The 142,064-nt window shown below is 46.5% G+C and overlaps 7 protein-coding genes and 1 non-coding gene across 17 annotated transcripts in view; 3 read left to right on the forward strand and 5 right to left on the reverse strand.

Moving 5' to 3' along the window:
* Positions 1-2,096: 2,096 nt before the first annotated feature.
* On the forward strand, positions 2,097-5,831 carry htr6 (5-hydroxytryptamine (serotonin) receptor 6). The gene is made up of 3 exons (XM_042343636.1): positions 2,097-2,800; positions 3,521-3,673; positions 5,620-5,831. Exons 1-3 carry the CDS (start codon positions 2,126-2,128, stop codon positions 5,809-5,811), a joined length of 1,020 nt encoding a protein of 339 aa, XP_042199570.1. The 5' UTR covers positions 2,097-2,125; the 3' UTR covers positions 5,812-5,831.
* A 1,295-nt stretch (positions 5,832-7,126) lies between these two features.
* Positions 7,127-22,395, reverse strand: tmco4 (transmembrane and coiled-coil domains 4). 4 transcript variants are annotated; one of them, XM_007910725.2, is made up of 13 exons: positions 22,185-22,395; positions 20,828-21,002; positions 19,928-19,955; positions 19,107-19,239; positions 17,568-17,662; positions 17,268-17,411; positions 16,414-16,533; positions 15,731-15,895; positions 14,600-14,736; positions 13,805-13,889; positions 12,328-12,445; positions 11,543-11,660; positions 7,127-7,686 (listed from the first exon to the last, which is right to left on the reverse strand). In XM_007910725.2, exons 1-13 carry the CDS (start codon positions 22,286-22,288, stop codon positions 7,381-7,383), a joined length of 1,728 nt encoding a protein of 575 aa, XP_007908916.1. In that variant the 5' UTR covers positions 22,289-22,395; the 3' UTR covers positions 7,127-7,380. The 4 variants fall into 4 exon arrangements, with proteins under 4 accessions (XP_007908916.1, XP_007908915.1, XP_007908917.1 ...); XM_007910724.2 differs by having other exon boundaries at positions 19,107-19,251; XM_007910726.2 differs by lacking the exon at positions 17,268-17,411 and having other exon boundaries at positions 19,107-19,251.
* Positions 22,396-35,152: 12,757 nt separating this feature from the next.
* On the reverse strand, positions 35,153-96,663 carry ccdc30 (coiled-coil domain containing 30). Of its 7 annotated transcripts, none has more exons than XM_042343555.1 (30): positions 96,586-96,662; positions 89,074-89,256; positions 86,508-86,693; positions 85,734-85,854; positions 84,233-84,423; positions 83,135-83,224; positions 81,872-81,955; positions 78,281-78,434; positions 77,094-77,165; positions 75,318-75,433; positions 68,465-68,578; positions 67,316-67,423; positions 66,273-66,370; positions 64,312-64,504; positions 63,641-63,751; positions 63,093-63,218; positions 62,144-62,281; positions 60,359-60,525; positions 57,461-57,803; positions 54,329-54,457; positions 49,895-50,065; positions 48,795-49,004; positions 47,736-47,893; positions 44,865-45,030; positions 44,262-44,383; positions 42,792-42,933; positions 40,404-40,540; positions 39,504-39,621; positions 38,491-38,555; positions 35,153-38,043 (listed from the first exon to the last, which is right to left on the reverse strand). In XM_042343555.1, the coding sequence occupies exons 1-30, from the start codon at positions 96,601-96,603 to the stop codon at positions 37,830-37,832; spliced, it is 4,245 nt and encodes a 1,414-aa protein (XP_042199489.1). In that variant the 5' UTR covers positions 96,604-96,662; the 3' UTR covers positions 35,153-37,829. The 7 variants fall into 7 exon arrangements, with proteins under 7 accessions (XP_042199489.1, XP_042199490.1, XP_042199491.1 ...); XM_042343556.1 differs by having other exon boundaries at positions 96,581-96,638; XM_042343557.1 differs by lacking the exon at positions 96,586-96,662 and adding an exon at positions 91,090-91,419.
* On the reverse strand, positions 56,103-56,176 carry trnag-ccc. The gene has a single exon. It is a non-coding gene; the product is annotated as a tRNA-Gly (tRNA).
* Positions 96,664-96,667: 4 nt separating the features above from the next.
* On the forward strand, positions 96,668-109,081 carry utp3 (UTP3 small subunit processome component). The gene is made up of 16 exons (XM_007910720.2): positions 96,668-96,744; positions 97,839-97,923; positions 98,533-98,589; positions 99,151-99,207; positions 99,521-99,605; positions 99,723-99,797; positions 102,247-102,368; positions 102,866-103,015; positions 104,213-104,284; positions 104,405-104,445; positions 104,766-104,862; positions 105,289-105,471; positions 106,467-106,582; positions 107,173-107,236; positions 107,520-107,627; positions 108,900-109,081. The coding sequence occupies exons 1-16, from the start codon at positions 96,728-96,730 to the stop codon at positions 108,987-108,989; spliced, it is 1,419 nt and encodes a 472-aa protein (XP_007908911.1). The 5' UTR covers positions 96,668-96,727; the 3' UTR covers positions 108,990-109,081.
* A 2,007-nt stretch (positions 109,082-111,088) lies between these two features.
* On the reverse strand, positions 111,089-115,669 carry ppcs (phosphopantothenoylcysteine synthetase). The gene is made up of 3 exons (XM_007910721.2): positions 115,089-115,669; positions 112,763-112,866; positions 111,089-111,519 (listed from the first exon to the last, which is right to left on the reverse strand). Exons 1-3 carry the CDS (start codon positions 115,639-115,641, stop codon positions 111,187-111,189), a joined length of 990 nt encoding a protein of 329 aa, XP_007908912.1. The 5' UTR covers positions 115,642-115,669; the 3' UTR covers positions 111,089-111,186.
* A 71-nt stretch (positions 115,670-115,740) lies between these two features.
* Positions 115,741-123,688, forward strand: zmynd12 (zinc finger, MYND-type containing 12). The gene is made up of 8 exons (XM_007910722.1): positions 115,741-115,948; positions 117,726-117,867; positions 118,387-118,558; positions 119,684-119,853; positions 120,583-120,705; positions 121,191-121,320; positions 122,437-122,582; positions 123,386-123,688. The coding sequence occupies exons 1-8, from the start codon at positions 115,833-115,835 to the stop codon at positions 123,545-123,547; spliced, it is 1,161 nt and encodes a 386-aa protein (XP_007908913.1). The 5' UTR covers positions 115,741-115,832; the 3' UTR covers positions 123,548-123,688.
* A 976-nt stretch (positions 123,689-124,664) lies between these two features.
* The window catches only part of rimkla (ribosomal modification protein rimK-like family member A), a 27,787-nt gene continuing 10,387 nt past the window's right edge, over positions 124,665-142,064 (reverse strand). Inside the window, exons 2-6 of the mRNA XM_007910723.2 lie at positions 133,529-133,759; positions 133,320-133,406; positions 132,735-132,938; positions 129,765-130,275; positions 124,665-127,377 (exon numbers count right to left, since the gene is read on the reverse strand). Of these exons, the coding sequence (XP_007908914.1) occupies positions 129,797-130,275; positions 132,735-132,938; positions 133,320-133,406; positions 133,529-133,759 (1,001 nt within the window). The 3' untranslated portion in view covers positions 124,665-127,377; positions 129,765-129,796. The remainder of the gene's footprint in view (positions 127,378-129,764; positions 130,276-132,734; positions 132,939-133,319; positions 133,407-133,528; positions 133,760-142,064) is intronic.

The following is a 142,064-nucleotide window of genomic DNA, read 5'->3' on the forward strand; positions in this document are numbered from 1 at the left end:
GTAGGGAAGACTTGCTGCAGTTGGTGAAGCCGCAACTAGAATAATGTGTGCAGTTTGTGCGCAGTTTTGGTCTCATTTAAGAAAGGACATACTCGCCTTAGAGGAAGTGCAGTGTAGATTCATTAGGTTAGTTCCTGGGATGAGGGGGTTGACCTATGAGGATAGGTTGAGTAAACTAGGCCTATATTCTCTAGAATATAGAAGAATTAGAGGTGATCTTATAGAAACCTACAAGCTTCTTAAGGGTCTTGATATGCCGTGAGACTGTTTCCCTTGGTTGGAGAATCTAAAACTAGGGGTCACAGTCTCAAGATTAAGGGTCAGCCTTTTCAAACTGAGTTGAGGAAACATTTCTTCACTCAGAGGGTAGTGAATTTATGGAATTCTCTACTCCAGAAGGCAGTGGATGCTCAGTCAGTCCTTGAACATATTCAAGACTGAGGTTGATAGATTTCTAAAGGATAGAGGGATTGAGGAATATGGGGAAAAGGCGGTAAATGGAATTAGGTTAGAAGATCAGCCATGATCTTATTAAATGGTGGGGCAGGCTCAAGGGACTGAATGCCCTACGCCTGCTCCTACGCCTTATGGTTTTATGGTCACACTGACAACTCTGACCTGACCATCAGCATCTTGCCTCAGACTATCTTGACACAGAAGGTGACTGACTGGCTAGTGGTCAGAAGTTTCTCAGCTACGCCAAACGACGCAGAGAATTTGGATGCTGAGGGATTATAAACCAGGGGAACTGGGAGAAAGACTCCAGGTTTCTTTGAAAAATTGGTGGAGTCCCTTAAGGTCCCCCAAAACAGATCGATCTAAATTATTATTGTGGAGTGGTGTAATGTAATAGTTAGAGCGCTCGCCTTGTAAGCGAGAGCCCCCGGGTTCAATTCCCAGTCGGCGAAATCTTAGGCAAGTTTCCTTCCTCCACACGGTTCTGTTTACCTAGCAGTAGGTAGGAACCTGATTGATAGTCGATTGACAGATCATTTCCAGGGATAATAATCCCTTAAAAAAACAATATGGTCACTCAATCCACGGCTGTTTGTGAGACGCTGCTGTGTGCAATTGGCTGCCGCATTTTGTTCACATGATATACAGTCAATTTATTTTACAGTATATTTTGTGAAGCTCTTTGAGATGTCTGAATGACAGGATAAGGTGCTATATAGGATGTAAGGATTCTAGGATTATTATTGTTATTATTATTATTATCTGATTGAAAGGAAGGGATAATGATCTGGAAACAATTCATAAATAACAAACTGGTGTTGTGCAAAACACGAAATCCAGAACTTATTTAATTTGGGAGGGGGTGGGTGGGGAGATTGCATTTGGATTAGGGAGGACTAATTGCAGGACCATGACATTTTGCACATCAACGAAAACAATTGCAATAACACTTGCACTTGGGAAACAGACACTCCAAATGCGTATCGTGCTTTCCCAGATGTCTGGTATGTCATTGATTCGCTGGCGATTAATTCGCTGCATTGGCTGATAAACAGAGAGACAGACAGACAGAGAGACTGGAGCTGGTGGTGATGGCGAAGCCTCTCTGAGGTTTGGCATCGTTAAAGAAGACAATTGTCTCCTCTAACATCAGTCGTTCTTGATCGCGTGTGTGTGTGGGTGGGGGTGGGGGTGTCGTGTGTGTGTGTGGGTGGGGGGGGGTGGGTCGTGTGTGTGTGTGTGGGGGGGGGGGTCGTGTGTGTGGGTGGGTGGGGTCGTGTGTGTGTGTGGGTGGGAGGGGTCGTGTGTGTGTGTGTGTGTGGGTGGGTGGGGGGTCGTGTGTGTGGGTGGGGGGTCGTGTGGGTGTGGGGGGGGGGTCGTGTGTGTGTGTGTGGGGGGGGGTCGTGTGTGTGTGGGGGGGGTCGTGGGTGTGGGGGGGGGGTCGTGGGTGTGGGTGGGGGGGTCGTGTGTGGGGGGGGTCGTGTGTGTGTGTGGGTGGGGGGGGGTCGTGTGTGTGCGTGTGTGTGTGTGTGTGGGTGGGTGAGTGGGTGGGGGGTCGTGTGTGTGCGTGTGTGTGTGTGTGTGGGTGGGTGGGGGGGGGGGTCGTGTGTGTGCGTGTGTGTGTGTGGGGGGGGGGGTGGGTTGTGTGTGGGTGTCTCCCAGTCTGGCGATGGACCTGGGGATGGCCAACAGGTGGGTGGCGGCGTTTCTCAGTGCCATCATCGTCCTCACCACTTTGGGCAATTCTCTGCTCATTCTGCTGATCCTGACACAGCGCTCTCTGTCCACCATCTCCAACCACTTCTTGGTGTCGCTGTTTGTGTCGGACCTGTTGGTCGGACTGGTGGTGATGCCGCCGGCGATGCTCAACCACCTGTACGGCCACTGGCTGTTTGGTGGCGGTTTCTGCGCTGTCTGGTCCTCATGCGATGTGATGTGTTGCAGCGCCTCCATCCTGAACCTGTGTCTGATCAGCCTGGACAGGTATCTGCTCATCACATCTCCTCTCCAGTATAAACTCAAGATGACTTCCTCCAGGGCAGTGCTCTTGATCCTGACCACCTGGACCGTAGCGGCTCTGACTTCTTTCCTGCCCATTGAGATGGGTTGGCATGAGATGGGTATTGAAGTCCACCCCCACAATGTCACCTTTGCGGACATTGATGGCGACCAGTGCAGACTGCTGGTCAGCCTCCCCTACGCGCTGATCGCCTCCAGTCTCACCTTCTTCCTCCCGTCCGCTGCTATTTCTTTCACCTATTGTAGGATTCTCCGAGCGGCGAGAAGGCAGGTGATGCAGGTCACCTCCCTGACAGCCAACGCCCTTTCTCGCCACCCTCTGCAGGTAAGTGTGTCTGCATATGTATATGTGTATGTGTGTGTGTATGTACATGTATGTGTATATATATGTGTGTGTATATGTATATGTGTGTAAAAATGTATATGTGTGTGTATGTATGTGTGGGTATATATGTATATGTATGTGTGAGTGTATGTATATGTGTGTATGTATATATATGTGTATATGTATGTGTGTGTGTATGAATATAATTGCAAAAAATCTTTAACTGAGTGAAACATTTCTAGTAGTTACTGATCAATTTATTCCAGTCAAATACACTGCTCTCCTGAAAGAAGATCGTACACAATGCTGCCAGAGCTGTTATTGTTATATCCTCACACCCAGTCTGTTGGGAACTATCGGCCCAGAATGTTTGTGGAAGTGGAATCAACAGACATGTTTAAAAGCCCAGAGAGAGAGAGAGAGCCTTAGGCTGAGGTATGGGATAAAGTAAAGTAAATTAAATAATCTGCCCAAATCTAATAAACAGATGGAACAGGCTAGATGGTCTGAATGGCCTCCTACGTTCCTCTGGATAAATTGATCATTCACTTCATGACTGACCGATGCTTTGGCTACATACAGTGTCAGGCAGGAACCTGCGAAATGCTTTGAGACATTTGAATGAAAATGTCTCAATAACCAGTGGAATTACAGTGAATTCATTACCATGGAACAAATGAAGAGACTCTGGATTGTTGGGTACTTTTCTTCTCACCGCAGGCACAGGGAACTTCATCAGGAGGAATTAGTGAGCATCGGAAACTTGCCAACAGACAGAGTAAAAAAGCTTTGAAAGCGAGTCTGACTCTGGGAGTCTTACTGGGGATGTTCTTTGTGACCTGGCTTCCATTCTTTGTGGCCAATGTGGCCCAGGTGAGCAGGCTGTGCAACAGCAACATTTCTGTGTCTATTATTATTATTATTATTTATACGCTGGCTGATGGTGCCACACTTGCAATTCCTTTTACACCAATGATTTCAAAGCTGTTCTTGAGGTATGAGAGTGTGTGAATGTGTGAATGAGGGTGAATGTGTATGTGAGTGGGTGTATGAGGGTGAGTGTGTGTGAATGAGTGAGTGTATGAGTGTGACTGTGTGTGTGTGTATGGGAGTGGATGTCTGTGAGAGTGAGTCTCTGTGTGAGTGTGTGCATGAGAGTGAGTGTATATGTGAGTGTGTGTGTAACTGTCAGGGAAGACTAGACGGTTTGGGGTTGTTTTCCCTGGAGATGCGATGATTGAGAGAGCGGACATGATAGAGGTTTTTAAAATTCTAAAAGTGGTTTGATACTGTGAACACAAATAGACTGTTTCCACTTGTTGGTGAATCTATATCTGGACCACATACAACAACAACAACAAAATTACATTTATAGAGCGCCTTTCACATAAACACAGCCAGCCATTACTTTACACAGAGGTTGGTCAGAAATGGTACCCACTGCCTGAAGCTGTGGTTTAAGCACAAAACAGGATGTTGGATGAATTGGGGAAATGGCGAAGACTAATGCGTAGGATAAACTAGTTGAATCGAATGTCTAATTTCAGTGATGTAGATACTATGTAATTTTATATAATGCATGAGTTTGTGTGTATGTGTGTGTGTGTGTACGCAAATTGTCTGCAGAAGAGAGTATATTTGTGTGTGCATATGTATGAGAGTGTGCGTATGTAGGAGAGTGAGTGTGTATTCATATACACACACATCCCACTGGTTTGGCAACTTTCCAACAGAGATCAAAGAGGTTAAGGATGTAAACACAAAAATTCACTTATGTACAAACACTTTCTCTCACACACACAAATACATATTCTTTCTCATAATAAAGATAATAATAATCTTTGAATTTGATATAGCGCTTTATCAGGTTGTCGAGACATCTCAAAGCGCTTCACAGTATATACTGCAAAGTGGATTGACTGTGTATTTTGTGGGCAAACAAGGTAGCCAGTTGTCCGCAGCAACGTCCACAAACAGCCATGAAACAAGTGACCAATTTTGTTGAGGTAATTTATTGGCCAGGACACCAGGAGAGACTCCCTTCTCTTTTCGAACAGTGCCGTGGAATCTTTAACGTCCACCTGAACCACACGGGAGCTTGGTTTAACATCTCATCCAAAGGACGACACCTCTGACAATGCAACACAACCCCACCCCCAGCACTGCATTGGAGCGTCAGCTTAGTCAATGTAAGTTCAAGTCCAGACATGGGATTTGAACCCACAACCTTCTGCCTCTGAGGTGAGAGTGCTATCACTGAGCCAAGATGACACACAGAGATTTCTATACACACTCATATATATGTGAAGGCAAGTATGTGTGCATTTTTCAGCCAATATGTGTGTACATATGTATGACAGTGAGTGTTATTTGTATGTTTGCATATGAGAACAACTGTCTATGAGAGTGAGTGTGTGTGTATGTGAGTTTGCTGTCTATGAGAGAGGAAATATGTATAAGTGATTGTGTATTTGTGTGAACGTGCGTGAGCACATGTGTGTGTATATATCCTGACCGCTTTGATCTCAGGAGGAAAGTTGCCGAAGCAATGGGATGAAATCAGACTCCTTGGTGGAAGCTCTCTGTCATTCAGAACCCCAGTGTGAGGAGCAGCATTAGGCCCACTCACAGCAGGGCATTTGCTGAGGTTGGCATTTGCTGAGGTTGGCATTTGCTGAGGTTGGCATTTGCTGAGGTTAGGTGACACTGAGGGGTGGGTGTTGCCAGGGACGTGGTTGAATATTCGGACAAAGGGAAGGAAGCGATCAATCAGATGGTCAGTGAGCGCTGAGCACCTTTTCCTGTTGTGGTCCCTGTAGGCGATGTGCGAGTGTGTACCAGCGCTGCTCTTTGATGTGTTGACGTGGCTCGGATACTGCAACAGCACCATGAACCCGGTCATTTACCCGCTCTTCATGCGGGATTTCAAGCGGGCTATCGCCAAGTATCTACGCTGCTGCGGGCGGTGGCGGGAACGCAGACCCAGCGTCGCCTCCTTGTCCGTGAGGTAGTCCCAGAGTGCCCCTCCCCGCCCGCAAACCCACCGCAGGGACCCCGACAGCCGGCACAGCCATCACATCCTGATCCCAGAGCAAAGGGGCAGCGCGGTGACCCATGCGCAGCTGGCAGCCAGCGGGCACCCGCCCCCGGGCGGACACTCTGCATCTGTGCCGCGCGTTTGCAAAGTGCTTTGAATGTGTATTTTGTGAAGTTATTAAACGGTTAAATATCTCCTTTTCTCCTTTGTTTCTTTCACTATTTTGTTTGTGAGCAAGAAATGTCACTGTTTCAATAATCAAAAGGCAACAGAGGTGAAATGAATTCTTTTGGGTGTGGGGTTTTACTAAAATACTAATGATAATATGCAACAGCAACTTGAGTTTGCACCATCCAGGGGAGCGTCCCAAAATGCTTGGATATTGTACCAGTAATTCCTGGGCATTGTTTCTGCCATTTAAGTTTCACCCGAAGACAAACTCCAAGCCCCAGAAACAATTTTACTGTAACTTTTCACTCTGATTCTCCACCAAATTTGCTGCAGAAACTCAGGTGTGGGGTGGGGGGGGTGGTTGGGCTGTGTCTGGGGCCCTGCAGCAGATGGAGAAGGCGGCGACAAGGCAGAGGGAAGAGTTTCAGGCCGCAGTGGCATGGTGGAATGGAGGGCATGAGGACATGCAGGAAGCTGGAGCCAGTCGAGCGGAAGCAGCGGGTAGTGAGTTGGGGTTAAACAGGTCGGAGAGGTCTTAAAATGCAACAATGTGCAGAATTTTGAAAACACTGTAAATAAATCTTAATTTGGGAGCCAAGTTCTAAGACGATCCAAGATCTTTTTTAAACAATCACAAAAGGTAACAGAGTGGAGTCCTGTAGCTCAGTGGTTAGAGCACTCGCTTTGCAAGTGAGAGACCTGAGTTCAATTCCAGGCAGAGGGCGAAACCTTGGGCAAGTTTCCTTACTCCACACAGAGCCTAATAATAATCCCTCCAAAACCAAAAACAATAATAAATTGGTCATTTTCAATCCACGACTGTTGTGGGACATTGCTGTGTGCAATTGGCTGCCGCGTTCGCCCACAAATATACAGTCAATTCACTTTACAGTGTGTTCTGTGAAGCGCTTTGGGACGCCCTCCCGACGTGAAAAGCGCTATATCAAATGCAAGGATTATTATTATTATTATAGAGTCCTGCGAGCATGCTGGCCCAATAGGTGTTCCACGAGCACAGGTAAAGCACATGCAGAGAGACTACACGCAGAGAACACAGACAATACACACACATCACACCAGGGGCCACACACATACATACACACAGATTACAACCACAGTACACTCTTCCCATTAGTTTATTTAGTTTCACCCACAAAATATACAATCAATTCACTTCACAGTATATCTCGAAGACGTGATAAGGTGCTGTATCAAATTCAAGGATTATTTTTATTACAGTGTCAATTACATCTGAATTGCATAATCTGTGTTTAAAGATTTGTGGTCACTTCCAGGCTGGATCAGATGATTGATTTTGTAACTAGTCTTTAACTAGATAGTTTGCAACTAACAGTCTGAGAGTTGGGAGCACTCATTCCCCAGTGACACCTCTGCTGCCTACACTCGTATCCAAACAGTCCTCATCAGGCTGTGAGCTGCTTGTAGTCTCTGAATGTCGATCACTGCTGATGCATGTGGCTGACTCAGACATTTCATTTCTCTCACAACTTATTGGCGTCTTCTCTCCGCCCACTTCTCCAGCCTCTGTTGCCATTGTCTCGCTGTTAAATACCCCACTCATGTTCCTCTGGTCTTCCAAGCGACAATCCTTTGTCTTTACACCCACAGCTTTTAAGATTGTGTCCATTTGTTTCATGTAATCTAAATGGCCATTGACCTGTGAGGCAAATATAAAAAATGGCATTTGCGTCAAGTTCTAATGATAATGATAATAATAAAGAATTAAAGGGAAGGTTAGAGAATATCTTCACATTGGGTGCTTGAAATATGGAATTATTTGTTTTTTGGTGGGGGGGGGGGGTTCATCCGGGTGTCTGTCACATGCGGAAACTCATTACCGTGCTTAACGGTATCCAAACCAAACTGAGCATTCCATGTATCCCACCTGCACATGGAAATCTCAGAGACAGACTGTGAGATGGAATGTGCCCTCTCTCCCTGGAGGAACGCATCCTAATCCCAGAAAGTATTAGATGCAGGTTGTTAAAAGCAATCATAGCTTAGGGGAGAGCCCAGAGGTTGCGGTAACAGCTGGAGTCTAACCAATTAAAACAGCAATATTGGGGTATTTAACAGTGAGACAATGGCAACAGAGGCTGGAGAAGTGGGCAGAGAGAATACACCAATAAGTTGCGAGAGAAATGAAACGTCTGAGCCAACCACATGCACCAATTACATCGATGTCTGGCAAGCTTTTCTGCTGCTTGTCCAGCTAGGTCAACCCTATCCATTAGGGCAGGGTTAACTGGAACTGAGTGGAAGGCTTTCCTGCCCCCAGTGACTGGTCCGCCCTTCCAGGTCCTGCCAATGAGCCGGGCTGGACTTTGCTGTCATCAGCAGTAAGTGCCCTGGAATACTGCGACCTGCCTGGCTCAGGAACCGGACTAGAGACCGGCAGAGAGGGCTGGCAATTCTGCTGCCAAACCTGTCACCTAAGAGCCAGTTCAACTGCCCTTGGACAGGCCTGGGGGTCAGTGGGAGGTTTCTTTGTCTCAAACAATTGTTGGGACAGTTATTAAATTCCTTTAAAACGACATTAGATGGTCGATGAGGATGTGGGAGAGCTGAGCGGAAAACGCAATGGACCAAACGGCCTGTTCCTGTACATAACCGGCTGTGTTACACCACCTCACCCCCGTCTGCCTGCATGAAGAACAACACGTTCTTGTGCTGTCGGTAATCGGGAAGCAAAATTGAGATCGGTGTCAACAGAGCCTCAGGAAGGAGGGCCTGGGCACCTGCAGAATTCTCTATTTAGAAATACTTCTACCAATCTTGCAAATTACAACTGACGAAATGCTTTGTATTGTGATATCCTTACATTCTCTTTGTCTCATTCCCTCCCTTGCCTCCTTCAAGGCACATCTCAAGACCCTCTTCTTCGACTGCACCTTCAGCTGCCCTCCTACCCTCCAGCCTCCCTGATACCAAATCCCTGCTTGGGTTCAAATTCCTGACTGTCCAGCACCTTGGGATGTCCTCCCGACGTGAAAGGCGCTGTGTAAATGTAATATTGTGTTATATCAGTGTTAGTGTAAGATTCTGGTGCTGGAGTGAGATTTGTTGACAATGTCGGTGATGCATGCAGGCAAGCTGTTCCCACATTATCCGATTCCCTTCTGTCTCCTCATGCCTCACGCTACTTCTGTTACCTAATCATTTCACTTGCAAAACAACTTAAACATTGAAATGCATAAACCTGGACTGTAGTCCTAACAGTACAAAATGTTTACATAAAGCTTTCATGTTGGAAGAACATCTCAAAGCACTTGTTGCTTGGCTCAGTCGCTATGTCAAGGGCTTTGATATGCCCTGTAACATGAAAGGCGCTATATATAGTAAATGTAAATGGTATTGCGTTCCTGAACCAACGTCATATCTTGAGTTTACAATCGGCTGATACTCCAGTGCACGACCACCCCATATTGGTGTTTTATTATCAGAGCTGCGGTCCTTCAGATGAGACGTTAAACCCATCTGCCTGTTCAGGTGGACGTTAAAGATTCCGCTGCACTATTTGAAAAGCAAAGGAAGTCCCTCTATCTCTCTCCCAGTGTCCTGGCTAACAATCCCTCAGATAAAATTGGTCGCTCACTGCATGGCTTTTTGTGGGACGTTGCTGTGTGCAAACTGGCTGCTGCAAAAACATTCACCACACTTTACAATAATTAATAATAAGAATCCTTGCATTTGATACAGCACCTTATCACATCTTCGAGACGTCTTAAAGCGCTTCACAGAATAAAAAGTGAATTAACTGTATATTTTGCGCACGGCAGTCAATTGCGCACAGCAATGTTCCACAAATAGTCGTGGATTGATGGATTGAGTGACCCAAAAAAAATTTTTTTTAAGTGATTATTACCGGCAGAAAAGCGATCTGCCAATCAACCAACAACTGGGTTCCTACTTATTGCTAGGTAAACAGAGACGTGTGGAGTAAGGAAATTTGCCCAATGTTTCGCCCTGCCCGGGAATCGAACCCAAGTCCTCTCACTTGCAAGATGAATGCTCTAACCACTAAGCTACAAGACTCCATGAGGTTCAAGCTCAAGATCCACATGGGGACTTGAAACCTATATGGTCTAAGATGACAATCCAATGGAGTGCTGCCAACCTTCAGATGAGGCCCCATTTACTGTCCAGGTGCAGTGATCCTCCTGATGTGAAAGGCAAATCTACTAGGATGATCCGAGGGTGACAGATTACTGCTATCAGGATAGACTGGGTAGGTTCGGCCTTTCTTCACTAGAGAAGAGATGTTCAAGAGGGGACATAATACAGGTGTTTAAAATTATCAGATGGTTTGATACGGTTAGCATTATAATACTGTTCCTACTTTTTGGGAAATCTGTAACCAGGGACACAAGTATAAGATAGTTACTATGGGATCTAAATGAGATGCATTTTAGAGGAAGCGAGGTAGACACACGAGAGAGAAGGGAATAGAAAGGAGGGAGTGAGGAGTGGATGGAGAGTGGCGTACAGACACCAGGATGGACTAGCTGTGCTGAATGGCCTGTTTCCGTGCTGGAAATCAATGTAAAGTTTATTTAATATTTAGCTAACTAATTATAAGGATCTTTGAAAATGAGGACAGTTATACATTTGATTCTAACATTTATATTTTAGATTATTCAGCACTCTGCAGCTCGTGTTCTCTCCCACACTAAGCTCTGTGACCTGATCAACCCCAGCAGTCCTGTAGCTCAGTTGTTAGAGCACTCGCCTCACCAGCGAGAGACCTGGGTCGATTCCCAGCAAAGTTTCCTTACTCCACACGCCTGATAATAATCCCTCAAGAAAAAAAACCACAATAATAATTTGGTCACTCAATCCACAACTGTTTGTGGGACACTGCTGTACGCAATTGAATGCCACAATTCGCCCACAAAATATACAGTAAATTTATTTTACAGTCTATTCTGTGAAGCGCTTTGAGACATCTCGAAGACATGAAAAGTGCTATATAAAATGCAAGGACTATTATTATCCTTGCCCAGCTTCACTTGCTCCTCATCCCCCATTGCATTGAGTTCAAGATCCTTTAGTCCTCACCTCCACGATGTTACTCCACCTGCGATCTACTAAACCTTTACCAACCTGTCCGCTCCCTCAGCTCTGCAGGCACTGGCCTGCTCCATTCTCTTCCTGCCTGCTCCTTTATCAACAGTCAAGCCTTCAGCCTTGCTGCCCCCACCCTCTGGAACTCCATCCCACATCCCCTTCACCTCACCTCCTCCCTTGCCTCCTTCAAGGTCCATCTCAAGACCTTCCTCTTTGACCATGCCTTCGGTCATCTTCCCTCTCCCACTCCCACCCTGTCCTCCACCCTTCTCGATTCCAACTGAGCATGAACATCACATCATGCAGGCTCCTCAAATCGTGCAATGGGCCCATTTGGTCGATTGACAACAAACCACAAACAATCACACCAGCATCCTCTGCCTCTGACTTGCACCTTTTCCCTGTTTGATACCAAATGTGAAAATGAAATGGGGATCAATACTCACGATGGAGGAAAGATCCACATTGATCACTCGTTTGTCTTCCAAGGCAATTGGCTGCAGACCCGCTACAGTGAGTTGAACTGAAGAACTGCGGTAGACAAAGTTCAGAAGCCAGTCTCCTCTGGGCAAGCAGAAAGCAGTGTGAGAAAGAATACGTTACAGTAATTTGGTTTGGATACTCTTTAAGCACGGTCATGGGTTTCCGCAGCCCTCTGACAGGGAGTTAATGCTCTCTCTAGGTGGATGGTAGGTACCAGAAACTCCCTACGAGTTTGAGCAACACAGCTCATTGTCCTGCTAGCAGCTCGGACACACATCCCTTCCCATTTGAGCAATTGTTCCATTAGTTGGAGTTGTGGAGCTGGAGTAGCAGCTACATACGTCTGCAAGATAATCCAGGTGGATTCCAAGACCTAGATACATGAACACGTGTACACAAACCTGGATTCCACATAACACCTTCCAGCATCTGTCACCCCAAGCCTCAGTTTCCTCATCAGCTACCTGGCGGGCATCTGCCTTCAGTGTGGTGCGAGGACCTCTACAGTACTTGCCAGCTGTGAATTCCTTAATCCAGGTGCTCATGTGAAGGGCTTTGGCTCATAGACAAGCCTGTCATGAAACTAACTCAGTAGAGACCTGAGCTCTCCCTGCCTGTAGCTGCTTCCAGTTTACCACAAATCCACCTCACTGCCTGATCCTGGACCCGATGAGCTACCAGCTATACGCAGCAGCTTCAGGAGAGAACGTTTGAGGAAAGAGCCATTAATAACAGATTCCTTGTGTACCTGCAGTACCCATTGACTATACGTCCAGCAACTACTTTAGTCAAGGCCTTCCATGCCTTGGCTCCACCCTCCACTGGGGCTCCTAGTAACACCACATCCTCTATGATTCCTTTGGAGCCTAGAGAAAAGTTGGAATGATTAAATCTTAATCACACATTGCAAGAATGTCACTGACTCCTGAAACAGATCATCCTTAATAGTAATGGTAATCCTTGCATTTGATATAGCACCTTATCGGGTCTTCGAGACGTCTCAAAGCGCTTCACAGAATATATTGTAAAATGAATTGACTATATATTTTGTGGGCGAAACTTATCACAATGTAATGTCTCTATGTCTCTTACAGTAATTGTAGACAAACTTAAATGTAGCAGCTGTTTTGTGCACGCAAAGTCCGACAAGCAGCCATGAAGTGACCTGTTATAATAAACGCCAGCGACCCATTTGCTTTATTGATTGATTCACCAGTGACCATCAATTGAAAGAATACACACATTGCAATCGCTGCTCTCACCTCCAGGAAGGACAGAGCAAACGTACACAATGCATCTTGCCAATCCGCCATCAAACAGAAAGATTTTAGATTGGATACTTGCTCGGTTTTGCTTTACCCGTGTAACAAGAGGCAAATGCATAGAATCAAAGCGTTTAAGCTACGATCCATGAGGAATGGATTATTCTGGCCCTGGTCAGATGCTATTGTATTGAGGACTTTTATATTTCCCTGACCATTCTCTCTTCACGAGACTAAAGAGAAATGAAACTGCATTTTGCCACAGTCTTATGAAAGTACAATGTTGTTTCATTTTGCTTTAGTCTTGACCTGGCTCAGGCAGTCTTGCTCTCATCTCTGGGTGAGAAGGTTATGGGTTCAAGACTCATGTCAGAACTTGGACTGACAGTCTAAACCAAAACAACAACAACAAATTACATTTGTATAGGGCCTTTCATCGGGAGGACGTCCCAAGGTGCTGGGACGTCAGTGATGGGGAATTGCAGGAAGCAATGAGATATTAAACCCAAAAGTTCCTGCCTGTTCAGTTGGACGATTCCAAAAGAGTTGTCCTCCATATTAAACAGGGTTATTCACCTCGTGGCTGTGGCTGTGTCACTCATACAGTAATTTCGGTGACAGTCAGCAGTAATTGCTGTAATGCCCTTCATTAATTCAACAGAAGATTTATTTGTGAATTACCACACATTGCTGAGAAGCATTCTGGATAAATAATTCAAGAAACTAATAATAATAATTTGGTCACTTAACCCACAACTGTTTGTGGGACACTGTTGTGCACAATTGGCTGCCGTATTTCGCCAACAAAATATACAGTCAATTCACTTCACAGTATCTGCGAAGCGCTTTGAGATGTCTAGAAGACGCGAAAAGCGCTACATCAAATGCAAGGATTATTATTTTTATAATTACTATAAAAATCACAGATTCACAGATCACTCAGCTGGCAGGCGCTCCACATACCTGTCTCCTTAGCCAGCTCTTGGAGGCAGAAGTAAATCACTCTCGCTCCGAAACTGAAGCCGATCAGTGAGACTGGCCTCCTGCCCTGCCCAGCGCAACAGTTAAAGTGAAAATGTCAGAGGGAGAAGAGTTTGTTAATAGATTAACCCTTTCGCCATCTCTCATTTTATTATTAAGCCAGATTTGTTTGGTTAGACGGGTATCTGAGAGGCGCAGAAATCCATCACCGTGCTTAAGGAGTATCCAAACCAAACAGAGTTACGTGCATTCCACTTCACGTAGAAATTCCTAAGATGTTTATTGGAATGAAATGCGCTCTCTCTACCTGGAGGGACATGTCCTGCTTACCTAATTCTGGAAAGTATTAGGCACGGATGAGGCATAGGCTCGGGGACCCCAGAGTGTGCAACGGGGTAACTGCTTAAGCCCAACGGATCGAGTTCGAGATCCTCATTCTTACATCCAAATCCCTCCAGTCTCTCCCCGAACTTACCTCTGTGACCTCCCTCAACCACACTGACCATCCATCCATTTCCTTGGCTCAGCGAGCACCGGACTTGCTTCCTGTCCCCCACCCTGTCCACACCATGGTCGTGTGGGCTCCATGCCAGAGTTCCTCCGACTCACTTACTCCCTCCCTCCTATCTTTTGAGGCACGTCTCAAAACGTACCTCTTTGACCGCACTTTCAGTCATCTTTCCCCTTCCTCTCCCCACCCACGCATCCCCCATCCGGGTCTCACCCCCAGCCAGTACTGTGAAGCACTTTGAGATTCATACAGCAAAGATATTTTACCTGTTGTCTGCTGAGCAACACCTGCGCCAGGTGTTTGCCCACCTCAGCCGACCGGTTCAGGCAGACGCCCCAGGGATTGTCGATGATGTTGGCGGCGGTGATGAGGGAAGCTGGCCAAGTGAGAGCCGTCACTAAACCTAACAGGAAAACAGAAGCCAGTTACAGCTCTGAGAACAGCAACAAATAAGAGCCTCCACACCGGGAAAGGAGACAAGAGCATCAAACGCTCGGAATTCACCATAAAGAATTAGTCTCTACCGCCCCCATCCTTTGGAACTCCATCCCAGACCCTTCACCTCACTCCCTCCCTTGCCTCCTTCAAGGCCTGTCTCAAGATACTCCTCTTTGACTGTGCCTTTGGCCATCTTCCTACCCCCCCTTACCTCAACCCCCCATCCCTCCCCCCCACCCCGCTCGGGTCCAAGTCCCCGACTGTCCGGCGCCTTGGGAAAGGCGTTATACAAATGTAATGTTGTTTTGTAATGTCACAATAATTTCCTCCAGTTGGGGAATCACTGACAAGGATACTGTCAGAGGCATTGCTTTACTCAAATAGATTTGATAGTTTGGAATTTTTTCCGCAAGCGGCTATTGAGGCTGGGTCGATGGAATCGTTCAAAGGGAAACTGGAGAAACAGCTGAGCAGTGAGTGCAAACAATAAGGAGTAACGCAGAGCTGGAAATTGGGATAAACAAAACACTGACAAAACTCTGCGCTGATCAGGTCTCTGTGGTGCTCCATTACTGTTAAGCGCTCTGGGACACGTCCCTGCATGAGGGGCACTGTATGAATGCAAGTTGTTGTTCGTGTTGTTGATTACTGAAATGTGGCTAGTGGGGACCAAGCTTAATGTAACAACGATCACAATCACAGCACATTCTACTCTTGGAGAAAACTCTTATTTGATTGATCACCGTGGCAGAATCCTCCCCCCACCCTCACCCACCTCTGCCTCTAAATCGTTTTGCCCACTTGTTGCAGCCAATGAACCAGCAGATCTCAGTGACTTTGTGTTGACCCAAGAGACTGAATTTTAAACAGAAAGTTTCATCCTGTTTCCCTGCTCTCACACCCTCCACCCACCAGTATCTTTCCCGAGGGCCTGTGTGGTAGAAAGCCCAAGGACTCGCCTGACAGGACGGTGTATTTGAGAGCCTCCTGGGCCACCATGTTTAGCAGGCCGTTGAGCAGAGTGACCAGCGCGTTGCCGAGCTCCATCAGGTACACGGACTCCCAGGCCAGGCAGTACTGCTCCTTACACTGCCGCAGGCTCCGCCAAGCAGTCTCGAAGCTTCCTAACGTCAGAATGTAAAAGGAAAGAACTGATGTTCATATTTATATAATTTCATCTCATCAGTGAGGCAGTAAACGAGAAGCACAAAGGGATTAGATAGCTTTACATAGACTGTACAGCATGGAAACCAGTCTGTGCCGGTGTTTACAATCCACCGGTCAGTAAACAAGATGACAGAGTGGTGGGAATGTGAAATTCTCCAGGGTAAACTGGTTGGAGTCTGTCAATTCTTTCTGAAGAGCGGTGGACACTTGACGAAGTGCAATATTAAAAGGAAGTGCATCCCTACCCACCCCGCCCTCCACCCCTCATGATCCCAACCACCAGCTCGGGTGCGGATTCCTGACTGGCCGGAGCCTTGGGACATTCTCCTGATGTGAAAAGCCCTGTGTAAATGTAATTTGGTTTTGTTGAGCAGGAGTGGGATTAGCCTGGTTGACACGTGGAGACGGGACGAGAGCTGATTTGGTTTAGTTTCCTGTCGCATTCCCTGGCCCCTGCCGCTCAGCGCTATCTCACCATATTTCCCTGTGCAGAGCCAGCCAGTCACCGCGATGGTGATGTGCAGTTGGGTTCCCTCGGTCAGTGGAAGGAACTCAAACTCCTCGATCGCCCCTACTCTCTTGTTCATTTTATATCCTGAGGAGCAGTCAGAGCATTCCATCTTCAGACTGATAGCCTGGGCCAATACAAAAGTGCAGCCGCAATTTTTCCACAGAAGCTGCTACACACATCCCCCTCCGTTATCCCCCCACTTCACTATGCACAACATCCTCCTCTATGGGCAGGGCACTGCGATCACAGATTCTTCCCACAGAACTCCCATTAACCCTGTAAGAGTGGACCTACCTACACAAGCAGTGGGAAACTTGCCAGACAGTGCTCTCCATGGCAAGCTATGCGGTTTTAGCTGGTTAAACCTCTAGCTTTACCCTCCCAAACACGTGGTTGAGGTCCCCAAGCCTTGGCTGCTGCCAATCTGTGCCTTATACTCTCCCATAATTAGGTGAACAGGATGGGTCCCTCTAGGGATAGAGTGCACATTCCATTCCAACACACAACCATTTCCAGGTGTAAGTGGAATGCACAGAACTCTGGCTGTTTGGCTTGGAGACTCTTAAGCGCGGTGATGGGTTTCCACATGCATCAGACACCCAGCTGGCCAAACAATCAGTTGGGAGTATGCTCACTCGAGTCAGCAGACCCTGGGGACCATGTTGGGGCTTTGATCTCACAGTCGGCTGACACCTCAATTCAGGGCTGGTGGGGAGATGGTAAGGAGCTACACGGGGAAGTTTGAACGTGACTAGACCCAAAAATGCAAAGACTTTCTTTCCTTTTGTCACGGGTTAGAGATGTCATAGGGGACTCACCTGCCAGGCCTGCCCCCGCGGCCCCCATCACAGAAGCCATGATAGCCACTCCCGCCGCAGAGCCAATGGCAGCGGCTCCTGCCGTCCCCACCACAGCCGCAGCTCCAGCCGCCACCAGAGGGGCTGCCAGCCCCCCCGTCAGTCCTGTGTACACACAATACAAACCCAAACCCCCCCACCGTCAGCCCTGTGTACACACAACAGCAACTTCAAGCGGCAATGCTGGGGGGGGGGAGGTGTGCCGCGGTTGGGGGTTATTCAGGAGGGGGGCTATTGAAGAGGGGGGTGAACGAAACCCACCTATGACTGTCCCACCCCCAACTGCAGCCAGGCCAATCAGGAAATATCTCTTCAGCCGTCTCCGACTAGCCTTTCGTTGGGAACTCTCAGCCTGTCTGTAATAGAGGGGAGCAGAAGTCAGTGTGCGCACAGAAGGGCAACTCAGCAAAAGGAAGGAAAACACAGACATTTTTAACGATTATTTAAAATAAGAGAACTTACGTCAGTGGTCCACGTGAACAGCCAATAATGGAAAGAAATACAATTAGTGATAATTCAATCCATGAAAAGCAAATATGCCCATCTCAGTCTTTATGGATTTGTTCGATGAACAAACTCTTAAATTCACTTGGAATTTGGAAGCCGATTAGCTGCCATTCTCGAAAAGAGTTAAAAAAAAAGATAATAAATGGGTCACTCAATCCATGACTGTTTGTGGGACGCTGTTGTGCACAATTGGCTGCCGCGTTTCGCCCACAAAATACACAGTCAATTCATTTCACAGTATATTCTGTTAAGCGCTTTGAGACGTGCTTACAGTCACCCCCCCCTTCCCTCTCCCACTAACTCGGGTCAGACTCCACCACTGTTAAGCGTTCCAGGAAGCCACCCTGCATGAAGGGCACTATATAAATGCAAGTTGTTGTTGTCCACCTGAATTTTATTTTATGTCCTAATTCTGATGTTCTTATAACCAGGGGTCACAGTCTTAAAAATTAAGGGTCAGCCGTTTAGAACAGAGTTGAGGAAACATTTCTTCACTCAGAGGGTAGTAATTTATGGAATTCACTCCCCCAGAAGGCTGTAGATGCTCAGTCCTTGAACATCTTCAAGGCTGAGACTGATAGATATTTTAAAAATAGAGGGATTAGGGGATATGGGGACAGGGCAGGTAATTAGAGTTAGGTCTGAAGATCAGCCATGATCTTATCAAATGGCGGGGCACAGGCTCGAGGGGCCGAATGGCCTACTCCTGCTTTTAATTCTTATGTTCTAATAGTAGATGGGACCTCTGTTTAACTTCGTATCTGAAAGATGAAATGGTGGGGAGGGTAAATTCTCCACAAGTGGCCTTGGTGAGCAATGCAACCTTTCCCCTTTTCCTTCCTTTCACCTACAAAACACACAGTCACTGCACTTTATAATGAATCCTTTCAGTGAAGCTTTAAGATGTCCTCCTCACGTAAAAGGTATAGCATGAAATGCAAGATGTATTCTGTACTTAGGCACCTCTGACCACACAGCCTTACACAGTTCTGCACTGGAATGTCAATCTCGTGAGTCAGAGTGAGAATGCTAGCAACTGATGCTGATTGACAAGTGCAAAGCCATGTTCATATCTCTTGGACTGTGAAACTCTTGCAATCATTGATAACTGAGTCATAACAAAGTTGTACTTTGTGCGACTATTTTTGTCGACAAATATAATCAATTCAGTATATTGTGAAGCACTTTGAGACATCTCGAAGACGTGATAAGGCACTACATCAAATGCAAGGATTATTATTATTATTATTATTATTTCTAAACTAAAAGGAACTTGTTATGGCTTTGCCTTACTCTGAATCCTCCGCCTCATGTCCTTTTAAACTCTTCACCAGCGATTCTTCATAAACCTCCAGCTCCTCAAAGGGAACTTGCAGTAGCCCCGAGACATGGCGGATTAAAACCCGAGCACGAGAGTCATAATATCCTGCAACACAAACTGTCGTCACCCACAACCATCAGCGTGTTATACCCCTGCAATGGTATAACATTGGCTGAAATGCTTTCGATGGAATTACCATGGCCGATAGAAATTGCGGAAATGTTTTGCATAAAATTGCGGGGAGATTTGGCCAGTTTCGCAGAAAGTAGCGGGTGGGGGTTGATTGGTGCTATTGAGAGGTACATTTTACTGCCAACCTTATTTTTCACTTTATTGATAAAAACTACACATGAAAAAGTAACAAATATTAGATTGCTACCAAAACATTAATGCTTTCTTTAACAAAAACTAGGTGGTCCATGGATGGGGTGGGGTGGGGGGGAACGGACGGGCAATCAATCACAACAGCGGGCTCTCGGGCCGTCAATTATGCTTAGCTGCTGTTGTCAACAATTCCATCACTTCATCGGGATCTCAGTCATTTCCAAACTGCTCTGTGAGCACACACAAACATTGTCAGTTAAATGCTGACACCCATTTATTGGCATTCGACAAGTATTATTACATCATAACACTAGGAACGGTTTGCCGCCTGTGAAGACACTGTGCAGCTTTGCACGAGCTGCAATTGGACCTTGACTCACGATTGCTTCTATAAACCCAAACTCTGGAATCCACGCCACACAATAAAATACAATACTGTTCACTGCACCTGGAAACATCCATGACTCACCGTCTCTTAGTGAAAAGGAGACAAGATCCTGAAACAGAAGAACAATTAATTTGGCTGATTTCAATATACATTAATGTAAAAACACTGAATGCCTCTGCCTCTGGGGAATCGCCCTTTATTAATCAAACTCTGTGGTCCCCAAGCCTTGGCTCTTGCCAACCTGTGCCTAATAGTTTCCGGAATTAGGTAAACATGATGTGTCCGTCCAGAGAGAGAGTGCGCATTTCCAACAATCTGTCTCTGGAATTCCCATGTGTAGGTGGGATGCATGGAAATCTCTTGGTTTGGATACTCTTAAGCATCGGTGATGGGTTTTGTGTCAGACTGCACTACTCGAATCCTTACCCACTTCAGTTCTCGCTAAGCTCCACCTTCAAAGCCCAACACTTGAGCTCATTGCAGATCCATAGCCACCCCGCCTCCCCAAGCCCCACTGGTGCCCGAACCAGTGCATCCCTAACCTCTTTATCTGTCCAGGGTAAAAATCTACCTCTTTGACTGCGCCTATGGGATCTTCCTCTTTCCCTCTCTCCCTTGCTCAGTGTGTGACCCTATAAAGTGCTCTAAGACAGCGTGGTCCAACTGGCATCCAGCCCAGCACATGATTTTATCTGGCCCAAGACCATCGCCCAGCTCCCACCCCCAGCTCAGGTTACCAACTGGCAGTGACGAGCGCTTTGGGATGTCCTTCCAACATGAAAAAGGCACTGTGCAAATGTTGTTATGTTCCTGGAAGAGAAATACAGAATATTGTTCATATGGGCCCCCTTACCTTTCCCAAATAGGGAATCTGGCTCACAGCAGCCAACAGATTGTTCCCCCACCCTGCTGTAAGATGTTATTGTGAAGAGCGCTATATACATGCACCAGCAGAGAGCACTGTGATAACCCAGGGCTGACCTGAGGAATGAGGATTGCCGCGTCCTTTAGCGCCATTTCTTCCCGGAGCAAATCTGCAAATGAGTGGCTTCCCTCCTCTCCCGCTCCGCTGGCAAAAGCTTCCATCACCGGCAACACCGCCTCAGAGAGTTGCAGCCATCCCACAAGCCCTCGTATAAACCCTGTCCTGAACGAGCTGAGTGTAAAGCAGCCACATTTAAGTCACTTCTTTAGTACAGACTCATTCACAACATACAACAACTTGCACTTATATAGCGCCCTCCATGCAGGATAGCGTCTCAGAGCGCTTAACAGTGGCAGAGCCTGGCTGAGACCATAACGTAATAATAATCCTTGCATTTGATATAGCGCTTATCATGTCTTCGAGACATCTTAAAGCGCTTCACATAATAGACTGTAAAGTGAATTGACCATATATTTGTGGGCAGAACGCAGCAGCCAATTGCAGCGTAGACAGGTCCAAGCACCTTATTTCTTCCTGGAGTGAGTATTTCCTGTGCCTTGTGGTTCACGCCAGACAAGACGAAAAAAAACAAGGTCACTGTCGGCAAATTGTAAACAGTTTTGGACACAGAGTTAATAATAATAATGATTTATAGGAAGGATCTAAAATTAACACAGCATGACACTGGCAACGTTGGTTCACTAGTCTGAGTTAGGAACAAATGGCTTCTCTCATTGGACGTGAAAAGGTTAAGGGAAGTTAAATAGATTTAATATGAATTTAAAAATTGAAAATGGGAGAAAATAATAGGAATAAAGATACACAAATCCTAACAGGGAACGCTGTGGGTTAGTTACAGTCCGGAACTAAGAGGGTGGGACATTACAGGCCATCATGCAAAACAATTCAGCGGCGACTTGACACACTGCTCTGCGCAATTGGCTGCCGCGTTTCGCCCACAAAATACACAGTTACTACACTTTACAGTGTATCTCGTGTAGAGCTTTCAGACGTCTCGAAGACGTCACACAGCGCTGTATCCAATGCCCTCACAATGGACAATCCTCGGCCTCTGATGTGTTGGAGTTTCTTTAAAACTTTTTTTTTTAAAAATGAGAATGACCCCCAACCCCCTGTACCCCCCCGGTACCCCCCACCCCCGGTACCCCCCCCCGGTACCCCCCACCCCCGGTACCCCCCGGTACCCCCCACCCCCGGTACCCCCGGTACCCCCACCCCCGGTACCCCCCACCCCCGGTACCCCCCGGTACCCCCCACCCCCGGTACCCCCCACCCCCGGTACCCCCCGGTACCCCCCACCCCCGGTACCCCCCGGTACCCCCCACCCCCCGGTACCCCCACCCCCGGTACCCCCCCGGTACCCCCCACCCCCGGTACCCTCCCGGTTCTGACCTCTGCTCTTCTCCAGGGAACAGCGAGCACAGGGAAACCCCGCACAGACCCGCACAGGCGAACCGACCCGCGTCAGTCAACCTCCGGCCGAGCGGCTCCGCCATCCTCAGGCCCCGCCCTCCCGGGTAGTGGGAGGAGTCTCAGCTCCGGGGACGGGGCCGCGGGTGTCAGCAGCAAAACCCGGAAATACCGCACTGCAGGAAGTCACATCCCCGCCCTCAGCCCTCAGCCCCACCCTCAGCCCTCAGCCCTCAGCCCCGCCCTCAGCCCTCATCCCCGCCCTCAGCCCTCAGCCCCGCCCTCAGCCCTCAGCCCCACCCTCAGCCCTCAGCCCCGCCCTCAGCCCTCAGCCCCGCCCTCAGCCCTCAGCCCCACCCTCAGCCCTCAGCCCCGCCCTCAGCCCTCAGCCCCGCCCTTAGCCCTCAGCCCCGCCCTCAGCCCCCCTCAGCCCTCAGCCCCGCCCCTGCTCTCAGCCCCGCCCCCACGCCCTCAGCCCCGCCCACGCCCCCCGCCCTCAGCCCCGCCCCCCGCCTTCAGCCCCGCCCCCCCAGCTGTTGCTCTCTAACCTAAGTATGTGCACCAACTACAACAACTTGCAGGGCAGCGTCCCAGAGCACCTGACGGTAGTGGAGCACAACGTGGAGCCGGGGGGAGTGGGAGGGGACCGTAGGCACCGGTGAAAGAGGAAGGTCTTCAGGCACGACCTGAAGATGGGGAAGGAAGGGGCGAGGCAGAGGGATAGAGCGAGAGTGTTCCAGAGGTGGAGATAGGCGGTCCTCATCAGGACCGGACATGGGGAAGGAGAGCTGTGGGTTGAACTTGCCACTTAGGTTGCGCACCGATTCGTTGAGTCTGAGGAATAGGCCGGGGAGGTTAAGGAGGTCGGAGCCACTGGACAGAAGACGTTGACAGGAGCCAAGGAGTATGGTTTCCGTCTTGTCAACGTTGAGTTGTAGGAAGGTCTCATTCATCCAGCCCCAGATGTCCGTCAGACAAGCTGACATGGTTAGGGTTAATCATCATAAGTACAGCACCTTTTCTGTCGGGTGTCTCCAAGTGCTTCACAGGATTCACTGCAAAGTGCGTCTGTCGATGAACGCGGTAGCCAATTAGCATACAGTGATGTCCCGCAAACAGCCATGAAGTGATTGACTCAATTGCTTGTAACACCTCAGTAACATTCAGACACGTTCCAGGAGATGCATCCACTCTATCCAACAAGTATGCAAGCGGATGTTTAATAATAATAAAGTTTAACTCCATATGGGAAATATTGAAGAAAACGTTCTGTTTTAATAACTTTATTTTCCAACAAAATCAACAGCAACAGCTTGCCTTCGCACACAAAATATACAGTCAATTCACTTTACAGTACATTCTGTGAAGCTCTTTGAGACGTCTCGAAGATGTGATAAGACGCTGTATCAAATGCAAGGATTATTATTATTTACACAGTGCCCGTCACGCAGGGTAAAGTCCCAGAGTATTGACAGTGGTGGAGCAGCATGCCGAGCTGGGCAGAGGGGAGAGGTGCTCAAGGCACAGTGGATGAAGAAGATTTTCAGGCGTGATCTGAAGATGGGGAAGGAAGGGGCAAGGTGGAGGGATAGAGGAAGATGTTCCAGTGTTTCAGGGTGCAGTGGCTGAAAGTGTGGCCACCGATAGACAGAGGGCACAGGGGACATGCAGGAGGCTGGAATCAGTCAAGCGGACGCAGCGGATTGTGGTTTGGGGAGTAAGCAAGTTGGAAAGGTGAGGTGCCAGAGCATAAAGGGATTTTTAAACGCATGTGAGCATCTTGCATCGATACTGACAATAGGGAGCCAGTGGAGCCTGGCTGGAACTGGTGTAATGGGGGGGACGAAGAATAGTATGGGCGAGTATGCGTGCGCGGAGTTTTGGATCAGTTGTATTTTGTGAATGGTGACGATTGGTGGGACCAGTGAGGAGGGCATTTGAGAAGTGCAAAAGGAATGATCTGGTAAATGTTTGGGAGCCGTGGTCAGAAGGTAGTCGGTCGCAGCCCCACATTGGTGAGTAAGCTCACAGTCCAGCTGTGTTTTGCTGAAGGTGCCGATTTCCAGGTGAAATGTTAAGCAAGCTCCTGTCTCCTTATTCTTCAGGTGGACGTTAAAGATCCTGCAACGCAACTTGAAAAGAGAAGAGTTCCTCTCTCCGGTGTCCTAGCCAACAATCTCCCAGATACAATCAGTCATTTCACCTTGTGATTGTTTGTTGGGCTTTGCTGTTTGTAAAACAGCTTCCATATCTGTGTAGAAAAACAGTCGCTACACATGACAGTCATTATTGTAAAGCCCTTTGAGATGTTTTGACTTGATGCTGAATATTTGTTTGTTCCATTAGTTTTACTGGTTTGGGTACCTTCATTATTGGCTTCTTGTTATAACTGTTATGTTTGTTTGGTGAAGCACTTGGTTCGATGGCGAAATCTCTCGCCTTTTCCTTGACATGAAACAGACTATGAAAAAGATCAAATAACATATCACTGCCATCAGACAGAGACCCCAAACTAGGAACACTTTATCCGTAACCTGGAGCACAAGGATCAGAGTGATCAAGAAGACAACCAACAGGACAGACAGGTGTTCGACACCCACCTCACGCCGATCTCCCTCGCCAACTTTGCTTCCTTCCTCAGTGCTTCCAATAAGAGTCGTGGACCCCTGGTTCAGAGTGAGGAGGTGAGGAATCAGCAAAAGTTCGGGATAGTCTTCTGGCTTTGCTGGAGACCTGTCGTGTATCAGTTCGAAAAGCTCCTCCTGATCAAGTAAATTAAACACGGCCCCCTGGGATACCAGTGTGCGTGTCCTACACAGAGGATAGCTCACAACCCAACAGTCCTCATCGTTCCTGGCCAGGACCTGAAGGCACACGGCACAGAAAACATGTTGACAGGTTAGCACTTTGGGCTTTCGAATAAGAACATCGTAATGGCAACAACAAACCAGGCAATGAGTTTCAGGCAGCGATTCTTTGCGAACAATCCCCTTCTGCTCAGATCCAGGTGAGGCCATTATGACTTCAATACCATCTCCTCCCTTAGGACACTTTACCACCCACAGGTTGAAGTTACAAAAAGCTGCCCTTTATACTCTGGTCCTGTGTGTCATTGCTGACTGAGGCAAGGTCCTGAGGCAATGGTTTAATATTTGAAATTTTTCCGTTTAATCATTAACTCCAATTTATTTTCCTTTTTGAATTGAAATTTTTATCGTGCCTTATCAATCCGACAATGTTTTTGGTAATTACTGTTACATGTGTAGTGTTTACAACAGTGAAGTTGCGCACACATGAGATTGATCAATTTATATTTCCATTTGATATCACACCTTTCACATCAGGAGGAATGTGTCAAAGCAAATGAGCAATTTTATTTGGCGGATTGTTGGCCAGGACACCAGGAGAAACTCCCTTCTCTTTTTGAACAGTGGCATGGGATCATTAATGTCCACCTGAACAAACAGAAAGAGCTTTGGATTAATGTCCCAGGGGAGGATGGAACCTCCAACACTACACTACACTGCACTACACTACAGGGGCATTAGTGTGAAGGAGGAGCTGGTGTTTTGGTGTGCGATTTCACGCTGTGACCTCCTGGAGTCTCCTCACCATCTCCTGCACAGTAACTCAGCAAGTGCCATTTGAAACTTCAACATCTACAACAGTACTATTAGTGATAATTACTTACAATCTTATGTGTATCATAACACTCATTTTGTGACAATAAAAGTCAGAATGCTGATCGGAGCAATTTGTACTTTTTCTGCCCTCTGATGACATTAGTGCAGATTAATCAACAATCAGTGCGTAATAAATGCAGAGCGGTTAATCAGAAAGAACTCGCGATTTTCATCACCTCAAAACAACAACAAATTATATTTGCAGAGAGTGCCTTCACGCCAATGCTCCAGACATTGGCCACAGCCTCGTGACTGTTTGTGAGCAGAATTGCTGCTATATCTAATATGTAAACAATCACTGCAACTTTTGAGACATTTTGATTCGATAAAATCCCATTAAACACTGACATTCTTAATTGTGTGCGAAGGTCACTGAGAGATTGTATTGTTATCGTTGATGTGAGGTGATCGGAGGGGAAACGGGAACTTTCCCGTCAGTTGAGCGATGAATGCGCGGCGCCGTGACCGCAGCCCAACACGGCGGCGGGTGGGAAGGAGGCGCTCGCTCGCGTGTCACGCGGCTCCCGGGGCTGCCCGGGCTCAGGCGGGGGCGGCGGGTGCACGGGGTCCAGGTCTCCTGTGGCGGAGAGCCTGGAGTGCAGTCGGAGGCGACGGCCCACCCGGGATCAGGACTCCAGGCGCCCGCAGCGGCGAGGCTGTGACTCGGCGTCTGAAGCGGGACGGAGCCGCGAGGCTGACACCAGGCACAGGATTTCCCGGTGAGGACCCCATGTCCCGAGCAGCGGCGGCGGCGGCGGCGGCGGCAAGAACCCACTGGGCAGAACATCACTATCACCGCCCCCACCCCCGCCCCCTTCACAGCCCCCACCACCGCCCCCTTCACCGCCCCCATCACCGCCCCCTTCACAGCCCCCATCACCGCCCCCTTCACAGCCCCCATCACCGCCCCCTTCACAGCCCCCATCACCGCCCCCTTCACAGCCCCCATCACCGCCCCCTTCACAGCCCCCATCACCGCCCCCTTCAACCCCCATCACCGCCCCCTTCACAGCCCCCATCACCGCCCCCTTCACAGCCCCCATCACCGCCCCCTTCAACCCCCATCACCGCCCCCTTCACAGCCCCCATCACCGTGCCCCCATCGCCGTCCCTATCACTGCCCCCCATCACCTCCATCACTGCCCCTATCACTGCCCCCCATCACCCACATAACTGCCCCCATCGCCGCCACCATCAACAACAACTTGGATGTATATAGCGCCCTCCACGTCGGATGGCTTCAGAGCGCTTCACAGTAACGGATCCCGGGGCAGAGCCAGAGGGAGGGAGAATGATCTTGGGGAGGGGGAGGAGCCAGGGGGAGGGGGAAGAAGGTGACCGAAGGTGCGGTCGAAAAGAAAGGGGTCGAGGCGAAGGGAGTTCCAGAGCCTCGGTGTGTAGTGGCTGAAGACACGGCCGCTGATGGCTGGGTGGGGCTCCAGTTTTACCCACCTGGCAGTGCAAGATCTGAAAAGTCAACTCTCTGCGGCCGTCTCTGTGATTATTTGGTTCCCGAGCCAGGCGGGTCCACAGTGCACTACCTCAGCCAGCCTGGCTCATCAGAGGACTTGGAGAATCTCTCTGGGGGGGGCACAGAGTTTTTTTTATGACCAGGATTTTATGAATGGTAGTGGAGGGGAGACCGGCGAGGAGGGCATTTGAATAGTCTTTTGGAGTGAGGTATTGGCGGAGATGGGCGATGCGTCGGAGGTGGAAGAAAGCAGTGCTGGTGAGGGACCGGATGTGGGGGAGGAAGGATAATTGGGGGTCAAACCTGATGCCTAGGTTGCCCCCATCTCCTCACTGAGCCTCAACAGCCCAGCGGGCTAACCATGGCTCGCTGAACACTCCTATCCGCTCCGAGTCTCAGCATTCGCACATTGGCTGCTGCAATTGACCCGAACTGCTTCCCCAAGATGTTCCCGACCCCATCCTCTTCCTTCCACTACTCCAGCTCAAGCCTCCTCCTGCCCCAATTCCTATCGCTCCTCGACTTCCCCTTGGCCTCCCTCTGCTCCTCCCTTCACATTCTCCTTCGTGCTCACCGTGGTAGACGCTGTCAGCTGTCCAACAGCACTCACCCTGACTGCCCCTTGCCCAACTCTTGCCGCAAGGCCCACCGGCCCTCACCCACGGAAGCCAACCTCTCCTCCCTCACCCACATCCCCACCCAACCCGTCTGCCCACCCCCTCCCCACCCTCATCTCCCCCACACTCCCACCACTAACTGTCAGTCTGCAGAACGTCCACTCACTAACAAATAAGTCCCTCACAATCTATGACTTCACTGTCAAGGAAAGCATTGACATCCTTGCCCTCACTGAAACCTGGGTCACCCTAGGCAGCACCTTCCCACTAGTCGAGGCCATACCTCCAGGTTACACCTTTAACCAAACCCCACGTCCTAATCACCATGGCAGTGTCGTGGCTTTTATCTCCCGGTCTCCCCTCGGTCTTTCCCCTTACTCCTCCAGAACCTTCCCCTGAACGTCTTACCCTCTACCACCCCTCCAGGCTTTCCCTCAAAATCCTTCTTGTTTACCGTTCCCCCCACGGCTTCCCCCACCTTCCTCTCGGACATCTCCACTCTCCTATCTTCCCTCTCCCTCTGCTCTGAACGCCTCCTAATCTTAGGCGACTTCAACTTCCACTTCACCCCCTCCTGCTCTACCTCTGCCGACTTCTCCTCCCTCCTCTCTTCCCTTAACCTCTCTCTCCACATCCACTCCCCTGCCCATGACCGTGGCCACCCCCTTGATCCGGTGATCACCATCTCAGACATCACCATCATCGACAAAGCCATTTCGGACCACCACTTAATTTCCCTCAACACCTCCGTACACCATCCCCTTTCTCAACCCTCTACCATCACATACCATCCGTGGAAAAAAAATTCCTCCCTCTACACTGCCCTGGAGTCATCTGGCCCTCCCTGACCGATCTCCCCTCCTTGTTCCCTTTTCTCCACAACTTCCTCTCCTCCATTCTGGACTCCTTGCCTCCCTCATCTCCTGAACTGCCTCATACTCCCATAAATTTCCGTTCCCTCAAGGCACAAGTCTGAGCTGCCAAACGCACCTGGACCAAATCCAAACTAACGGTCCATTGGCAGATTGGCTTCACCATACCAAGACCTACCGCTGCACCCTTGCCTCCGCCAAATCCTGCTTCAAGGGTACTTGGAGGAAAAGGACAACTCCAGGCTTCTCTTTTCCACCACAAACCACTTTGCCATGCCTCACCTATCCTCTCCTCTAACTCCAATTGTGAGGAGATGCTGGACTTCCTCGAATCCAAAATTGATGGATATGTTCAGCCACCTCTACCCCATCCACCGGCACCCCCACATCACCTCTCCCTCATGGCCAACCCACCACTATACTCCTTCGACCCTATCTTTCCCTCCTCCCTTACTGCCATCATTCACAAACTCAAACCCACCACCTGCTCCCTAAATCCCATCCCCACCTCTCTCATCTCCTTATTCTGGCCCCTCTCTTGTCCAATGTCATCAACTTCTCCTTGTCTACTGGTTCAGTTTCCATCCCCTAAAAACAGCCGTCATCAACCCCATCCTGAGAAAACCTTCCCTGGATCCATCCCTCCTCTCCAGCTACCGCCCTATCTCTAACCTCCCATTCCTCTCCAAGGTCCTGGAACGAGTCATCGTGTCCCAGCTCCACTCCTTTCTCTCTCGCCATTCCCTCTTTGAACCCCCTCCAATCCGGCTTCCGCACTGCCCACAGCACGGAAACAGCCCTGGTCAAAGTCACTAATGACATTCTGAACATCTGTGATCAGGGCTCCCTCTGCCTCCTTGTCCTCCTCGACCTCTCTGTCGCCTTCGACACTGTCGACCACTCCATCCTCATACACCGCCTCTCCACTTTACTCAATCTTCGCGGACCTGCCCTTGCCTGGTTCGATTCCTATCTCTCTCACCGTCTCCACTTTGTTGTCATGTCTTGTGTCCCCCAGGGCTCTGTCCTTGTCTCCTCTTTAATATCTACCCCTTGGTGTATGTATGCGGATGATACCCAACTCTATTTTTCTGCCTCCACCCTCAACTCCAGGACCACTGCTGTCCTGACAGTGACTGTCTGTCGGACATCAAGTCCTGGATGAGGGCAAATTTCCTACAGTTGAAGTGAACAAGACTGAGGCCCTCCTGATTGGCTCACACCAGCGCCTCTGCACCTCAGGCTCCGGCAGCATCAACCTCCATGATTGCACACTAAAACTCACCAACTCACCAGCCAGTCAGGAACCCGGGGGTCTTGTTCAACCCTCAACTGTCTTTTCTCCCCCACATCCAAGCCATGACCCGCTCTGCCTTCCCTCACCTCCGTAACATCGCCCGACTCTGCCACTACCTCAGCTCTCAGGCGCTGAAACTCTTGTTCATGCCTTCATCACCTCCAGGCTCGACTATGCAAACGCCTGCGTGTCGGCCTTCCCAACTCCTCCCTCCACAGCTGCAGATAATCCAGAACGCTGCAGCCCATGTCCTCTCCCGCACCAAACTCTGTGACCCCATCTCCCCCATTCTCGCCTGACTCCATTGGCTCCTTATCGTTCAGAGGATCCAGTTCAAGATCCTGGTCCTCACCTACAAAGCCCTCCATGGCCTCGCCCAACCCTACCTCTGTGACCTCCTAACCCCCTACCAACCTGTCCGCTCCGTCCGCTCAGCCAGCTCTGGCTGCTCCACGTCCCCCGACCCACCCGCCCCACCATTGCCGGGAGAGCCTTCAGCCATTCTGCCCCCAACCTCTGGAATTCCATTTTCCAGTCACGCCGCCTCACCCTCTTCGTAACAACAACAACAACAACAACAAGATTCCATTTATAAAGCGCCTTTCACGTCAGGAGGACGTCCCAAGGCGCTGCACAGTTGGGTCATGACCCGAGCAGGGGGGAAATGGTCAGGGTGAGGGAAGGGAGGGAGCGAGGAGGGGGGAAATGGTCAGGGTGAGGGGAGGGAAGGGAGGGAGCGAGGAGGGGGAAGAGAGTCGAGAGGGGAGCTGAAGGCACGGTCAAAGAGAAAGGTTTTGAGACCGGCCTTGAAGGAGGAAAGGGAGGAAGCGGCGAAGGCACTGGGGGATGGAGTTCCAGGGCCTCGGGGCTGAAGGCCCGACCACAGATGGTAGGGCGGTTGGGGCGGGGGACGTGGAGCAGACCGGAGCCAGAGGAACGGAGGGTACGGACAGGTAGGTAGGGGGATAGTAGGTTGGAGAGGTAGGAGGGAGCAAGGCCGTGAATGGCCTTGTAGGTGAGGATGAGGATCTTGAAATCAATCCTCTGGGGGAATGGGGAGCCAGTGGAGGCGAGCGAGGGTGGGAGTGATGTGGTCCCGAAGCCTGGTGCGGGACAGTACACGAGCTGCAGAGTTCTGAATGACCTGCAGCTTGTGGAGGGAGGTGGCGGGAAGGCCGGCGAGGAGAGAGTTCCCATAGTCCAGCCTTGAGGTGATAAAGGCATGAACCAGGGTTTCAGCAGCGTGAGGGGTGAGGTAATGCCGTAGTCTGGCGATGTTCCGGAGGTGATGGAAGGCGGTGCCAGTTGTGGTGCGGATGTGAGGGAGAAAGGACAGCTCAGGGTCGAACAGAACCCCGAGGTTCCTGATGGCTTTGAGAGGTGGAGAGCGCAGCCTTGGATGCTGATGGTGTCAGCGCCTGAGGTGCGGAGGCGCTGACGTGAGCCAATCAGGAGGGCCTCAGTTTTGCGCACGTTGAGCTGAAGAAAGTTATCTCTCGTCCAGGACTCGATGTCGGACAGGCAGGCTGTCAGGACATCGGTGGTCGTGGAGTTGAGAGTAGAGGAGGAAAGGTAGAGTTGGGTGTCATCTGCATACATGTGGAAGTTAACTCCATGTCTGCGGATGATGTCACCAAGGGGGAGCATATAGAGGGTGAAGAGGAGGGGACCGAGGACAGAGCCCTGAGGGACACCACATGAGACAGTGCGGGGGGTGGAGGAGAAGCCATTCGTCGAGACAAAATGAAGACGGTGAGAAAGGCACGACCTAAACCATTCAAGGACAGTGCCTTGAAGGTTGAGGTGGGAGGACAAGCGGTGGAGTAGGATAGCGTGGTCGACCGTATCGAATGCTGCCGATAGGTCGAGGAGGACGAGGAGACAGAGGGAGCCCTGGTCACAGATGGTCAGGATATCATTGGTGACCTTGACCAGGGCAGTTTCTGTGCTATGGGCAGCACGGAAACCTGACTGAAGGGGTTCGAAAAGAGAATGGGTGGAAAGGAAAGAGCGCAGTTGGGAGGCGACAACTCTTTCCAAGACCTTGGAGAGAAAGGGGAGGTTGGAGATGGGCCGGTAACTTGATAGCTGCGACGCATCAAGGGAGGGTTTTTTCAGGGTGGGCGTGATGATGGCAGTTTTTAATGGCAGTTTCCTTCAAGTCCCGACTCAAGACCCTCCTCTTTAACCAGGATCACCCCCCCCTTCCCCTCCCCTCTCCCTCCCTGACCCCAGCTCGGGTCTGAAATGCTGTACACTGTGCCTTGGGACGTCCTCCTGACATGAAAGGCGCTATACAAATGAAATCTTGTTGTTGTTGTTCAGATAAGCCAGATTTAGAAATGTTTAGTCACACATCTTGTCTAGGATTTTTTTCTTTCCTTCTTCCTCTGCTCTTTAGATTCTACTCCACTGCTCCATCCTCTGGTTTTCAGCTTCTGTGCTATGTAACTTCTCAACCTGGTGACGATTTTTAGGGGTGGAAGGTTTACCAACATTTACAAAACCTGTACAGCATGGAAACAGACCACGCAATCCAACCAGTCCTTGACAGTATTTATACTCTCCACATGAGTCTCCCCAATTCCTTTCTCCCTCCCACACACTCCTATTTCCTTTTCACTCATGTGAAGGTCTAGCTTCCTCTTGAACCCACTTACACTATCTGATTCAACCACTGCTTCAGGCAGCGAGTTCCACAATCGCACTCCGCTCTGCGTGAAGAAGTTCCTCCTAAATTCCCTTTGGGATCCTCTCGTCGCTATCTTAGATTCGCGTCCCCTGATTACGGACTCACCAAGCAGTGAAAACAGCCTATTTATGCTAACTTTATCGAACCCTTTTAGAATTTTGAACAACTCTATTCGGTCATCTCTTAGATGTCTTCTCTCTAGCGAAAAAAGACCTAACCTGATAGCAGTAACCTGCCAGACCAGATATTATCATCCTCCTAAAACTACGCTGTACTGTTGCCACTCTTTCCATCACTGCTTATATCTTTCTTATTGTGTGGAGACCAGAATTGGGCACAATACTCCGAATGTGTTCCAAACGAGGTTTTGTATAAATTCAACATCTGGGGAGCTGGGGAGGAGAGCATTTGAATGATCAAGGCAGGAGGTGACAAACGCATGGACAAGTGTTTTGTCTCTATGGGTGTGCGGGTATCTATGAGCATCATGTAAACTGCAATCATTCAAAGAAATGCACTGAGTAATTTAAAAGCAAACAATTAAAGTTTCATTTGGGATTTGTGAAGCTGGGATTTAATTCCTGGAATAGGAACAATTAAAGATTGTTCATTGGTTAAATGTAATCTGAATTTGCAGAAAAATCAGTCATTGGATGCATTTGTTTATCAAAAATGTATTTATATAATCTGTGTCAAAAATAGTTACATTTTCATTACTAATATTTCACACCTTACAACAGACGATCAATACAAGAATAGTGTATGTTTGCCGTGGACTGTGTACTACGTATATCCTCCTCATGTACATCTTCCCATCCATTGAGAAATACCTTAGTGCCCCAAAAAAGCATAATAGCTAGTATTGCTACCAGGGAATTATGCTAGTGAGGTTTGCCAAAAGATCTGAGAAAATGGATTACGATGTGGCTACATCAACTCTGGTTGCTTTGGTAACAGGAAAAATATTTGAATTTGTGTCAGTCACTTTGTGTATCCACAGGGCAGGTGTTACAAACATCCTGTGAAAAAATATGCAGTATGTGATGTGATAATTAGAACACGAGCAGAAAAGGATGGTTTTTTTGGCATTATTGGAGGGGAGTATTCGATGTTGGAGGTGTTGCTCTTCACAGCGAGATGTTCAACTCAGGTCCCGGTCTAACGTTTCATGCAGATGTTAAAGATCCTGCTATTTCAAAAGGGAAGGATATTTCTGGCCAACAGTCCTGCAGATCAAATTATCATTGAGTTAACAGCTGTTTGTTGCACCTTGTCTTGTGCAAAATGCCTATAAATACCTGTGTGGCTCTTTCGAGACGTTTGTGGAGCTGTATCAAATGCAAGGATTACGAATATTGGAACCAACCTGTACACCGGGTGTGAGGCGAAGCAAGCTACAGCTACAGCTGGAAGCTGGATTCTGTTCTATCATCTGGGACATGTCTCACACATGGGCAATTCATCAATCACAAAGCTTAAGAGTCTTCAAACCTTTGCACGTTCCCTCTGTGTCTGGAATGAAGTATGCATTCTCCTCGGAGAGATGCACCTTGCTTACCTATTTCTGGAGAGTTAGTGAGAGTGTACATTGCAAGTTTTCCGCTGTTTGTCTGGGTAGGACCACCTTAACCATTCAGGCTTTGGCTTGCAGCGTTAACAAGAGCTGAGTGGGAGAATCTGTGCCGCCCCCACCCCCGAGAGATTCTCCAAGTCTTCTGATGAGCCAGGCTGGCTGAGGTAGTGCACTGTGGACCCGCCTGGCTCAGGAACCAAATAATCACAGAGACGGCCGCAGAGAGTTGACTTTTTAGATCTTGCACTGCCAGGTGGGTAAAACTGGAGCCCCACCCAGCCACCTACATCCTCCCTCCAAGGTCTAGACCAAACTCTGTACCAAACTCCGCTCCTCAATTACCCCAGTCCTGGCCAGACTGCACTGGCTGCCTATCCCAGAGAGGATCGACTTCAACATCCTCACCTTTGTCTTCAAATCCCTCCACTCCTCTGCACCCCCCGACCTCTCTGACCTCTTCCTCATAATAGTGCCCGTTGCCTTCGCTTCACCGGGTCCGGCCCCCTCCTTGTCCCCCGAGTTCTCCGCTCCACCCTCCGTAGCCATGCCTTCAGCCACTACGCCCCAAGGCTCTGGAACTCCCTTCCTCACTCCCTTCTCCTCGCCCCTTCTCTTCCTATTTTCGGGTCTCAGCTGAAGACCTTTCTTTTCGACCGCACGTCTGGTCACCTTTCTCCCCCTCCCCCTGGCTCCTCCCTCTGGCTCGGCCCCGGGAATCTGTTACTGTAAATTGCTCTGAGGTGCCGTCCGGCGTGGAGGGCGCTATATAAATCAAAGTTGTTGTTGTTGTAGACTTTAGATTTGAACAGCACCGTTACTTAACACAGCTCTGCCTTCTGTACACACTCAAGAGAAGAGTTCACCATCTAACCCATCAGTTTGTTTCATTATTTTTAAATACTTCAGTCAGCTCCATGATTCTTCCTAGAAACACCTAATGATTTTTATTTTCCAGACCTACTATAGTAAACGCCAGCATCTTACGTGCTTTCCTGACTGATTTCATCACCTAAACTAGACTGTAATGATCAATGACCTCCTGGATTTCTCTGCGCTTCCAGTGCTTCCCCATTTAAAACACATTCCCAACCAATATTCTTCTATTCCTTGTGTGCTACCTCACTTTACAACTATCCTGGAGTCGCTCTGACTTGCCCCTCTCCCTCACCTCTTTCAAGGTCTGTCTCAACACTTTCCTCTTTGATTGTGCATCTTTCTGCTCCCCACTCCCCTCAGCTCATTTGCAAAGCCAGGACTTTCAAGGGCCTTGACATGTCTTCCCGATGTGAAAGGCTTTGCATAAATATATAGTATTGTGTTGTATAAAAGACATCCACTCCACATTACCCATCACTTCTGTGGTTTGGTAAGACTCGATGATCTACCTTCACAAATCCATGCAACTCTCTGATCTGTGTGATTTATCTAGATATAAATTATCTAGATACTCAGTTATTCTCTCCCTGATGATAGATTCATCATTTGCCCCCCACTGATTGTTATGCTCACAGTATGGCTGCTTGCTTGTCCCATTCTGCATTCCTGTATAATGGAGCAACCTTCGCTGTCCTCTCCTCTTGTAGGAATCCTGAATCTATTGAATTTTGCTAAATAATAATTAATCCTATGCAATTTCCTCTCATTCCTTTAGTTCCTGGGGTGAAAATGAATGGGCCTGTAGATTTGTTAGCTTCAGACTTTCTAATTTATCATTACTACAGCCTTGGGATGTCCTCTCCATTGAAAGGTGCCATATAAATGTAAATGTTATTGTTGTGTTCTCCCACTCCCTAAATTCTGAATCTCTGGTATCTCATCCTCCTGTCCACTGTGAGAGTGAAGGAAATATTCAACAATTCTACAATATTCTTAGTCTCCACTTCTCTCACACTTGGTTTGACTTTGTGAATCCAAAGCAAGAGTTAACACAGAGTTAATGATGAGAAACATTTCTCCACAGAGAGGGTTAGAATTGGAACTTACAGTACCAGAAGACTACAGATACAGAATTGATGGGGATATTTGAAAGGAGATGGACAGATATTTGGGAAGAGTAGAGGGATATGGAGAGAGAGTGAGGAAATAATGAAATGATCTGGCATGATCTGATGAAATGTTAGAGCAGATTTGGTAATCTGATGGCCTCCTATTCCTATATTCTGATTAAATGATCATTTATACATGTTTCTGGCTCTCCACTCACTGATTGATAAATGTGATCTCTCTGTTACAAAGAAGAGCCCATGTCAAGGACCTTTCTGTGCAGCTGGTATTAAACTAAGACCTAATTAAGCAGTGTTGTGATAAAAGTTACTTTGATACCTGTCTTATTTTCCCATTCTTAAATTAAATGAGCACCAATCATAGTATTTTTCTTCGCTCCATTTATTTTAATGGCATTTTTCTCCTTTCCTGGTCTTCCCCCCCATCCCCCAGCCCCTTGATCTTGGTGGAGGCAGGAAATGCTACTCCCACAGCTCCAGGCTGGTACCTCAGTTCCCTTGTGGAGGTCTGCCTTTTGCTACTCAAGGAAGCCTTTGATATGCCCACTCTGTGGGTACATGTGTCTGTCCATTAACTCTATGCCATCAGAGCACGGACTGCACACGAGGGCATATATCAGACGTATTGCCCAGAAAAGCATGAGGTACACATACAGACCCAATGGTCTGCCTGCCACACACACCACCTATGCAGTTCTAAGCAAAAAAAATAAAGCTGGATACAGACAATACAAGACAAAGAAAGAAGTAATTGGAGTGGGGGTGAGAGGGAGAAAGAGAGCTCATGTAAGAGGAATTCTGAGGATAGGATGGCTGCCAACACTAGTCCTTTGCCTTGGGCCTGACCTGCCCAAATACCATTCCTGTATGTGGTCCTCCCCAACATGACATGTAAGCCCACTGCTATTTAAACCCGATGGCAATGCAGCCGAGTCATGGAGTCACTTGACCACACGGACACTTGAATTGTTCGAATGTCGCTGGCCAGTGCTCCTTGTGGGCTGAGCTGGCTCTGGGGCTTTCACGTTCCTATGCCGGTACCGTTAAGCTCACCTTACATTGGAGAAGAGATCACACTGGGGCTGGCATGTCAGAGCAATCCTTTTTGTATACAAATAAAAATACACTGAATCAGTAACCTTTGATGACCCTTGTGGTAGCCACACAGATCCACGTTCATATGCCCTGTAAGTGCAAAACCTGAACCAGCATCAGTGAGGCCATTTGGACCAATTCCATCACCACTTAGTAAGAAAAAGGTGTGTTAATATTCCTGTTAGGTAACGTGACAAAGACAACAGGCTGGTGAGAATCAACATGTCTCTGGCAACACTCTCTGACAACATCTCTCGACTCCAAACATGGGCTCAGGACCCAGGCTGCACTGTTAGGATCCGCTTTAACACTGGCTCGGTTAGGTCACACCTCGTCACTGCACAAACTGTGCCTGTCTTCCTGTTCCCTGAACCTCACACCTGCCGAGCTGCCACTGACGTTTAAGTAGCCAATGTCGGAATACGGCACCCGGGAGGATCCCAGGTAGGAGAACTTCATACAGTCAGCCGGCTCGTTCAATTTCACCCGGCGAATGCAATCCAGAACACTGTCGGTCCCACTGCCGCCTGGGAAATCACTGGAAGGCAAGAGGGCAGAGGTCACAACAGTCAGAATGTTACAGCGAGGGTTAGAGTGGCCGGCCAGACACTGTGATGGAAACCGAGAAGCTGTTCGTCCAAATTCAGGCCCAAACCTCTCTATGCCTGCCTGGCCGGCCCCCACCAATCCCTGCCTGGTGTCCCCCCATCCACCTGACGCCACCCCCACCTCGGCCTGGTGTCCTTGCCTACCTGCAAACTCAACTGCTTCAAGCCTTCTGTTTTGCCCACAAAATACGATTCATTTTACAGTATATCCTGTGAAGTGCTTTGAGATGTCTAGGAAACGTGATAAGGCGCTATATCAAATGCAAGGATTATTATTATTATTATTTTCTTTCTCTCTTTAACCTGATTATTTCTGTGTCAGCCCCAGTGCTGAGGCACTACTTTGAGTGCAGAGACGAAGCGCTGTGTGAAGTTACCTGGCTAGAGAGGAGGGGAGGCATTTTGATAGCAGATTTTCATTGGATAGAGTCCTTTTAAGATCCTGTAGCAAGGACATGGACACACACAAATATAATTGGTTTGAAAAGTTGGCAAATGCTGCACAATATCAGCTTGCGGTGCTGGAGAAAGCCGAGGTGTTGTTTGTCTGCACCTTATGCATGTGTTTACCCACCACAGGCTGCGGGGATCTCCACAGCTAGCAGAAGGGGGTGGAAAATGTTTTTGGTGCTTAAATGATTCAAGTTCCTATGGAATAAGGTAGAACCTGGTAGGAAACATCCAATTTGTAATTTTTTCCTTTGTCATCAGACGATCATTTTTCATTTTAGTGTTTCGCCCACTAAATATACAATCAATTCACTTCAAAGTATAGTCTGGACCAAACTCCGTACCCCCATTTCACCAGTTCTGGCCAGGCTCCACTCGCTCCCCATCACCGAATGGATTGACTTCCAAGATCCTCATACTCGTGTTCAAATCCATTCACTCCCTGGCAGCTCCCTACCTCTCCGACCTCCTCACTCCCCAATCCACCAGCCAGCGATTCTACTCGACTGGCACCAGCCTCCTGCTCATCCCTCCCACCCTCCGCTCCACCATTGTAGATCACACTTTCAACCACTACGCCCCAAAACTGTGGAACACTCTCCCTCAACTGCTCCGCCTTGCCTCCTCTCCCCTTTTTCAAGTCCCATCTGAAAACCTTCCTTTTCAACTGTGCTTACAGTCACCTCCTACCGCCCTCCGGCTTGGAATCAGGCTCTGTCACTGTTAAGCGCTCTGAGACTTTCCCCTGCTTGGAGGGCGCTATATAAGTGCAAGTTGTTGTTATTGTATTCTGTTAAGCGCTTTGAGACGTCTTGAAGATGTGATAAAGCGCTATAACAAGTGCAAGGATTGTGTGTAATACTGTAACAGACCGTGTTTCACGCAGACCGTGTATAATGCAGACTATGGTGATACCAGGAACACGAGTGAGGGATCGTACCTCTAGAGCACGGATAGACTGGATGTTTTTCAATGTTCGCTCCAATGACCCAAGCCGACTACTTAGCGTCACCGTCTCATCTTGAAGCTGTTTGTTTTCATCTTCCAGATAGTTAATCCTGGAACACAGTCAGAGGGAGCACTCAATGCCAGATACTCCTGTAGATTTGTAGGCAATCAAAACTGGACACACAACTTTGTGATCTAACTAATGATTTAGACAGGTTAAAAACAGAAGCTCCAATTAGCATTCTTCACTAGCTCCCTTCGCCCGCCGGATATCAGTGTTACAGTATATCCTTTGAAGCACTTTGAGACGTCTCGGCGACATAATAAGGCGTTATCTCAAATGCAAAGATTATTATTAGCAGGGTAGCGTCCCAGAACATTCAGTATCTATCTATTTGGTTCACGCTCCAGTTACAATGTACTTGCTTCCCCTAGTCTTCCTCCAAATGTAGACCGTGTATAATGCAGACCGCATATAATGCAGACCGTGGTCGCACTTTTCTGCATAAATTTAATCTGCCATCTGGTTGTCCAATTTACTCGTCTGACTGTGTCCTCCTAACTTTGCTCAAATTCTTCTTCAATCAGCAAAATCAGAAATTGTGCCCTTTGTGTCGGATCAAATCTTACAATATTTTACGTGTGCTCTCAGCTGCTGACTGTATAAGATTCATATCTCAGCTTTCAAAATTTGTATAGTTTATTTCATCAAATCATTTTTAATCTATATCCATTTCCTTTCCGTTTTTCCCACAAAATATACAGTCAATTCACTTTACAGTATATTCTGCAAAGTGCATTGAGATATCTCGAAGACCTGATAAGGTGCTGTATCAAATGCAAGGATTATTATTCCAGGAGCAGAAATAATGGACTTTTGGGGGACGTATACCTCTGTTTTACACCACAAGCGATTGAACTATTGTTGCGTACGAGCTCCTCCTGCTCATTCAGCTTCTGCAGAAGGTCGCGCTTCTCCGCAAGGAGCAGGTCGTTTTCACACGTGATCTTCATATTCCACGTATGTTCCTGTGAGGTTTGGACAGGGAAATATGAGAAGGACATAGTCACATGTAATTAACAGGGCAACAACAGCTCAGTGACAGTTACCACTTCCCTAAATTTTCTCTTCAGAGTAAAGCCCAGAATGACTAAAGGCACAGGATCTGCTGGCCTCAGTGATGACACTCCCGCCTCAGGGTTGGAAGATCATGGGTTCAAAGTCTCACTTCAGGCTTGGAGCTGGGGGGAGCGCTGCTGCTGGACATTGCTACACATTTCTGCTGCACTGGGCAACACCTGTAAAAACTAACGTTGAGGTGGATTTTCCATTCTTATCATTGTGTCCTTGTGTTCTTGCTCCCTCTTTCCCCGCAAACTGACCAGCTGCTTGGAGCAGTGCCCACAGATTGGAACAACAACAAGATTATATTTGTATGGCACCTTTCACCGAGGCGCTGGACAGAGTACAGCATTTCAGACCCAAGCTGGGATTGGGGGGGGCTAAGGGAGGGGAGGGGTAGGTGGGTGGCTGATGGCACGGTCGAAGAGGAGGGGTCTTGAGGTGGGACTTGAAGGAGGCTAAGGAGGGGGCGAGGTGGAGTGACTGGGGGATGGAATTCCAGAGGTTGGGGGCAGAGTGGCTGAAGGCTCTCCCGCCAATGGTGGGCGGGTGGGTCAGGGGACGTGGAGCAGCACGAGCCGGGTGAGCGGAGGGAGCGGGTGGGTTGGTAGGGGGTTAGGAGGTCACAGAGGTAGGGTTGGGCAAGGCCATGGAGGGCTTTGTAGGTGAGGACCAGGATCTTGAACTGGATCCTCTGAAGGATAAGGAGCCAATGGAGTCGGGCGAGAATGGGGGAGATGGGGTCACGGAGTTTGGTGCGGGAGAGAACACGGACTGCAGAGTTCTGGATTATCTGCAGCTGTGGAGGGAGGAGTTGGGAAGGCCGACACGCAGGCGTTTGTATAGTCGAGCCTGGAGGTGATGAAGGCATGAACAAGAGTTTCAGCGGCCTGAGAGCTGAGGTAGTGGCGGAGTCGGGCGACGTACAGAAGGCAGAGCAGGTCATGGCTTGAATGTGGGGAAGAAAAGACAGTTGAGGGTCGAACAAGACATCCAGGTTCCTGACTGGCTGGTGAGTTGGTGAGTTGTATCATGGAGGTTGATGCTGTCGGAGCCTGAGGTGCAGGTGTGAGCCAATCAGGAGGGCCTCAGTCTTGTTGACATTCAATTGAAGAAAGTTAACTCTCATCCAGGACTTGATGTCCGACAGACAGTCACTGTCAGGACAGCAGTGGTCCTGGAGTTGAGGGTGAGGCAGAAAGATAGAATTGGGTGTCATCCGCATACATGTGGAAGTTGACCCCATGTCTGTGGATGATGTCACCAAGGGGGAACACGTAGATATTAAAGAGGAGACAGGGACAGAGCCCTGGGGGATGCCAGATGTGACAGTGCGGGGGCTGGAGGAGAAACCGTTAGAGGCAACAAAGTGGAGACGGTGAGAGAGATAGGAATCGAACCAGTCAAGGGCCGGTCCGTGAAGATTGAGTAAAGAGGAGAGGCGGTGTATGAGGATGGAATGGTTGACAGTGTCGAAGGCGGCAGAGAGGTCGAGGAGGACAAGGAGGCAGAGGGAGCCCTGATCACAGATGTTCAGAATGTCATCAGTGACTGTGACCCCCAGGGCTGTTTCCGTGCTGTGGGCAGCGCGGAAGTCGGATTGGAGGGATTCAAAGAGGGAATGGCGAGAGAGAAAGGAGTGGAGCTGGGCCGCGATGACTCGTTCCAGGACCTTGGAGACGAATGGGAGGTTAGAGATGGGGCGGTAGCTGGAGAGGAGGGATGGATCCAGGGAAGGTCTTTTCAGGATGGGGGTGATGACGGCTGTTTTTAGAGGGTGGGAACTGAACCGGTGTACAAGGAGACTTCTGACAGGCGAGGGGCCAGAAGGTGGAGTTGGGAGGTGAGGAGAGAGGTGGAGATGGGATCGAGGGAGCAGGTGATGGGTTTGAGTTTGCAGACAGTCGTGGTGAGGGAGGGAGTGAGAGGGTCGAAAGAGTATAGGGGGGGATGGGTGGGGGCTGGGTCATGAGGGAGAGGTGATGTGGGGGTGGCTGTGGACGGGGCTGAGGTGGCTGAACATTTCCCCTTGATTTTAGATTCAAGGAAGTCCAGCAACTCCTCACAGTTGGAGTTTGGAACCATTTTGCTAGGGAGCTGCTGACAGGAGATTTTGAACCATAAAGTGGATAATAACACCTTGCCCTCTGGACCCACCTTGTCCAGTAGGTTTCTCATCAGTTTGACTTCATTTTCTAGCTGTTTGACTTTACCGTCCCTCGCCATCACTTCACGGATAAAGATCTCCTTTGCTTTCCGTAGCTTCATTTTATGTTTTATCTGTTTGTCGTTGTGGAGCCTGAAAAGTGTACAAGCTGTTACCTTGACTCTCTCACAAAACACACACACACAAACAGACAGGTGGGATGTTATCCTAGCTCTCTCTCTTTCTCTCTCTGTCTGTCTCTCTCTCACACACACACACACACACAGGCCGGATGTTATCCTGTCTCTCTCTCTCGCTCTCACACACACACACGCCGTGAGCAAAGTCGGGCGAGTTCATGACCATGTTTTTGAACTTGTGCAATCTACTTGCTATGGGCAGAGCACAGTATAGAGTAACACACTGTCTCTCTCTCGCTCTCTCTCTCAATAGATTTTGTGTGTAAAGCACCAGTTATTTATTGTCCGAAATGCACTGTCTGAAAGGTGGGGTGGAAGCAGATTCAATAATAGCTTTCAAAAAAGAATTAGATACAACAACAACAACAACAAGACTCCATTTATAAAGCGCCTTTCACGTCAGGAGGACGTCCCAAGGCGCTGCACAGTTGGGTCATGACCCGAGCAGGGGGGAAGTGGTCAGGGTGAGGGAAGGGAGGGAGCGAGGAGAGGGAAGAGAGTCGAGAGGGGAGCTTATAGATAGGTACTTATAAAAGGAAAAATGTGCGGGGCTATGGGGTAAGAGCAGGGGAGTGGGACTAGTTGGTAGCTCTTTCAAATAGCCGAATGGCCTTCTTCTGTGCTGTAAGATTTTATGATTCTATGATCACATTCACCACAAAAGGGCAAGTGGCGAGATTTTCCTGTCTCAAATACATTATTGTGATTCAATCACTCTGGGATTTAGGAACAATAAAAGGGGAAAGTGGCTGCGTGCACAGTGCCAACTTGAAGGCACAGCCGGCCAGCATAGTGTCTGCAGAGAGTGGCTTTGGACCCAACCAGTCCTGTAGCTCAGTGGTTAGAGCACTCGCTTTGCAAGTGAGAGACCCGAGTTCAATTCCAGGCAGAGGGCAAAACCTTGGGCAAGTTTCCTTACTCCACGCAGAGCCTAATAATAATCCCTCCAAAACAAAACAATAATAAATTGGTCATTTTCAATCTACGACTGTTTGTGGGACATTGCTGTGTGCAATTGGCTGCCGCGTTCGCCCACAAATATACAGTCAATTCACTTTACAGTGTGTTCTGTGAAGCACTTTGGGATGTCCTCCCGACGTGAAAAGCGCTATATCAAATGCAAGGATTATTATTATTATTAACCATTTGGGGAGAAGGTAGAGGGAAGAAAGAGTTTAGCATTCACAAATTGGGACATCTCCCAGAGCAAAATGCCCACTGTATGACAGTTACCACATCATGTACCACCCCCGCTCTCACTCCCGCTGGGCCTTCACTTGCCTGACGTGAGAGTCCAATTGCTGAAGAACGCTCCTCAGCTCCTCTTTGTGCTTCTCTAACTCCTGCTGTGTTGCCAGTAACTCCTCGGTTTGTTGCTTCCTGACCCTCTGCTGACACTCATTCTGAAAGACAAAACCTGAATGACTGAAGGGCACAAAGAGGCTTGAAACTGTGTGCAATGAGAACAGAAATCTTATTAATGTTATAGTGTCTCATTGAACTGAAACCTCAAATAATTACTGTCAAATGTAAGGCCTGTTTTTCTACATTATATAGACGGGTCAAAAACAGCCACTTCAAGTTTATCTGAAGGATTGTCAGCAAAAACTCCCTTCTCTTTTCGAATAATGCCAACTGGATCTTTACGTCCACCCGATGTGTCACACCCAGGACCTTGGTTTAATTTCTCATCTGAAGGATGACATATCCGAAAATATATCCCTCCCCCAGCACTGCACTCAGCTGAGACTGTGAGGTCAAATTCCCGACATAAGGATTTGAACCCACACCTTCTGACCGACAAGCCAGAGGCATTGGTTGAACTAAGTTGATATAGGACATGTGCACAGCTGGTGGCTGTTAATCAAATCCCCACAAACTGACTTCATTAGAGATGCTCGTTTTCTCCTCTTCCAGGGCTCGGACCCGGGCCTGTTGCTCGTGTAAGCAGTGTTGTAAATCTGCAACCATCCTCGCCTGGCAAGTCTCCTTGTCCTGCATCGTCTTCAGCTGATGATGGAGATCATCTGCACACTGCTCAGCCAGTTTCCTAGAGTGGCAGAAAGGGCCATTTACAGACAGATACGCATGGCTTTAGGGATGTAAACAGAGCACGAAAGATGAAGCAGTTGCTGGCCGATGAGACTCCATTTAAGCAAAGATCTAATTTGCTGTGTTCATTAAGGCAATTTGCCAGTCAGGACTGTCATGTAAATGGGGTTCTTTCCTGAAGCGAACGTACATCGCTCCGGCTTACAGGAACTCTCCTGCAACGCAAGCTCCTTCTCATGGAGGCAATGGGAATTCTAATAGGATTCGTTAAGAAATAACAGAAATTATATCCCTTTGGGTGCACATTTTGGCGGGAACCTCCTCCCAAAAGGATTGTGAAACATTGGGGAGAGTTCTGAGAAGAACAATGAGAATAATTCTGCGGTTACCTCTGAGTAGAGACATGGAGAATATGTTTTCATTAGAGAGATCAAAAGGGGGCACACTCTAGGTCTTTAAATGATGTGACACAGATGGAGATATCTATATCTATTTGACTTAGATGGAGGGGGTGTGAGGGAAGAACAGTAAGGAGAATGTCTCTATGGAGGAACAGAGCCCAGATTTCAACCGTGAAGATGGTTGAATATCCTGGGCTTTTGGCTGGATTACCTTTACAGTCCAGAGTATCTATTACACAAAATAGAATGGGTGAGGTGAGGTCATGGTTTACATGGTCTGAGAAAGGAGAGGGGCTTGAGCAGCCAAATGGTCTTTTCTCATTCCACATTTTATCTGTTAAGCTAGATGGACTCCAACAGTCCAGATCAGGTCAGAGCAACCTTTATACAGGGAATATAGCCAGTGTGCATTAGGCAACAACAACATGGATTTATATAACGCCCTCCACGCCGGACGGCGTCTCAGAGCTTCACAGTAATGCATCGCGGGGTCGAGCCAGGGGGAGGGGGGGGGAGCCAGGGGAGGGGGGGAGTCAGGGTAGGGGCCCGGGGAGGGGGGAGTCAAGGGGAGGGGCCGGGGGGACGGGGGGAGCCAGGAGAGGGGGAGGAAGGTGACCAAAGGCGCGGTCGAAAAGAAAGGTCTTCAGCTGAGACCTGAGAATAGGAAGAGAGGGTCGAGGCGAAAGGAGTGAGGAAGGGAGTTTCAGAGCCTCAGGGTGTAGTGGATGAAGGCATGGCCGCTGATGGTGGAGCGGAGGGCTCGGGGGACAAGGAGAAGGCCAGAGAGAGGAGGTCAGAGAGGTCGGGGGGGGGGCAGAGGAGTGGAGGGATTTGAAGACAAGGTTTGAGGATCTTGAAGTCGATCCTCTCTGGGACAGGCAGCCAGTGCAGTCTGGCCAGGACTGGGGTAATAGGGGGGCGGAGTTTGGTGCGGGTGAGAATGCGGGCGGCAGAGTTTTGTATGACCTACATTTTATGAATGGTAGTGGAGGGGAGACCAGAGAGGGCATTTGAATAGTCCAGCCGAGAAGTGACAAAAGCATAGACCAGGGTTTCAGCGGCTTTTGGAGTGAGGAATTGGTGGAGACGGGCGATGCGTCGGAGGTGGAAGAAAGTGGTGCTGATGAGGGACCAGATGTGAGGGAGGAAGGATAATTAGGGGTCGAACCTGATGCCTAGGTTGCATACGGGTTCGGAGAGTTTTAGGGGGAGGTCGGGTAGGTGGAGGAGGTGAGAACCATGTGATTTTAGACGTTGACCGTGCCTTCAGCTCCCCTCTCGACTCTCTACCCCCTCCTCGCTCCCTCCCTTCCCTCCCCTCACCGTGACAATCTCCCCCCTCCTCGCTCCCTCCCTTCCCTCCCCTCACCCTGACCATTTCCCCCCGGCTCGGGTCCTGACCCAACTGTACAGCACCTTGGGACGTCCTCCCGACGTGAAAGGCGCTCTATAAATGGAATCTTGTTGTTGTTGTTGTTGATGAGAGCCAAAGAGTATGGCTTCCATCTTGTCAACATTCAGCTGAAGGAAATTCGCACTCATCCAGCTCCTGATGTCTGACAAGCAGGCAGACAGAACATCAGGGGACTACAGGCAGAGATTACACAGCAAATATTGTTAAACATTTGTACATCAATCATTAGCATTATTTCAGAACTTTTTTTGGTGGCTGAGCTGGAAAAACAACAACAAAATGGCATTTATATAGTGCTTTTCACATCGGAAGGACGGGCTTTGGGACGTCAGCGCTTTGGGATGTCCTCCCGACATGATAGGCGCTCTATAAATGCAATTTTGTTGTTGTTCTTGTTGACATCCCAAGGCGTTGGACTGAACCTCAGTGACACTGCTGACACAGGAACTCAGCACAAACAGCGCTAAGTGTCTTGCCCGAAGATACTAATCCTCACATGTGAGCTCACAAACTGTGCACTGTGTAATACACAATACGCATGTATTATACATACATATGTATATATATGTGTGGGCTGTATGGGTATGCATGTATATGTATGCATGTGTGTGAATTTGTTCAATGTGTAAGTGAACGTGAGGGATAGTTTGCATGTAGATTGGGGTGCATGTATATGTGTGCATATATATATGTGTGTGTGCATAGATATAGGTGTGTGTTCATCTGTGTACCTGAACGTGTGTTGCTGTGAGGGCGAGGGAAGAGAGTTGGAAATGCAAGGCTCTCAAGCAACATATCAACAGGCCTGTTTCCCCTTTCTTTACCCACCGTTATCCTGACAGCAGGTACCCCTGAACTACCATTTGAACCATCCAGCCCATGGATTACCTCTGGAGCAGCTCCTCCTGCAGTTCATTTCGGAGCATGCACACCAAGTCCCTTTTGTCGTTCAGCTCTGCTTCCATTATCTCCTTCTCCTTGATTCGGGTTTCAGCCAGACGCACCTGGTGTTGGCAGGAGTTCAGGTGTTGCTGCATCTCTGCAAACTTCAGCCCAGGGCCCATGGTTTGTGTCCAAAAGAGGAGGATTGACAAGAGGGAGGAGAGGAGAGAAGAGAAAGGTGGGATGGGTGGGGGTAGGGAGGGAGGGAGGGAATACAAGAGGGAAAAAGCAAAAACAGAGCGTTCTCAATAGTTTCAAATAATAAATATTCACAAATGACAAACGTTTCAAAAGAGATCCCAAGAGAGGTTTAGATAAAGAAAACCCTGTGTGTCAGCCCGGCTCGGTGTGTGTCAGCCCGGCTCGGTGTGTGTCAGCCCGGCTCGGTGTGTGTCAGCCCGGCTCGGTGTGTGTCAGCCCGGCTCGGTGTGTGTCAGCCCGGCTCGGTGTGTGTCAGCCTTGCTTAGTGGTTGCACTCTCGCTTCTGAGTCAGAAACTTGTTGGTTCAAGCTCACATCAGGACTCAAAATCACATAATCTAAGCCAGTGTGTTTCCAGTGCCGCATCCAGCCAGGCAGGTGATTTCATCCAGTCCAAGACAAAACACAAAGAGCATTCTCAATAGCTTCAAACGATAGACACTACAATGTCAAAAGATCCCACGAGAAGTTCAGATAAAGAAAACTCTGTTTGTTACCCGGCTCAGTGTGTGTCAGCCAAGACTCAGCCTGTTTGTGGGACTCTGCTGCTGTGCTTTTCCCACAAATATACAGTCAATCCATTTTACAGTATAGTCTGTGATGCGCTTTGAGATGTCTTGAAGACATGATAAGACGTATACCAAATACAAGGATTATTATTTATTATAATATAGAAGCTGTTTTTTCAAAGTTCCAAATTAATATTCAAATGAATTTGCAATATTTTTACAAAGTTCAGCACAGTAATAAACGTTAAGAGCTGGCATTGAGGCTGAGGTGATAAAATGTGAGCTTGTGACATTACCTTTTTCTCCGCCGCCTGCACTCGGCATTTCTCAGATGCTAGCTCATCATGGAGGCACTTGAGCTGCTTGCTGAGCTGACAGGATTTGGCTGCTTCCAGCTCCAGCCCCTTTATCTTCTCCTGCTTCTCCTCGATCTCACATCTCAGAGCCTTGTTCTCCCGTTCCTGTGCACAGATTTTATCCTGAATGGCCTTCAGGTCCACGCCCACCTGTAGGTACAGAAAAACACCGAGCAGAGCGTTCAGTTTGGGGCACAAACTGAGAGACCAGTGGCTGAACAGACAGCAGGGTGAGACCTATGAGCACACACAGTCCCCACCGCGCCCCCGCACACACATACAGCCCCCTCCCCCATCCCCCACACACAGCCGCCTCCGCCCACATACTCCCCATACACACAGCACCCCCAAACACAGTTCCCCACACACAGTGTCCCGTCCCCCCCCCACACACACACACACAGCAACCCACTCACACACAAATACGCATACCGCCCCACACACAGAGTTCAGCAGTACTGTGACAAAAGGTCATCACCCTGAAATGTTAACCCACTTTCCTCTCTCCATAGATGCTGCCTGACTTGCTGAGTGTTCCCAGCGACTTCTGTTTTTTGGGATATTTGTCAGAAATGCAGCAAAAGGCGACTGAGTATCTGATTCCTGGTTGGCATTGCTGAGCATCGATCCACAGCCCAACCCACAGCCGCAGTTCTAAAATAACTATTGTTTTCAAAGCTCCATGTTTCCAGTGCTCAGCCTGTGGTCAGTGCCCAGCCATATGCTTGATTATAACCCTTCATATTCTCAAAAGTCTCTGTCAGGTCACCCTTAACCTTCTCAACCCTATTGTAAAAAACCCAATTTCTCTGTAATCACTGAAACTCCTCAACTCTGGTAACATCCATCCAACTTCTAACGGGCTGCCCAAAACTACACACAGTACTCCAATTTCTCAAGTAGTTAGGTGGACACACACTATCGGTCACTGCACAACACCAAAAAGCACTTCACCACCGCACTCAACTCAAGCTCAAATGCTGACAAATCCAAATCCAGGTCTTGGAATTCTCTGGCTGCTCTCCATGCCACAAGCTCACCCTGGTAGCTTCCTGGCTCAGGAGAGCATTGTGTTTCTGTACGTCCACCAGTTGCTCCCGTTTGTACTTGAGTTCTTTCTCTGCGGCGCTGCATAGGTTGTGGATCCGCTGCAGGTCCTGGCGGAGTTGCCTGGCTTCCCCTGTGTCCTGTGTCAGCAGGCATTCCTGTGACTGAACAAGAGAGAGAGAGAGAGAGAGAAAGAGAGAGAAAGCCGGTTTCAATCCTAGAAAGGCACCCTCCTCTCTTCCAACTCTACTTCACTGCTCGGCCCTCACTTGCTCTGGCCTGCAACTGTTGGCTACTTGCCCTGACCTGCTCTGGGGAACTCTGGAGAATCCCTTCGCCTTGCACCTTCTCTCTCTGCCTTCAAAGCCCTCTGAAGAACCTCTGTCTTTCACAGTGTCTTTGATCAAACTTACCCCCTCACCACCCTGCTTTCTGCTACAATGACCCCCATCGTCTTTGTGAAGCACTTTAAGATGCTGATCCTGTGCGAAATCCTCTATGTAAGCGAAAGTTGTTGGAAGAAGCAACCAGGTATTTTCTATACTTTTTCCTTTCCGCTTTAGATCTCTGGATCTCTCAGATCCTGGCTAAGAAGGTGGAGGTAGATCCTGATCCACTTCAGATGTGTAGATCAGCTCTTGCCTTGCATTCAAACTCCTTGGTGCTCAATTTCCACACCACAGACTGTGTCTGTCCTGGTTCCCATGTCGCTGTCCTCGTGTAGGATCCCTAGTTGATTTAGGCACAGTGTCCCTGGAATCCCATGGTGATGCACTGGTTCTCAGAGCAAACTGACACCTTATTTGCCATTTTATCCTCCATCATCGTGAAAAGCGCTATATCAAATGCAAGGATTATTATTATTATTATCATCTCTCCAAGCTCTCTCTACTCCAGCACCCGTCTCCTTCTCTCCATTTTCCTCTCAGCAACCTCATCTCCATTATGGTCTATCCTTCCCTTAATCCAGCTCCAGACATTCACTTCTCAGCCCCACATTTAACCAATGTGAAGTACCTCCCTCCTCAGGACTCAATCCCACCTTATTTCGAACTTTTGTGATCACTCCCATTCTTACAAAACCCAGATACATTCACCAAACACTGCCCCATCTAATAATAATAATAATAATAATCCTTGCATTTGATATAGCGCTTTTCACGTCGGGAGGACGTCCCAAAGCGCTTCACAGAATAGACTGTAAAGTGAATTGACTGTATATTTGTGGGCGAACGCGGCAGCCAATTGCGCACAGCAATGTCCCACAAACAGTCAAACATCTCTTCCTTACCAAGGTGCTTGAACATGTAGCTATTGCTCACTTGATCACTATTCCTAATCCCTTTAGCTCAGCCTCTGACCTGCCCATCGTACTGAAAAATGAACCGGTTGAAGTTAAGCACTGTGATTCGCTTTCCTTTCTCATTCCCCTTGATTTCTTTCAAAGGCGGTTTATCTCTCCATCCACCTCTCTCCCCCATTGTCTTTTTTTTGGTCAGCCAGGTGTCTGACACATGTGGAAACCCATTGTTATCAATTCATCCCATCAAATAGTGTCTCTCTCCAAACCCAACCTTGGACCCTTCCAGGTTCTCATCTTTCCGATGGCCCTGGCTTATTCTCTTTATGTGCAACCAATCACCCAATCGTATTTCTCCAGAACCACCTTCAATTCAAGCATCATTGCTGCCTTGCAAGTTTCAAGTTGTTCTTGTTGCTGATTTGTCTATCCAACATAAAATCCTGACTAGACTGTAATTTTCTACAGCTTAACATTGTGATGATTGTTGTGCCATCTTGTTTGCCCCATAATACATCTACTAATGACATCTTTGTGTTGTGTTAACATCAAACCGAGTTTCAAATCCCATCCTCAAAACGTTACCTCTTTATGGCCCAAGTTTATTTTACCAGCACCAAGGCTGGCCTCTCTGGTTCCAATCTTTGCAAACCAACACATTCAGAGCCTGTTGTCCAAGACCTGTCCCATTCAGGATCCCAGATTTGCATCACCCGCTCGTCCCTTTGCAAAGCTTCACTGCTTCTCTGGAAGCAAACTATTTTCAAGACCATAGTTTTCAAATATCTCCATAACCTTGCTCCACCCTATCTGTATAACTATCTCCACCCAGACTCTTAGCTCGGCTATTACTTATGCCTTACTCCAAGCTTTCCTCCACCACCACCATGTCCTCTGGGAACTCGCTTCCAAAATCATCTTTTCAATGATGCCTTTGGTCACCCCTAAGTCATCATACTTCTTGCTTGATGTCGTGGGGTGTTAAGTGCTTTGAAATGCTCTGTTACACACATGGCATACGAATGGTTGTTGCTGTAAACACTGCCTGCCGGAGTTGGCATTTGTACTGCACCCAGCATCCAGCAGCCCATCCTAACACACTGCACATCATGGTGATGCATGCCAAACAGATTCTCAGAAAGCAAAAGATGCAAAAAGTTACTTTGTAGGTCAGTAAAGGTGATCTGCGCTATTATTGTGTGGTCTTGGTCCAGATATTGTATGGTGGTAATGTAGCACAATAACAACTTGCATTTATATAGTGCCCTTCAGACGGGGTAGTGTCCTGGAGCTCTTGACAGTGGTGGGGTCTGACACTGAGCCAGGGGGAGAAGGAGGGGGAGAGGTGACCGTAAGCACGATGAAAAAGGAAGTTCTTTAGGTGGTATTTGAAAGTTGGGAAAGAGGGGGCAAGACACAGGGATTGAGGGAGAGAATTCCAGAGTTTCAGGGGGTAGTGGCTGGATGCACAGCCACCGGTGATGAAGCGGAGGGGACAAGGGAAACAGGAGGCCGGAGCTGGCCGAGTGGATGCAGCGAGTGCTGGAGTGGGGGGTAAGCAGGCCAGATAGGTAGGTAGGTTGAGAGGGCATGAAGTGATTTGAAAACAATAGTTTGGTAATTGGGAACCAGTGGAACCTGGCAAGGACTGGTGTGTGTAGATCTAACAGTGAGAGAGAGGGGGAGGGCAAAAGTATTGGTTCACCATAGGACGCACAAGAAAAGAATCAAAGAGTCCCTAACAGAATCTGCCAGCCATGCTCTCTACTCCTGTGAGGGGGAAGCAGGAGAATCCCTGCTGGTGTCGGAGTAGGTCTAAAAGACTACTTTTTCCAACCCCAAAATGCCCTAATAGCATCCTTATTGCACAATGTGATAGTTACAAAATTAGCCATAACTCATGCCAATTCTTAAACTGTTGAGACATGTAACATTGGAAGCCTCAGCGGCTAGGCCTCTGGACCAACGAGTTCAGAGTAACACTACGCGTGTGTGAAGGTAGGCTCTGAGCTTTAGAGACCTGGAACACTCAGGTAATGAGGCCATTATCCCACGTTGGCTGACATCACCTCCCAATACGTGAGCCTCCCCCAACAACAAATTACATTTGTATTGCAATTACAGACCTGAAGGAAAGAGGTGTCTAAACTGTGATATTGCTCATTTTAATAAGAATTGTGCAATTAATGATTTTTAAAAAAAAATTGAAACAATCCGGCTGATTATTCCCCAGTGTTATAATGTGCAATGAAACAGGTCAAAGGTTCCAAACATTGAAGTGTGTTGGAACACAACACCGCATTACCAACCCACTCTTCATTAACAGTCTGGCATTGCCCACCAAAGCCATGTGAACACTCACTGAAACCAAGTACAAGTGACAGAGACCATTTGGTGGCAAAGTTTGCAACTGCTTCAATGCCATCCAGTGTGAGGCACAGCACTGCCTCCTTGTGGCCGTAATTGAGTATTACAAACGTACACGTGAGCAAACCAAGGAAACAAGTGGAAAACACAGCAGCTACTTGAGTTTCCTTGTGCATCTGTCACTTGAATCTCTGAACCATGGTTACGTTCTCTGATCCTTTCCCAAATGAATGGGTCCTTTTCCGAAGTGAAAATGCATTCTAGACTTTTCTACGCTGCGCTCGTCGCCAGCTATTCTCACCCTTGTCTTCAAATCCCTCCACTCCTCTGCACCCCCCGACCTCTATGACCTCCTCTCTCCTCAGAACAATACCCGTTGCCTTTGTTCCACTGGGTCTGGCCTCCTCCTTGTCCCCCGAGTCCTCCGCTCCACTCTCAGTGATTGTGCCTTCAGCCACTATGCCCTGAGGCTCTGGAATTCCCTTCCTCACTCCCTTCGCCTCACCCCCTCTCTTCCTATTTTCAGGTCTCGGCTGAAGACCTTTCTTTTCGACTGCATCTTCAGTCACCTTCCTCCCCCTCCCCCCGGCTCGGCCCTGGGATCCGTTACTGTGAAGCGCTCTGAGACGCCGTCCGGCGTGGAGGGAGCTACATAAATCCAAGTTGTTGTTGTTGCAATTCATTTCAAACCTTTTCAATAAACAAGGAGCTTTTCTTTCTATAAAAGAATAATTACCTACTGGGTACTCTTGCACAGTACCTTGGTTCTGTTGTTGGCTTCCTCCAGTTGCATCTCCAGGGCCAATCTTTCCTGACAAGCCTTCTGCTGCTCAAATTCCAAGGCACACTGCAGTCGAGCCACCTTCTTCCTCAAAGATTGTAACTCCATCTAAAACAAGATCAGGAGAGAGCTGAGAGCCCTGTGGTTGACTAGTGGGATGTACGCAATAGCAACAGGGAGTATGTTTGCTATTAAACTTTGTTAAAGAAATAAATTCTTGTTTATTAGCATGCTGTTATGCTCATCTCTCATCCACAGTTCAGAACACAGAGGCTTTGCCAGCTGACCTTTTCACACATGCAATGCTTTTTTTTGGTGTTTCTCACCTGAAACCCGTCAGCAGTCACTGCATGTCACCTCACCAGGCTGAGACTCCACAGCCACCCCTCCCCTTCCCAGAAAAAAAAATCAATTTTGTGGGGCGATCTCGCAGAAACCTTTGTAAGTCGCCCCCATGAGCTGAAGGATGATAGTCCTAGATATTCAGGTACATTTCTACATCTATCTACAGCACAACCCTCAATGGCAGGGTTGTCTTAATGTCCCCCTTTAAGATCAATCAATTAAAATTTGAATAAGAGTTTGTCTCCCTCTTCCCCTGGCTAGTTGTCAGACTGTCAAGTATGCTGGAATGTTACCCCGCATGAAGGGTGATATATAAATGCAAATTGTTGCTGTCTTGGGGGCTTGAGGTCAAAAGCAGTGTAATGGGGCTGAATTCTGGTTCAGTCCATTATCCCAGGTTGCTTGCTGCCTCTGGTTTGAGGAATTTTAGAAATAAGGCTGTGGTGGTTGATACACCTATGAAGAAACACTGACTAAACAGAGCAGAATGATTGAGAGAAGATATGAATTGGGTGTTTACAATTCTCCCAGCAAACACAGTAAATAATGGAAAAGTATTTTGGGGAATAGCAGGATTGTTAGCAGAAGAAACATGTGAGGAGTTTCCACACTTCAGAGGGTTGTTGGGGGTGGGTGGGGGGGTGGTCAAAGCTCTTAAACCTGGATCAGTATTATCATTCCAAACAGAGCTGGCTTAGCACCCAAAAAGCACCATAGAGTGATGAGGAGAAGGATCGAGAGAGGGATTAAAGAGAAGTGATGCAGTACAATGGGTGAATGACCTACGCTTCCCTCTGTAAGAATGGATAGTTAATGAAGTAATGGGATAAACAGGTGGTGGGTGCTATTGCTTAGTGTGGTTCACAGAGGAGATGATTTAATGTTTTTGTGTGTCGAGAGGGGGACATATTTGCTGTATCACCAGTGCGGGAAATGTAAGGAGACTTTACTAAGGGTCACTGTGCTGTATCTCTCCACTGTAGAGAGACCAGGGATTTATCTTCACTAGGTGCCACTCAAAAGTGTTGTCTGGTCTTTATGAAGTAACGTCACTGAGCGCACCTTTCAAACACAGTGACACTGGCTAAACTTCACGGCCATTCTCATGGCAGCTAATTTCATGGTGGTGCCTGGGCAATATAATGGAGATAGCGGCAAATCACCCGGCAAATATAAGGGGCGTCTCAAAGCGCTTCACAGAATATACTGTAAAGTGAATTGACTGTATTTTGTGGGTGGCAGCCAATTGTGCACAGCAGTGTCCCACAAACAGTAGTGGATTAAATGATCAATTTTTTTTTGAAGGAATTATAACCCCCAGAAAAACGATCCACCAATCAACTAACTGGGTTCCCAGTTACTGCTAGGTAAACACAGGCGTGTGGAGTAAGAAAACTTGCCAAACGTTTCGCCCTGCCCAGGATTCAAACCCAGGTCCTCTCACTTGGGAGGCGAGTGCTCTAACCACTGAGCTACAGGACTCCACGTGTGGAAAATGCAAAATTATATTGACTGTAATTGTTTCCTGATCACCGTCTCAAACAGTACTTGACCAGTATTTCAGAACTTGCTACACCGATAGTCTGGCTATGCACTGTCGCGTGTATAAGTGAAATTTATAATTGTTCATTACATTGGGTGGATTGTACTCCAGATTGTTTCATCGCGTAAGTAACAAGAAAAATGTTTAATTATTATAGGACAGAAAACGTGTTTAAAACAAAAATCACTGCTGTTCTGAAATTATGAATAGTCCTACAAGTTACAATGTTGGCAGCCGCTGACTGAAAGATGGGCTCCCATTTTATAGCACAGGTTATAGTATAGTACAAACTGATTCTATGTTTGACACAGTGCTTTATTAAGTCTCAAGGCACTTCACACAAACAAGGCGCTATATCAAATGCAAGGATTATTATATTATAAATTGCATGGAAGTGCAGTGATTGTTAGCTAATCTGTGCCACACACAACAATAGAATGCACAGATTAGTTCATCTGTTTTTCGGTCAATTTGGGGAGGAATCAAAATACTGGCTATAACACTGAGAGAAACGCTCTGTTTTCTTCAAAATAGCGCTATTGAGTCTTTAATGCCATCAGAACCACCACAAGAAGCAGATGGAACCTCAGCTTTGTGGACTTAGTGCCTTAAACAGCACCTCTGACAATGCAGAGGTTCCCCAGTACTACAATGGAATACCAGCCAAGGCTGTGAGCACAAATCAAGTGACATACACATGGGAGAGAAGGGAACAGAACCGGTGTGGGAGGGAGTAAGGGGTGGGTAGAGACTCATGTGGAGCATAAACTCTGGCATGGACTCTTTGAGCCGAGTGGCCTGTATCTGTGGTTCCATCTGCTTAAGTGTAAACCTCTGTAAGTCCTGGAGTGGGGCTTGAGTCTTCTGACCCATTTTCCAAAGGGCTGGTAATTTTAAATTAAATTAAATTAACTGGTTGCTCAGTTAGCAGTGGCTCAAACATACCCAACAACCGCAACTTGCATTTATATAGCGCCCTTCAGCGGGGTAGGTTCCTGGAGCGCTTGACAGTTGCATAGTTTGACCCCGAGCCAGTGGGGAGGGAGGGGGTGAGAGGTGACTGTAAACAGGATCAAGAAGGAAGGGCTTTAGGCAGGATTTGAAAGTGGAGAGGGAGGGGGCAAGGCGGATGGATTGAGTGAGAGAGTTCCAGAGTTTCAGGGCGTAGAGGCTGAAGGCACCAACAGGATTAGAATGCAACAAATAGAAGTGAACTGTGTAACCTGGTTATTATTATCCTCTTTGCACAGCATTTGGCCACCCAGCTGCTTTTGGATGTTGCACAATTCCTGGTTCAGTCGCTGGTTTTCCTGCTGAGAGCACACAAGCTGCTGCCGAAAGGAAGCGTTGTCCTGGTGGAGGTGGCTGGTCTCCACCTGGTAATTACAGAACTTCTGCCGCAGGTCAGTGTTCTCCTGAGTCAGCAGCTTGCACTCCTGCTGCAGGCTGCAGATTTGTTGCCGTAAGGCACCGTTCTCCTGGAGCAGTTGCTGGTTCTCCTTCACTACACAGGTCAGCTTGTTCTGTGAACCTTCCACCTTGCTACAAGCTTCGCTCATCTGGAAACTGAGGAAGAAAGGACCGGGTGGAGGGGGAAGAAAGTTAAAATAAACACTCACCTGAGAACCCAAAATCTACTGGTCAAAAATAATGATTTGTATCTTAGTGGTTAGAGCACTCGCCTCACAAGCGAGAGGACCTGAGATTGATTCCCGAAAGATGGCTTCTTGGGAGAGCAAATATCAACTGTTATATTCTATTCCAGAACAAGGGGGCATAATCTTAAAATTAGAGCAAGACTATTCAAGGAGTGAAATGAGGAGGAAGTTTTTCGACCCAAAGGGTAGTGGAAATCTGGAACTCTGTCCCCAAAAGGCTGCGGATGCTGGATCCATTCAAATGTTCAAGATTGAGGTGGATAGATGATTGTTAGGGTCAGGGTATCAAAGGATATGGGGCAAAGAACAGTAATTGAGAGTCGAGGTACAGATCAGCCTTCTCTCAACTCTGTAACATCGCCCTACCTCACCCTTTAGGCCGCTGAAACTCTTGATCTTCAAGAGTGATCTCTTCATCACCTCCAGGCTCGACTATACAAACGCCCTGCGTGTCGGCCTTCCCAACTCCTCCCTTCACAGGCTGCAGATAATCCAGAACTCTGCAGCCCATGTCCTCTCCCGCACCAAACTCCATGACCCCATCTCCCCCACTCTCGCCCGACTCCATTGGCTCCCTATCCTTCAGAGGATCCAGTTCATGATCCTGGTCCTCACATAAAAGCCCTCCATGCCTCGCCCCACCCTACCTCTGCGACCTCCTAACCCCCTACCAACCTGCCCGTTCCCTGCACACAGTCAGTTCTGGCCTGCTCCACGTCCCCCGCCCCACCCGCCCCACCATTGGTGGGAGAGCCTTCAGCCACTCTGCCCCCAACCTTTGGAATTCCATCCCCCAGTCACTCTGCCTCACCCCCTCCTTAGCCTCCTTCAAGTACTCTGTCCAGCGCCTTGAGACGTCCTCCTGAAGTGAGAGGCGCTATACAAATGTAATCTTGTTGTTGTACTCCTGTTCTGATGTTCTCATGTAAGGCACTGTCCTTGAGTGGTTTAGCGTACCTATCCCACCGTCTTCATTTTGTTTCAACAAACGGCTTTTCCTCCACCCCCCGCACTGTCTCGTCCGGTGTCCCTCAGGGCTCTGTCTTCGGTCCCCTCCTCTTCACCCTCTATATGCTCCCCCTGTGGTGACATCATCCGCAGACATGGGGTTAACTTCCACATGTATGCGGATGACACCCAACTCTACCTTTCCTCCTCTACCCTCAACTCCAGCTGCCTGTCCGACATCGAGTCCTGGACGAGACACAACTTTCTTCAGCTCAACGTGCGCAAAACTGAGCTCCTGATTGGCTCGCGTCAGCGCCTCCGCACCTCAGGCGCTGACACCATCAGCATCCAAGGCTGCACTCTCCACCTCTCAAAGCCAGTCAGGAACCTCGGGGTTCTGTTCAACCCTGAGCTGTCCTTACTTCCTCATATCCGCGCCACAACTGGCACCGCCTTCCATCACCTCTGGAACATCGCCAGACTACGGCACTACTTCACCCTTCACGCGGCTGAAACTCTGGTTCACGCCTTTATCACCTCAAGGCTGGACTATGGGAATTCTCTCCTCACCGGCCTTCCCGCCACCTCCCTCCACACTGCAGGTCATTCAGAACTCTGTAGCTCGTGTACTGTCCTGCACCAGGCTTCGCGACCACATCACTCCCACCCTCGCTCGCCTCCACTGGCTCCCTATCCCCCAGAGGATTGAATTCAAGATCCTCATCCTCACCTACAAGGCCATTCACGGCCTCGCTCCCTCCTGTCTTTCCGACCTACTATCCCCCTACTTACCTGCCCGTACCCTCCGTTCCTCCGGCTCCGATCTGCTCCACATCCCCCGTCCCAACCGCCCTACCATCAGTGGCCTTCAGCCTCTCAGCCCCGAGGCTCTGGAACTCCATCCCCCAGTGCCTTCGCCGCTTCCTCCCTTTCCTCCTTCAAGGCCGGTCTCAAGACCTTTCTCTTTGACAGTGCCTTCAGCTCCCCTCTCGACTCTCTACCCCCTCCTCGCTCCCTCCCTTCCCTCCCCTCACCCTGACCATTTCCCCCTCCTCGCTGCCTCCCTCCCCTCCCCTCCCCTCACCCTGACCATTTCCCCCCTCCTCACTCCCTCCCCTCACCCTGACCATTCCCCCCCTCCTCGTTCCCTCCCTCTCCTCCCTCACCCTGACCATTCCCCCCCTCCTCGCTCCCTCCCTCTCCTCCCCTCACCCTGACCATTTCCCCCCTATTCGCTCCCTCCCTTCCCTCCCCACACCCTGACCATTTCCCCAATGCTCGGGTCCTGACCCAACTGTCCAGCGCCTTGGGATGTCCTCCCGACGTGAAAGGCGCTCTATAAATGAAATCTTGTTGTTGTAATCCATTCTCCGTTTCTTAGTACAGACCTGACTGTATAACTGGTGTGTTGTGAGGTGATTTCTCAGTGATTTGTGTCATAAAGCTGACTAGTTGTAACTCCCAGAGATGTCTCTTATCTGCTTTTACCTCTCTCCCATTGCTCATGTTATTTACCGTAGTTTGTTAATTTCTTGCTCTGCAGTGGTCCGCACCTCCTCCATTTTATACAGGGAGTTCTGCTGGTCTGCTAGCTGGTGTGAATAGCCCTCCGCTTTCTCTTTCCAATTACAGCTTTTCAATTCCTTCCGAGCCTTCCTCAACTCCTCCTCCAGTTTGCACACCTAACAAACAACAAAATTACTTTTGTAAAGCCCTTTCACATTGGGAGGACGTGCCAATGTGCTGAACAGTCGGGGGTCAGGACCCGAGCATGGGGTGGAGGGCAGGGTTGGAATGAGGGAGGGCAGAGAGGTAGGAGGGCAGCTGAAGGCACCGTCGAAAAGGAAGATCTTGAGTCGTGACTTGAAGGAGGCAAGGGAGGGAGCAAACACATCCAGTTCACACCTAAGTTTTACATCTGACAAATCAGCACTTGAATTCACAGGAAAAGATCTTTTTTTGGTCAGCCGGGTCAGTCTGACACATGCAGAAACCCATCACCATGCTTAAGACAATAACAACAACAAAATTACATTTACAGAGCGCCTTTCATGTCGGGACAATGTCCCAAGTCCCTGGACAGTCAGGGGTCAGGACCCAAGCATGGGGGAAGGGTGGAGTAGGGATGAGGGAAAGCAGAGAGGTGGGAGGATGACCAAAGGCACGGTCGAAGAGACGGGTCTTGAAACCGGCCTTGAAGGAGGTGAGGGAGGAAGCGAGGCAAAGGGACCATGGGATTGAGTTACAGAGTGTGGGGGCAGAGAGGCTGAAAGCCCGGCCACCGATGTTAGGGCTGGTTGGACGGGAGACATGGAGCAGCCCAGAGCCCGCTGAACGGAGGGAGCTGGCAGGTTGGTAGGGAGTCAGCAGGTCAGAGAGGTAGGAGGGGGCAAGGCCATGGATGGCCTTGAAAGTGAGGACGAGGATCTTGAATTCGATCCTCTGAGGGATGGGGAGCCAGTGGAGTTGGAGAGGGTGGGAGCAATGGGGTCACGGAGCCTGGTGCACGAGAGTACACGAGCTGCAGAGTTTTGGATGAGCTTGTGAAGGGAAGAGTTGTGAAGGCCAATAAGGAGGGAATTTCCATAATCGAGCCTTGATGTGACGAATGCGTGGTATCCAAGTTGAGGTACAGATCAGCCATGATCTTATAGAATGGCAGAACAGGCTCGAGGGGCTGAATGGCCCCTACTCCTGTTCTGATATTCCTATGTAATCCATCTCCAATGCGTGGTATTAAGAGTATCCAAACCAAGTTGAGATTTCCATACATCCCACCTATTCCAGAGATATTTATTGGAATGGAATGCACACTCTCTCCCTGGAGGAACACATCATGCTTACCTAATTCCGGAGAATATTAGACCAGGTTGGCAAAAACCAAGGCTTGGGGACTCCAGAGCAAACAGTGGCTTAACTGCTGGAGTCTAACCAGCTAAAGCTACATAGCTTTCCATTGATATCACTGTCTGACAAGCTTTCCTGCTGCTTGTCCAGCTAGGACCACCCTACCCGATAGAGCTTTGGCTTGCAGGGTTAACAGGAGCTGAGTGGGAGGATTCCCTGTCCCCAGTGACTTGTTTATCTTTCCAAGTCCTGCCGATGAGTGCTCTGGAACGCCACCTTGCATGAGGGGCGCTATATAAATATTAAGCCCAGTTCTCGCCTACGTTGGCTACCCTGTCCACTGACAAAGCCCACAGGTTCAAAATCAATGATGTTTCCGTGCTGCTCAAAATTGGACAGATGACCCCATTTCTGATTGCACGAATGACTAATGTCTTGTGCATCTCATCTCACCTTTTTCTCCAGAATGCACTTATCGTGTTGCAGTTTTTCCACAGTGGTGTTCATGGCATTAGTGTGTTGAGTTATGTTCCGGGCTTCCTTCAGCTCTGTGTTCAGATAGTGCACCTGTGTCCGGTAAGCCTCCAATTCCTAGGTCAGATGGTGATGCTCAAAGTTAGTTCTTTTTTTATTATCAGAGAGAACTGGCAATGCACGGTCCCAAATGACTAGAATGTAGAATTGTTTGAAAAGTTTTGGTGAGGTGACCAAAATGATTTTCTTAAAATTATTAAAATGACAGGGTCTTTTTCTAGTTTGGAGAGAGAGAAAGAGAGAGAAAATCAGTTTCAGGATAACAGGTTGCTTGTCCCTATTATTGACTTTCCCTGAGTAGGAGATTTGTGTGGGAGGTGATAGAAATGGTGAGGTGTTAGCATTCCAATACTGGACAGTGGCCATGCAGTTGCCACAGGCTTAGGTCATGATCAGACAGGCTAAGCTGGGAGGTGCCAAGGAGAGGCTTCCAGTGAGGGGAGACATTGGAGAGAGGAGAAGGAGGGAGGGAGGGAGTGAGTGAGTGCTCATGCCCTTTCCCAGGCACACAGGAGTTTAGGAAAAGTTTACCAACAAAAAACCCTAAACAGTAATTACTGTAAATCATTTTGCAATATTTCAATGCCTTACAGAGCTACAAAAACATAAGCATGTTTTCCCTGCTCGCACAGCAGTAACGTAAAGCCATCATTCTCAGTTTAGTCTCAGTTCTGAACTGATGTATATTTGATGTTGCATTGATAGGGGCTCTACATACCCTTTTCAAACAGTCCTCACCAGTTTATGAAGATTATTCTTGTGAATTAAAACTAAAGTGTTTCCTAATCTGCCCACCAGTGCATCCTAGACCTTGAGTATATAGCTAGATTAGCCAGTGTGACTCCCTGGACTGGGAATGTGGCCCTACCTCCTCGTTCCGGGTTTTCCCCTGCTGTGTGGTGACCAGAGTCGCTTCCAGATAATCCCTTCTTTTCTTTTCCTCCTCGTATTTCTGTTGTAGTTCTGCACAAGTAGCTTCATTTGACTTCATTTGCTGTAGAGGAAATGCACAAGTCATTTATATAGCGCCCTTCACGCGGGTTAGCATCTCGGAGCGCCTCACAGTGGTGGAGTCAAGGTCAGGAGTGGAATTGATCAATGTTGCCTGGGCACACAAGGCTGAATTTCCCTCACTGAGCTCAACAGTGACATCGATGAAACCATCATCAGACCACTGCTTAGCAGAATTATTGACAAGGATATATTAGCATTTTACCCTAATCAACTCTACCCCAACAGCCATTAATGGCAAATCATTTCCCCCGTGACACACCTCTGGGAGATGTTTTTCCGACCCTCTCTGAATTCTTCCAGGTGCGGTCCGTCACCCATCATTGAAACTCCTCTCACATCTCCTTATCAAATCTACATTAACTGGCAACACCTCACATACTCAAGGCTACATAGGCCACTCACCTCCCTCACATCCTGCTCCTTCCCAAGTGCACCAATCACATTGTGGCTTTTGGCCTTTAGATCCTTGTATTTGCGTTTGAGTTTCATATGATCGGACTCCATAGTTGCGATCTACAAAAACAGGCAGAACATTATTACCCAAATTGTAAGCGTGCGTGCGTATGTGTGTATGTATGTGTGTGGTGGGGGGTTGACCAGGATCACAAAATAACCAATTTTATATTTTATCTGGGGGATTGTTCAGGACACCAGGAGAAATTCGCCTTTTCAAATATTGTCTCATGATCTATTACAACCACCTGCCCAGTTAGACAGGAACTTGGTTTAACGACTCTGTCAAATCAGAGCACCTCCAACAATGCAACGCCCTCGATTATCAGCCTGGTACCAGCCTTGTGTTTTTAGAGCTTAAACTGCCCCCAATACCAGGACTTTAGTCCTTAACTCTTTAGTCTAGCTAAGACTCCAGTGCAGTGCTGGGGGAGTGCTGGATTGTCGGAGGTGTTGTCAAACCTGCCTAACCAAAGGCAAAAGTTAACATGTTTCATTGCTTCATCTGGAGATTTCGTTTTGACCACATTAAGTGGACAGCCAACATAGATAGCCCAGTAAGGACACAGGGGGTACGCGCCCTTGGGTTCATTTTATGGGTGTCGGCTCTGCGGACTTGCCTTCTTTTTCAATGATTCTTTCTCGTTCTCAAAGGCAGCTTTCTCTTCTTTCATTTGGTTCCGGATGTCCTCGAGGGCTCCCTCCAGTGCTTCGTTCCTTTCTGTTACCTCTTCGAGCTCCTCCTGCACTTTGTGGAATCTCTGCATCAGCTCATGGTTCTTGGTATCCAGGCGACTGACCTCCTGATGGCACCTTCAAATCAAAGAGAGAGATGTCTCTTATAATCCCAAGTGTAGACGGGGTTCAACACAATGGCTCACATTTGGTATTGTGCCTTTCAGGATGTCGTGGAGTCCTGTAGCTCAGTGGTTACAGCACTCGCTTTGCAAGCGAGAGACCTGAGTTCAATTCCAGGCACAGGGCGAAACCTTGGGCAAGTTTCCTTACTCCACACAGAGCCTAATAATAATCCCTCCAAAACCAAAAACAATAATAAATTGGTCATTTTCAATCCACGACTGTTTGTGGGACATTGCTGTGCGCAATTGGCTGCCGCGTTCGCCCACAAATGTACAGTCAATTCACTTTACAGTGTGTTCTGTGAAGCGCTTTGGGACGTCCTCCCGACGTGAAAAGCGCTATATCAAATGCAAGGATTATTATTATTATTATTATGTCCCAAAGTGCTTCACCTGGGGGATTGTTGTTGACCAGGACACTAGGTAAAACTCTATTGTCTAAATGTTTGTCTTGTCCTGTTTCTCGAAAGGAAACACAAAAAAATTGCTTATGTGGCCTGCATATGTTTCTCAAATATGGCATCGACCCAGAGCAGCCAAAAGGTTGGACTCCCCTGGTCTAGATTGACACTTAGTGCAGGGCTGCGGGAGTGCTAAATTGTTGATCATCAATTTCTAAATTTACAGATTAACAAGAACAACTTGCATTTATATAGAGCTCCTCATGCAGAGCGCTTGAGAGTGGCGGAGCACGACTCCGGGGATGGGGATAAAGTGATTGTAGGCACTGGTTGAAGAGGAAGGTCTTCAGGCGCAATCTGAAGATGAGGAAGTAAAGGGGCAAGGCTGAGGAATACAGGAAGTGTGTTCCAGAGTTTCGGGACATATTGGATGAAAATGTGGCCACCGATGGTGAGACGGAGGGCATGAGGGACATGCAGGAGGCCGGAGCCAGTCAAGCGGAGGCAGTGGGTAGTGGGTTGAGGAATAAGCAGTAAGTAAGTAAGAGTAAGAGTTAGGGAGGTGCCAGGGCATGAAGGGATTTGAAGACAAGTGTGAGGATCTTGGATTGATCCATTCGGCGATAGGGAGCCAGTGCAGCCTGGCTAGAACTGGTGTGATGAGGGTACAGAATTTAGTATGGTGAATATGTAATAATATAATCCTTACATTTAGTGCCTTCGTGTCTTATCATGTTGTCGAGATGTCTCAAAACACTTCACAAGATGTACTGGGAAGTGTAGTGACTATCGATTGTAGACAAATACGGCAGTCCAATTTGCACATAGCAAAGTCCCACAAACAGCCATGAAGTGAATGACCAATTTTATCTGGGGGATTGTTGGCCAGGAAACAGGGAACAACTTCATTCTCTTCCCTTTTTGAAAAGTGCCATGGGGATCTTTAACATCCACTTAAACTCATTAAAGATCACGTGACAATGTTTGAAAAGAGGAAGGTGTTCTTATAAATAAATAATCCTTGTTTCCTTACTCCATATGCCTCTGTTTACCTAGCAGTAAGTAGGAGCCTGGTTGTTAGTCGATTGGCGGATCACTTTTCTGGGGGTAATAATTCCTTCAAAAAAATAATAAATTGGTCACTCAATCCATTTGTGGGTCGCTGCTGTGTGCAATTGACTGCCGCACATCGCCCACAAAATATACAGTCAATTCATTTTACAGTATATTCTGTGAAGCGCTTTGAGACATCTCAAAGACGTGATAAGGCGCTAGATCAAATGCAAGGATTATTATTATAATTATTATCTGTAAATGTACCTTTTATGGAGTTCTTCAGCCTTGGAACGTGGGCATTCGGGGGGCGGATCAGTCCCATTCCCATCTGTTTCCGGTGAAGAAGTGCAAGCAGTGTAATCCTGGGCACCATGGAGATGGATTATAAATGTACATCAGTGAGTTGAAGTTAATCACAATGGACACAGAAATCAATAGTAATATGTTATTTTAACCCAATTGGTAAAGAAGTGGTAAGCATATTCTCTCCTTAGCCAACGAGAAGGACTTTCTAAATCAGACTTCCAAGTTTGAAGAAATCAGGTGTTTACTTGTTATAAGCAAAATATTAAGTCAGAAGCTTCTCCAGTGATGAGAATTAGAAAAATCTGCACTTCACAAACGATAAAATTTAGGTAGATCTGAGAGAGAAATCCGGGGGTGGGTGGTGGGAAGTGGGGGTTCTGTCCCCTGACAGCTATTTATAATAGTAATGAAAGGATTATTGTTTTGTCGACAATGTGGCAGCCAATTTGCACACAGCAACATCCTGCAAGCAGTCGCAAAGTGAATGACCAATTTTATTGGATTTTTGGCCAGGACACCGAGTGAGATACCCTTTCTCCTGGATGGGGGTGTAGGACTCGCTGAGCTGGTGCGGGAGAGCACGTGGGCTCAGAGTTTTGGACGGTCTTAGCTTGAATAGGGAGGATTGTATGACGGACAGAATCTGCGGCACATTGTAATGAACATTAACAATTTGTAACCATGCTAATTGTTGAGGACAGCTTTATGTTTTGGCTCAGTTTGTTGCAATTTCGCTTTGGACCATTTGTGGGTTTTTAGCCCCACATCACGCTCACAGTCCAGGCTGACACTCCAAAGAGATACTGGGGGACTCCTGCTTGTTGGGGGTGCTGTCTTTGAATAAAACAAATAGGATACTTAGCAGTTGCACAGCAACAATTGTAACATCCAATGATTATAATCTCACCCATCTGTTCCCGACTTCTTCTAAATCTTCCTCAAATTATCATCAAATTACATTGTATAACCTGCAACAAGTGAGGCATGCCCTGATCATTTACCTTAGGACCTATACAGGCACCTGAAAGTGGCTTTTTCTTCTTGCGTGTCGCTGGTACGGGAGTCATCTGTGGTGATGCGTGGACTTCCTCTTTGCGACTGTCATCCCACTGAGTTTCAACAACACAGATGGAGAACATTACTGTTATTGTACAGTGACGGTGTGGATCGAGATCAAACTCAATGAATGAACAAATCTTTTTAATAACATCTGTTACTTCACAATTTTGTCAAGTGTAGAGTCTGTTTATTAAGGCAAATATAGCAGCCGTTTCGCCCACAAAATATCCAGTCAATTCACTTTACAGTATATTCTGTGTAGCACTTTGAGACGTTTTAAAGATGATAAGGCGCTACATCAAATGCAAGGATTATTATTGTTTTGCATATTGTCAAAGAGCCATGAGGTGAACGACCCATTAATCTGGAGAATTATTGGTCAGGATGGTCTTTCACATCCAATTGAAGCCTATGGATTAGTGTCTTATTTGAAGCACAGCATCTCTGACAATACAGCACTCTCCCTGGAATGTCAGGCTCAATACTACGAATGTACTGGTCAGAGGCAAGTTTGCAACAAACTGAGCCAAGCTCTATGGTACAGTCAATATTTAGAATTGTGATAACAATTTGCTAATGCTTGTACAATATGCAGCAGGAAACCACCTCACCACAAGAGAGGACTGCCTTCTGTGCTCAACAGGGTGAGAATGAACTTCCCACAGACTACCATGAGCTGAATGAACAAATCATCTGGAGGATTGTTGGCCAGGCACAAGGTGGAGGAAGGGTGTCATAAATCTTGCATTTGATACAATTCCTTAGGTTGTCGAGAGCTAAGGGATTCAAATGGTCTTGAAAAACTCCCTTCTTTTTTCGAGTAATGCTATGGGAGGGAACTTGAAGTCCTCCTGAACAGGCACAAGGGAACCTCAATTTGTTGTAACATCTGAAGCACGGCATCTCCAACCCCAGCACTGCATTGGAGGGTCAGCTGAGATTGAAAGTTCAAAGTCCTGATGTGGGGCGTGAACCCACAAGCTTCTGACTCGGAGCCGAGACTGCTTCCAACTATCCATAGGCTGACCTATCAGTATAGATTGATGTGAAAGTGAGGGGTGTGGAATAAGTCAGCTAATAACTCATCTTACCAACTCCTGGTTTGTGCTATGATGCATTCTAAGGTCTGATGACTTCTGATAAAATGGTGATTGTTCCATTTCCGCAGGCTTTGCTACCCCCAGAGATTTTTGAAGATTTTCAACCTGCTCAGATATACAAGGGAAGAGATTTAGTATATTAAAAAAATTGCAACTTATCACATCACAAAAACTTTTACAATGATTCGAGTGTAAGTCTGTTTCCGTTGGTAGAACTCTTGTCTCTGAGTCTGAAGGTTTGGGTTGCAGATCAGAACTTACAAAGAATTACAGAGATTGCATTTCGCCAAAATCTGTTACTGTATTTATGCTTCTAATCACCCCTCCCATATCTCTCTATTCCTTTATCTCTGATGTATACATCGAATTTTCTCTTGAGACCTGAACTCACATAGTCTAGGATGACACTCCAATGCAACACCGGGGAAGCGCTGCATTGCTGGAGGTGCCAGCCTTCAGATGAGATGTTAAACCAAGGACCTGTCTGCCTGTTCAGTTAGACGTTAAAGATCCCATGGTGCTATTCGAAAAGAGGAGGGAGTTTCTTCCGGTGCCTTGGCCAACAATCCCCCAAATAAAATTGGTCACTCATGTCAGATCAGCCCAAGGTACTGGACAGTGAAGGGTTTGCACTCGAGCTGCGGGTTGGAATCAGAAAGGAGTGGAGAACAAGGTGGGCTGAGAAGGGAAGAGCAAAGGCACAATTGAAAAGTAAATTTTTGAGACGGGCCTTGAAAGAGGCAAGAGAGGTAATTAGCCAAGGGGCTCCGGGGTGGAGTTCCAGAGGTGGGGGCAGAAAGGCTGAAGGCCGGACCACAGATAGTGGAGCGGGAAGGGCGGTGGACGTGGAGCAGGCCAGTGCCTGCCAAGCGGAGGAAGTGGACAGGTTGGTGAAGTTTTAATAGGTCGCAGAGGTAAGGAGGAGAAAGACTTTTGAGAGTTTTAAAGGTGAGGACAAGGTTCTTGAACTCAATCCTCTGGGGGATGGGGAGCCAGTGAAGCAGGGCAAGGATGGAGATGATTGGCTCACAAAGCTTTGTGCAGGAGAGGACACAAGGTGAAGAGTTCTTAATAATCATAGGTTGTTGGGGGAAGAGTTGGGAAGTCCAGTGAACAGGAAGTTAGTAGTCAAGCCTGGACATAATGAAAGCGTGGATGAGGGTTTCAGCAGCCTGAGGGGAGAGGTAGTGACAGAATGTTGCAGAGGTGCGGAAAGGCCGAACAGGTAATGGCACGGATGTGGGGTTTAAAAAACAGTTGAGGGTCGAACAAGACACCAAGGTTCTGCACTGGCACAGAGAGGTGGAAAGTGCATCCATGCATGATGCTGTCAGTGCCTGAGGTACGGAAGTGCTGACCTAGCCAACCAGGAGGGCCTCGGTCTTGTCGACACTCAACTGTAGAAAATTGACTTTCATCCAGGACTTGATGTCTGACAGACAGTTGTGGCAACTCATGAGGTGCCATTGGCATTGAAGGAAAATTTTAATTTTATATAGTAAGCAGCACAAAACTGCATTAATTCAACAACAACGTGCACTTATATAGTTCCCTTCATGTGGGGTTGCACCCTGCATTGCTTAACAATGGTGTATGCAGTTGGACGGCGAGTAGGGAAATGGACTGTTGGCAAGGTCTTCAGATATGATCTGAAGGACTGGGATGATGGGGTGAGAATATAGGCTGTGAATTAGTTTTTAATTAATTAGCATTGCTGGGGTAGGCTGGTGATGAAGGCATCAGAGATGTCCGGACGATTTGGCAACAGCTGACTGGAACTCCAGTATGAAATGTCTGATTGCCAGCACAGTGCATTGTCAGCCCTCAGTCACACAGCCAAGGTCAGAGAGCTTCTCTTTCATAAAAGAGAGGAGAAAGGGTGAGCGGCACTGAGTCTGGTCTCTGATATGTCTTTATTCCTCACATTGTGGAGTCCTGTAGCTCAGTGGTTAGAGCACTCACCTCACAAGCGAAAGGACCTGGGTTCAATTTGTGGCAGGGCAAAATGTTGGGCAAGTTTCCTTACTCTCTACGCCTCTGTTTACCTAGCAGTAAGTAGGAACCCGGTTGTTAAATGATTGGTGGAATGCTTTTCCAGGGGTAATAATTCCTTCAAAATAAATTTTAAAAAAAATTTGGTCACATAATCCACGACTGTTTGTGGGATACTGCTGTGTGCAATTGGCTGCTGCGTTTCGCCCACAAAATATACAGTCAAATCACTTTACAGTGTATTCTGTGAAGCGCTTTGAGACGTCTCGAAGACATGACAAGGCGCAATATCAAAAGCAAGGATTATTATTATATTATGAATGACAAAAAAGAGAATGGTACCAGAGAGCAGGTCAGTTCAAATCATAGAACTGTATAGCAAACAAACAGGCCCATCAAGTCTATATTTATGCTATCCTCTGTCTGACCCACCTAACCTACTCCCACTCTACTGTTCGCTTCCCATGTCCATTCACACTGTCTAGGCTTACCCTCTTATCCAGTTCTGAGTAGCTGCCAAACTTTTGTTGGGACAGTTAGACGTTAAAGATTCCACGGCACTACTGGAAATGAGAAGGGTGATTCTTCCAGTGTCCTGGCCCACAATCCCCCAGATAAAATTAGTCATTCACTTCACGTCTATGTATGCTGTGTACAAACTGACTGCTGCATTCGCCTACAAAATGCACGCTCATTGCACTTTACAGTGCATCTCATAAAGCACTCCTGACATGAAAGGCGCTATATCAAATGTAGAAATTTTTTTATTGTTACTATTCAACCTGTCAGACCCCTTCATGATTTTTTTAGACGTCCAAAAAGATCAGCTCTTGACTTTCTCAGCTCGAGTGGAAAGAGTCCCAACTTTTCAATTCTCTCTTAATAACAAACTCCTCATCCCTAGTGACCTCCTGTTCTATCTGTCAGAGGAACAATGCGAGTCACAAGGCTAAAGAGTGAAGGGGAAGAAACTGTAAGAGCTCACCAAAAACACAAGAATTACCAACACTATGAATCTAAAAGTATATATATTTTTTTTTACCTAAATTGGTTTAACACTAGGCTCAGACTTGACTTGTGCCCAAATCAATAACTGCCATGGGCAAGTCTTAGGTATACACATTTTGCAGCTCATTTTGTTTCAACTCATCACTCAGCTCCAGTCAGCGTGCAACAGAATAAGTCTTAATTATTTGTAATGAAGTGCATCACCACAGGGGAGGAGGCACGTCTCCAAGGATCACTTTTTACGCACCTCTTTCAACGGCCAACTCCTGTCATTTTCAGCATTCCCCGCTGCAAATGTGCCAAATTGATGGAAATAGCCATAAATATTCTGCCCATTGGATAACACCTGGGCAGGAAAATACCAGTGGAAATGAAATCAGATTTTATGTGCCCCAGATCACAATACAAAGTGACCTCACAAAGCAGCTTCAGGGGGTTAAACCTCTCCACGGTGAGGGGGGCTCACACACCTGTTGACACTGACACCTTCCATTTTCTACAACAGGTTTGGCTTTAGCAGTGAAGCTGGCTATTTTTTTGAAAAATGTTTGTACATTCTGCAGAGAAAGTAATAGAATTCTAATGCTGTCTCCAGAGAGCAGCTTGGTTAATAATAATCCTTGCATTTGATATCATGTCCTATCACATCTTTCGAGACATCTCAAACTCAAAGTGCTTCACAGAAAAGGCCCTGGGATCTTGTTCCATTTACTTTTCTATAATTCTCCCTATTGCTGCATCTCCTTTCCTTGTACTCAGTTTCACTTTATCTGGCATAAACCTGAGGTGAAACCTTGATTCAGATTTTCCACAATTAGATTTCCTTTTTTTAATCTCTAATTGGCTCTAACTTTTTTTTGAATTATTGCTTTTGCTTTTCATCTTTTTATAAAATCCTTCAAAGCTTTTCTTTAAGTCACCTGTCAGCATTTCCTCACATCCCGTCTTAATCTTTCTAATTTTTTTTGCTTAGAATCATAGAAGGGGTTTCCCTTCATGCTCACACAAATCATAAGGCAAACAAAACCTAAATGAATGACTCAAATAAATAAATAATTAACAAATTAGTTAACTTGTATTTAATATTAATAATAATAATCTTGAAGTTGATATAGCCCCTTTTATGTTGGAAGGAAGTTGCAATATTGTAAAGCATTATGACTGTGTATTTTGTAGCTGGAACACAACAGTCAATCTATGCACTGCAATATTCCACAAACAACCATGAAGTAAATGACCAATTTTTATTTGGGGGATTGCTAGTGAAAGCACCGGGAGAGAGAAACTCCCTTTTCTTTTTGGGTTCTTTACCCCACCATTACTCCACCTGAACAGGCAAATGAGACCTCGGTTTAACATCTTATCTGAAGGACAATGCAGCGTTCACCCCAGCATGGTATTGGAGCATCTGCCTAGACTATGTGAGTTCAAAGTGATGATGGGAACTGTTGACCATCTGATTCAATGGCAAGGGTGCTACCCACTAATAATAATAATAATCATTGTATTTGATACAGAGCCTTATCATGTCTTCGCGACGTCTAAAAGTGCTTCACAGAATATACTGTAAAGTGAATTGACTGCATAGTTTGTGGGCGAAATGCGACAACCAATTGCGCACAGCACTTTGCCATTTATTGAATCTTTTAGGGGGTGAATTTTGGACAAGAAAGGAATAAGAAAGAACATTTCAAAAATTGAAAAATGTGATGGGAAGAGGAAGAAAAAAAAGAGTAAAAATGCGAATGCGGGAAAAAGAGTCAGAGAGACTTCGGGAGATTGGGTCTGGGAAAGATGTAACATGGGCGAGTGCTTCAGCCAGACACAGCTCTACTGTAATTCATTGCAAGCTTTGTGTGTAAACTGCTCTAGTCATGTTTACTGGCCTATAGAACGGTAAAGTAAGGTAAAGTTACCCCAAATTGTGTCAGGCATCACTGTCATATTGGCAATCACATTCCAGGAATCAAAGGGATAATGATAATAACCCCTTTACAGTTGCCATAGCACCTTTCAAATCGGGAGGATGCCTCAAAGTGCTCCACAGGATATACTGTAAAGTGGGGTGACCGTATAATTTGTGGGCGAACACAACAGTCAATTTGTGCATATCAACGTCCCACAACCACCCATGAAGTGAATGATCAATTTTATGAGAGATTGTTGCAAATTATTGTTGCAAATCAAATCTTTTCAAATTATTTTGTGTGATCTTTAATCTGAACAGACAGACAAGATCTGGGTTTAACATCTTATCCAAAGGACAGGACCTCCATCAATGCAGCACACCCCAGCCCTGCATTGGAGCGTCAGCATAGACTATATGAGTATTAAGTCCTGCCATAGGGCTTGAACCAACAACCTCTGACTCAAGAGTGAGAGTGCTACTAACTGAGCCAGACTAACACACTTCAGGAGCCAAAGGATTTGCAGGGATAATTCTTAAAACACATACTTTCAACTTCAGCACCAGTTCAGAAGACAACAACAACAAAATTTGTATAGCGCCTTTCAAGTCAGGACGTCCCAAGGCGCTGGACAGTTAAGAGTTTTGGACCCGAGCTGGGAGTCGGGATCGGGGAGGTTAGAGGCCAGGGGGGGAAGCAGGGTGATCGAAAGCACAGTCGAAGAGAAGGGTCTTGAGATGGGTCTTTACGGAGGCAAGGGAGGGGCGAGGCGGAGGGACTGTGGGATGGAGTTCCAGAGGGTGGGGACAGAGTGGCAGAAGACCCACCCGCCAATAGTGGGGCAAGCGAGGCGTGGCAGTGAAGTGCTCCCTCCACTGAGTGGAGGGAGCAAGCAGGATGATAGGGGGTTAGGAGGTCGCAGAGATAGAGGGGAGCGAGGCCATGGAGGGTTTTGAAGGTGAGGACCAGGATCTTGAACTGTATCCTCTGTGTGATGGGAAGCCAGTGGAGTTGGGCGAGGATGGGTGTGATAGGGTCACGGAGCCTGGTGCGAGAGAGGACACAGGCTGCAGAGTTCTGGATGATCTGTAGCCTAAGGAGGGATGAGTTGGGGAGGCCGACAAGCAAGGAGTTTGCATAGTCAAGCCTTGATATAAGGAAAGCGTGAATGAGGATTTCAACGGCCTGTGGTGTGAGACAGTGGCGGAGCCGGGCGATGTTGCGGAGGTAGGGGAAGATCATGGTCCAGATGTGGGGTAGAAAGGATAGTTGAGGGTCAAACGGTGATGCTATCAGCGCCTGAGGTGTGGAGGCGCTGACCGGAGCCAATCAGAAGAGCCTTGGTCTTGTTGACGTTTAATTGAAGAAAATTAGCTCTCATCCAGGACTTGATGACATTCTGGCAGCACAGCAGTGATCCTGGAATCAAGGGTGGAGGCAGAGAGGGTGTCGGCAGAGAGGGTGTCATCCGCATACATGTGGAAGTTGACCCCATGTCTGCAGATGATGTCACCAAGTGGGAACATATAGATATTGAAGAGGAGGGGACCAAGGACAAGAGCTCTGAGGAACACCGCAAAGGACGATGCGGGGGCTAGAGGAGAAACCATTTGTAGAGATGAAGTGGAGGTGGCATGAGAGGTATGATCTGATCCAGTCAAGGACAGAGCCGTGAAGGCTGAGGTGAGAGGAGAGGTGGTGGATGAGGATAGAGTGGTCGACAGTGTCGAAGGCAGCAGAAAGGTCAAGAAGGACGAGGAGGCAGATGGACAGAATGTCATTTGTCACTTTGACCAGGCTGTTTCTGTGCTGTGGGCGGCATGGAAACCCAATTGGAGGGTTTTGTGAAGGGAGTGGCGGGAGAGGAAGGAGCGAAGCTGGGAAGCAACAACTCACATTCCACCCACCCCCCACCCATCCACATCACACTAACATACCACTTTTAATAGAGATTTCCGCTCCGCGTCCAACAATCTCACACGATCGCGTAACGCTAGGATTTCTTTATCCAATTTGTTATTCTGTTCTTTGGCTTTGTCAATGTCATTGACATCTGTGAAGAAAACAAAGAGATTTTTATCATCTGGGTCCACCGTTCCTTCCAACTTCGTGTTCTCCCTCTTGGCCATGATTCAACTCTGAGTTGAACATTGACCCAAAACATATACAACTACTGCGTCCGTAGACACCACGGACTTCTCTGCAATGTTCTGATCATTATAAATAGGTTGGTGCCTCCAACTAAATGGACTTGGGCAGGGTACTCTCAGCCAGATGGGTCTGAATGGCCCGGCTACTATACATGGGCTCAGGCAGTGTGAGGTCATGCTTTGTGATGCGAAAGGATTCTTTCTTTTTCTGAAGACTGATAGGAGCCTGAGCTGGGAGGGACCTGGAGTGGATAGAGGCTTGGGAGGAGGAGGGAGCTGAAGGGAGAGAGCAAAATGTCTGAAGGGAGAGAGCAAAGTGGCTGAAAGCTTGCCTGCTGATGGTGGGGGGGAGTGGACGAGGGCATGAAGCAGATTGGAATTGGCAGAGTGAAAGGAATAGCCAGGGGTAGGTTCCAGGAGATCACAAAGTTCAAGACCATGGAGACGTCTGATGGTGAGAATGAAGATCTTGAAGTTGATCCACTGAAGGATAGGAAGCCAGTGGAGGCGAGTGAGGCTGGAGGTGATTGGTTTATTGAGCCTGGTGCGGGACAGGATGAAGGCTGTGGAGATGATGATGATAATAATAAGCACTTCACAGGATATACTGTAAAGTGGAGCATATGCAAACGTGGCAGCAAATTTGCGCGCAGCAATGTTACACAAACAGCCATTGAATGAGTGACCAATTTTAGTTGAAGGATTGTTGGCCAAGACACTGGTACAAGTTCCCTTCTCTATTCAACAGTGCCTATGATCACCTTCCCCCAGCTCAGCGGCGTGCTCCGCCAATGTCAAGCTCTCTGGGACGTGAAGGGTGCTAAATATATGCAAGTTGTTTTTGTTGCTATGGGAGCTTTAACGTCCACCTGAACAGGGAGATGGGACCTCAGTTTAACGGCTCATCCAAAGGAAGCTCATCCAACAACGCAGCACACCTCAGGTCTGTATTGGAGCGTCAGCCTAGACTTGGGCTTGAACACACAACCTTCTGACTCAGAGAAAAAAATCCTGCTCACTCTGCCAGGCTGACACACAAATTCGGGATGGTCTGGAACTTATGGAGAGGGGAGCTGGGGGGCCACAAGACATAGAAGAAGTCTGAAGGTGACAAAGGTGTGGATGAGGGTTTTGGCTGTGTTGAGGGTAGGGTAGTACGGAGGTAAATAATGCCACAGGGATGGAGGGATTTGGTCAGAGTCTGGATGAAAGGTTTGAAAGGGATTTGAAGGGCAAACAAAACGTTGAGGTTCCACATAGACTCAGTGAGTTGGAGTGAGCAAACGAGGAGATCAATGCGGTCAGAGCCTGAGATGAGGAGGCAGTGCCGTGAGCTTCAGTTTTGATGACAATAAACTGGAGAAAGGCTCAGGGTTTATTTTTAAATAAAGTGTGCGTGATATAGAATTTAAAGGAAATTGGATAAATACTTGAGGAAAATAATATTAATTGGTATGGGAAATGAAATTAGAGAAGATAGCTTCAACTGAAACCTAAAAGATACAGTGCAACAAATGTAACTCGATTCATGATCAAGCTTCACAAAGTGCGAGTTCCACATACCACGTTCCCTCAGTTCAGCGACTTCTTCCTTGAGCACTTCAATCTCCCGACGAGCTGCCTGCAGAGCAGGGTCTGAAGATAAAATAATAATAATAATAATAATAATAAAGAGCCAAAAACACAAGTGGTCAGTGGCAGCACAAGTACCAAGGACCAGAAATAGACAAACAGACCTTGTTTTGCTATCTGGAGGCATGGAATGTAAAACTCAAACTTGTAAAGACCTTCATTGGTGCATGCACTGTGTAGAATTTGGGGCATCCGTACAGCACCCTTCACATACAGCAGAGTCTTGGGAATGTTTTACAGAGGCAATGCCGGATACCGAAAAGGGAGGAGGGAGTGCATGGGCAAAGAGGTAGGTTTTTAAGCAACTGTTAAATATAAATAGAGGGAATAAGGTTCTAGATGGTGTATGAAGGCAGGACAGAGGGGACTGGGAACCTGAGTTTGTCAAGAAGTGGGGACCAGCAGGAGAGTGAGGCTAGAGATCACAGAGACAACATGAAAGGATTTGTAGGCGTGAGTGATGAGCTTGATCTGAGTCATTGTAACTTGGTGAGGAAAGGGTGATGGTTATGTGCTGGTGGCAGAGTTCTGGATGAGCTGGAGTTTGGGGGGTCTGAGGGGCCGGTAAAAATTTACAGTCTTTAAGTATAAAGCTTACAGGGTTATTTCAACTAGTCGGTGAATCAGTTGCAGGAAAGCACAAACTTAAGAAAATCGGTGAAAAATATTAGAGGGAAGTTTGGAATGCTCTGCCGCAACACGTACCCAAAGAAGTTAATCAGACTCTTTCACATGGAAATGAGGCAGGTGCTTGAAGAAGAGGAATATTGTTTTATCTTGCCTTTATCCGGACCCCTTCACATAGGATGTGTTCACAGAGATGGGTCAGTCGCCAAGCAAAGGGGAGGGGAAGGTACTTAACGGTGTGGGGGAAGAAACAGGTTTTAAGGTGGGATTTAAAGCCAGATAGAGGGGCGAGGCAGAGGGATAGAGGTAAGGAGATACAGAGGCGAGTAATGTAGTGACTGAAGACTCGGTGATTTATGTGGAGAAAAACACAGGCCCTGATTGAATGTCCGGTGTCTATACTGCGACATTTTGGGACTGTGTCCTGCTTTCATTCACAAGCACTCAATATTCAACCCGCATCCTAATGACAGCTTTGGTCTCTCACTCACCGTTCTGCTCCAGCATTTTCTTCTCCATATCCAGTTTGTCCGTCAGGTGGCGGATCTCCTCGTGTGCCATCTGCAGTCGCTGTGCCGCTTCCTCCAGGTCTCGCTCCGCTAGCTCGCGAAGCCGCAGCTCTCTCTCCACGTCCTCCTTATGAGTCTGCAATGCCGGACACACACACACGCGCGCGCGCGTATGCGGACATAAAGAATATGAAACAACAACAAGATTCCATTTATAGAGCGCCTTTCACTTCGGGAGGACGTCCCAAGGCGCTGGACAGTTGGGTCAGGACCCGAGCCTTGGGGGGAAAATGGTCAGGGGGAGGGAAGGGAGGGAGCGCGGAGGGGGGAAATTGTCAGGGGGAGGGGAGGGAAGGGTGTGAGTGAGGAGAGGCTAGAGAGTTGAGAGGGGATGGCACGGTCGAAGAGAAAGGTCTTGAGACCGGCCTTGAAGGAGGAAAGGGAGGAAGCGGCGAAGGCACTGGGGGATGGAGTTCCAGAGCCTCGAGGCTGAGAGGCTGAAGGCCCGGCCACCGATGGTAGGGCAGTTGGGGCGGGGGATGTGGAGCAGACCGGAGCCAGAGGAACGGAAGTTACGGGCAGGTAGGTAGGGGGATAGTAGGTCAGAGAGGTAGGAGGGAGCGAGGCCGTGAATGGCCTTGTAGGTGAGGATGAGGATCTTGAATTCGATCCTCTGGGGGATGGGAAGCCAGTGGAGGCGAGCGAGGGTGAGGGTGAGGGCGACGGCGATGTGGTCGCGAAGCCTGGTGCGGGACAGTACACGAGCTACAGAGTTCTGAATGACCTGCAGCTTGTGGACGGAGGTGCCGGGAAGGCCGGCGAGGAGAGAGTTCCCATAGTCCAGCCTTGAGGTGATAAAGACCATGGACCAGAGTTTCAGCCGCGTGAGGGGTGAGGTAGTGTCGTAGTCTGGCGATGTTCCGGAGGTGATGGAAGGCGGTGCCAGTTGTGACGCGGATATGAGGAAGAAAGGACAGCTCAGGGTCGAACAGAACCCCGAGGTTCCTGACTGGCTTTGAGAGGTGGAGAATGCAGCCTTGGATGCTGATGCTGTCAGCGCCTGAGGTGCGGAGGCGCTGACGCGGGTTAATCAGGAGGGCCTCAGTTTTGCACACGTTGAGCTGAAGAAAGTTGTGTCTCGTCCAGGACTCGATGTCGGACAGGCAGCTGTCAGGACATCGGGGGTCGTGGAGTTGAGGGTAGAGGAGGAAAGGTAGAGTTGGGTGTCATCCGCATACATGTGGAAGTTAACCCCATGTCTGCGGATGATGTCACCACAGGGAGAGTGTATAGAGGGTGAAGAGGAGGGGACCGAGGACAGAGCCCTGAGGGACACCACACAAGACAGTGCGGGGGCTGGAGGAAAAGCCGTTTGTGGAAACAAAATGAAGACGGTGGGAGAGGTACGACCTAAACCACTCAAGGACAGGGCCTTGAAGGTTGAGGTGGGAGGACAAGCGGTGGAGGATAGCGTATCGAATGCTGCCGATAGGTCGAGGAGGCAGAGGGAGCCCTGGTCGCAGATGGTCAAGATGTCGTTGGTGACCTTGACCAGGGCGGTTTCTGTGCTATGGGCAGCACGGAAACCCGACTGAAGGGCTTCGAATAATGAATGGGTGGAGAGGAAAGAGTGCAGTTGGGAGGCAACAACTCTTTCAAGGACCTTGGACAGGAAGGGGAGGTTGGAGATGGGCCGGTAGCTTGATAGCTGCGACACATCAAGGGAGGGTTTTTTTCAAAGTGGGAGTGATGATGGCAGTTTTTAGGGGAATGGGAACAGAGCCAGAGGAGAGGGACAGGTTGATGATGTCTGTGATAGGTGGGGCAAGGAGATGGAGCTGAGAGATAAGGAGTGGAGTAAGGATGGGGTCAAGGGAGCAGGTGATGGGTTTCAGGGACAGGATGAGTTTGGTGACAGAGGGTGGGGAAACGGGTTCAAAGGTGTGTAGGGGAGGATGGTTAGGAGTCGGAGGGTGGGAGGGAAGGGGTGGCGGGGTGGAAGTTGGAGGGAGAATGACCGGGGAGCGGATTCCCTTGATTTTAGATTGAAGGAAATCCAGCATCTTCTCGCACTGAAGGTTGGAGGAGATGACCTGTGCGGGGTGGCGGGGGGGACGGAGGAGTCGGGATGTGGTAGAAAACAGAAGCCTGGGGTTGTTCTTCGCCTCCAGGATTATCCTGGAGTAGAAGGACGACTTGGCCGAGGCTAGAGTGGAGCGGTAGATTTTGAGGAGGTCCAGAAAACATAGAGAGCAATTATCAGGGGATCAGAACACACATTTTTATCCAGGCCAAGTCCCAGGTGCTCCAATGCAAATGCTATTGTAACACAGTCAGAGAAAGCAACGCTCCCTCTTCATTTCCCATTGTGCCTAAACAAGTGAATCTTTTGGTCGGCCGGGTGTCTGACACACATGGAAACTCAGCCAAATCAGACTGATTTCCACTTACATATAGAAAGTTCTCCATGTCTGGAATGTAATGCAAACTTCATCTCTGGAGGAATGCACCCTGCATCTTGATTACTGAGAGTATTTGTATGACTCCGGCCTGCTCCACGTCCCCCGACCCACCTGCCCCACCATTGGCGGGAGAGCCTTCAGCCACTCTGCCCCCAACCTCTGGAATTCCATCCCCGAATCACTCCACCTTGCCCCCTCCTTAGCTTCTAGTCCCGCCTCAAAACCCTCCTCTTCGACCATTCCATCGGTCAGCCCCCTTCCCCTCCCCTCCCTTCTCCCTCCCTGACACCAGCTCGGGTCTGAAATGCTGCACACTGGGACGTGAAAGGCGCTATACAAATGTAACCTTGTTGTTGTTTGTATTAGGCTCGGGCTGTGTGTTGGGGTAACTGCTGGGTCTAACCAGCTAAAACCACACAGTTTGCCATTGAGAGCACTGTCTGGCAAGCTTTCCCGCTGCTTGTCCTCTTAGGACCACCTAGAACTACCCGTTAAGCCTTTGGCTTACAGGGTTAACAGGTGATGAGTGGGAGGACCAGTCTGCCATTCCCAAATCCTTCACAATGTCCCTTCTAATCAGATATCATCTGGGTGCAAGCAAGACGGTCACTCAGTACAATGTGACAGACACTGTATTACAACAGCATCTTGGCCTGGCTGGCCTGCACACCCCTGGGTTGGATTTTCAAGTAAGTGTGGGATGTCAGAAGGAAGTGTTTCCATCCATGCAAAGTTTCAGGGAGAGGGGGGAATGGTGAGGGCATGCACCAGGTGAGTGAGGTGAGGGGAGTGGGAATCCAGGGTTAATGGGGTTAGTTGGAACCTCAGACAGAGCAGGAAAATCAAAACCCACACGAGCCATCAGACGAACACTCATGGCTCAAAGCTTCACATCTTTCACAGAAGATGCAATGTAAATGCAAGACATTTCGAATTCCTCTCAGAAATGTATATAACGTGGACTATTTGCAAAACTGTCTGATCTTAAAAGCCACCTGGAAAATCTGCTGTTCAAGGAACGTTTTGAGATGTGGTTTATTGTCCTGCTCTGCATGGATGTAGGTGGAGAGAGAGAGAGGCCAAATGGCTTGGTGCAGTGGACGGGACATACTGCTGCGTCTGTGGAGACCCTGAGCGCTTGCTGATGGACCCCGAATAGCTTCTTCCACGGGCTTGGAGGCTGAGATAAAGGTTCCTTTTGAAAGAGTGAAATTGAAATTTATTAACTCAAAGCGTAAAACATCAGCAGAGGTCACAAACTTCCAATCAATAACAAAGGAATACCAAACAAAATGGGGTTGTTTGCAGCTCGTGTGATATTTACCTCATCAAATGGACCAGGGATGGACTCTGTCCCCCACCCCCACACCACCAGCAGTGAACCTCTCTTTTTTTAATCCACATCCATCCCCTTCCTATCACTCCTCATCCCCCTCTTCATCCTGCAATTTTTTCTGATAGCTATCCCATTCAAATCGCCCTTCAAAATGTCTGCTCTCTCTCCAACAAAGAGAAACATCCTTGCTCTGAACAAAACCTGGATCATTCCTGAATACACATTCCACCTCACTGAGGGCACTTCTCCCAGTTACACCTTTCATAATTCCCCACGACCTAACCCTAGTGGTGGTGATGTAGCTCTCATCTCCAAGTCTTCACTTTGTCTCTTCATTCCTCCAGAATCTTCCCCTCCTTTGAACTCCTCACACCCTCGCAACCTCATTCTCCAATCTCTCACTAAAAATTCTCCTCATCTATCATTCCCCCAACATCTCCCCATTTCTATCTTCCTCTGCTCCAAGCTTCTCCTCATTTTGGGTGATTTGAATCTCCACTTCACCCTTTCTTGCTCCTCGTCTGCTGACTTCTCCTCCCTCTTCTCCTCTCTCAATCCCTCCCTCCACATGAATCCTCCATGATCACCTGCTTGATCTGGTGATTATCCGCTCTGACAACAACAACAACAAGATTCCATTTATAAAGCGCCTTTCACGTCAGGAGGACGTCCCAAGGCGCTGACATCACTATCACTGATAAAAGGCACCTTGGACTATTACTTCATGTCCCTTAACTCCTTCATCCCACTCCTGCCACTTTCATCTCCTTGCTACCTCTCCCTTTCTGCTTCCCGAAATTCATCTGAGCTCCCGTGCCCCCTATTGCCTACTGCATCGCTTCATACTCCTGCAAGTCACAGGTGTGTACTTCTGAATGCACCTAGCTCAAGTCCAACCTAACAAGTCCACCAATATTTTAACTCAAATTTCTCTCTCTCCAACCAGGTTTTCATTCCAAAAATATTATTCTTTCAAGCAACAGGTAGAACAAGCAGACACTGAGTGTCGTAGTGGGTGGGCGGGCCAGACTGGCTTACCTGAGCCATAGCCTCCTTGGTACGCTGCATGGATTCCCGCTGTTGCCTTAACTCCTCCTCCAGTGTTTGTTGCATCTGCTCCAGCTCTTCCTGTGAGGAGTAGCTGCAGTTACCAATGGAACTCTGTACCGAGTGCAGCTGAACTCTATACTAACCAACACCAACACCAAAAGGGAGGTAGTGCATCTGCGGCTGCCAATACCGGCAGCGGCTTGTAACTGCGAGCTCAGGTTCTCGGCTGACACTCCAGTGTACAGTGCAAAGAGTTGCGCTGCAATATTAAACTTGAGATGATAAAGTGGAGAGGGACGTCGAGACATAGAGTCCTGCAGTGCAATGGTTAGAGAACTCATCTCACAAGCGAGAGGACCTGGGTTCAATTACTGGGCAGGCAAAACTTTCCTTGCTCCACACGCCTTTGTTTAACTAGCAATAAGTAGGAATCTGGTTGTTAGTCGATTAACGGAGCGCTTTTTCAGGGGTAAAGCTTTCTGGTAAAGCTGTCTGGCAAGCTTTCCACTTTGAGATGTCTAGAAGATGTAATAAGGCGCTAAATCAAATGTAATTATTATTGTCTAGCTAGGACCACCCTACCCATTAGGGCTTTGGCTTACAGGGTTAATGGGAGCTGAGTGGTAAGAATCCCTGCCCCCAGTGAAGTCCTTTGTTCTGCCCTTTGAAGTCCTTCCAATGAGCCAGGCTGGCTGGATTGTCTTCAGCAGTGCCCTGGAATACTGTGTACCCACCTGGCAGAGAGATTGAATGACCAAGACCACACAGTGTGTAGGTTCGATTCTAACATACCAATGCCAAGCATGTCACCTCTGTTCCAAGGAGACCCCATTTACCTCTTCCAGAAGGAGAATAGTCAGGAGTTGATCATTTGCCTTCCGACAAGCGAGGATCTGAACAGATGTCAAGTACCAGGAACTCCCTGCGAGCTTCAGGGTGAGCAACATAGCTCAGCAGGAAATGTGTGAGAGCATTTCCACCATCTTCCTGCCCACAGGTCAGACACACATCCATTCCCAGCGAGCGACTGTTCCACCAATCAGAATTATGAACCATTTGCTCCTTGAACGATTGTATTTATCTTACCTGTAAATGAGTCTCCCGTAGGCTGCCTGCGAGACTCTGCGAATCCACTTTCCTCTCTGCTATTTCCAGCTTCTCCAGCAGTGTAGCTCGCTCCACTAACAGGTAGGCAATCTGTTCACTAGGACCACTGTGTGCGATGTCTGCCAGACCCTCCTGACCCAGCATCTCCTCCACTTCCTTCAGCTGAGTATCTGCACAAGCATCAGCCAAAGAATTAAAGCTATGTTACATACTAATTACCAAAAGGACCTTGTCCATTTTCTCCTTGTGATAATTAGCACATTACATACCTCAAATCACCCCGAGTCTCTTCCTCAGCCCCCTGCCTCGCTCCCTTTTTAATCTTTAAATTTCACCTCTTTGACTGTATCTATGATCACTTCCCCTTATTCGTTGCTTGGCATCCAACCCCACCATTGTGCAGTGCTTCGAGATACATAGATACATAGACACAGAAACAGGTGTAGGATGTTCAGCCCCTCGAGCCTGTTCCGCCATTTTATAAGCTTATGGCTGATCTTTACCTCAAGTCGAGTTACCTACCTTTGCCCCACATCTCCTATTAACCTGACCTAACAAATATTTATCTACCTCCATCTTGAAAATGTGAATGGATCCAGCAGCCACAGCCTTTGGGGGGAAGAGTTCCAGATTTCCATTACCTTTTGGGTGAAAAACTACCTCCTAATTTCACTCCTAAATGGCCTAGCTCTAATTTAAAAGATTATGCCCCTTTGTTCTGGATTCCCCTACCAGAGGAAATAGTTTCTCTGTAGCTACCCTATTGAATCCCTTTACTATTTTGAAAACCTCAATTAAATCACCCCTCAATCTTCTGAACTCAAGGGAATACAGATGTTATTCAATACTTTTGTACTTTCTCTTTCGTTGGATCCTGGACCAAAGTGCGCAGTGAGCTAGCTGTCAGCCTGGCTCGGTTGATAGAGTTCTTGCCTCTGGATCAGAAGGTTGCGTTTTCAAAACTCACATTGGGACTTTCTAAACTCGTAGACGAGGCTGATGGTCCCAGTGGAGTGGTGGGGAAGTGCTGTTACTTCTAATTAATTTGCTACTCATCTCATTCTTGCTTGTAAGATGTTCCTGGCACAAATTAATAGCCGCATTGTTTCCATAACAACGTTCTTTTCTAATGAATCTCATTCTGTAAAGAGGTTTTCTTTTACATGAAGAATGTTAAATAAATGCAAATTTGTTGTTTTTTCTAAATTATCATTGGCTTCTGGTCTCAGAACCGAGCCTCTCGCTAATTCTAGGAGATGCTTGTCATGCTATGGATGGGTTTGGAAGATGAAAAATAAACATTTAAAAAAATAAAACTCAGAATTGGACAACTCTGAAGAAATAGCATTTAATTTTTAATTAAACACATATTCCGGAAAGATTGTAGGAAAAGAGCAAGTTAACAATGTGAAGTTTAGATAAAGCCATAGGGTCACAGCACAGTGGTTGAGCCAGAGTTCAAAGGTGATGATGTTCTGACCTTGTTCCTGCTGCAGTTGCTGCAGCTCCACCTTGAGCACCTCGTTCTCTTGTTCAAATTCGCCTGTCACTGCCTCCCGCTCCTCCGACAGGTTCCGGATGTGAGTCACATAATTCTCTACCTACAGAAAAACCAAGACCACTCTGCAAATAATGTCTTATTTTTATTAGAATTTCAATGGTGGCATAAGGAACAAATAGTTCACAGCACAGAAGGATGCCATTCAAGACTTAACTCTAAGGAAGACATTACCTGGATTCTGTGTTCATTCACATGCGTTCATACAGCCTGGGAATCCACCTTGATTGGTTTGCACTGAGGTAAGCAGCTGCTTCCAAGCTTCACACCTCCAACTGGTGGAACAATTGCTCACTTGGAAGGGATGTTTGTCTGAGCTATGGGCAGGAAGATGGTGGCAATGCTCCCATGCATTTCATGCTGAGCTGTGCTGCCCATGGGAGGCTCACAGGGAGTTCCTACACTTACCATCCACCGAGTGAGGGGTCACACCCACGTTTGTCATTAGTGCCATAGGATGATTGATATCCACCTGAACAGGCAAACGGGTCCCTTGGTTTAACGACTCATCCAAAGTCTAGCACCTTCAACAATGCAGCACACTCCCAGCACTGCATTGGAGTGTCAGCTTAGATGAATTCCAAGTTCCAATATGGGGCTTGAACTGACAGCCTTCTGAGTCAAGAAGAGAGAGTGCTACCAACTGAGCCAGGCAGACACACACACCCTGATGTCCCAACACCCGCCCCACCTCACCTCCTTCATCTCAGTAGCCTGCTGTTGTTGCACTCGCTCCAGGTCCTTGACAGTGGCCTGCAGCATGCCCTCCGAGCGATGGTAAATTCGCCACAGGTGCTGCAGATTTTCATCCGCGGTGCAGACATCGGTGTCAACCCCATCCTCCTGCAGTCTTTTGAGAATATCCTCCAGCTCCATCTTCTCCTGGAAAAAAAAGAATAGCGATCGTTTTACAGGGAAAAGCAAGTTATTTGTGTACAATGAGATCCCACAGCTAGCCAGGGGATGAATGAACAATTGATGTGAAAGATTGGTAGTCAGGACACCAGGAGAATCTCCCTTCAATGTCATAGTTTTTAATGTCTTCCTGAGCTCTCTTCAAAATTCTACATCTTAAATTTGAAGACAATAGTCTGCTGTGCGCAATTTGCTGTAGTGTTTCGCCCACAAATATACAGTCAATTCACTTTACAGTATATTCTGTAAAGAGCTTTGAGACATCTGGAAGATGTGAAAAGGGCTATATCAAATGCAAGAATTATTATTATTATTCGTATTATTATTAAGGCTGAGGCCAGGAGAATTTGGGGCCTGTGACATTTGCACTGCCATCTAGTGCAGTCCCCTCTCATCAATGGGCCTTGTAACACACCACAGAATTTTTCTGTGTAATTAACAAAACATGAATACGAGCTCATGCTGACTATTCAGATACCTACCATCAAGTAAACACACCTTATGTTACAATTCACTGGAGCTTTCCACTACAGCATTTGGAATTGACTGCAGTGAGAATGACTGAGAATAACCATTACTCCTGGTATGGTAGATAGTCAGCATACAAAACCTTTCACTGAAAAAATGTAGAGGACTACTCTCCACATTCCTCGCTTTTTCAGGGTACACCACAACCTCTCTCTCCTCCAGAACATGCCTAAGAGGTCACACAGATTAGTACACAAAAGTGACAAGCGTTGCCAATTAACTTGCAATTACACAGGAAAGCTAAAACTACTTAAACATGCACAGTCTAGCTCTGTTACAACACTGGCTCCTGGTCTTATACGTAACACACAGTACAGCGCATGCTGACAGAGTGGGAAAGATTGTCACAGGAGCCGCAATGAACAAGTTAACCATATTCAGCACCTTTCATGTAAACTAAATATCACAATGTGCTTTTTCTAAAATTAGATAATTAGAAATGAAGTGAATGTTATGCAGGCACACTTGGCAGCTAACTTGATCCAGTAATGTCACACAGATAACAGGACGAGTACCCAATTAGTTTCAAGTTAGATGCGAAGGGAATGTAAATCATGAAAACCAGAACACAGACACGATTGGCTGAATGGCCTCCTTCTGCGCTGTATTGTATGAACACAGATTTTTGAAGAAGTGCAGGGGAGATGATCCCTAACATGGGGGGGGGGGTCCAACCGTTTGGCTGAAGAGGACTGGATGACCTATTTGAGAAACGTCTGCAGGCCGCAAAGGCAACATTTTTGTGTTTCCCTTACAGAAACATAACAACTTTTACACAGCGTCCTTTTCACATCAGAAGGACGTCTCAAAGCTCTCAACACTGACGGCTGGGGGTGGGAGCCAGGGGAGGTGGAATGGGAAGGGAAAAAAATGACTGAAAATGCAGTCAAAAAGGTAGGTCTTGATGTGCCTTGAAATCAATTACTCTTTCTCACTCACACTCTTTCTCTCAACTCTCACTCATACTCTCTCATACACACTCTCTCTCCCTGCTTTCAATCACTTTCTCTCCCTCTGCCTCTCTCCCTCCATTTCTTTGTGTTCCCCCTCTCTCCCCCTTCTCTGTCAATCACTCTGTCTCTCTCCACTCTCTTGCTCTCCCTAACATACCATATATGTGAATGACAGGGACCCACATGACAATGGAAAGCAGCTTATTGTTGAAAGTCTTTGTATCTCTCTGCAGACATAGTGGAATCTGACCGAAGCATCCCATGCACAGCTTAAGAAAGATCATAGTTGGGATTCTTTGGGGTCTAATTTGTGATAATTCTTAACCAGATTCCTAACAAGGAATTCCCTTAGAATTCCAATTCTACTGTGCTCCAGGAGTGCAGTATTCCCAGGGTCAATGTGACTTCCGGAGAACAAATGGTATTCCCTATTTGCACAACTGGGATTCTTTGTTAAGGATTCCAATTGGGGAACACCACAATTTTTCACTGACTTGACGGGTTTATAGGGAATGTGTCAGTCATGATTCTTTACACAATTTGATACAAACTGGGTCATTTTTAAAATCCAGCAACAATAACCAATAAGTTTACAATCAGTGATGCATCCGAGCAATGATTTTCAACATACAATTTCACTCAGTGCAGAATCCTCAATCAAAGCATAGATTTTCCGCAAGTTAGCCTCTTGTTTTGAATTTTGTCAAGAAATCTTTAACCATCTTCAGTTTAAACATCTCACCGTTCCTCCCTGACCATATTTGAGAATCAGACAAGATGGAACTCATGTCCCCAACATTGGCCTTGAACCCTACCAACCTAGCAGAGCTGTAGAGAAATAAAGCCAATCCAAAGCAAGTACTTACTGAAAATGTCATTGTGTTCCAATTGTGCCTGATTGCCCAGACACTTTGTGTCTGTGAGTGAGCTTCAGATGGCAAAGTGAGCACAACACTGTCACCATGGAATAGCTCGATCCACTCAGGGGAAGGGCTGTTCTGGGCAAGCTGTAACACGTTTCTCTGCATCATGGAAATATAAACCTTTTCCTTTTCAGTGAAAGAAAATTACAGGTTATATAAATCCTGGGACTGGAAAATTGCAAACAAAGCTGTGATGTGAGAAAATCGCAGGTTAGGGTAACAACGAAAAAACAAGTCATTTGGTCCATCCAGTCTGTACCAGCAATTTTCTCCACAAATCACCTAATCTTATCCCCCACAACCTCCTTTTCGAGCACCAATGATGGTTTTGTAATGGAGAATTCCACATTCCCACTACCCTCTGTGTAGGGACATTTTCTAACTTCCCCTTTAATTTGGGCCATCTCATGACTGACTCACCAACCAGTGAAAATAATTAATTATTCTCTTGTAAAAAGGCTAGAGTCCCATTTGCTTTGTTTATTGCTTTCTTCACCTAGATTGTAATGATCAATGAACTCCTGGATCTCTCTGCTCTTCCAGTGCTTCCCCATTTAGAACACATTCCCAACCAATATTGCGCCCCATGTGTAGTACCTCACGCTTTGCAATGTTAAACTCCATCCGCCATCGTTCTGCCCACTCCCTCACCTCTTTCAAGATCCGTCTCAAGACTTTCCGCTTTGATTGTGCCTTTGGTCATCTTTCCGCTCCCAACCCCCCTCAGCTCATGTGCCAAGCCAGGTCTTTCAAGCACCTTGGCATGTCTTCCCGATGTGAAAGGCTCTGTATAAATGTAAAGTTGTACTGTGTTGTATAAAAGACTTCCACTCCCAGCGCTTATTCTCCACTCCTGTCACACCAGATTTTCTTCTCTTGACGTATTTGTGTGTATATCGGTCTAATCAGTTTTATTGCTGTCGCCTCCAAGTCAGAAGGTTTTGGCTTCATGCCCCATGGCAGGATTTGGAACTCACAAACTCCAGTAAGGTAAGGTCCTGTCTGCCTATTCAGATGGCCACAAATGATCCCATATCACTATTGGAAAGGAAAAGGATATTTCTCCCAGAGTCCTTGCCAATAATCCCACACAAATAAGATTGGTGATTCACTTCACGACTGTTTGTGGGACATTGCCAACCTCAAATTGGTTGCTATGTTTACCCACGAAACACAGTCAGTCCTGTGAAGCGATGTGGAATAACCTCCTGACACGAAAAGCGCTATATAAAATGCAAGGATTATTACTACATGAAAAAAACAAATAGGATCAAGGGTAACAGTAAATATTTTGTTAATAATAATAATGCTTATATTTGGTATAGTACCTTCCACCCACAAAGTGGAGTCAATTAATTTTACAGTATATTCTGTGAAGCTCTTTGGGCCATCTCAAAGACATGATAAAGCGCTATATCAAATGAAAGAATTATTATTTATCATATCAGGAGAACATCTCAAAGAGCTTCACAGGATATACTGTAAAGTGTAGTGACTGTGTTTTGTGAGGGAAGCACAGCAATGTTCCACAAACAGCCATGGGGTGACTGACCAAATTTATTTGGGGGATTGTTGGCCAGGACACCAGGAGAAACTCCCTTTTCTTTATAGTCCCATGGAATCTTTACAGTCCACATAAGCAGGCAAGAAGGGCCTTGGTTTAATGTTTCATCCAAAGGACGGCAACTCCAACAATGCAGCCACCCTCCAACATTACACCAGAGTTTCAGCTTAGAGTATATGAGTTCCAACTCCTGACATAGGGCTTGGACTCACAATCTTCTGAGTGCTACCAACTGATCAAGGCTGATGCTTCATATTCTCAATTAACTTTTGGATTTTTTTTTCCTTTCTTTAATGTTTACTACACCCCTTCCAGTCTCGTCACTGTCTTTTGGTGTGTCATTGGCCATTTTATTTTGTTTAATAACTAATTTATTTGACCATGCTTGTTCTTACCTGAAATACAACCTTTGTCTTTCAAGGGTACACACTGGTTTTGGGATGTACAGTACAAACTTGCGTTTGGCATCCAAAAATTCCAGTGTTACACCCCGCAATATAACGCAGTACAATAGTGGTTTTGACTGCTCAGAGAGCACACTGGGTAGTTCCCACACTAAAAGAAATATGGTCATCTTCCAGGTCGGTGGGTTGACATAAACACATTTCCTGTTTTCTGCAAATGTGAAGTGACTTTGGCAACGAGCTGATGACCTGGAATTTGGTCCTTTTGTACAATAACTGACTTCTAGGTCACTGCAAATGTCACTTCCTGCTTTGCCCATGTTCACAAAAGTTGACCCTATAAAACTGGAAGTCAAACCACTTAGCACCAAAAAAATGGCAAACACACAAGAAGAGCGCTCGCAATTACAATGAAGACTGTAACCACGTGAAAAGCAAATCTGCACTATAGAGAAGTGCATTATGCAATTTGCCCACAAAATATACAGTCTACTCATTTTACAGTATGTCCTGTTAAGCGCTTTGAGATGTCTCGAAGATGTGATAAGGCACTATATCAAATGCAAAGATTATTATTCTTATATCAGGGCTTCACTGTACTATTTACCTCTTTGAATCACAATTGAATTATTAATACTCTTAACAGGAACAGAGGCATGAGAGGGTTAAAAGTTTCTTCATTAGCCATGACATTCTGACCAACGTGCTTGATTTTCATTCTGGTTTGCTGTGAGAGTGAACGTGCTGCGAAATATGCTAACATCTTAACACGTCTGAAATCACACTTCCATATTGGGGAGCAAATAAACCTTCCTTTCACTGGAAGAGAGGTTGAATTTCATAACTCTCTTGAGGCTGCCAGAATGTCAATATCTACTCAATGGGCCGGAACCCCAAACCCATTAGCTCTTCCAAGGATGTTTCAAATCCTAACCACAGCCAAGTAACTCAAGGTCACACTTAGAAAATAACTTGCATTTTTATAGCATCTGTAATTTTGAAACATGTCAAGGTGCTTTAAGTAAAACAGTCACATGTGAGGCAAACATGGCAGCCATATTGTGTATAAAAGTTCCTATTAACAGCAATAACATGGATGATCAATTAATATGGATCCATTGGAATAAGTGAGTCTGAATGGCCGTGAAGAAACAGTGGCAGAGGCAAGCAATGCTGTAGAAGTGAGGGAAAGCAGAGCGAGTCAGAACCGGATATAGGGTTTGACGGACAGAGGTTGAACAAGACACACTGGCTCTGTGAGATGGGAGTCAGCATCAGTGCAGATCAAAGTGGTTAATGCATGAGGGTCGAAGACGCTAAAGGAAGCCAAGTAGCAGTGCTTTGGTCTTATTGGAGGAGTCACCTCCCAACTCAGAATAGTCAAGCCAGGAGGTGCGAAAAGCATGGACGAGAGTTTCTACTGTGTTGGGTGTGAGGTACATCGAAGCTTCTCCACTACATTTCCAGGAGCTTGGAACCATGAAGGAGAACTGTTTGAACACAGGTATTATATGCTGCAAGCTTAACCTGCTTTGGAAACTTGTCCTTGAAGAGAGAACGATCAGAGTGTTCTTTGCCCATTCTCAGTGCAGGGCACTGTTGATAACCACCAACCTCTCTCCCCCGCCCCAAATAGCCATATGTATCAACCACCTTGTATCTTCCAAACAATTCCTTTAAGGTCCACTCTTGAGCCATTGAGTGGCCCAGTGTTCAAGTGGTGAATGCAGTGCACAAGATCCCAGGTGAGTCCATCAACAGTACAATGTCACCTGCAGACAGAAGCGCAGCAATCCTGTCGGAAATGACTGGATCACACTGACCAAGTCTGTACTCCTTATGAAGTCCGTGACGAGACGTTGGTGAGTCAGTGACTAGAAGAGATCATTTTAAGATAGCAAACAACAACAACAAATTGCATTTACATAACGCCTTTCACGTCAGGAGGTGCTGGAGAGAAAGAGAGAAATTAGGATTTATTTTACACAGAGAACGTGGAATATCCTGCCAGGTGCAGTGGTCAAGACAGAATCCATATTACCTTTCAAGAGAGAACATTTGCAGGGGTGTGGGGGAAGGCAGATAAATAGGATTGAAAGGATTGATCTTTCAAAGAACCAGCACAGACACTATGGACTGAATGGTCATCTTCTGTGCTGTGAATTTCTACGGTTTTATGGAGAGCTCAATCCCCTTTGGGAAGGATAGATCTGGCGAATCTCTCATCAACCCTTACACGGATCTCGGAGTTGGAATACATAACTGGAATATCCCTTTGATCACTGTAAAATGCTGCCAGAACCTTTATCCACGCCTCCAGTTAGATTTTTCAACTCTCTTCTCTCTCTGGTCTCCCTGCTCCACCATTGATAACATTCAATTCATCCAAAACTTCACTGCTCACATCCTCACCCACATCAAACTCTGTCTGTCCATCACCTCAGGCTCCATTGACTCCGTGTCTCAGCGGGTTGAATTCAAGATCCTCACCTTCACCCTTCACACCCTGGCACCTCCCTATCTCTCTGACTTCCTCTTACCCTACCTCTCTGCTTACCCACTCCAAACAGCTAATTCGGTCTTGCTGTCCACCCGCTACCCTACCCACGCCACTATTGGAGGCCGAGCTTTTCAATTAATAATAATCCTTGCATTTGATATAGCGCTTTTCACGTCGGGAGGACGTCCCAAAGCGCTTCACAGAACACACTGTAAAGTGAATTGACTATATTTGTGGACGAACGCGGCAGTCAATTGCGCACAGCAACGTCCCACTGACAGTCGTAGATTGAAAATGACCAATTTGTTATTGTTTTGTTTTGGAGGGATTATTATACGAACAACATTCTACGACCATCTGGAATTAACCCTTCAACTGTGCCTTCGGTCATCTCCTTCCCTCCTCTCCCCTTCTGCTCGATATCCCTCTGCCATCCTAAAGCACTCTGATATTATTCTACATGAAGGTACTACAATGAATGCAAGTTGTCGTGGTTATTATTGTATTCCCATCGCTTCCACTTTCTCATGATGCACTGTTTGAAAGCCATATGGAAAATCGATAAACGCAACATAGGTGGGTTTCCTCTGATGTTTCACGATCTCAAATGAATCCATAAGCTGTCCCACATAACTCAGGAGAATGGATTTCAGAAGGTTCCTTTTCTGATCAAGCCACGAGACTCCAATATGTTCAATTTATAATAATAATATAATAATATAATAATAATGACATCATAAGACTCCACTGTAGTTCTCAGTCTCAGTAGGGTCGTCCTTCAAATGGGGAGATACCACAATTGACTCTGGAACAATGATGTTGTGTCTGCCTCAGTGACAATCTTGTTGACCAGTCTTAAGAAGGGCTGCTTGAAGTTGAGTCGTCGGTTCCTGGCATTGATGGTGTCAGGCTGTATCAGTTGGTAGAACTCTCACCTCCGAGTCAGAGGCTGTGGGTTCAAGTTCCACATCAGGACTTTTCAGCTCACAGCCTCGGCTGACACTCCACTGCAGTTCTGGTGGAGCGCTGCACTTTGGAGATGCTGTCCTTCAGATGAGACAATCAAACGAGGTCTGCATGTTCAGGTGGATGATAAAGATCCCATGGCACTTTTCAAAAAGGGAAGAGAATGAAGTTGTTCCCTGTTTCCTGGCCAACAATCCCCCAGATAAAATTGGTCATTCACTTCATGGCTGTTTGTGGGACTTTGCTATGTGCAAATTGGACTGCCGTATTTGTCTACAAACGATAGTCACTACACTTCCCAGTACATCTTGTGAAGTGTTTTGAGACATCTCGACAACATGATAAGACACGAAGGCACTAAATGTAAGGATTATATTATTACATATTCACCATACTAAATTCTGTACCCCCATCACACCAGTTCTAGCCAGGCTGCACTGGCTCCCTATCGCCGAATGGATCAATCCAAGATCCTCACACTTGTCTTCAAATCCCTTCATGCCCTGGCACCTCCCTAACTCTTACTCTTACTTACTTACTGCTTATTCCTCAACCCACTACCCACTGCCTCCGCTTGACTGGCTCCGGCCTCCTGCATGTCCCTCATGCCCTCCGTCTCACCATCGGTGGCCACATTTTCATCCAATATGTCCCGAAACTCTGGAACACACTTCCTGTATTCCTCAGCCTTGCCCCTTTACTTCCTCATCTTCAGATTGCGCCTGAAGACCTTCCTCTTCAACCAGTGCCTACAATCACTTTATCCCCATCCCCGGAGTCGTGCTCCGCCACTCTCAAGCGCTCTGCATGAGGAGCTCTACATAAATGCAAGTTGTTCTTGTTAATCTGTAAATTTAGAAATTGATGATCAACAATTTAGCACTCCCGCAGCCCTGCACTAAGTGTCAATCTAGACCAGGGGAGTCCAACCTTTTGGCTGCTCTGGGTCGATGCCATATTTGAGAAACATATGCAGGCCACATAAGCAATTTTTTTGTGTTTCCTTTCGAGAAACAGGACAAGACAAACATTTAGACAAGACAGCCCTTTTTTCACATCGAAAACACATCTCAAACTGCTCGACACTGCCATCTGGGCACCCGACCGGAGGGAGCTGAGAGAAGTGGCATAGGGAGGAGAAACGATGACCTAAAGCACAGTCAAAGAGTTAGGTCTTGAAAGAGGGAAGGGCGCAGACAAGGTGTAAGGACTCCAGGAATGGGGCTTCAGAGAGTGGGGGCAAAATTGCGATTGGGGGTCAGATTGGGGTGGGGCGCGGATTGGACATGAAGCAATAGAACATCACAAATAACTGCAGAAACTGGAAAGACATGAGGGCAGTTATTCAAGAGCATAACTTAGTTGTGCAAATTCAATAGAGATAGTCAAATAAATTGCAGTCAAACAAATGCTCTCCATGGGCTGGCTCAGCGTGTGTGTTGTTGCTGAGCGCCTGAGCAGGAAAAGGCACACTCTCAAGGGGGAGGGTCGCTAAACTGGTCCTGGTTCCCACAGTTTGGCAAACAGACGATCTTCATGAGTTCTGGGAAACTGGACAAAACAATCATAATCCTTGCATTTGATATTGTGCTTATCACATCTTCGAGACATCTCAAAGTGCTTCACAGGATATATTGTAAAGTGAATTGACTGTATACTACATGAGCGAAACGCGACGGCCAATCGCGCACAGCAGTGATAAGGCACTGTGTCAAATGCAAAGATTATTATTACTGACAGTATGTCCTGTGAAGCGCTTTGCGACATCTCGGAGACCCGGTTTGGTGCCATATCAAACGGAATGATGATGATAATAATTATTTTTCTCATAAACTTGTCCAGATTGATGCTGATTGAGCGCATGCGCAGAGCCACGGGAGCGCCTGTCCTGCGGCCTCGCCGGCGGGAAGACACGAGCGGTTGTCGCTGCTTTGCTCGCGCTCCCGTGGCTTCCCCCCTCGCCTCTACAACACACCGATAGCGCGGCGGCAGTTCTACCCGCAGCCCCGGCTTCACCTCACCTGACTGGCGGCCTCCATGGCCCGCGCAGTCCGCGCGCTCTCACCGGATGTTGTCCGGGGGACTGAAGCCGCTGTCGGAACCAACCGGAACTAGAACTCGGACACGTTCACTCGCGGACAGGAAGTTGCCGGCGTTGGAAACATGGGGAAGAGGGGAAGGTGAGACGCATAGATAGAGAGAAGGGGGAAGGGAGAGGGTATGGGGTGAATGGGGGCGGTGGGCTGTCGGAGAGCGCATGGGGGAGAATGGAGGTGTTTTGGGGGCAGTCGGGTGTCTGACGCATACGAAACCCTTCACCGTTGCTTAAGAGTCTCCAAACCAAGTTGAGAATTCCTTACATCCCACCTACACATGGGAATCCCAGCCATTTTCTCTTTGACCGAGCCTTCAGCTCCCCTCTCGACTCTCTTCCCCCTCTTCGCTCCCTCCCTTCCCTCACCCTGACCATTTCCCCCCCAATGCTCGGGTCATGACCCAACTGTGCAGCGCCTTGGGACGTCCTCCTGACGTGAAAGGCGCTTTATAAATGGAATCTTGTTGTTGTTGATAGATTGAATGGATTGCGCTCCGTGCCTCGCTCTCTCTTTGGAGGGACGCCCTCTGCTTACCTAATTCTGGAGAGTATGAGGCAAGCGCCAAGGATTAGGACCCCAGAGTGTGCATTGGGGTGGGGTGACTGGTGGAGTCTAACCAGCGAAAACAGCATAGCTTGCCATTGATGTCACTGTCTGGCGACCTTTCCGCTGCCTGTCCAGTTAGGGCTTTTCAGGGTTAACAGGAGCTGTGTGTAATAATAATAAGAGAGGGGGGAAGAGAGAGGGGGAGGGAGGGAGTGGGGGACGGAGAAAGGGTGGGAACATGGGAAGAGAAGTTGGGCCCTCGAGCTTGTTCCGCCATTCTGTTAGATCAGGGTGGTCCAACTAGCGGTCCCCGGGCCAATTTCATCCAGTCCTCCCTCCCTCCATTTCATTTCATTTCATTTGGCCCACCTGTTCCCTCTGCTGTCTCAATGCTATGGTCAGGATGAAAATCTTGGTTAATATATTGGGAGCCAGTGGAGCTGGGTGTGGATGAATCTTCATGGCATACTGGTGTGGGTGAGGATACAAGCTACGGTTTGAGGACTGGAATGAGGGAGACCGCCAGGCATCATATTAAACATAGCTTCAATGTGATGAGCAGCCTGAGTCCAGATTACTGCATACTGATTGATTCACTTTTGGCCTGCTCTCTGTGTTGTGTCACTTTGTAGAGCATCTACTAGACCGAAGAAGCAGCAGGAGGAGTATGATAGTGACGATCCTCAGGCTTACAGGGATTTACCAGTGCCAGATGTTGTGAGTATTGTGTGCTCAGTGTAGCAGACCTTTTTGGAGAAGCTGTCTTTTGTTTGGTCAGTCGGGTTACACCCACGGAAACCCATCACCATGTTTAAGAGTATCCAAACCATGCTTCCCCCTACATATCAAAACTCATATACCTCTTCCTTCAGTCCCTACTCGAGACCCTTCAGTTGGTTTTCACTCTGGCCATAGCACTGAGACAGCACTTGTCAAAGTCACAAATGATGCCCTCTCTCTCTCTCTCTCTCTCTCTCTCTTTCTCGGACCACGGCTCCCTCTGCCTCCTTGTCCTTCTTGACCTCTCCACTGTTTTGACACAGTTGACCATGCTGTCCTCCTCCACTGCCTCTTCATCATCCACCGGGTTCTTGGTCGAGCCCTAACTAATCCACTCCCATCAATACAACTCCGCAAACATTTTTTCCTCCTAACTCATCTGGATCACATATAATGTACCAAAGGTTCCTTCCTTGACCCTCTTTTTTTCTTTATTTACATGAGGGATGTGTAGAAGGCTGAAGCTAGCTGAGCGAAGGGGGCAGGTGGTTGAGTGGGGTGGTGGGGAGAGATTTTTGTTGCATTCAAAGTTTTTTCCCTTTGTAGAACTCTGCCGAATATTTCAATGATGAGGTGGACAAGTTTCATGACAGGAAAGTCACGGTAAGATTACGATCATGTCGTTCACAAGCTCCTAACCACATATAGAGGGCAATATGTATATAATACTAGCATTTTTGAAAAATATTAATTCTTGATGTAACAGGTAACTGTCAGTGTGACTGGTGATCAGCATCCAGACACCTTCCTAAAAGTGTGTGGTATGGGCTTAGATAAGGTTAAATATCCAGGCACACTTGCCAAGGCTCACATAAAGGCAAGCTGTTAGGGTGAAGTACTGGAAGGTGATTACTGCCCGTTGAACTACACCCAAGCAAGGGTTAGCACCTTCGCTGTGCACAATTGCCTGCCGCGTTTCGCCCACAAAATATACAGTCAATGCAGTTTACAGTATTCGATGAAGCGATTTGAGACGTCTCCAAGACATGATAAGGCACTATATCAAATGCAAGGATTATTATTATTAGGACATGAGAAGCAAAGAAAAGGGAGGGGAAAATTGAGTTCTTAACAAAGATAGGGGTATGTGTTTGCTTACTGTCTGTCTGGCACTGGAGTCCAGTGTGAGGGTTTCATTGATTGTGGTAACTTCCTTGATTCTAGAAGCTGTTGGTGGAGGAAGTGGAGCTGGACCACGGGCAGGAGGCTTCGGAGGAGGAGGTAAGTGAGTCTTGCCGAGCACTGAGCTTTAGGTTGGTACCTAAAGAGAGCACAACAGAGAAAATGGTGGCTCCTTAACGTTACTCTGTGCAGATCTGGTGACTTTTTGGCAGCAAGGTGTTTTTTCGGTCATGGTTCAGACAATAATTGTTCATTTATCCGATTGGAGGTAAAATGTTGCACGTGTGAAATTTCGCTCCTGGAGACTCCCAGTCGAGCTCTAAAAGGAACAACTTCATTCAAATGATGTTGATAGATTGCTTGGGCAGTTGGCTTTGCTTTGATGTTCCTCAGATGTCTTGTTTCTCATCAGGAAGAAGTGATGGCCCTGGACATTGGCGACTCTGACGAGGACGAGATCGACATGGAGAGCGACCTGGACGACAAAGTGAATGATGGTCAGTAGCTGATCTGCCACCCCTTGGTCACAAGAGGAGCTCTTAGTAATGTGTTATGTTGCTTCATGTGCTGTAAAATTGTAGCAAAACTAATGTTTGGTGCACTTTGTCCTCCAGACCTCCCAAATGAACTGGCCTGGGGTCAGAAGAAGACCATATATTACAGCACAGACTATGACGATGAAATCCCTCGTAAGTGCACGTTATTTCTACCTCACTGTAGGCTCGGGTGTTATGTCAGTTATTGAGAAAGTCTTGAAAAGTTGGGGCTTTTTTTTAACTGGCATTGAAAAGGTTAAATAGTGACCTGACGGGTCTGACTACACTGATCATTAAGATATATAGAGAAAGAGAGAGATAGAGAGAACAAGAGAGGTCCTTACACCCTATGACCTATGACGAACACTTCTAATTTTCCTGATTGGCAGACTACTCTCCGCCAATCAGGATAACATCTTTTAATTCCCACTCTCTGGCACCTTTACTCCACTCTTTTCTTTTCATCTATTTCACATTCATTAATTTGGGGTCTCCTTAAAAACACCTGTGAATATAGCAGCCTAGCCTATTCGTCAGAGCCACCGACCATTCTCAGCTATCATAAGAACATAAGAATTAGGAGCAGGAGTAGGCCATTCGGTCCTTCATGCCTGCTCCGCCATTCAATAAGATCATGGCTGATCTTCTCACCTTACTCTGATTACCTGCCCTATCCCCATATCCCCTAATCCCTCTATTTTTCAAGAATCTATCAGTCTCAGCCTTGAAAATGTTCAAGGACTGATCTACAGTCTTCCTTCCTACCCCGCATGCAGTCCCTGACCTGGACCACTTTCTGCCACATCGCCAGCCTCCAACCCTACATTACACCCAACAATTTTTCCAATGCCCTCCTTGCTGGTCTCCACACCATTCACAAAGTCCAATTGATTCTGAACTTCTTCACCCACACTAAACTCCCCATCACCCAATTCTTATCAGGCTCCATTGGCTCCTTGTAGCAGAACAGATCAACTTCAAGATCCTCACAATCACATACAAATCACTTCATGCACCTGCCTACCTCCAACTGCTCATACACACCCTTATGAGTCAAGAAGGTGGGGAAGGCTGCCGTCACCTAGCTCTTCCCTTCCTGAAACAACAGAAAAACTTGTTGTAATAACTTTTTGACATTCCCCTGTGCCCCCGAATATGGAATTTTGTGCCGCAAACCGCATTAAGGCAAAGTCTTTCAAAGGGTAATTAGCAAAGACAACAGTAACAAGATTACATTTATAGAGTGCCTTTCATGTGGGGAGGACGTCCCAAGGCGCTGGACAGTCAGGGTTCAGGACCCGAGCATGGGGGAGGGGTGGTGTAGGGGTGAGGGAAGGCAGAGAGGTGGAAGGGCGATTCAAGGCAAGATCGAAGAGAAAGGTCTTGAGACTGGCCTTGAAGGAGGCAAGGGAGGAAGTGAGGCGAAAGGATTGTGGGATGGAGTTCCAGAGTGTGGGGGCAGAGAGGCTGAAATCCCGGCCACAGATGATAGGGCGGGTCGGGAGGGAGACATGGAGCAGGCCGAAGCCCGCTGAACGGAGGGAGCAGGCAAGTTGGTAGGGAGTCAGCAGGTCAAAGAGGTAGGAAGAGTCAAGTCCATGGATGGCCTTGAAAGTGAGGATGAGGATCTTGAATGCGATCCTCTGAGGGATGGGGAGCCAGTGGAGTCGGGCGAGGGTGGGAGTGATGGGGTCACAGAGCCTAGTGCGTGAGAGTACACGAGCTGCAGAGTTTTGGGTGATCTGGGAAGAGTTGGGAAGACCGATGAGGAGAGAATTTCCATAATCAAACCTTGATGTGATGAATGAGTGGGTGAGGGTTTGGGCAGCCTGAGGGGTGAGGCAGTGTCAGAGTCTGGCAATGTTGCGGAGGTGGTGCCGGTCATGGTGCGGATGTGGGGGAGAAAGGACATTTCAGGGTCTAGGTTCCTGACTGGCTTAGTGAGATTGAGTGCAGCCGTGGAGGCTGATGCTGCCAGAGCCCGAGGTGTGGAGGCGCTGGCGCAAGCTAATCAGGAGGGCCTCGGTCTTGCTAACATTCAGCTGGAGAAAGATCCTTGAAGACAACAGTCTGAGTGTATTTTGTAACATTCAATGATCACTTTGCTAATCCACGATCAGTCCTGAAGGAATGGTTGTTGTTTCTAAGATTTCTCACTTATTCTGTGTTCAGTGTATATGTCTAAAATTTATAATACAAAATCACATTTGTAAAGCGCCTTTCACGTCGAGAACAGTCAGGGATTCGGACCAAGAGGGTGGGGGTGGGTTTGGGATCAGTGAGGGTGGAAGGCAGAGAGAGTGGCCAAAGGTACAGTCAAAGAAGAGGGTCTTGAGGTGTGCCATGAAGGAGGCAAGGGAGGGAGCGAGGTGAAGGGAATGCGGGATGGAGTTCCAGAGGGTGGGGCAGAGAGGCTAAAGGTTCGACCACCGATGGTGGAGCGTGCCGGGCGGAGACTTGGAGCAGGCCAGAGCCTGCAGAGTGGAAGGAGCAGACAGGTTGATAAGGGGTTCAAATATTGAGGTGTAGAAAATGTTAAATGGGATTGAGAAAGTAATTGTGTTTAGAACATTCCCAATAAATGGTTGTTTTGCATTCCTAGGTGGTCAGAGTCAGACTGCTGCTCTGGCAGAGGCTGAGGAAGAGGAGCAGGAGGCCCTGAATATTCAGAGACGGATGACCGAGAATCTAACAGAGGAGGACTTTGGCCTGGACCTCATTCAGGTAACTGACCAAAAGAGACTCGAGGCACACAAGATCTGATGATATTAAGATCTTTGTGTAAAACTAAAATTGCAAAAACCATCTTGGTTTGGCTACATATCTGGTAACATATCAAAGGAGAAGTTAAAAGTTTTGTGTGGATTGGTTTAATGTCTCGTCTGAAGGACAGCACCTCCAACAATTCTGCACCCCTTTCCTCCACCCCCTGATTCCATTGTGCTGTGCTAGGAGTATGATTCAGGCGGACATTGAAAGACTTTTACCATTGTTATTTCAAAGAAAAATGGCGATTTTTTCCCGTTATCCTGTTTTATGTCTCCTGGTCCACATTTACCCCCCAAAAATCATCATGTTTCTGACCCAGATGAACTGCTACGTTTTCTTTTCTATTTTATGTGTACATGCCGGCAGTCTTACCCTTGTTTAAAGAACACAGGACCTGTGTCAAGGACTATTTCATGGTGCTTGTGGAATTGAACAGCTTGCTTTTGTGACAGACGTTTTCCCAGCCACAGAAGCAGCAGGAGGCAGGAACTGAACAGAAAATACAAAAAGACTTGAAACAGATGTCTGTTAAAGAGAAAATGAAGCTGCTGAAAAATGAATCTCCGGAACTGCTTGAGCTGATCCAGGACTTTAAAGCCAAGGTGAGCAGAACTGGTTTGAAAGATAATAATAGACCAGTAGTAATAATAATGAGTTTGATTCCCGGGCAGGGCGAAACATTAGGCAAGTTTCCTTACACCGTGCCTCTATTCACCTAGCAGTAAGGAGGAACCTGGTTGTTAGTCGATTGGTGGACCGGTGGTAATAATCCTTTCAAAAAAATAATAATGATAATTTGGTCACTCAGTCCACGACTGTTTGTGGGACACTGCTGTGTGCAATTGGCTGCCGCGTTTCACCCACAAAATATACAGTCAATTCACTTTACTGTAATAATAATAATCCTTGCATTTGATATAGCGCTTTTCACGTCGGGAGGACGTCCCAAAGCGCTTCACAGAACACACTGTAAAGTGAATTGACTGTATATTTGTGGGCGAACGCGGCAGCCAATTGCGCACAGCAATGTCCCACAAACAGTAGTAGATTGAAAATGACCAATTTATTATTGTTTTGGGTTTTTAGAGGGATTATTATTAGGTGTGTGGAGTAAGGAAACTTGCCCAAGGTTTCGCCCTCTGCCTGGAATCGCTTGCAAAGCGAGTGCTCTAACCACTGAGCTACAGGACTCCACAGACTTCACTGTATATTCTGTGAAGCACTTTGACACATCTCAACAATGTGATAAAGCATGATATTATAATCCTTGCATTCCATATCGAGCCTTATCAAGACTTTGAGGTATCTCAAAGTGATTCGCAGGATATATTGTAAAGTGTAACGACTCTGGTTTGTGGGTGAAACACAGTAGTCAGTTTGCACAAGGCTAATCACACTAGGAGTAATGGGTGTGATTAGTCTTATGCAAGAGAGAACTTAGGCTGCAATGTTTTGGGTGTATTCACTTCACATTGATCATAGATTGTTATACCTCAGAAATCGACATTCAGCCCATCACGCCTGCACTGGTGGCTTACTTCAATGAACTTCCTGCTCACTCCCCACTCCTCAAAATATTTCTTGCCTTCGAGCATCTAACTAATTCCTTTGTGAAAAAATTTATGGATGCAAAGTTTCCTCATAATTAGATAAATTATATCCAAATGCGAGGCATCTTAGCACTGTACCTGCCTGGAATGAAGGTGTGTCTGTACCTTAGCTGCTGAGTTGCTGTGCCATGTATCTGATTAGGCAGAACACTTGAGTTCCCGGATCATTTCCTGATTTGTCTATTACAGCTCACAGAACTGAGAGATGATCTGCAGCCACTGATGGAGATGGTTCAGAGTGGGAGGATTCCAGCAGGGAAGGTATAATGAGGAACAATTAGAATGTGCTATGGTGACTGTTACGGGAATGGCACATTCCTAAAGGGTGTGCTGCTGAGATCAGATCATTCTAATTCATTGTAATATCTTATTTATTCACAGGGTGCGAACTACCTGCACACCAAATATCTGCTGTACCTGAAGTAAGTGTTTTTGTCCAAGTTTGGGGGTGTAGGTGAAGCTTAATTATAAAATAATAATAATAATCCTTGCATTTGAAGCGGCTTATCACATCTTTGAGATGCCGCAAAGCACTTCACAGAATATACTGTGTTGTGAATTGACCGTATATTTTGTGGGTGAAGCTTAGAGGAAGGTGGGGGGGAGGGAGTGCGTGTGAAGCCTGTGGTGAGGGGAAGAGGGGCTTGTGTAAACTTGGGGGTGCAGCGGGTGGTGGGAGAGGAGATCTATATAAATACAGACTGGAGCGATGTCCTATTGATGAAATGTTTGTGATCTACAGTTACTGCACAAACATCAGCTTTTATCTGGTGCTAAAGGCGAAGAGGATGCCAGCGCACAGCCACCCGGTGATTGAGCGACTTGTCTCCTACAGAAACGTGAGCTTCTCAGATTGATCCTCTCTCTGATTCCAGGCTGAGCTTTGCCCCTGTGACCTGCTCTCGCTCCCTCCCCTTTGGGCACTCAGCCACTTACATTTTCATGTTGGTTGGTTTATTTTCTCTTTTTCTCCCAACTGGCTGGAGTTCAATCGAGTGGGGACCGTCGATGAAAGTGATTAACTTAAGTTCCTACGGACTAAACTTGCTCATGGTCTCAGCTTTAAAAGCCATTGTCTTAAAATGAAAGATAGTGAAAGAGGTTTTGAATTTTTTTTTAGATGAATCCTCCACAGATCTTAAAGAAAACAGAGACCACATTAAGGCTGAATTTAAGAATTTTCTAAAATCCTTAAGACAAAGCTTTGAAGGATAAAAACCTACAGAGATTTCAGGCAACGGTTCTCGTTTTATTTATCTTCGCAGCTAATCAATGACTTGACGGTCGTGGACCAGAAGATGTTGCCAGAAATCCGGCAGCTTTTGAGTGAAGACCAAGTTAGCCAAGCCAGTGGAGCGGCCGAGAACCAGCAGCACTCAGAGGCAGTGAGGGAAGCACTCAGCCAGACAAACAGGCTTCCAGGAGCCGGGCAACGACCACAGGAGAAGGTGAGCAGCAAGGAAGCTTCCGAGACTGACCTAGGCAGGAATTGAGGAGGAGGGGAGAACAAATGCTACTGTTGTAAAAAGCAATCGGAATGCTTGTCTGTTTTATCTGGAGATTTGGAATATAAGAGAAAGGGTTTAATGTTGAATGAGATCTTAGTTGGGCCCCAGGCGTTGGGTTGTGTACAGTTTTGTGGAGGTACTGACATGAAAGCAGTGCAAGAGAAAAGATGGTGTGTAAGTTAGAGGTTGCGATCCCAGGATTTCACGAGCACCATTATCAATCGGAAGCCCAGGATCCTGTATAGTAATGGTGCTCCCGAAATCCCAGGATTGCAACCGCCTAGGTTATGTTCACTGGAATGTGATCAGTGTTGAAGAGAGTTTTGAGAATTAGGGGCTTTGTTTATTGGGAAACGTTGAGGAGTGATTTGACAAAAGTCAAAGATAGTAATAGATTGTTCTACTTTCCTGAAAGTCGGTGACGAGAGGCCACAAATCCATCAATTCTTTTAAAATCATTTAGTTTTGTTCAGTGATGTTTTTGAATTCTCACACATTTTGGGTTTTGATGAATATTTTGTCAGGCTGATTCAGTCAGTTACAATGTCGTCTTTGAGTTGGAAGGTTGTGTCACAACGCTATTTCACAACTTGAACTCACAATCTATACTGGCACACTCTAGTGCAGTGCTGGGGGTGTGCTGCATTGTCAGAGGTGCCATCCTTTGGATGAGACATTAAACAAAGTCCCATCTGCCTTTTTAGGTGGATGTTAAAGATCCCATGGCGTTACTGGAAAACAAAAACAAGTTTCTTTCTCTGGTGATCTGCCAAATAAAATTGGGTCATTTACTTCATGGATGTCTGTGGGACTTTGCAATGCACAAGTTGGCTGCAGCATTCATATACAATTTACAGTAAATCCTGAGACACTTTTGGAGCCATCCTCCTGACATGAAAGGCCGTGTCAAATGTAAGATGTTATTTTTGATGCAGGCAATCCTGTCTCGAGACTCTGAGTCTGACCTTGATGAGGAAGCTGCACTTCAGTATTACAGGGAAATGGAGGAGAAGCTTTCACAGAAGAGGAAGAAGGGAGTGGAGCAGCACAGGTAATCAGCATACAGTGACCTGAGAGCGCTAGCTTTGTCCTACAATATCTGTATATTTCAGGAACACCATTACTATACCTGTTGGCTAAGCCGAAACGATCACATCTCTGATTCAGAAATTGTGGTTTTAAGTCCATCAGTGGGGGGGGGGGGGTGCGGAGAGCAAGGTCCCCTCAAGGCTGAAATGGCTCCAAGGTGACATGCTTGGTAACAGACTGTCAGAATCAAATCACCCCTCTGTGGCCGTCTCTAATCCACTTCCTGAGCCAGACTGGTCCACAACCCAGTCAGCCTGGCTCATCAGCAGAACTGGGAGCGGGCAATGCTTCCACTCAGCTCCTGTTAACCCTGCAAGTCAAAGCTCTAATGGGTAGAGTGGTCCCAGCTGGATAAACAGCGGGAAAGCTTGCTAGACAGCGATCTCATGAATAAATGGTAATATTGAGCTGCAGGGCTTGTCCTGGGTGTGTTTAATGTGTTTTGCTGCTTGGAGCAAAACCTTGTCACAGAGACGGACTGTGATGCACGTGATTTTGTTTCTTCCTGATGTGAAAGGTGCTATACATTGTAATTTGTTGTTGTTGTTTCAGCTATGAGGCAAATGCAGGTGTGGAGGAGTTGCACCCGGACGGCAAGAGAAAGATCACGTACCAGGTTGTTATCAGTTTACCATGGATAACAACAGCGCTCGGTAACAGTATTGGTAGAATGACGCTCGGGTGTCACAATCGCTCCACTCTCTCATTCCCACAGCACTGTGTGGCACTGTGTTGAGCACAGACTGGCTCAGCCTTGTACCTTCAGACAGTACAGGATTCAGGGGCATTAAATTAGATAACTTTGTTATGTTTAAATGTTTGGTTATGAAAATCATTTGTATACACCTGTCTGTTCAGATCTGCTGCGTGCACTGATTGTAACCTCTGGGCTCTTGTAGATTGCCAAGAATAAAGGTCTCACACCCAAGAGGAGAAAGATTGATCGGAATCCTCGGGTCAAACACAGGGAGAAATTCAGACGAGCTAATATCCGTCGTAAAGGCCAGGTATGTGAAAAGCACAGAGCACATTGCACACGATATTGTAAAGCCCTGGGTACATCGTGAAGCATGGCTACATTGTGCCCTGAAGACAATTTTTTAATGAGTTAAGTTTGCGATAAGGGGCTTCCTAACTCTCAGCTGGAAAAAGCCTCTCAAATACAACAACAACTTGGATTTATATAGTGCCCTCCACGCCTGACGCGTCTCAGAGCACTTTACAGTAATGGATCCCGGGACCGAGCCAAGGGGAGGGGGAGGAAGGTGACCAAACACCCGGTCGAAAAGAAAGGTCTTCAGCAGAGACCTGAAAATGGGAAGAGAGGGAGTGAGGCGAAGGGAGTGAGGAAGGCAGATCCAGAGCTTCGGGGCATAGTGGCTGAAGGCACAGCCGCGGCGGGTGGAGTGGAGGACTCGGGGGACGAGGATTCGTAAATGTTTTAAATACAAACATTTACTCCGCGCAAAATTTTGTAGATTTCGTAGCGCAACACTTTGCATAACTTTATTGGAATGGAAGAGGGTGTGTGAGCTCGTTTCTAAACTGAGCAGCAGGTTTCCTTGGTCACCTTGGCTTAATTTGGTAGCCTCTGCACCCCCACCACCACCCCAAGCCTCTAGGACACTAGGCTAGTACAGACCTGCCAATGTTAGAGATGTCGTGCTTTGGATAATAAAATGAGGTTCTGACTGCCTGTTCTTCAGGGAGATGATAAAAGATCCCATGGCACGATTCAAAATGAGAAGGGAATTTCTCCTCATGTGCTGGGCAACATCCCCCTCCCCCCCCCCCCCCCCCCCGAATAAAAATGGTCTCTCACTCCAAGGCTGTTAGTGGCACTACTGTGCCAAAATGAGAGATTATCACCTTGCAGGATCTCCTCTTTACTTCCTCAATCAGTTCCTCCATATGCTGCTGGAGATTTCCAGTGCAGTACAGTACCAACCAGGCCTGCTGCGAGCAAAGCTCAGTCACAAGTACACATGTCCTGCTGTAGGATGACTCAGTCCCTGCCAGGACTAGCGACAAAACCTAGTGAAGAGGATTCTCCTTCACGCCCGACTCCCTTACAAATGGGTTCCAGGAAAATCTGGAACAATGCAGCTTAGTTTAGGAAGAGGCAACAACAGGTTGAGTGACATTTGATAGGATTTGGTGATTTTCAGCAATTCTTAAAAATAACTTGACTGAATTTAAAAATCCCTTGTGAGAAATTCTCAAATGTTTTCAAGCTAAGATGAATGGCTTTCACAGAGGGACTGTGTTTTTTTTAATAGGTGCGGGAGGTGCGACAGGAGGCGAATCGTTACAGCGGTGAACTGTCTGGTATTCGTGCTGGAGTTAAGAAGAGCACCAAGCTCCAGTGATGCTGGTGTCAGCTTAGTGTAAGATCATCAGCAGCTACAAATTATTTGATATGGTATAATAATGAATTTGTAAAATAAAGAATTTGTACCCAGCTGGTCATGCAAATCTGGAATGCAAATCTTCCTGAGAAGCAGCTGTTGGCTGTTCATTACCTTTAATATCTGGGCTATTGTTGTGTTCAAGAAATATAATTGCAAACGTTGGAAGGAGGTGGACTACGCCTTGCCAATGGTGCGGACAGCATCAATGCTGAATTTCTGAAAGCTTCTCTGAGGGAGGAGATGGAAAACAGTTAGGATCTTACAGGTCCAAGCCAGTACCCCGCAACTTGCCTTGGAGCTGCTCTCCTAATGGAGGTCAACAGGATTCTCTCTGAGGCCTGCACCTTGTCAGTGTAATTGAGATGTCTATCCACAAGAGTGTGACCAGTGAGACCGATAACTACAGAGGGATCTCACTGAGTTCAGTGGCTCTTAGAATGGTGCTTCAGGTAGTCACTGCATGTTTATTGCACGCATTTGATCAGCAAGGAGCAGGCTGACTTCTGTTCTCATGAGGAATATGTGGGACAGGTTGTGGCTCTCTGAGATTGTAGAATGTCGTAAGGCTCACTTACATTGCGATCATCAACTTTCCCAAAGCTTTCAACCTAGTGCCTTATGTGGCCCTCATAATGAAACTGGAAGCCTTGGGAATACATGGCCAAATCCTGGATTTTATCTGGAATGTGTATTCCAGCGCCAAGATCCTAGAAGCTGAAACTGTAGGATTGTCAGGTGTGTCATCCTGGCTCTTATCACTCACGCTCTCGCCTCGGAGACAGAAGGTTGTGAGTTCAAGCCCCACACTCATATTGTCTAGGCTGATGCTTCGATGCAGTGCTTCACATGAAATGTTAAGCCAAAGTTCTGTTAAAGAAATTGCACCATGCACTACTGGTGTGACATGACAAAAGTAATTATTTCTAAAGCCATTATTTGTTGTTTGTTCTTCAGTTTTAGGGAAATGTTTATCTTGTGGTTCAACATGCACAAAAACCATGAGAATTGAATATTTTAATTAAAAATTAATAGTAAGTAACAACCTAGATATCAGTGAATGTTACAAACCATCACAACTGCTGTACACTTGTTGCATGTACTTGGTATTAATCCACTAAGATGGGCTAATTCTGAGCCAGACAGGTCTGTTCAAAGCTCCCATTACCTGTCCGTTCGTCGCCTGACGAGGGTGCTATACACAAAGCAAGTTGCCTCCCAATTCAATATATGGCTGTGGATTTTCACTGCCCAGCAAATATGAAACTCTATTGAAAAAAGCTTTCCAGTTTAGTTTGTTCCTCAACCATCCTCGCCTTACAATGCATTCACAATAAGCTAAAGGATACTCATATACTACAGCAGTAAACAATGCCCAGTGGGACGAAATGGGGTGGTTGGGGGTGGAGGGGAGTCCTCATTTAAAAATCTCATTTAAAATATAGATGAAATCCCGTTTCTTGATATCTTTAATGTGTTGGCCCCAGTTAACAGCCGTTGACTGCTGACTGGACAAAGCTGCGAATCCCCCACCATGCTCTCGGGACACGTACAACGGTTGAGACCACAGCTGCCCATGTTGGTAATGGATTTGCTGCCGCGTCTTTTATAGAATTGAAGTTCAGGCTGGTAGAATACCATCGACATAAAAATAATAATCATAATCCTTGCATTTGATATACTGCCTTTTGACGTCTTTGAGACGTCTCAAAGCCCTTCACAGAATATACTATAAAGTGAATTGACTGTATGTATTGTGGGCAAACCGCAGCATGAATTAAACTCATATCTTCCAAACTGGCACTGGATTGCAGAGTGGTTTTGATTCCAACCATTGGGGGGTGGGGGGAGGGAGTAACAACCATAGACCAGTCTGTAGTTATGGACTGGCCTTATTGAATGTATCAATCAACAATGTGATAATTATCAGTTATCCTACCATCTTGTAATCCAGGGGTTCAAGGAGTGAAGTTTTAACACACACCATCAGTGATGAGACTCCAGATAAAGCTCCAGATTACAGCAGTGCCCATATTTTATGTTTTTCTAAATAAAAATGAGTTTGATTAATTGGTTTCCCTTTCAGTGTCTTCGCATTTGCAAGTGTTAATCACCATGATTCTACTGGCCTTTATGTCACAAAACATTATATTCTCATCTACACCAGATTGTTGCCTTTTTCTATAAAATTGGTGTGACATTTACACAGGTGCTCCACAATCTTCTTCTCGATTTCTGAGTTCTCCTTGACCTCGCTTTCAGTCAGCTTTAATTCAGTCTGGCAGTCCATGGTGACAATGATGACCTGCACTCGCCGGGTGTCCAGAGTGTTGGCGACCACTACCTGGTGTCGGTATGTCTCCAGAGACTTGCGTGCCCGGCACACCAGCTGTGATGCATCCGTCTCCAGTTTGAAAGATGTGACAAATGCCTGAGGGGCCCAGTCCTTCACCAGAGGACAAAGCATCTTTGGCACCATCCGCATGGTTATCTATAAATCATACCGTTTAACGAAAACAAACAAATGGTAATATCAGTAACAACAAATTGCATTTATGTAGCCCCCTTCTCCTGGAAGGCTTCTCAGAGCGCTTAACAGTGGAGAAGACTTGAAAGAGCTGTTGCCTCCCAGCTTCGCTCTTTCCTCTCACTCCCTCCATGAGCCCCTCCAATCGAGTTTCCCTGCTGCCCACAGCACAGAAACTTCTCTGGTCAAGGTTACAAATGACATCCTGACCATGTGTGACCAGGGCTCCCTCTGCCTCCTCATCCTCTCCGCGATCTTTGACACTGTGGACTGTTCAATCCTCCTCCACCTCCTCGCCTCCCAGCTCAACCTTCAAGGTTCTGTCCTTGACTGGTTCATATCCTACCTTTCACACCGCCTCCACTTCGTCACGGCAAACAGTTTCTCCTCCAGCCCCCGCACTGTCTCGTGCTGTGTTCCTCAGGGCTCTGTCCTCGGTCCCCTCCTCTTCGCCCTCTACATGCTCCCCCTTGGTGACATTGGGTAAATTTCCACATGTATGCAGATGACACCCAACTCTACCTCTTTGCCTCCACCCCCAACTCCAGGACTACTGGCGTCATGACCCACATCAAATCCTGGACGAGGGACAACTTTCTCCAACTGAATGTCAGCAAGACCGAGGCCCTCCTGATTGGCTCACACCAGCATCTCCGCACCTCGGGCTCTGGCAGCATCAGCCTCCACGGCTGCACACTCAACCTCACTAAGCCAGTCAGGAACCTGGGGGTCTTGTTTGACCCTGAACTGTCCTTTTTCCCCCACATCCGCGCCATGACCAGCACTGCCCACCACCACCTCCGCAACATTGCCAGACTCACCCACTGCCTCACCCCTCAGGCTGCCCAAACCCTCACCCACGCATTTGTCACCTCAAGGCTCGATTATGGAAATCTTGAGAATCATTTGAACTTGAACTCAGTGCATTTGTCAAATCTTAGCTATGGCCCACAGCACAAATAAGACAGAAATTGAGGCAGGAGATTATCCTGTGACATAAGAATGGAATCAAATAGAAAGCTGTGAGCCACATGGAAACTAACCAGCAACAGAAACCAGGAGCAAATTAACAACCGGGTTCATTTAATACTTGAGTGATAAATTATCACCAGAGACAAGGCAATACCACAGAGAGGGAAATTGGATCACCACCTCACACTGAAGCAAAACTTCCCTTTGGATAAAGTTAGCTCCAACTGTCACCCACCTGCAAAGGACTAGCACCTGACTGGATTTTGTGTTCTGGCATCTCAGAGGCAGGAATGAAGAAGTCCGACACAGCAGCTGCGAGGTAGAACATGGCTTTTGGTCCTGGAGAATATACGGACACAGAAGGGTTAAATCATGACCAAAACAACCTTTGCACAGTCAAGACACTTATTGGAGTGGAAAAGCTACAGGACAGCCTGACTTGTTAAGAATATGTATGTTATACAATATAAATAAACTAAATAATATTCAATCCAATTGTGGGAAATTAACACCAACTTGCAATTACATAGCACCCCTCACGCAGGGTAGCATCCCAGAGCACTTAACTCTTTCCTTGATGAATACATGGAACTCTTTCTACTGGAGGACTAGTTCTTTCTCCTTTTAAAGGTTGTCAACAGCTGAGCTGTGTCTGACATTCTACTTGAACTACTTCACCCTCAGATCTTCCAGTCCTGAACATACTCCTTCCCTGGGCACAGCAACTATGTTCAAGGCTTAAAAGTGCAGAAAAATTATGAAACACACCCAAGTTATAAAAATAATCCTTGCATTTGATACAACGCCGTTCACATCACAATGACATCTCAAAGAGCTTCACAGGATTTCTGCAATGATTACTGTGTGTTTTGTAGGGGAGCTCAGCATGCAATTTGTGCACAGCAGTGACCCACAGCCATGAAGTGAATGAACAGTTCTATTTGGGGATCCCTAATGTGGATTCAGCCCTGTTGTAAGGACTTTAAGGTCAGTCTAGACTGACATGCTGGGAGAACACTGCATTGTTGGGAGATGCATCCTTTGGATGAGACGTTAAACCAAAGTCACGACTGTCTGTCCAGGTGGACAAATATCCATGGTGCTATTTAAAATGAAAAGGGAATTTTTCCCAGTGTCCCGGCCAACAATAAGATTGGTCATTCCCTTCATGGGGCATTGCAAGAGTGTGCAAATCAGCTGCTACATTCACCAACAAATACACAAGTCCCCTTGAGGATTGCGTTCAAGATCCTCACTCTCACTTTTAAATCCTTCCAGTCTTGCCCCATTCTACCTCTGCAGCCTTCCAAAACCCTACCAACCCACCCGCTCCCTTCAACATTGGCAGTTGGGTCTTCAACCTTTCTGTCCCCACTATCTAGAACTCCATCCAGAGTACCCTATGCCTCACTCTTTCCCTCACATCCTTCAAAGTCTGTCTCAAGACCATGACCTTCCTCTTTGACCATGCCTTTGGTCATCTTCCCATCTCCCACCCCTTTTCAAATCCAATCCCCAGCTTTGGATGCAAAGCCTCAACTGTACAACACCTCAGAATGTCCTCCTGACGTGAGATGCTATGCAAATGCAATTTGTCATTATTGATTTACAAAAAAATCCTGTGAATCGCTTTGACATTTTGCCGACAAGACTTATACCTTACTGAACACTTAACCACAGTGAAGCGCATCGTACCCAGACCATTATTATTCTCAGTTTATCTGACTGATGACATAAAGTGGATTCTCCCTTTCCAGCACAAATAATCTATTTTTATAATTCAACAAATCCATGAAAATGTCTCAAAGTGCTTCTCAGTAATTATCATGAAGTGTGATGACGATTTCTTGAGGGCAAACATTGCAGCATTTTGCACACAGCAATATCCCAGAAACAGACTCGAGATGATGACCTTTATCTGGAAGATTGTTGGTCAGATCATAGGGAGAAAATCTTGTTTCATAACAAGAGATCTTCAACATTCATCTGAAGAGATAGATTAAAGTGAAGAATGGCATTGCCTAAATTGCAGCTCTCCAGCACTTACTATCAGCCCAGAGGCCCAACGGTGGATTTTTTGTACGAATATAATGTTTGATTTGCTAAGGTGCCTTGTATGATTGTGTAATTTTAGACAAAGGCTGCTGCCAATTTGCACATAGCAATGTCCCACAAACAGGCCATCACCTGAGTGTACAATTCTGTTGAGGGGGATTGTTGGCCAAGAGAGGGACATTCCCTTCTCTTTCCGAACAGTGCCGTGAGATCTTTAATGTTCACCTGAACAGGACCTCAGACAAGAAGGCGCTCCGCAGCACTGGACATCGGCCCTGGACTGTGAGATCACTATCCCCCACAGAGGCTTTTGATTGAGAGAACAGAGGCATTTACAGCCGTCAGAGCAGAGGCGGAGGACGGGTTTCCGGGGCTATAGGGAGAGCGCGGGGATGGCATTAATTTGGAAGTTCTTTCAAAGAGCCGCACAGACGCGATGGGCCGAATGGCCTCTTCTGTGCTGTGGGACAGTGTGTGACCGGAGCCGCGGTGTAAAGCCGCCTCACCGATGGGGCTGAGCGCCTGGGCCGCCGCCCTCAGCAAATACAGGTAGTCGGACAGAGTGCTGAACTCCACGGCCAGCAGCAGCCCGGCCTCCCGCACCGCCTGGTAGCGCTGCAGCACAGGCACGATGGCCGGCAGCACGGCCTGGTCCGCTTCCACCCGCCAGCGGGGCTCGGCCCCGGCCCCGGCCCCGGCCCCGGCCCGGGGCTCGGGCTCGGCCCTCAGCGCGTCCAGCAGGTTGATGGCGGAGTAACGGCGGGAGAAGGGGAAGAGCGAGCGGTGGCGGTGCAGGAAGAGGACGGCGTACTCCAGGCCAAGGAAATATTCGGCGGAGGCGGCGCCGCGCCACCCGCTGCTGAAGTTGTCCAGGAAGCGCACGGTCCGCGACTCCAGCGGCACCTTCGTCCCTCCCGACGTCACCAGCACCACCCGCCGGCCCTGCGCCGCCTGACCCGCCGCGAACTGCGCCATTGCCCGCGCCGAGTGGGCCGCGTTCGGCGGCGGCTCACAGTCCGACATGAAGCCGCTGGTCTCGGACTCGCAGTCCGCCGCCATGGCAACCGGTCCACCCGCTCCGCCCCCGTCCCGCACTCCCTCCCGCCCCGGACACACACATTCCCCGCACAAAGGTTCCGCCTCAGCGCACCGCAGGCCCCGGCGCTGCTTCTGGTGGCGATCGTGAGGTCAGAGGGCGACGGTTTGTTGTCCTTCGCAACGGCGCCGCCAGTGCTCCGGGAGCCGCCGGAATGCTCAGCAGCTCCGTGTACCCACTCGCAAACCCCAAAGGGGTCAAACTGCTGTGTGAACTGTGCAAAAAGACCGCCCACTACATGTGCACACAATGTAGAGTGACGTACTACTGGTGAGTGACCCTGTGGTGGGGAAAGAGGGAGAAAGACACAGCGGATGAATGGGGAGAGTGGGGATGGGGGAGAGAGAGAGAGAGGGGGGGAGACAGAGCGGGAAGTTATTACCGACCACGTGCTCTGACCTCTTGTTTCCTTACACTTTTCAACATCTCCATTGCTGGACGATTCCATCCTCCTCCATCACCTCCGCCCTCACTCAACTCTTCTGGTTCAATTCCTACCCGACACACTGCTTCCATTTTGTCTCCTCCAATGGTTTCGCCTCCAATCCTCGCCCAGTCACCTGTGGTATATCCTCGGCCACTCCTTTTTCTCATCTACATGCTCCCACTTTGCGATATCACTTGCAAACACAGGATCAACTTCCACATGTATCCGAGTGCCACTCAAATCTGTTTTTCTTCCTCTGGTTGCGATTCAGATCCGCAGATGTTCTGCTGCCTATCAGATAACAAGGCCTGGATGAGCAACAACTTCCTGTAGCTAAACATGGACAAGATGGAAGCCATCCTCTCGGCTCCCGTCAATGTTTCCTCACCTCCCCGGCTGATCCCTCAAATTCACCAAAGCCATGACAACCTGGGCGTCAGATTTGATCTTCAGCCATCCTTCCTAGCCCATATTCGGGCCCTGACCAGACCCTTAGCCACATAGCCTGGCTCCAACCCTACCTTTGTCACGCTCTGCCTCAATTTCTCAAAAGCATTCTGTCCCAGTCTCCCCAGTTCTACCATACACAAGGAAGGTCCAGCTCGTTCAAGACTCATTGTGCCTTTGCCCGTACCAAACTCCGCATGCCCATCACCCCGATCCTCGCCTGGCAACAGGATCTCATCCACTCCTGTGTCCGACCCTTTCGCTCACACAGACTTGTTGAGCATCCCACAACCCCTCTGCACCAAAATTAGCCACTACACTTCTAACCTCTGAACGCCCTACCCCAATCCCTCCGTCTTGTCCCCTCTTTATCTGTCATTAAATCCTGGTTTTTAAGACCTCTTCAACTGGACCTACGGTCATCTTCCTCTCCCCCTTCTCCCTTGTTAGGAATCTGGCTGCATGCAAGTTGTTATTAGAGGGGAGAGCATGTTTGGGTGAGTGGGGAGACAGAGTAGGCGGAAAGGGATATCGGGGACTGAATGGTGGAGACAGAGAATGGGGGAGTGAGAGTGTGTGGAGAGTGTGGGGCAGTAGGAGAGGGAGAACGGAGACAGGGGTGAGGGAGACAGTGAATGGAGCTGTGAGAGAGCAGCACCTTATTATATCCAAACATCTCAAAAGCATTAAGATAATTACCCATGAAGTGAATGACCAATATTATCTGGGGATTGTCGGCCAGGACACCAGGAGAGAGAGACTCCCTCTTTTTGAGTAGGGTCATGCGATTTTTCGCATCCAGTGGAACAGGTAGATGGGACCTCAATTGCAACACTTCCTTTACTACAATGGGATATGAGCCTAGACTGTGAGCTTGACCCCACAGCTACCTGACCCAAAGGTGAGAGTGCTACTAACTGTGGAGCGCATGTATTATACAGAATACATTATTATTATTATTATTATTATACAGAATACACCACAGTATAGCTCCCCAACCTTCCTTTGGTGTTTCACAGATCAGCAACTTGCAGTGTGAGGAATCGTGAACATGAATCCAGATGATATTATTTTGTGCCTTGGATCCATTGGGCTGCACCAAGGTCCAGAGATTGTTTGGTTCTGATGGGGCTATTGAGCAGAGAATATGCATCAATATTTTTCTTCTTTTAGTGACCTAGAACATCAAAAGGCTGACTGGATTGGAATCCATGAGAAGATTTGCCAGCTCCTTATTCCACTGCGCACGTCAATACCATTCTTCAGCTCTGAGAAAGAGAGATGGCATTCACAGCAACAGATAGTGCAGAGACAGGTGAAAGCAGATTTGTTATAATAATAATTCTTGCATTTGATGCAGCTCCTTATTGCGTTGTTTAGGCGTCTCAAAGTGCTTCATAGGATTTACTGTAAAGTCAATTGACTGTGTATTTTGTGAGTGAAACATGGCAACCAGTTGCACATAGTAATGTCCTACAGTGAGTGACCAATTTTTATTTGGGGATTGTTGGCTAGGACACCGGGAGAAATTGCCTTCTCTTTTCAAATTGTGGGATGGGAACTTTAACATCCACTTGGACAGGCAGACGAGACCTCGGTTTAACGCCTCACCAAAATAAAACATGTGGATAGAAATGGAAACCAGTGGATGGTGTGTAGAATGATTTCCAGAAAGCATTAGATAAGGGTGCAACCTGAGAGGCTAGCTGCAAAAATGAAAGCACACGGTATTAAGGCCATATTGATACAGAGATGGCTGAAGCAGAGAGTAAATAAGAGGATGTTTCCCAGACTGCTTGACGTAATTTGTCCTCTGGCTCCTCCCATTGGACAGAAACACATGATTGACCTGACCCGCACAGTGGCCCAGAAGCTGCTTTTCGAAGGAAAACCGGACGAGGCCATTCCCGGTGCTCTGCAGTCTCTGCGCTTTGCCACCAGTGTCTACGGAACTACATCTGCTGAGTTAGTGCCATCCTATCTGCTCCTGGCAGAGGCCAGCATTGGTGAGTAATAATAATAATAATAATCCTTGCATTTGATATAGTACACTTGACTCAAGGTCCAACATTCGGGCTGCTATGGGCGAGATTCCCTATTTGAGAAATGCCCATGGGCCGCATAAGCAATATTTTTGTGTTTCCCTTCCAGAAACATAACATTTGCAACAACAACATTACATTTATAGAGCGCCTTTCACGTCAGGAGGACGTCCCAAAGCAGTCAGGGGTCAGGACCCGAGCATGGGGGAGGGGTGGGGTAGGGGTGAGGGAAGGCACGATCAAAATGGAGGGTCTTGAGACCGGCCTTGAAGGAAGCAAGGGATGAAGCGAGGCAAAGGGACTGTGGGATGGAGTTCCAGAGTGTGGGGGCAGAGAGGCTGAAAGCTTGGCCACCGATGGTAGGGCGGGTCGGGCTACAGGGAGCCTTTTTCAAGTCGGTAGAACATCTCAAAGCTCTTGACGCTTTCAGCTCCGCACCTAATCTGAGGGTGGGAGCTGAAACAGCTGGGATGGGGAGGGGAAAAGATGACTGAAAGCGCAGTCAAAGAGTTAGGTCTTGATGTGCTTTGAACGAGGAGAGGGAGGGAGCGAGTTGGAGGGATTTCAGGGATGGAGCTCCAGAGAGCGGGAGCAAAATGGCGGATGGAGTGGGAGCAACATGAAGCAAGTCAGTGTTTGCTGGACAAAGGGAATGGCCTTGGAGAGGGTGCAGAGGAGATGATATGATATAGCAAAGAACAGAAAAATGACCAAGTCCCATCAGATCCACTGTGCCAGGAGACTCCCTCCCTCCTCCCCCCTCCATACACAGACCCATACACACAATATACAATGACATATTTTGTGATGCCGGTTGAAACAAAAGAGGAAACCAAAACAAACATTGACCATGTGGGGGGTGGAAAGCAGAAATATTTACCTGGAAAATTCCTCCCTGACTCCTGAGGGGCCTCCTCATGGTATATCCAAAGTCCTGGAAGCAGGTTTTCCTGATTTGCTGAGCACTGAGAGTAGAGAGAACAGCAGGAGAAAGGAAATAGTTTAGACCTGAGTGGGCAATATTCCTGAATTGGGTGATTTTGAGCTGGTTTTAGTGACTCACATTTATCCATGATTATCGTTGCTCAGGTCTGGGCCAGTTACAGGATGCAGAGGAATACCTCTCTCAGGCTCAATGGACGGTGATGAAGACTTCAGAGTGCATAACCGGCGTTGAGTACAAGTTGTATCGGAACCTGGGCCTCTTGTACTCTGCCAGAGGGAACTATGAGAAGGCACTGTGGTACCTGGCTGATGATGTAAGTAGAGCAAATAAGGACAGGTTATTTGATTTCCTTTTCTACATGATTCAGACAACTCTATTGCTTAATACTAATAGTAATCCTTCCATTTGATATAGTGCCTTATCACGTCTTATCTCGTAACGCGAACCTTATCATGCTTGCTTTATGAGAACATTTTTATAACTTACATCTAAATGGCTCAAAGTGTTTACAAAAGTAAACATTTTGCAGTTAGATCCCACTTACAGCCATGAGCGAATGCCCAATTAGTGTGTATAATTGTCGGTGAGGACACCTGAGTGTTCTCAGATGTCTGAAACCACAAGTCCCGAATGGTCTCTTGCCTCCCAGGTGCCTGGATACAGGACGTAACCAAGGAGGTGCAGAAGATTTTGGAGAAAGATGGAGAACAGCCGTAGTAGTCATGTAGTAGCCAATGACGTAACAAAAAATAGATACTGTGTCTTGTGGATAGTTCCAGAAATTAGAAGCTAGATTGAGGCGCAGGAACGCAAGAGTAATAATCTTAGAATTGCTCCCTGTGCCAGTCAGTTTATTAATTGGAAGGCGCTATATCAAGCGTAAGAAATTATTATTTCTGTGTAAACTCACTGCGTCTCTGCATTTTCTTTAATTTTCTGGACCTTGTTTGGATTTTTGTAAAGATCAGGATTTGTTACTAGGATTAGAATATTGCTCAGTATCTGTCTGATGATTCTAAATCTAGATTTTTGATATGCTCAGATTTACCATGCCAGTGAAGTATTTGGGACCGAAGACATTCACACAGCTGGTGGATACTTCCATATGGCTAATGTGTTCTTTGGACAAGGCAAGATGGACATCGCAGACTCTATGTACACCGAGGTAATGCACTTATTAAAACATTCAGTGTAAAATGAACCACTTCGTGAAACAGTTTGCCCCTATTATACCCCTATTGTTTTTACTCAATTAATCTGGCGATTTCTTCGCCAGGACACCAGGAGAAACATTTTCATGCTTGTCACAAGAATATTAATATCACCTGAAGAATCGATAGGACATTGGCCTAACATCTCATCTAAAGGGCAGCACTTTGACCATGCAGTTTCCTCAGTACTACACTGGAAATATCAACCTGGAATGTGAACCCAGAACTGTCTGACCTAGAGGTCAGGGGTCAACTGAGCAAGTCTAACACCCGGGGTTACGAGATAGGCCATGGGACCAATTTATGTGACTGTAGATGTTTTCTAGTCTTGATAACTCTTGCAATCCCTGGGCAAATCCAGAATTATTGAACAAAGATTTCCAGTAACCATCTGGGAAATGGATGAAAGGTTTGTTTGCTGGATGAGCTTTGTGTGTAGGTGGTCGACATCTGGCACAAACACCTGAGTGAGCTGGTAGAGGCTGAGATGGAAAAGCCAAAATGGAAAAGAATGAATGCTGCTCTGGAGGACCCAGACCCAGGCATGGAAGATTACAAGGAAAGTCTCGGTTAGTGCCTTGAAATAATCATAATCTCAATACATCAATAATCAATACAGTTGTAAAGCTCCTTTCACGTCGGGTTTACCAAGCCTGAGCTGGTGTTTTCTCCACATGAACTGGCTAGTCTAATCCTCCTTTCCCATTCGCTCTCCTGTACCCTTTAATGTCTTGATTTTATTAACCTGTATTTACATACGCATAGGTAATGTCTTAAGAGTTCTTTACAGGGATGGGGTTGGACACCGAGCAAGAAAAAGGGGGAGGGGGATAGCCAGAGGGGTGTTCAAAGAGGTAGGATTAAAAGGCAGAAAGAGTGGGTACTAGATAGAGTGCTAGAGGGGAGTTCCAGAGGTTTAACGGGCATAACAACAACAACAACAACAACAAGATTCCATTTATAAAGCGCCTTTCACGTCAGGAGGACGTCCCTGACAGAAGGCTTCCCCACTGATGGTGGTTTGGAAAGGAAGGGGGAGTTGTTAGCTGAGCGAAGGGATGGGTAGATACATAGATAAGAGATTGGAGAGATCAGAGGGTGTCATGTGGTGGATGGATTTGTGGGTGAGGATGAGGACCTTGAAATCAATCCACAGGGAGACAGTGGATACTGGTATGCACCGAAATACTGGGCATGTGGAGTTTGGTACAGGTGAGGACGCGGGCAATGGAGATTTCAATGAGTTGGAGCTTGTGAATGGTGGAGCGAGGGAGACCAGCAAGGAGTGCATTAGAAAGGACTAAGCAGGGATGTGATTAAAGCGTGAAATGGGTGTTTCAACTTGGAGAAAGCAATGTGGTGGAGGTGAAGGAAAGCGATTTTACTGAGGGCCCGGATGCAAGAGAGAAATGAAAGCTGGGGATCGAACTGGAGGCCAAGTTTGCACAACAGGAAATTGAGAATTTTGAAAGCAGGAGAAAATGGAAGACAAAGGGTTTTGAAAGAAAGTTTTGGCGAATGGGGGCATAACAGCTTGAAAGAAAAACATTTGGCCAAAAGAATAATCATAATTTTTTTTATTTTTAAGGTCCTTTAAAGCCTTTAAAACTTTCATGCTCCCTGCAATGAGACTATTGTACAGAAGTTCAGCAGTAACAATGTGCTTCTGTCTTGTCTGTCTGTAGATGTGGCTCAGCAAGCAGAAGCTGTCCAAGTACTGAATGCAATTAACAACATCCGGGACCAGGGCTTCGTCCCAAAACATGGCAGAATTGGAAAGGTCGCTCACGCACTGGCTATGCTGTATTACGTGATCATGGACTATAGAAAGGTAGCCAGACATTGACCCAAATTCCATTTCACATAAATATTTAAAAATGTATAACTTCCAATTGTAGGTTTGGGGGCAATGTGATGTGAGCAGGTCAAATCTGATTTAGGCCATTATCCCAATAAGAGGCACTGAAACACAAGGAGCCATAACTCCCAATTGCTTTTATTCAGAGGGAAGTCAACAACTGGAACACGGTTGCCAGGATGGGTGGTTGAGGCCAGGACACTGGAGTCATTTAAAAAGCAGCTCAATGCTGTGATGGGGGACAGGAGTTTGGGTTCTGGAGGAATGAGATCAGATGGTCTGAAGGGCCTTCTTCATCTAAAGCTATCAACTGATCTTGGAAAGCTCTAGCCGGTTTAGGGGCAAACTCTTGTGCCTTGGCCAGGAGGGTGGGGATATTTCAGATCTCAGGTTTAGAAGGTTGTGGGTTCAAGCCCCATAATAGGTTCAAATCTCAGGGCAAGCTGACACTCCAAAGCAATGCCTCATTGGCAGGAGGTGGTGCTGTCCTTTAGATGAGATGTTAAACCCAGGTCACAGGTGTTAAAAATCCCATTTTGCTTCTTGAAAAAAGTAAATTTCTCTTAGTGTTGTGTGTGAATCCTCCAGATTAATCAAACATTCACCTCACACTGCTGTGTGCAAAATGGCTGCAATGTTTCATGTTAGCACACTTGACAGTATTTAATGCAAAGAGCTTTGAGGTACATTAAGTCATACAAGGACTATATGAATGCAAGATCTTTCTTATTATAGATTTACAACTGCTTCAATAATCTTCTCTCACCCTATTGTAGGTGATCGACTATGGGAGTCAGGCCTTAGAGGAAAGCAAGTTGTTGCTCAACAATGACAAAGAAATTGAATCAATTGAGAATCTTCTCGAAATGGCACATAGTGCACTCGGATACCCCGGGGGGCAAGGGCCATCACCAACTGCGTGGGTCACATCCTGCTAAACGCTCATGTCTCCAGCTGTCATGCTGCTCACCGATCCAACCAACCAACCAATACGTCCAAACAATAAGGATTTCAGGATCAAGTCCGTGCCATGGGTGCTGGAAGGAACAACAACAATAAACACTATTTTCTTCACATGATAATAATAATAATCCTTGCATTTGATATAGCGCTTTTCACATCTTCTAGACATCCCAAAGTGCTTCACAGAATATACTGTAAAGTGAATCGACTGTATATTTGTGGGCGAACGCGGCAGCCAATTGCGCACAGCAATGTCCCACAAACAGTCGTGGATTGAAAATGACCAATTTATTATTGGTTTTGGTTTTGGAGGGATTATTATTAGGCTCTGTGTGGAGTAAGGAAACTTGCCCAAGGTTTCGCCCTCTGCCTGGAATTGAACTCAGGTCTCTCACTTGCAAAGCGAATGCTCTAAGCACTGAGCTGCAGGACTCCACGTTGAGCTTTATGGTTTCTCACTGTTCAAAAAATACCACATAACATACACATAACAGACACTGATCTGAGTGAAGCAAGTAGTCAACTGTCATCCTGCTGCCTGAAACAATGGTAGATACAGAGAAACTATTTCCTCGGGTGAGGGAATCCAGCACATTTTTTTCAACGCAAAGAAATTCTTTCTCAAAAAAAATCCAAAGGGATTCGAGGAGAGGGAGTGAATTCCAGATTGTGACTCAGGGAGTAAAAGGAGAGGTTTGTAAGACTCACCCAGAGGGGTGTCAGGGGGAATGATTTCCCTGGAGGCCGGGGGATGTTAGAGCACAGTCAATTGGGGGTGTTTAAAACAGAATTGGACAAGAGGAGACTGGGAACGAACTGGGAATTGGGATTACGAAAGACTGCTTTCTGGCCTCATGCTGTATCCATCACCCATTCCTCATTCAGAGCCTTTTCTGGAACACAAGATTGCTCTTTGTAGTTTGTACAATGGACTCCATGCTCTTTGGATTTTCAGAATCTCCAGTAATGCCGGATTTTACTTAAAAAAATCCTGGTGGGAGCAAAACTTCCAGAGAGGATGTTTCACTGAGTCACATATTCAGTTAAGAACACTAAGAATAAAAACAAGTCAGATGGTCTTTAACAAAAACACTCGACTCTCTTAGGACATTGTTTTAATCGCTAGGAATCATTTTATTACATTCTAAAAAATTAAAACAGAAGTATATGTACAGTATTCCTCATGATCAATGTTACAGTAACAGCAGGTCCCTGCCTTTCCGACAAGTTATTCAAGTAGTTAATTGTCCAGTTTCACTGGCACTCGGTCAGTTTGCGCCATTTGGTAGGGACCATTGCACTTCCAGACTGCTACACATTAGTCACTTGTTCCAAAACTCCCAAGTAAAGGCAAAGCTGAGTTTTTTTTAAAATGAAAAAAAATCAAACTACTTTTTCAGAAAGATTTTCATCAAATCTAAATAAGAGGTGGTAGTCTGCACTGTTTGGGTGGATTAGGGGCTGGGACGGTTCAGTGTGGTTTAAAGTGGAATATTTCACATTTCATGGTTGGGATGTTTAAAAAGCCTGGCAAATACATGTTTCACATTTCTCTGCCAGAACTACCACTTTCAGCAGGTTAATATGGCAGTTTGTGTGGGAGCAATAGGGGGAAATTCACACAATACGATGCTTTGCAATGACAGGCGGTGAGTAGATGTAGCGCAGCACACGTTACTGATGCAAGTCATAATTTGCTTAACAATATTAATAGTATTAGTAATATTACCAATAATATTGGGCCGAATGACCTGCTTCCATGCTGTAATGATCATATAATTATATATGTACGTGTTAATGGCCATAAGAAGTTGCAAGTGGGAGAGCAGCAGGTTTATTAATTTAAAAATCCCACATTTTCTGCTGACCCTGAACATAGATGATGGTGAGTTTAGTCTCTAGTTTCGCTGCTGCAGCAGCACTCTCACTGGGGGAGAACTATTTTATTCTCATAGCTTGTTTGAGCCCCCAATGCCTCCTTCCTCCCTTCGAACCAAGCCTTTTTTTAGAAAAACCACAATCATAACCTCACCAAAACTACAGATAGGAGTTTAGGAACCTGGGACCCAGGTAGATTCATGAAAAGGGTGTGTTCTGTTCACAACTATTTCTCAGACTGAAGCAAGCTACACATAAATAGCCCAGGTACATTGAGGAAACGTAAGCTGGAATACTTCTGGCTACGATCTGAACATACACTCATTACCCAATAGTCATGAAACCCCTACCATGCATTCTGAATCCTATTTGTCCTCCAGGTTGACATCAGAAGTCAAACCACATACAATTTAACCACATTTTGTAAATTTTGTACAAGCTTGACTGACATACGCATGCACACTCAAACACATCAAATCTATGACACACAATAAAATAGTGCTAAACAATTGGCAGAGGGACAGATGTGCTCTAATACCAAAAGCAATGGGCTGATGGGTAGTATTGGACACTGATCACAAATGGCTGAATAAGTCTGTAGTTGTTTTTTTACACTTCAGAGCTAAGTCACTTACCTGTTAAATGAACAAGTGCCACAGCAGGAGGCAACTCAACTTCAATTCCCCCACCCCCCAATGCCCAGGAGAAATGTATTCAAAAACCAATACTTTAAAAATAGTTTCATTTCCCATAAAGGCTATAAAATAGTCCCTCACGTGACAAAAACACACGTGGAGGATTTTCAGTTGATAAACTTGTAATTCTAGCTGCCGGTTGGAAAAGGTCAAGGTTGGTAGATAAATTTGAGGTGAACAGGTCTATAAAAAAAATCCTTACCTAACAAGGTACTAGTGGTGATCTATTAAAATCATCTGGCTATGTGTCAATTGCATCCAAACTGAGCCCAAGGATCTAATGGTTTATTTGAAAAAAAACTACCCCCAGTTTTATTTTGCATTGTTAAAAAATGTCACAATCAGTGTTTTTGTAGCAACTCCCAAGAGCTGCTGATGCAAAGAGATCGCCTTGGGATGTCCTTCCGACATGAAAGGCGCGATATGAATGTCATTTTGTTGTTGTTGTGAGCAGCTCAGCAACAAAGTGCACTCATTACAAGTAAGCCTGAGCTGCATCCTTTCTTATTCAGTCCCATCACAATATATACAGCCCAGTGTTTCACCCTAACCCTCTCCTAGAAGAAAACGGAAGTGAATTGTCACACAACCACTGGACAGAATGAGAAAAGGTGCATCAAATGAAAATAGTTTATCCCTTGAAAATAAATTAAAACAAACACTGTACTGTATATATTCTAAATAGGCTTCGAACCTTAGGTTTAGATAAACAGTTTACCAGCAGTGATCCTCTGTTGGATAACTGTCTTACATCTCAACTCACTCACCCTCATTCGCTAATTTGTTTAACATGACATTTCAACAAGCACTCAGCCTCAACAACCTAATAATACTGGACTCAGCCGCAACACATTTGCAAACACACATACTCTCAGTCTCAACAGCACAACCAACCTTACTGCAAACAGTCAAAGTTCTACAGAGAAATGCAGTTAGTAAACCCTTCTGTAAATTCACATTTCCCAGCTGTAGCTTAGTACACTTGAACACACAGCATAGTCTCAATATACACTTTTAAGACCCTCCCCTCCCCAATATTACAAGAACACTGAGCTTTTAGTTATAAGCAGTAAAGTATAAACTCAACAATTTTTGATATTTTAAATACAAGTTAAATTTCATTCCTAACTACATATGTATAGCTCTACTCATGCCTGGGGAATGCGACAGGGCTGCTTCTCGGCTCTCCAGCGATTGGTTCTGCAGTGGAATGTTTCAAATGGCGAGCCTGCCTTGGTTTAGTCCAGTAATTTTTTTATGTCCACGGGAGGAAAATGGCCAGTGAGTAAAACAGAGAGAGAAAAAAATCAATGATTAGGATGAGGCAAAGATAGAAATGTGCATTTGATATTTTGTTCACACCCCTCTGAGCAAAATTTTGAATTGAGATAGTGTGGATAAAAGCGTAAAAACCTCAAGGTTTTAAAAAATTCTTGCTCCCTCCTTACCATTTTATTTCAGTGTCACTGTAAGTATACTTTCTTTTTTGGAAAAAAGTTCAATAAATCCTAAATAATTGGTAAGAACTTGTATTTTCTAGCATTTTGTGCTTGAAACTTATCAAAAGAACTTCATAGGCAATCATAGTGTGCTTTGAAAAGTCTTGAAGATTTGATAAGGCGCTATATCAAATGCAAGAATTATTATTTAATGTAGTCAACAAGACAGCACAGCAAGGTCCCATAAACAGCCATGTCATGAAAAAACAATGTATCTGGAGGAATGTTGGCCAGGATACTGTGAAAAACTTCCTTCTTTTTTTGAATACACAATATACTTTAGATTTACATAAGAGTCTCACATGTCGGGAGGACATTTCAAAGTGCTTGACACTGCTGGGTGGGCATCTGAGCTGGAGGTTGAAGCCTAGGGGGAGGCAGAGGGAAAGATGACTGAAAGTGCATTAAAAAATGTTACATCCCAAGAAAAGACATTGAACAAACGCAAAAGAGCTACGAGAGGTGCTAGAAACTTCAGAATGGCTCATAATCTGAATTTACTCATAACTGTTTCCTTACAAAATCGTCACTCCACTTTAGTGTATCCAGTGAAGCACTTTGAAGTGAGACACTATATCAAATGTGAGGATTATTTATTATTAATCAGAGGATGAGTGCATTTATATTGGCAATTACAGAATGTCAATCACCTCGTGTCTGCAGCACTGTTATCACCTTTATTATTAATCTTACGTTCAAGTTCTTTCTCCATTTTTCTTCATTTTTTTAGTGAAAATGGAATTGTTTTGAAATAGAGAGCTATAGAAAAATACAAGTTATTTATTTATTCTGCCTCCGCCCCAATGATCTGCAACACACACTTTGTTTTGCAAACATTTGCTTAACGAATTTTAGTAAACAATAACAACAAGATTACATGCGTATAGCGCCTTTCACGTCGGGAGGATGTCCTAAGGCGCTGGACAGAGTACAGCATTTCAGACCAGAGCTGGTGTTGGGAGGGGTAAAGGAGGGGAGGGGAAGGGGGGTGGCCGATGGCATGGTCAAAGAGGAGGGTCTTGAGGCGGGACTTGAAGGAGGCTAAGAAGGGGGCGAGGCGGAGTGACTGGGGGATGGAATTCCAGAGGTTGTGGTTAGAGTGGCTGAAGGTTCTCCCGCCAATGGTGGGGGGCTGGGTCGGGGGACATGGAGCAGGCCGGAGTCGGCTGAGCGGAGGGTTGGTAAGGGGTTAGGAGGTCACAGAGGTAGGGTGGAGCGAGGCCTTGGAGGGCTTTGTATGTGAGGACCAGGATCTTGAACTGGAGTAAATAACTAAAAGTGCATTCTGTGGAATCGTAGAAACGTACCTTTTATAGAAAGGCACAGAAGGCCATTCGGCTGATCGTGTCTGTGCCACTCCCTCAAGAGCAAACACTGAAACCATCCATTACACAAAAATGCGGCATAATTACAGCATTCCTTAGGTACTGGAAAAGTTACCCAGATTTCCTCATGGCCTTAGCCTTTAAACCATTTGGTTAAACTTTAAGATCAGGCAGAACTTTAGAAATGTCTTAAATTCAGTTTGAGTGACCACCTGGCTGGGCTGGTAACACTCTTGCCTCTTGAGTCAGAAAGTTGTGGATTCAAAGATTCTTCAGCACCTCTCACTGCTAATCAGAGCAAGTTGCGAGACTGATATAAACTGAGCCAATTACAAAATAGGTAACACAGAAATTATCATTATCATTCTGGTAATAACATGTTTTTCTACAAATTAGTACTCGTGGTGATCGACGCTTGAATTTAGATATCAACCCACTGAGTGATGAATGGTTAACTCAAATCACAGCTGAGATGTGTGTAGCAGGAGGCTGTGTCTATCTTTTATCTGCAATTCTTTTCCGTACTATTCATGATGGGTGTTGCAATTAAATTTATACGTAACTTTTATATTCTCAAACCAAATAGTTTGGAACAGCATCTGCATTAAAAAAAGAAAACTCCATAGTGACACTGAGCTTATAGTCATGAACTCAAGGTTCAAGAGGAAGTTACACAGTTGAAGGGTCACTCGGGGTGCCCAGGGATCATGTCATTTATTCTCTTATTTTCCCCTTTCACCTGTATTTTCACCCTTTTATCCACAGTTCAACTGAGGAAGCAGCTGTCTTCTATACCTGTTAGTGTGCTTGCTCCCGCTCAGCCTCACTCATTCAGGCGTTATGAGATTGTTCATGTTGTACCCTGGTTCGGGCAGTGTGGTATGCATGGACATGGAGACAGGAGTGGCAGAATCCCTGACCTCCACTATCTCGGGGTCACTCTCACTAGAACTGGATCCTACACTCATGGTGAACACACTCTCGGGGACTGCACTAACTGGGGCGCCCACTTCGGGCTCGCTAGTTTCACTAGCGCTCGACACGACAGAGAGGAGGGACATTTTCCTGGTCAGTCTGCTGGGCAGCAGCGAAAGAGCATAGTCTGCGATGATGCCACCCACATCAAGGTTGCAGGCTTTGTCGAAGGCTATGAAGCCCACATTGGCATTGGCCTCACACACCACGAAAGAACCATCGTCGTTTCTAAGGAGATCAATGCCGCATACATCCATGCCCAGGATATTGGAGACTTGGATTGCCAGTTGCTTGCCCTGTTCACTCAGTTGACACATCACACCAACACCTCCTGTCAAAACACAAGTGTGAAAAAAGCACAATTGTTTCAGAGTTTTGGAAGTAAAATTAAAAGTTTTGTAGATTAGCAATCCATCCTGAAAGGAGGACATAATACACTTTAAATTTAAAACCCTTAAAGCTTGTAGCACTTAAGAAAGATTATGAAAGTCATGACCCAACTGTGCAGCGCCTTGGGACGTCCTCCTGATGTGAAAGGCGCTTTATAAATGGAATCTTGTTGTTGTTGTTGTATTAGTAGCTGAAATCTGAGCCCTTAATGGAAAACTAAATGTCAGCACACTAATCTTAATTTATTTGCCGTGAAATGTCCCTGAATGACAGATCCCAAACAATTAATTGTTCTTGTGGTTTGTCACAAAATTAATTCAAGCAATTTCTACCCTGTGTTGTCTTAAGTAGTTATATTAATTTCCATTGTCCTGCTCCTCGATCAACACAAGAACCCCAACTTTAACCACACTGGAAATGTCACAGGATTAAATTGAGGAAGAACAGCATTTTATAGTTTGCACCTTGAGAGGGAATAATGAAAGAAATATTATAGTAATCCTTACACTTGATACATCTTCTTTCATATCAGGAGAACATCTCAAATCCCTCCACATGATTTACTCTAGAGTGTGGAGTTTGTGAATACAGCCATAAGATCTTTAATGTCCACTTGACTAGGCAGACAGGACCTTGGTTTAACGTCTCATCCATAGGATAGCATCTGTAATGATGCAGTGCACCCCAGGTACTGCACTGGATTTTAGCCCAGACTGTAAGTTCTTAAGCCAGGCAGTCACACAGTTATCTACTCAAAGTGTGACATGTGGCTCAGTGTAGCACTCTCGCTTCTGAGTCACAAGGTCGTGGGTTCAAGCCCCACTTCAGGACTTCATATAGTCTAAGCTGACATTCCAATGCAGTGTTGCATTGTCATGGCTGCCATTCTTTGGTTGAAATGTTAAATCAAGATTCCGTCTACCTGTTCAGGTGAATGTTAACAATCCCATGGCACAATTCAATAAGAGAAGGAAGTTTCTTTTGCGTGTTCTGGCCAAAAATCTCCCAAATAAAATCGGTCACTGTTTTGTGGGACATTGCTGTGCGCAATTGGGCTGCCATATTTGGCTACAAATACAGTCACACCATTTTGAAGTAAAAAAAATCCTATGAAGTGTTTGTGATGTCCTCCCAACATGTAAGGCATTATACCAAATGCAAGGTTTACTTATTTATGAATAGATACTCAGGACGTAAAAGCCTTAATGGATATGATGAGATGACAGAAAATAGCAAACAGCCTTCTCCTGTTCCTAAATCCCTTTGTAATCAGTGACCTGAAACTAGTGCTTTGAGACATTATCCCACGTGAAGGGCGCTATAAAAATCAAACTTGTTGTATAAGTACCAATTATCCACAAGAGGGAGCCCTGTTGTTATGGTTACAATTTTAGCCTCACAGGAATTCTTTCTAAAATGTCACGAGATCCCAATTATAGTTTTATGATTACTCCAGTAATCTTGAGCATACTAGAAATAAAAAAACAACCATCACCCTTAAGAGTATCCAAACCAAACTGAGAATTCTATGCATCCCATCTACACATGGTAATTCCAGAGACAGATTGTTGGAATGGAATGCGCACTCTCTCTCTGGAGGGACACATCATGCTTACCTAATTCCGGAAAGTATTAGGCGCAGGTTGACAAGAGCCAAGGCTTGGGGACCCCAAAGAGGGGGAAAAGGAGTGAGTGGGAGAAACAGGGAGGAAGGAAAGGGAGCAAGTTAATGGATTAAGTCGTTATCAGCATGGACAGAGCGATGGAACCTCTGTCTTGTTCAACTCCAAACTATACTTTAAAAATATCCTTGTCCTGCTCAGCTTTCTACCACCTCTGAAATATTGCCTGCCTCCATTAACTCTCTCTCAGGCAGCCGAGACCCTAATCCATGCATTTGTCATGTCCAGACTTGACTACGCTAGCTCTGCTCACCGGACTATCCAACTCTTCCATGCACAAGTTGCAGACTCTCCAGAACTCTGCAGCCCATGCCCTCTCCCTCACTAGGCTCCACAAGCCTATCACCCTCATCCTCGTCCAGCTCCACTGGCTCTCCATCCTCCAATGGATCAAGTTCAAGATTCTCCTCCTCACTTTTAAAACCCTCCGCAGTCTTGCCCCAACCGACCTCTGTGACCTTGCCTACCCTTACTGACCCAGGCACTCCTTCGTTCAGTGAGCACTAGCCTGCTTCACGTCCTCCGTCCTACTTGCCCGACCTACAGCCATCTATCCCCACTCTCCCCTGCCCCCTGTCCCCGAAGTCCCCCCACCCCAGATTGGGTGGGTCTGTTAAGCACTTGGGACATACACTTAACATGGAAAGCTCATTATAAATGTAAATTTGTATTGTAGTATTGTATTAACTACCCCTGGTAACAATATGAAACATCTCACCCAGAGAGCAATTGCTTTGCATCCGGCCGTCAGTGGAGCATCTCAGCATTGCGCCAATCACGCGGCCTCCCACTACAACCACACGGATGTCCTTCCCATGAGACTCCTTCACGTACTTCTGGAATAGATATGGTGCCTCATGTCGGATCAGGTGCGATAAATCAGACAAGTGGTGCTTGTCACGTGCCAGGAACACAGCTTTCCCTAAAGAATCACAGAATATTATGTTACACACAGGAGCAGCTCGTTTGGCCATCAGGATAGCTGTTAGGGCTATGTCTTGCAGGGTTATCGGGAACTAAGTGGGAAGAGTTCCTGCCCCCAGGTCTGCCCATCCCAAGTCCTGCCGATGAGCCGTGCTCGCTGTGCTGCCATCAGCAGTGCCCTTGAGTACTCAGGAACTGGACAACTGAGATAGTCACAGAGAGCTGGCTCAATTCTGACATTCCGTTGCTAAACATATTACCTTAGAGCCAGTTTTGATCCAGAGAGCCCACTTATCTCCCTCCCATCAAGGGAAATAATCAAAGGAAGTGGTTTTATTCCATCTCAATTGTAAACTGCAAAATGAAAAGGGAATTATACCTCGATGGCCACGAGTGTTTTTAACCACCACTGGATAACCCAGAGGTTCTGCTTCATCAATCATTTTTGAAAATTCTTCATGCCCACCTGTCACAGAAGCAAAGGCAAATGCCAAATTAACAAACACAGTATATGGTTCTAAACAATAATAAAAATGCCATTCATTACAAATGACTCAAAGGCTAACTCAGAGGGTTAGCTGTATTTACCGTAAGAGAAGGTATCTGGTAATGGTATTCCATGACCAGCTAACTCCTGGAACGTCCAGAACTTGTTGACGCAGTTTAATATTGCCTGAGGACGATTGGCCAGGCGGCAGCCCATCTTCTCCAAGTGCCGTAGTACTGTGATATCACTGTCATTCTGCACCCAGGGGGTGGGAACTCTGACAACCACTACCTGAGGGTAGCTGGTTATTGACTCCTGTTTGATTCGCAGACCTGCAAGATAGCAGCACAAGAGTCTACATTAGTTCTACTTCACTAGTTGATGAAGGAATATAGGGAGGGATACCCTCAGGAAAACATAATTTCTCTACAACTCAGATCTAATAAAATTGACCCATTAACTAAGTGTCTTCCTAGATTAATTGGTAGCACTTTATGCTCACTTGCCAAACTGATAAGACTGCCACAGAAGGTTGACTCCTTTCCAACATTCTGTTGTCAAACATGTCACCTTGAAGCCAGTTCAACTCCTTACCATAAAATTCTATAGTTCTAATCGTTTTTAATTTAATCTTCTTTTGAGAGTGTTAACTCTGGATAGTCTCAAAATCTCCAAGAAATATGTTTTTTTAATGTATACTTTATTTCAAATTGTTAAGCAATCGTTCAGGAGAGGAGAAACGGGAGACCACTGAAGTATGTATGACAAAACTCTCTTCCCTGTTGCAAATTGCCCTATTTGTCGATCCCTAAGAAATATACCTATCACATTCTGTGCATCCCTCACAATAATTTATTTGGATCTCAAACTCTACATCTATTCTAATTTAATTCTGATAAAACATTCTGAAACATATTAAGGCAGCAGCCAGTGTAACTTTACAAATGGCAGTAACATTATACAAGAGAAGCATTATAAAAAACTACTATAAACAGAAAGAATGTTTCACATCCAATAATTTAAAGACACAAAATCAAGTTCACAGGCTCCTTCCAATTCTGATTGCAGCCAAAAATCTAGATCCCGGATAACCTCCAAGTTCAATTGAAGCTGAAGTTGCAATTCCATGAAGATCTCTTCCATCCTTATGTTCTTCTGCTGTCTCACACAGTTGAATACATACTTTTTACTCCTGTAGCTTAGCGGTTAGAGCACTCGCTTCATAAGCAAGAGAACCTGAATTCAATTCCCTGGCAGGGCGAAACATTGTGCAAGTTTCCTTACCTCACACATGGTTGTTAGTCGATTGGCGATTGCTTTTCCAGGGATAATAATCCCTTAAAAAAATAAATTCACTTTACAGTATATTCTGTGGTGCGCTTTGAGATGCCTAGAAGATGCGATAAGGCGCTATATCAAATGCAAGAATTATTATTTTTTTCTCTCTCTCAATTCAGAGAAGGAACTTTCATCATTGAGGATTGCTGCCCTCCACAATGGTTGCTATCCACTTGCATTTCTCACAAGCTGGATTTCTTTCTCCTTTCCTTTATTTTTCAATGGATGAAGAATGCTGAGAGAGTACTTTAGATTTTTAAGTATTTTCCCAACTAAATAACTATTTATTCTAAAAATTCTCTGCAAATCTCCTCTTATTTATTTTTTGTCTATAACTCTGGAAAAAAACATTGACTGTGTAAGAAGCTACTGAGTTTTAGTGTTTCATACTTGAAGTTTATCCACTTCAATCCTTATGCTTTTCACACACGAATTCTCCCCATCCCTCCCTATTGCCATATTGCTAGATTGTCCCCAAACAAAACAGAACTGTACACGGCTACCAGTGGCCTTATTCTGTACTATAAAAGACAGGCAGTTACAACAACTTGTATTTATGTAGGACCCAGCAAATAGGATAATATGTCGGAGTTCCATACAGTTGGATACGAGCAAAAGGGCTTGACTCGGCATGCTCAGAGGCAGGTTTTCAGGTGGGATTTAAAAATAAAAATAGGGAAACAAGGAATTGAAGCAGGGAGATCCAGAGCTTAGGGATGTAGCAGCTGATGGTTCAGCCACCAAGGTGGCGCAGAAGAGTCAGGATGTACAGATGAGTTGTATTCGCTGAGCAAAGGGGGGGCGGCAGAGGAGTGGGGTCCGAGCAGGTCAAAGAAACGGGGATGTGCTTGGGGAAAGGGTTTTTTTTGTATATGAGGACAAGGATCTTGAAGTTGATCCATTCGGAGACATAGAGCCAATGGAGCCTGGTGAGGATCGGGGTTATTGTTACAGTTACAGTTTGGTACAGGTGAGGAAACAGGTGGCGGAGTTTTGCATTAGCTGGACCTTAATAACAGATTATTATTATATACTTTGTGCTTTCTCCTACAAATTTACAGTCAATTCACTTTACAGTATATTCTGTGAAGTGCTATGAGATGTCTTGACGATGTGATAAGCTACTATATAAATAATTTCAAATCAATCAATTATTATTATTTTTATTATTATTAAATTATTATTAACTGGACCGTAGTAATATATCTAATAGTGAGTTTAGGAGGAACTTCTCTGCAAAAAAGTTGGTGAGCGTGTGAAACTCATTGCTGGAAACTGCGATAAAAGCAGTTATCGTGGAGTCCTGTAGCATAGCAGTTAGAGCACTCGCCTCGCAAGCAAGAGGACCCTCGTTGGATTCCCAGGCTGGGTGAGACCTTAGATAAGTTTCCTTTCTCCACAAGCCTCTGTTTACCTGAAAACAACGACGAAGAGTATTTGACGCGTGACATGCAAAGAAGCATTTAGCATATGTGAAGGATTGCATACATTTATTACACAATCAGAACTACTGAAAGAAATGGATGAAGCAGTTAAGGATTTGGATAAGTAAGTCCTAATCTGAAAAGAACAATTTTCGATATGCGACAGTGTACTTTTAAATAATACAGCAATTCTAATTACAGTATTTTGTATGAAATACATGTAAATAATAGCTTATAATTACAGTATTTATATGAAATACATGTAAAGAATTGCTTTTAAAGTATTTTATATGAACTACATGTAAATCAATGCTTCTAATGCATTTTCCAGCATTTTACAAATCAATTTTCTATTTCAGTCTAGTCAATAAATGCCTTAACCACAATGAATGTGCATGCGTTATTCGTTGACAAAATCTGCTTGGTCCTCTCAATTACGACATAAACAGATAGGACTGTACATGGTAACAAGTATTTTAGGCACCTATGGAAGTCAATTTGTGCACAGCAATGTCCAACAACAGCTATGAAGTGAATGACCAATTTTATTTAGTGTGTTCCCACACTTTATATACGGAAAACACTGGGAAAATGGTTCTTCGTATAAGAATCAGAAGAATAATTACTCAAAAACGTCAACAAATATCAAGCCTTGCAAAAGTATTGTCATTCAAAGGAATGATGGACAATATGCCACAATAACAAAACTGAGACACAAGTAGACAACAGTAGTTAAAGTGCTACATCAACCACACCAAACATTGGGATTGAGACAGAACAGGTTTGTGCAAGTGAGCGAGAGGAGGAGGAGAAGGTGAAACAATGTGCAACACTCAGAGAAAGACTGACAAGAGAGGGACAGAGTGATGCACACAGAGAAAAGCAAACCCACGGTGAGACAGGACAGTGTGAGACAGAAACAAACAGAAGAGAGTCTCATTCACAAAGTATAATTACGTTCACCACCAACAATTCACTCGTTCAGGCCTTCATTACAAACAAACAAAAACAAAATTTGTATAGCCCCTTTCATATTACAGGTAAGCCCACCTCACTACCTCCCATCCTGGAATGAACAATGAGCCACTTTACTACCTGCAAAATAACAAGCCTGTTGCAAATGTTTAAAGCTTGTATTTACTGCTCTCAGGGATAAGATTGCAATTCTTACAACTTCAGTAAACAATTTAAAACCTTTAAAGCCTGTTAAGTTGCATGATAGGTTATCAGCTTGGCTTGTTTGTACCACTCACTTTTGGGTCAGAAGGTTGTTAATTCAAACCCCACATCAGAACGTGAGTTAGGCTAGGGGAGCAGTGCATTGTCAGAGATGCCATCCCTTCCAATGAGATTTTAAACCAAACTACTGTTTGCGCTCAAAGCACTTTATGCTGCTAGCTTGGCACCAGAGCAGGGGATGGGAACTAAAGAGGTGGTGAGGGAAAGATGACCAAAGCATAGTCAAAGAGATAAATCTCGAGTCGGCCTTTAAGAGTGGGAAGACAGGGAGACAGGTCTGAGGAACTCTGGGATGGAGTTCTAGATAGCAAGGGAAGAATGATTAGAAGCTTGCTTGCCAAAGATAGCCAGGGAATATAAAGAAGGCCAGTGTTCGCTTAGCAAAGGGAGTGGTTGGTAGGTTTGTAGGAAGTTACAAAGGTAGGATGGGGAAAAGCCATAGAGGGATTTGAAAGTGGGAATGATCCCAAATTTGACCCACAAGGGGGATAGAGAGACAGTGTTGCCAAGCAAGGATGGAAGCAATAGGCTTGCAGAGCCTGTGCACAAAACATGAGCTGCAGATTTCTGAATAGTGTGCAGCTTATTTAGGGAAGAGGCTAGGGAGTCCGACGAGCAGGCCATTGGAATAATCAAGCCTGGACATGATGAAAGTGAATGAGGCAGGCTGGGGAAGAGATAGTGGCGGAGGCAGACAATCTTACAGAAATGAGAGAAAGCTGAGTGACTGAAAGCCTAGATATGAGGCTTGAAAGACAGAAGTTCCAGACAACCCATCCTCCCAAATACACACATAAACAACCCCTTCCGTGCAAGGTATTTGATAACCACCTCCCTTGTACTTCTGTCAGTGGCAATTTGGTTGAGAAGGGTACAAATCAAATGTCTGCTCCTCCCACGCCCCATACCACACCCAACACCCATTACTCACATTCAACAGGTAGAGAAGTTACAAAGAGCATGCTCCAAAAATTTCAAACCAGAATACTGTGTGGTAAGAGAACCTTAAATGTGGGTGATATACAGCACATACAGGATCATCCAATCCTTACATGAAACTGTAAATATTTTCAGTCAGCTAAACGAATGTTCTCCATCACTGTGATTTATAAAGTTAAGAGTTTTATTCAATTAGCATCTTAGTAGTCACTCCCTCATCACTCTTCAAAACGAGCGGACTCTAGTATTTAAAGAACAGATTGCTGCCTTCATGACATCTCAATTCCCTTTCGATGACCATAACCTTGTGCCTCAATTCACGTTAGATGATTTATACTCCCGGCATCAAAACCACTTCACTTAAAAGATTTACAAAAAATATACAGCACCGAAACAAGCCACTCAGCCCAACTAGTCTGTGCCTGTGTTTATTCTTTATTCACAAATCTCTAACCACTCCTTGCTCCTTCCCATACACTTTTATTCCACCCCCCTCGTGTGTATAATGCAGCCTCCTCTTGAATGCACCTTTACTATCTGATTCAACCACCACTCTAGACAACGAGTTCCAAATTCTCACTCCCCTCTGCATTAAGGAGTTCCTCCTAAATTATCTTTTCGGAATATGTCTTGGTTACGGACAATGCAACCAGTGGGAACAGCCTATTTACACTAACCTCATTAAATCCTTCTGTAATTTTAAACACCTTTTATAGGCTTCCTTCAAAATGTCTCTTCTCTAAGCAAAAAAAAAGCCTAGCCAGTCTAACTTGCCAGCCCTTGTATCATCCTAGTAAACCTTCCACTTTTTTTTAATAAAAATTAAAATTCTATATGATTTAAAATTTTAGGACAATGAATGGTCTTGAGTTAAAACATAAGTAATTCTAGGCCTCTGGGAATGTAGATGGAAACATTTTGGTAACTGGGAAGAAAATCTCACTATTACCCAACCCTATTTTTTTTCAAGACACATTAAGAGATGGATACAATCGATATTTAAGTATGAACATTCCAGCTTTCATTCTCTGAACTCCATTATTGCTCTTCTATTTGATGGGTTTTGAATAAAATAGGTTAATTTTGACCACAAAATTGTTTATAAAAAAGATCTGATTAATATTGCAATTGTTGGGTTTGGAGACACAAGAGCAGAATGAAAAATTGGGCACAAATCTTCTAACAGAAATGATCAAATACAACATAACCATTTTTTGTTGAGGCAACTTACCCCTAATTTCCCTTGTATTTAAACAGCATTTGAAAGACTAATTGGTTCATGAGCATGCCAAAGCAAGCGAGTCTTTAAACAAAACTGACCAAGGCTACAGCAGAATGGACTAAATAGATATCCATTCCCTAGAACAAATTCACGGGGTTGACAATAATCACTAACTTTCTCAGTGTGCCAGACACGAGTTGCAGGCTGATTTACAAATCTGCATCTGCAGTTTCCACAGCCTTACCAGTAGCAGTGAAAGTGACTGCAGTACTCACATTCTATGCTACTGTAGTCTTCCAGACTCTCTCCAGCGATTTTGCCGGCAGTCAGTCAGTCAGCCATAGGTGGATGTATCTAGGTCACAGCTGCATCAGTGAAGAAAGCAGGGATATGCATCTGCTTCCCTAAAACCAAACAGCAAGAACAAATAAGACAACTGTTATAACGCAGAGACCCCAGTTTCCTAGGGCCCACTGGCTGCACACATGTAGAGCTATGTCCACCTTCCCTAAATGAGACTATTTATTGCAATTGAAACTGAATTATTCGTTGAACATGCCAACAATTTCATCACACACGTATTGGTTAAATTACTAAAAGGTTTGTTAGAAAGCCAACTTCACAGATACTGCAACACAAGTTGGACCATGGGTGAGAGTGTTGTTTTGGGAACTGTGTTATAGGAAGAATATAAAAGAAATGGAAAAGCATAGATTCCCTAAAATGTTACTGGAGACATTTCAGTTATGAAGAGGCATGAAGTTGTTTTTTTTTACACACACACTATCCCAGAGAAGGTTATGGGGAAGATCGCCAATGATAGAAAACCCTATGTTAGAGTAAACAATGATACATTAATTCAACTGATTGGCAAATCAGTAACAAAATGGCACTAATTTAAATGAATCATAAAAAATAAAGGGACAGTTAGAAAATATTCATATCCCAAAGGGTGGTTGCAAAGGGCAATTCTATTATGAGCCACTTATAAAATAAATACTTATAAGAAGAGAATTAGGTGGATGCTTGAAGAAGAGGAATATTAAGAAGCGGGGGAAGCAAGCATGAAAATGGAACTGAATAATATGGCTAATGTAGTGAAAAGTTCCAGAGTAGACTTGGTTTATTTTTGTACTGTAAAATTCTATGATTCTACATCACATATTGAATCCACAGATTCCTGGAATAAGGAAAAATAATCACCTTCACATTGACACGAAGGAAAGAAACATCATTTGGATTAGTTCATAAGCATTGGTCTCTTATAAAGATTCCAGGTAACTGAACATTTGTCATTTGAAGCGAGGCACAACTCAGCTTGTTGCCAGTAAGTCAATGTGCCAATGGTTTCTCCAGGGTGGACTATGCATTTCTGAGAACTTCTGTAGAATTTAGTCTCTTTCTCTAGGTGAAAGCTGACCGTTTCAAATCAAGTTTGATTGTTCGATTTGTTTCTTCTGCACCAACCTGCAAGGCTTTCCTTCAAACCTATGAAAACTATTGATCTAGGCTCCTTATATGCCCTCAGGACCATGGGATCTGCCAATCCACGGCACAACTTTAGGTCTTGGTGGTGGACAAGGCAATGTGGGGGCAGGTTCCCATTACTATCTGACCCCTCCACAGCCAAATTCCTCATGCACATTTCTATCACCTCAAGGTTAGATTTCACTGGTACTCTCCTTGTTGCATAGCAGCAGCCTCAATAAGATCAAACTCATTAAAATTTCTACAGCCTATATTCTGTGCCCTATCAACCAGCACACAACCTTTACTCTGCACCCCTCCCCTGCCAAGCCCACAATACCCATCTGATCAACTTCAAAATCATCATTCTAATATTCAAATCGCTTCTGCCATCTACTGTAGCCCTATTCTCCTACTTGTGTCCTCCCTTGTTCCGACTTTCATATTTTAAGACAATGGTCTTATGGCTAAACAAAGAATTTCAGGCCTCGGGTGAAAAGAAGTGAGACACAGAATTTCATCGCACCCAACAATCTCAAATGGATTTACAAATCATAAAAAGATTGGAAATGCTTCCCCCACTTCTTAATGGAGGCATGCAGTATGAGGAAGAGATAGGTCGGCCAATGGATGTTTGAGGCTGCGTGTGCCACAGATTGATTCCCACAAATCCTTCAGAAGTTATAGGCAATGTTCATTTTTCTTCACACATATTCAAAAATGACAATATTCCCCAAATTCGCTGCTTTTTGCAGCAGGCTGCAACTAAAAAAATCTGAAGTGTGTCTGAAGGAGCAACAAAAAATACGGGCAAAACATTTTGTAGTAATCGTGTAATTATCCGGTGCTTTCTTGCTGAAATAGACTGATAAAATGCGGCAATCCCAGTTAGTCGAGATGCCGAGATGATTTTTATATGAATTTAAGGTAAATCTCCAGAATTGGTGTGGCGGAGCTGAACTGGAAATTGACCGAACATAAACTTTAACCTCCAGTGACCTCATCTGT

The sequence above is a fragment of the Callorhinchus milii genome, unplaced genomic scaffold, assembly GCF_018977255.1.
Source record: "Callorhinchus milii isolate IMCB2004 unplaced genomic scaffold, IMCB_Cmil_1.0 Scaffold24, whole genome shotgun sequence".
NCBI classification, from domain to species: domain Eukaryota; kingdom Metazoa; phylum Chordata; class Chondrichthyes; order Chimaeriformes; family Callorhinchidae; genus Callorhinchus; species Callorhinchus milii.

Excerpts from the sequence above, each read along its gene's own strand:
- ppcs (XM_007910721.2), bottom strand. The coding sequence starts at position 115,641 with ATGGCGGCGGACTGCGAGTCCGAGACCAGCGGCTTCATGTCGGACTGT. Across the intron at positions 112,867-115,088 it reads CCAGGCGCTCAGCCCCATCG|GACCAAAAGCCATGTTCTAC; the intron begins GTGAGGCGGCTT and ends TATATTCTCCAG. Across the intron at positions 111,520-112,762 it reads CAGGTGCTAGTCCTTTGCAG|ATAACCATGCGGATGGTGCC; the intron begins GTGGGTGACAGT and ends TATGATTTATAG.
- zmynd12 (XM_007910722.1), top strand. The coding sequence starts at position 115,833 with ATGCTCAGCAGCTCCGTGTACCCACTCGCAAACCCCAAAGGGGTCAAA. Across the intron at positions 115,949-117,725 it reads TGTAGAGTGACGTACTACTG|TGACCTAGAACATCAAAAGG; the intron begins GTGAGTGACCCT and ends TTCTTCTTTTAG. Across the intron at positions 122,583-123,385 it reads TGATCATGGACTATAGAAAG|GTGATCGACTATGGGAGTCA; the intron begins GTAGCCAGACAT and ends ACCCTATTGTAG.
- htr6 (XM_042343636.1), top strand. The coding sequence starts at position 2,126 with ATGGACCTGGGGATGGCCAACAGGTGGGTGGCGGCGTTTCTCAGTGCC. Across the intron at positions 2,801-3,520 it reads TTTCTCGCCACCCTCTGCAG|GCACAGGGAACTTCATCAGG; the intron begins GTAAGTGTGTCT and ends TTCTCACCGCAG. Across the intron at positions 3,674-5,619 it reads TTGTGGCCAATGTGGCCCAG|GCGATGTGCGAGTGTGTACC; the intron begins GTGAGCAGGCTG and ends TGGTCCCTGTAG.
- ccdc30 (XM_042343555.1), bottom strand. Across the intron at positions 60,526-62,143 it reads AGTGCATTCTGGAGAAAAAG|GTGTGCAAACTGGAGGAGGA; the intron begins GTGAGATGAGAT and ends GTTGTTTGTTAG. Across the intron at positions 54,458-57,460 it reads AAGAGGATAATAATAACCAG|ATGGAGTTACAATCTTTGAG; the intron begins GTTACACAGTTC and ends ATCTTGTTTTAG.
- tmco4 (XM_007910724.2), bottom strand. The coding sequence starts at position 22,288 with ATGGCGGAGCCGCTCGGCCGGAGGTTGACTGACGCGGGTCGGTTCGCC. Across the intron at positions 16,534-17,267 it reads CGCGGGGGCAGGCCTGGCAG|GATATAAAATGAACAAGAGA; the intron begins GTGAGTCCCCTA and ends ACTGCTCCTCAG. Across the intron at positions 7,687-11,542 it reads ATGTGGATCTTTCCTCCATC|GTCAATGGCCATTTAGATTA; the intron begins GTGAGTATTGAT and ends TTTGCCTCACAG.
- utp3 (XM_007910720.2), top strand. Across the intron at positions 97,924-98,532 it reads ATTTACCAGTGCCAGATGTT|AACTCTGCCGAATATTTCAA; the intron begins GTGAGTATTGTG and ends TTCCCTTTGTAG. Across the intron at positions 102,369-102,865 it reads TTGGCCTGGACCTCATTCAG|ACGTTTTCCCAGCCACAGAA; the intron begins GTAACTGACCAA and ends CTTTTGTGACAG.